We start from the raw sequence: 144179 nt of genomic DNA, 5'->3' as shown, positions 1-144179 counted from the left end.
TGCGCTAACGAGCGGCCAGTTGCCTCAACGGCGACAACTGAATGGGACGTCGATCGTTTAAGTTGCGATGTTGGACATATGTAAATATCTATTAGAAAAAACAACATTGGATATATGTAAGACAGCGTTGCACAGCCAGCAATGCCAAACGATTATTGAGATAAACAAGTTAGTTGGTGGTTAAGGATAAATAGGTTAGTAATCAAGTTTTTAAAGCAATTGGGCCATGATTAGGACAACCCTAATCAAAGGCCCACATAGAAAACTATAAACAAAGGTCAAAGGTAAGGTTGTTGGAACTTTTCTCTTGCATTTATTACATCCAATTGTTGTTGACTTAAGCATTAAAGACTTTTTAGCAGGTACATCGATCGATAGGAGAACTGAGCGAACAATAGGAGTGCTGAACGAATGACTAGAGTGAAGACTTGAAGACTGGACAAATCATTTAAGTAACTGTTAGGCCCCTACACCTAAAACAATAATCAAGCCAATAACTTAAGTGGTTGGTGTCTTCTCTTAATTCTAGATTAAGAAGTTGGAATAGGTCATCAAGTACAACTTAATTCATCAATGAATTTTAGAGGCACAACATTGTATTCTATAAGTACAATGTAAAATTCTCCTATGTTATCCTTTGTATACTTTGAGAGTAAAGGACTTGCTTGGTTTTACTGTCTTTGTGTAGTGGCCTCAGTAGTCTAAATCTTGTCATGGCTATAGAAGTTGGAGTTAAGTACTTAGTACATTGAAAAAAATTCTCTTCAAACAAAAGTTTATAATTTCTCTAAAATAAAAAGCTAGTCCTAGCATCTTATAAACTTCCTCAAGCTTATAAAATTCTTCCTTTTACTTTTTTCTTACAAATCTTGCACTATATACTTAAAAAATATTGACAAATAATGATATTATTTTCACTTACCTTTGTGCCTCTTATACCTCGTCTTGCACGAAGGTGAACTTGAGTGGACTAAGTTTCGAGAGTCTATAATATCCCTCCAGTATAGTGAGTAAAAACCCAAGATGTGAGATTAAAATACAGAGAAAAAATTCAATTTCCTCAACCTAAAAATAAGAGGGAAGTGGTTTAAAGTAAATTGTAAAATAAGAGGTCTAGACAAGTGAAAGGGAAAATGAGAATAGAATATTGAGATTTATTGAAAAAAGACAGTTACAAACATCACATTTTACAAGTAAAAGATCGCAGTTCAAAGAATGGGAATTCAACAAATGATAATTAAAATCACCATATTTTACATCGTCCTTCACTCATTTGAATTCAACCATTTTTGTTCAAGCAATAAAATTACTCAAAATCAAAGGAATTAGACCAACGTAATAACAAATTTTTGGCATGAACTTAACCAAGTTGAGAGGATCACTTTGCTCCACTAATCCAACCAAAATTGATGATAAATTCATAAAAGGGAGAAAACAAAGAGCCTTTAAAGTAAACATAAACTTACTATATTTAAAAATATGATTGATTAAAAATAATTCCTAGTTCTTCAACTACTCCAATGTGTGATTAGATTATGAAATAAATTTGGAATGATGGAAATGGAAAAAAGTTAAAGGAAAAGAAAAGAATTTGATAAGAAGAGAAAGATATAAAAAAAAAAGGAAATGTTAAAGAAAAACAAATTGTAAAAAAAGAGTGAGAAATATTAGAAAGAAGAAAACAAAAAGAGAGAAAAGTAATAGGAAACAAAAATATACATTACATCTAAGTCCCCACATTATTTCCTTGCCTTCCCCTCTAATTCTAGGTAGATTCACCTAACTCATTAAGTTATTGGTACTTGTTGGTGTTAAACCATTTTTTTTTTTTTTTGCTTTGACACCTTTCTCAATAGTTTATCTTATTAAAACAATAAATGTTATCATAATGTCAACTAAAAGTGTTGTCATTTTTGTGACAATTCAATTAGCATGGTACTATTGTAATAAATTGTACCTTTTACGTGTGTTGTGCATGTTAGTGTGAGAAACACGATGACCATTTGTACTACATTGCCGACCAAATTGAAAAACAAAGAACTCTCCTCTTCTTTTGCAAATATCATGTTTTTTTTAAGTTTCGTGGTTATTTTTTCTGTCTCCCATTTGACTATCATGATGCCAAATGCCAAATAAGGCAACATGAACTGTTATTCATTATTACACTTTAGTACGTTTATTTGCTTAGTATTAATTATCTCGTTTGATTAATCCTTTTACTTTTCAAAGAGATTGTCTTTGACGTGATATTTTAACATTTTTAGATTTAAATAATTGGAACTTCAACTCCATTTTAACTTTACCACTTAAATTATTGACACCTTTGAACCCAAATATTTTGTGATGTTAGCCCTTAAGAAAATCCCTACACTAATTCAAATCCATTAAAAATACTTATTAAAATAAGGTATTAATATATATATATATATTTCTTAATTATGTTGTTACAACTTTTAGCTCCTAATATCCTGAAATATCTTTAAGACTTAATTACTTATTCAATTTTTTAATTTGTAAGTTTAATTTATTTTGATCTTCTTATTATTTTTAAGTTTAAAATAATTAAAAGACTAAATTGAACTAAAATATAATAAGAGATCAAAATGAACGAAACCAATAAATTAGATAAATAAATCACTAATTAAGTCTATTTTTAAATATGTTTGTAAGGAATTTTTTTCATTGTTAAGAAATACTAATTTTTGTTAATTACGAATACTAGAAATTATGATTTGTTTCAAGTTATGGTTTTATATATGTAAAATTATACTTTAACTCTCATAATTTTCTTTCTTATTGTAATTTAGTGTGAGTCATTGATTCTTTCAAAGGAATATATAGTACTATATTAATCAAATTAATTACTCACACTAAGTCACGTAAGAGAGTAAAGAGATAGAAGTCAAAAAATGAGAGTCATAATATTATTATTGTTTATATATTTGGAACATAATTCACAGTAATAGGAAAGTCATTTCTTCACAAGTTTTAAAATATGTTTGGTTAATTTTTTATATTCCTAAGAATGTCTTTGAAATTACATATTAATTAAAATAAAAAAGGAATCGGAGTTAGAAAATATATTAATTTATTCCTATGAGACTATAACTTACCCACCCTTAATGTGAGAATAAAATATGCACATGGAGATCTAACTTTCTTAGAATAAAATATATTAAAAAGTGTTTTGTATAATTTTTTAATAAACATAAGGATAAACAGTCCCATGGTAAAAAAAAAAGCAAAAGATTATGTGAAATAAACGTAAGCTTGGGAATAACATAAAACGTAAAGAAATATTACTAAAAATATTCTCACAATTTTTCATAAAATCTAATAGTAATTTTTTATTTAAAAATATGATTTAACATTAAATTATTTAAAAATATCAATATGTCCCTTTTTTCAATAATATTTTTTATTTTAACTTTTAATTTTTTTTAATGCTTGGACAAAAATTACTTTTAAAAAGTTTGTTTCCTAAAAATATTATTATTTTATATTTAATTAAGTTTTAATTTTATCCTAAATTTAAATATTTTTAATTGAGTTTTTATTAAAAAAAATATCTTTTTATTCAATCAAAATATCATTTTGATTTTGATATTAGTTAGAGTGACATGGTTGTTAGTTTATATTGTTATTGCTTAAGTATCTTTGTAGAAAAAATAATTATTAAAATTTAATTCCTCTTAAATTTGAGTATTTTTAATAAAGTTTCTATTAAAAAATTATTTTATTAAGCGTAAAAAATATTGTATATTTTTCAATTGAATTGATTGTTAATTAGAGTGTCGTGACTATTAGATTTTCAGTTTTAATTATAATACTACGAACCTGGACAATGAGATAAATAAAATGTTAAAAGCCTAATTTTATTTAAAAATGACATTGTTTGATTTTAAAAATTAAAATCAAGTCAACTATCTGGAGACACATAACAATGATATTTAGTACAAAGAAGTAGGGTTTCACAATTTCATATAGTGTTTTCATTAAGATTGAAAATTAAATGGTTTTAATGATTTAATTAAAAAATATAAAAAAATGAACACTTTATAAAAAATTATAATAATAACTCAATAAAAATTACTTAAATTTAATTATTTACATGTACAAACATGTAATCAGTGACCATCAAATTTTGTAAAATAATAATTAGGATTAAATATGTTTTTGTCCTAAAGGTTCAGGTTAAGTAAAATTTCGAATTAGTTTCTATTTAAAACATTTGACTAATTTTCATATTTAGAAATATGTAGATTTAGTCATTCTAACCAGATTTTGTTAAATTATATAATGTTCCAAGCGTATCATATTATTTGAATTGTTTATACCGTTTGATCCATTTTTGCTTGAATGTTAATTCAAATATTATTCTAAAATGTGTTTCAAATGTCAAATAAATTTAACAAAAAAATTGATTAAAATGACTAAATCTACGCATTTCTAAAGATGAATGATTGCACTGATCAAATTTTTTGAAGAGGAATTAATTCCAAATTTTACGACTAAAAACCTATTTAACTCTAATAATTATATCATTATATTTAATGAAAAAATTAAATAAAAAATCAATTAAAAAGTATAAAAATTTTAATATTAAATTAAAATCATTTTTTAATAAAAATTAATTAAAAGTATCAAAATTTACAAAAATTAAATTTAATTAAAAATATTTTTAGAAAGTAAGTCAAGCATACGTACCTTCTGAACACTTTTCAAATAAAAAAAATTGAATATGTTTTGGTCGTTTAATTTTAATTAAAAGTTGGAATTAATTTATTTTGGAAATTTTATTTTAATTTAGTCTCCAAATTTTATAAATATTTAGATTTAATTATTTTAATCAAATTTTATTAAATTTATTTAAAATTTTAAACGTGTTTTATGATAGTATTTTAATTGTTTATACTATTTGATATATATTTGTTTTAATATTTGTTAAAAAATTTGATAAAAAATTTACGTATTTTTAAAAATAAAAAATTAAATTAGTCTAAAATTTAAAAATAATAATAATTTTTACTTAAAATTAAGAGAGAGAAAAATCGTAAAACACGCACCCTAACATTCTTTAGTCCTATCAAATAAACCGAGTTTGAAATCAAATAAATAAATATAAAAAAAGCATTTAAGAAGCAAGATTGAAAAGAAAATGTTCTGTAAAAGGATTAACACGTGGATCTAATTCTTTGAAATTGGGCCACATGCCTTTATATTGAGCCCACCAGTTTTGAATTATAACTTCGATGATTTAATGACGAAAGCACTCTTTTTCACCATTATGATGAATGCACTCACGTTTGCCATTGTGACCGGAGTCGTTTTCAAAGAAAATAAATATATCACCATTCTTATGCATATTTAATTGGTATACTATTTTTATTTCATTTTCATTTTCATATATAATTTCTTACTATTTTTAATATCTATTAACTAAGTTTTACAAAAAAAAATTATGGTAAAAAAATTGATATTATCAAATATTTTCAATTAGATAATATTAGGTATCATTGTCATGAAGATTTTATTAAAAAGAAAAAAAAAAACATAGGAGATCATACCAAACTCATGATAAAAATATGTTGTACACATAGATAAAAAATAGCTATGATATAAGAAACTCAATGCAACACTAATAGAAAACTAAAGTTCAATAATCAAATTCCTTATCATATTAAACCCTCCCACAAACCACAAAAGACCTCTAAAACTTATTATAATTTTTTAGAAACTTTTGCTTTAGACGATATAGTATTAACTTTCCTTGGCCTATTCTAAAGAAGAATTGGCAATGTAATTCTTGAGTCTTTATTGTTGTTCCTAGAGATGGCAAAGAAACTCGTCCCTATGAGTATTGCTCAAACTCATCTTCGTTTTGACGGAAAATCCCCGCATTGATTGGGTATAGATATGAGTATGGAGAATCTCCGACTTTTTCAATTGGGTATGGGGATGTAAATTTCAGCCTCGTCCTCGTCCTCATACCCACTATAATACTTATTCCTGCCGTATCCTCATCCTCGTTTAAATTATTAAAATATTCATAATCAAACTTAGTAACCTTATATATATATATATATATATATATATATATATATATATATATATATATATATATATATATTACTGCACATTTTTTATATTTTAATTCTTCTAATTATTTGTTTTTCATGAAATTCATTCACATCTCCAATATATTTTTCATCTTATCATAATCTTTATCCAATTATGTTCAATTGATGTATGTTAATTAAATATTTTTTATGCTTCACATTTGAATATTTTTATTCATTTCTTTTTTAATATTCTTTTTATTGTATATTTTCTTTTCACATGAAAATGTTTAACACTCTCAATTCAAGTGTTTAATAACATAAACTTTTCATTTAGTAGGTAACACAAAAAGTTTATCTTCTTTACTTTATTATTATTAATTTTTGTTTCATTTAAAGAACTTTTTGGTTTGCTAAAACAATTTTCATTATTTTTCAACCATTGACTATGTTGATATTTGAAAAATTTTCTTAAATCTCTAAGGTATTTTTCATCTTATCATACTATAATTATATATTTATTTTCCTTTATGTTGTTTCATTTAATAATCTCTCAAATTGTTTTTAAGACACATATTTGAAATTTTTTTAATATTTTTATTTGTTGTTTACTTTTATCATGTAGAATACTATTTTGATATATTTTATATAACTATTTTTTTATTTTCTAACTTATTACCAAACTGTAATTTTGTCACTATAATTCTATAAATAATTTTTATTTACTATAATATAAAAATTTAATATAATTACTATGATTTTTTCATCACCGTCTAACATATATTAAAATTCAAAAGATATAAGATCTATATTAAATTTTTATTATTATTATTAGTTTAATCTTTATTCTTTGCATGATTTTGATTAAGTAATGTATGACAATTTTTATTAGTGTATAAAGAAGAGATTCATTATAACTTAAAATATTGAAGTAAACAGACATTTAAAATATATTTTAATTTGAATATTTGTTTTCCTTTTATATTTTTTTAAAAATATTTTTAAATTTTATCAATTAGGTTTCATTAATATTTGCAAATTTAATAAATGTTTTGATTCTCATGAAATCTTATTTGCTATTCTAATTTGAAATATATACAATTATAATTTATTTCTAAATATTTGATATCGAAGAAACAACCATTCACTTAATATTGAATATTTGATAATATTATGTTTCTTTTACCGTAATTTTATATTATTTTTTGAAAATTAATTAATTAATATTGAAACAGTAAGAAAGCGGGTATGGGTACGAGTATATACGTGTTACCCAGTGGGGATGAGGATGAAATAAAAGTTTGATACCCATTGGATTTGGATATGGGGATGGGGATGAATTTTTTTATGGGATTGTGAAACATGTCCCCACCCTACCCCGTTGTCAATGTTCCAGCCACAATATATATACACAAAGATTACATAACTAGCTACCTCAATCTTGTTAGTCACATTTAAACCATTCCTAAATATAATATGTACAAATTGTCACAATTATAACAGATTTTATAATTGTGGTAACAAAATCAATTATAATAACAGATAATATTTATGGAGAATATTAGGGAGTATCAACAATTATCAAGGGATATTCCATTACCCCTCAAGTTGGGGTATATGGATTACAAATGCCAACTTGGAAAGAACACATTCAAATTGAGTCTTCCCTAAAGCCGGTGTATCACACCTAGCCAGTTCCGCTAGCATACCAACACATATCACCCTTGACCGACAACTCATATCGGACAAGGCTGGGGGACTGGTGTACCACACCTAACCAAACTCAATCAAATAAGTAAACAATGCATCAAGGCAGCCAAGTATTCAACCTAGGCCGAGTCAGTCTAACTTATACCGGACCTGGTCAATTTAACCATATAAATGATAACCCTCACGAACATGCCAGAGACAACCCAAGTGCACGACCTGGGCCGCCATGGTCTCGAACTTAACTGAACAAAGGCTAAAGTAACAACAAAGTGGCCAACACGGATAGTACGCGGCCAAGGACGACATCTGACAAGCCAAGAAGTAAACGGATCAGACCGCTCTCAAAGACTTAGTAAAATGGAAGCCCCCGCGTTCGATGGGCCTTAAGAGCCTGGGTTAGGGGCCAGGCCCACTCATAGCCCAGGCTAGGGCCCAAGCCAAGGCCCGGCCCATTGGATAATCAGACATCATTAATGCTCTATAAATACGCATGGACCCCACAAATTAAAGGTACGCATTCATTAATCACTGATTTGACTTTCTGAGAGCTTTGGAGACTCTTCTGCAGGTAAACCCTCTTGGGTTCAAGCTGGCATATATCAACTGGAGAGAGACCAACTGAGGAGATAGCAGACTACATGGTAAGGTGACACCTGTACTTAACTCATCTTATTTGTTCTTCTGCAGGAACAACCTTAGTGAAGATATCTGCTAGTTGAGCATGAGAAGGCACATGACTGGTAGCAATAGTTCCTCGCAAAAGTTCATCACAGACAAAGTTATGTGGTCATGGAAAACATGATTAGCAACAATGTAAAGAGTAGATTGATTATCACAATAGAGTTTTATAGGGCTATGATGATTGATACCAAACATGACAAGCGTTCCTTCAGTCATTTTAACTTACAAATGGTAGTAGCCATAGAACGATATTCTACTTCTACGAAAGAATGAGACATGGTGTGTTGTTTTTTAGTTTTCCATGAGATGGGTGAATTACCAAGAATCAACCAACCAGTAAGAGATTTTATGGTCAAAGGACAATCAGCCCAATCTGATTCACACCAAGCATAGAGTTGTAAATCATAGTCAACACTTAACAAAATTCTTTGTCCAAGATTAGCCTTCAAAAAATGCACAACACATAGGGCAACCTCCCAATGTTCTTATCGAGGATGTTGCATGAACTATGCAAGTGTATGCACATAATAAGAGTACATGCTTATTAATAGACAGGTAAATTAATCTTCCTCTCAACCTTCAATATTGTTCTTGATTGGAACAAGAGCACCTTCAGCTAAAGATAGGCAATGTTAAGGATCCATGGCAAAGTCAATCGACTTAGCTCCTAACAATATTGCTTCAGATATAATATCCAACGCATATTTACATTGACACAAGAAAATTCTACTAGAGTTACGAGCCACCTTAATGCCTAAAATATATTTCAACGGTCCAAGGTCTTTCATATGAAAACATACACACAAGTATGTTTTGAAGGCTTTGATAACAACATCGTCATTTCCATAAATTACGAGATCATCCACATGGAGTTGCACATTTTTCTGTTGTAGTGTAAATAATGAATGATCAAAAGTAGATTGTGTAAATCCATAGTGTTTAAAAGCACCAGCAAATTTTGCTAACCAACATCAAGAAGCCATACAATGACTTGAGAAGTTTAAAAACTTTGCCTAAAGTTCCATATCAAAATCCTAAAGGAAGTTTCATATATACCTCTTCTTCCAAGTACCCATGCAAAAAAACATTGTGAACATCCATTTGATGAAGCTCTCAATTTCTAACAGGTGCAATAACTAGAAAGGTGGGCATAATTACCATCCTTGCAACAAGAGCTAGGGTTTTAGTATAGTCAAGTCCTTCAACTTGGTTAATTCCTAGTATCACTAGACGGGCTTTAAACTGCTCAACCGAACCATTAGATTTATACTTGATTCAGTAAATCCACTTGCTCCCTATAGCTTTCTCCAACTTGCCATAATATGAAACAATGGTCATTCCTTTCTGTTTGCATTCAATCAAATCTGCTTTAAGTTGTTGTATATTTGGCCCATCAGATACCGAGAAGCATTCCTTGACATTTATCCACAGGTCATTCGCTACTTCCATGTTCAACATCGTTGGACACAGTTTGGGTTCAATGTTATTCATTATCCATGACACCAACAAAGAGTTATTAGTTCACCAATCTTTAATATCTGAAGATTTTTCTGCAGGTTTTCCGATTGTTCCATCTACGAACTCAAACTTCTTCCTTGTTCTTAACGCATTTCTCAGAGATTGAGCTCATTCATCATAATTCTCCACATTCAGTTGAACATGTGTCAAGAGGCTTCCTCGGTTGTCTGCAACAATTATATCATAAGGTGAGATTGTCTTTCTCACTTTCGCTATGTTTGTCATTTTAGTAATATCAGAGAAAGATCTAGTACCATAAAGAAGAATTGGCAATGTACTTCTTTCCTCTTTATATATACAAAGATTACATAACTAGCTACCTCAATCTATGTTAATTACATTTAAACCATTTCTAAATATAATCTATATAAAATGTCACAATTATAATAGATATTATAATTGTGGTAACAAAATCAATTATAATAACAGAACACAATTATAATAACAGAGAATATTTATGGAGAATATTAGGGAGTATCATCAATTATTAAGGGATATCTCATTATACTCCAACCAGGCTTCCTTATAATTTGAACCCGCTCATCATCCTTCTCAAAATTAGAATTTTCCCTCTCATCAAGCATATTAACCTATTTATAGACATTTTTCATTTCTCTATAAAACGAGCATCCATAGATGCCAAAAAATTAGGATCTGCCTCAAAATTATAATGAACTGAATTTAAATGTTGTAAACATTATAAACTATCAACAATGGGAACATTGTTACGACAAGTGTATCGGTCGCATATAACAAGTAATAAATATCATTCTATCCATGAGGACTTGTGCAACACATGACAACTCTCACATTCAATAACCCAATTAGATGATAAAGTTCACATAAACACAATGGAAATTATTTTTGTATTTTTATCAAACAATTGGTGTGCAATAAAAATTTAACATAGTGTCTTTACAATTTGTCAAGATTAGACTTGAACCACTTCATTCTCATGCATTCTAAATTATCTCAATTCCATATTCATGTTAAAATCAATTCACAAAAAATACTCAAATCTTATTCCCAGAGTCTTTGAGCCTATGATCACTTATCAAATTTCAATCCTTTAAATCCTCAACAAGTGAAATCATACATTAGTTTCAAGAGTCTAAGATTACTAATGAACCAAGTTCTATTCCTATATACAAGCATCCATTAGGTATTTAATTTTAACTATAGATTCTAAAGGTATTTCACAACACTTGAAGAATCATAAATCAAGCATGAGAACAATCCACATCAAGCATGAAGCATGGAAATCAAACACTAACTTGAATAGGAAAAGTATATATATTTTAACAATATAATTTTACATAAGAATCATTGTTTTACATCTAATCTCAACAAATAGAAATTGCTCTCCATGGTGGAGAACCTAGGGTTTTACAAAATTAAAGAATAGAGAAGAAATTGGAACTATAAAGTAGAAGCAATCCCTCTCCCAAGGTTCTTGATAACTGCTTCATGCTCCAATTGTGCCTCTCATTTGCATCTCTGCCTCCAATTTTGTAGCCCATCATCCTCTCCAACCCAACACGAGTAAAACCTCCATTGATGAAGAATGAGATCCAAGAAGGAGAATGGAAAGTTTCCCAACACCCCTAGCAGCCCCCAAGCACCTAAGATGTTTATATTTGTGCAAAATGAGGAATATCCTAAAAATCTCATAGAAACATGATTAAATAACCATATTCGCATATCAAAGTCGATATTCTCGCCCAACGAGTCCTAAAATTGACGCTCTTTGACTCGTAACTCGCTGGACGAGTCATATTTTCACCCAGTAGCTCAAATATTATTGTTTTATGCTGTCATTTTTTTCCAACGAGCCACCAACAAGCCCAACGAGTCAGCCTAGCACCCAATGGTGGGTTTTTGGCCTTCTAGTGTAGCCTAAGGCAATATATACCTATAGGTGAGTCCTTTCTCCATGTTTGCAGTGTTGAGTGCGATTATAGTGCCCCCCGATGTAGGTATTTATCTAAAAATCAATCTTTCTTGTCCAATCATGCTTCCTTAAGTTCCAGTTTATTTTCCTCCTCCAGAATTGTTTCCTATTGACTTATTTCACACACTCATAATAGAGATTAGAGATTAAAAAAAAGCATAAAACAACTAAAATACAAAACATTGCAAAATTTGAGGACTAAACAAGTAAAAGCTATGGAGAAGTTGATTTTATTTACAAAACTAAACACCAATAAAAAGTAGAAAACAATGTTATCAAACTCCCCTACACTTAAAACCTTGCTTGTCCTCAAGCAAGAGATAACTTGGCTTAGGAAGACATCTACTTGACAAAGGTCGAACAACTTAGAAGCAAGTTCACACAATCAATTTAGATAACATTCATGAATGATCTCCTTTCAAAACTAAGTCAAAGAGAATATGTGTAACTTGTAACTCCTTAATTATGGCGCTCACTATATAAACATCACAAGAATAAATATACATTCTTTAAGAGAGATTAACAACTTTGGAGAAAATGTTCCATTGGCATATTAGCCAAGGAATCATAATGCACTGGACACACCACCACCATTAAAAACATCTATATTCTTAACTATGGAATATCCATGCATAACAATATCCAGCACACATGCTACCCCATAGGATCCACTACAAGATCCACCACAGATTCAACCATAGGCTCCACTAAAGTCTCAACCATAGACTCCACCACGGGCTCCAAAACATACTGCGTAGTAGGCTCCAAAATAGACTCCACAACAGGCTACACAAAAACATACACAATCTTTAAAACAAAACCTAGAGAGTCTTTATTCTCACCCTGACACTAACCACCTTAGGACGATAAAGTTGTTGTATTTTTGCACCAACAATTTTTTCTCCACCAGAAGTTACATTGGCATCTTGTTGTAACTGTCGACAATTTGGTAGATCATGAACCAAACTAGACGACATTATCAAATATTCAATTTTAGAAAAACTCTTCACATACCAAACTAATCGAAATGTAGAGAGATAATGAAAATTGTTTTAGTAAAACCAAAATTCTTCAAATGAAATAAAAATTAAGGATCAAAGAAAATGAGAAAGATAAGTTTTTTATATTATGCGATTGAACACTTAAAATTGAGAGTCAAATGTTTTCATATAAAAGAAATAAAAATATTAAAAAGGAGGAAAATATTCAAATAGGATGTATAGAGACTAATTAATTCAATGTAATTGATAATATATTATTTGAACATAACTTTATGATAAGAATAAAGTAGTTTAAAGATGTAAGTGGATCTCATTTATATAAAAAAGTCAAACAATTAAAAAAATAGAAAAAAAGTGTATTCTCCGAACAAAAGTTATAAATCTAAAAGCTAAGAGAATTATATATATATATATATATATATATATATATATATATATATATATATATAGGTTTACAGTTTTAGATATTATTCTAAATTCAACAGTACATTTTAAATAACTTTTTAAAAATTATAATTTAAAATGACTAAATTACGAAGAAAATGAATAAACATAGGAGGAGGACAAGAAAATAAATACTTTTAACACAAATATCAACTATATTAAAGACTGTTAATTCAAAATATTATAAATTATCGCAATCTGACTTTCATCATGAAATATTAACTATCGCATTCGTTAAATAATTACATATCAATAATATTCGAAATTATTTTAATAATTAATAATATTTAAATTAAATGTAATAGAAGAAGAGAAAATTATTATATATATATATATATATATATATATATATATATATATATATATATATATATTATGGTGGATGTGAGATAAAAAATAAGATGAATATTTATATATTCATTTGGATTCTCATATCCAATTATAAGAATAAAATATTATTCCTATTTATATTTATACTCAATTGATGAAGGATTTTTTGTAAAAATAAAAATAATATTCTTATGAACGAGTTTATTTATTATACTCTCCGGTTTAGTAAGTATTTATGTAAGAAAATATAAAAATATAAAAAATAATTAAAATGGTTTTCTTTTATGAAAAATAAAATCGATAATTTCTCTAAATTTTTATTTTTAATTTATTTACAAATTAATTTTAAGTTATAAAATATCAATTTCGTTTTTCTGTCTTATTTTTAACTTTTAAAATTTCTTAACAAAAGAATTCAATAAATAAACATATTGATAATCCTACGTTTGACCATTAAAATCCAATTTATAGGTTCCTAGGTCATTTTAAAATCTAAATCCTATAAGATTTTCATTAAAATATATTAAGATATAAAATTTAATTTTAAAAAATATAAATTAAATTTTAATTTTTTGACTAATGGACACGAGTGAGAAATATTATATATACATTCAATCCATTTATAAATAATTATTAAAATATTTAATATTCATGAATATTTATTATATGCAGATATTAATTATCAATCATAAATTTTATCTAATACTTACATATATTTTTGTCATCCTTATCGATAATTATTAATTTCTTTAAATGATATATACTTTCTTTATCTTTGTCTTAGAATTTAAGTCTTTGTAATTCTTCCATTGTCAATAATATTAAATCTACGGTATCCTTTATATTAAATATTTAACAATAATTTATATAATATACCTTTTTGTTTATCTATTTCACTTTATCATTAAATATATTACCTATTATATATTGTACTTAAGATCTTTTAATAAAGAGTTTAATTATATAAAATCAAATATATTAAACATGTATAATTTAATTGAAATTAAAATATAAATAATTACTATTTTTTAAATCTACATGAAACATCTCTTCTCATTCTTTTATTAGTTTATTTTCTGTTTTTTTTTTCCATTATATTTTAATTTGTTTTTTGCTTTTATAAATTAACACCTTTTATTACAAATTTTATATTCTATTTAAAAAATATATAAAAGTAAAATATAAAAATAATTTGAATAGAAATATGTTATAAATAGTATATATTTATAAAAGGCTTAATCAATGTTTAAATGACTTGTAAATTCGAATATTGTTAACTAAGTTCCTATCAAATTTTCTTGGTTTAAGGTTTAAGGAGTACTTAAAATTTTTAAACTTTTTAATTTAGTCTGTATTTTTTAATTTTTTTCATTAATTAGTTTATATGAGTGTTATATTCTTTCATCATCTTTTAATGTGTTAAGAAATATAAAATTTTGTATTTAAGGTATAACAATTAATTTAAGGGTTAAATATGTTTTTGGTCTTTTAACTTTCAGTGAATTTTGGAATTAGTCAATTTCGAAACTTTTGATTAATTTAGTCCTTCATCTTTTGAAATGCATGGATTTAGTCCTTTTAATCAAATTTTGTTAAGTTTATTTGACATTTCAAGTACATTTCATAATAGTATTTGACTTAACATTAAAGCAAAAATGTGTCAAACAGTATAAACAACTCAAATACAATACTGAAATGTGTACGAAACATCAAATAAACCTACCAAAATTTGATTAAAAGGACTAAATCCACATATTTCAAACGATCAAGGACTAAATTAGTCTAAAGTTTCGAAATGGACTAATTCCAAAATTTACTGAAAGTTAAGGGACCAAAAACATATTTAACCCTTAATTTAAAACCACTAGTGGCTTCTACATAATCTCAAAATATTTTTTACATTAACCACATAACCTCATATTTATTAACACTTAAAGACAATTAAATAAGATAATGAAACTACATAACCCCATATTATTAACACTTAAAGACAAATAAATAAGATAATAAAACAAGATAGCACATATGTTGTAAGAAAAAAAAGTAAAATAAAAGAAAAAAGTTTGAGTACCTAAAAGATAAAAAACAATAACAGAAATTCAATAAAAACCTTTATGAGATATTTAAAACTTAATTAAACCTTCTAAAAAAAATCAACATAATAAAAAATAAAACTTACAAAAACAGAATTTATAAATTAAAAATTTTGAGTACCGACTAAAGTGAGAAAATTGTATTAATCCTTTTGATATCATTTAAAGGAAATAAAAATGCATTTTTTTTAACAAATTTAAGTCATATACATAAAATCAATTTCTAAATTTATATGTAATTATTTTATTTATAAATTTTAACTTATATATATTATGTTATAATAATTTTATTATTATTTTTAACAAATTTATAATTATTCTTTTAAAATAATTCGTCTATTCGTCGATAAATCTGTCAATTAGATCAATTTAAATCCATTTAGATAACATTCATATCAAAATTAACCCCAACTATTCGTTTAATTTAATTTAATCTATTTTACAAGTTATTTATATTGTTCTCTCGAATTAGACTTATTTTCTCATACCAAAATATTTTATATAAATTATCAGGCAAATAATCGTTCTGATTTTATTTTCCCATTGTGGATGGAGTGAAAAAGTAGAAGATATATTTTGCCAAAAATCACAATCCATGATGATGAAAATAATTGGACAATAAAACGTTATTTTCCATAAACAATAGTCACGTGTTGTAATAAAACAGTATTTTACCCAAATAAACAAGTCATACTTCCAAAAACTGACCATGATAAATGTATCTTTCAAAAAAAAATAATACTCAAACCATGTCCCTCTTACTAATCTTTATTAATTATTACTAGTTGAAATTTTATAAATAAAATAATGTATTATAAGTATTTTATTTTCTAAAATTGTAAAATTAACATGGAAACACCTAAAGTCATCATACTATCGTGCTAAATTATAAACCAGATATATTATAAAAAATTAAAATAAAATAAAAATTAACAAAAAGAAAAATAAATCAATTTTACAACAAAAGGTAACTTTATGAAAATAAATATATGCAATATATTATAAGAATCGAAAATATATTTAAATTAAGAGGATATTTAAGTAGAAGAAAGGAAGACTTTTTGTGTTTGGGAATCATACTCCTAAAATTCATATATTCAATAAATTGTGATTTCTTGATAATAATAATAATAATAATATTATTATTATTATTAAAACATAAGAATAAGTATTTTCAAATTATCGATAAGCTAAAATCTTCTCTTACACAACACATTCACACAAAAATTATATCTAACCACCTATTTTAATCAAAGAGCTTTTGTCATTTAATCTTCTTATTACCTTATCATGATCTATGCAGAGCCCGAGAAATAATAATATATGGCTCATGGACTTTTCATCACGTTTTATTAAAGTGATCTTTGTTTGTTGCGTTAAATATATTTATTATTTTTTAATTTTTAAGTTAAAATTAAAATTATTTTATTTTTGAATTTTTTTGGTCTAATTTATTCGACGTGAATTTAGTTTCTTAATCAAATTTTATTAAATTTATTTAATATTTCAAATATATTTTTAACTAATATCAAAACGACAAAATATTTAATAATATAAACAATTTAAATAATGTAATAACTAAAGTGACTAACATTCGTTTAAAATATTAATTAAATTTAATAAAATTTAATTAAAATATCTAAAATTGAAAGACTATATTATATTAAAATTTCAAAATAAATTAATTTTAATTTTAAGTAAAAATAAAAAAATTAAAACATATTTAACTATTTTCTTAGTATACAAATGTTGGTTTTATAAATAGGCCATTTATGAAAAGAACAAGATTATTTCCGTAAAATTGTTCCATGAAGTTATTTACTTATGGTTATTGTTTATACGCGGAGAAATAACCTTAAATGGTAAAAACCATGGTTGAGAAATTTGATGGTAAAAAATTTGATGAAGATAAGGTGAATGATAGTTATTATTTTGGCCACCATTGTTAGGGTATTTGCTGACTTTGATCCACGTGGTGTGTCACGTTGATGTAGTTATCCAAGTTGTGCTTGGAATTATTACCAAACTTTTACTAAAATATTGTTTTGTTGACGTTGACTAGGATGTTGCTTGTGAACATTTCCTACTTTTCTGGCAAATAGGTTTAAACTTTTCTTTCCCTTTTTTCTTCCCATCATACCTATAAATACCCTTTATAACAATTGCAGTATTGCACCGTCTATTTTCCGCGTCTTCTCTATCTCTCTCAAAAACATTGAAATTTTGTGTTTGCTTTTTTCATTCTTTTGAACTGTGTAAAGGGAAAAATGAATGCACTTGCAGCCACCAACAGGAACTTCAGGTTAGCCTCTAGGCTCCTGGGATTGGATTCCAAGCTTGAGAAAAGTTTGCTCATTCCTTTCAGAGAAATCAAGGCAAGAAAACCTGCAAATCGTTTGTTCTTACCATGTTTTTGTCTCTGTTTTTCGCAGTACAGTGTTGAAGGGTACAAAGCAGTTTTCTTGAAGAAACTACACCCTTTTCTCTGCATTTTTTCAAGATTTGTTGCAGCCAAAACTTTCATGCATTCATAAATGATGATCATATATACCTCAATCTGTAGTTGGTTCTTGTTTGCTTACTGTTTGAATGTGATGAAACTGACTTCATCCATTGACCTACCCATTCCTCTGTCAAGTTTTTTGGTTAAAGATTCATTCTTTGTGAAAACTCTTTTGTACGGAAATCACCACCTTTTCCTTGATGACTTGTGTGTTGTGCTGACTGTGTCTTTGCTAGATACGCATGACAGAGATCAACAACTAGTGTTCTAAATCTTGTTGAATGAAAATGATGCAGGTTGAGTGTACCATCCCTAAAGACGATGGCTCTTTGGCCACTTTTGTTGGATTCAGGATTCAACATGATAATGCCAGAGGCCCCATGAAAGGAGGAATCAGATACCATCCTGAGGTGAATTACATTCTGACTTCCAAATGAGCAACAAATCTATATTGAAAACACAAACTAACTATAGATTTTTATCAATAACAGTGTTGACTTGTCTTTTACCTTGTATGTTAGACCTTTTCTGAAGAGTCACATGTCTTTTAATTCTATCAATGTTAGAAATCCAAATATGAATCTAAGTTGTACATTGAGTAAAAATATGACAATTGAGCAGAACAAAGGCATGATTCCATTAATAACCAAAGCAGCAATTGAATTGGCCTAAAAGTGTTCTTATGATCTGTTTATAGGTTGTGAGTTTTCTCATTCAATTATATGTTTTGGCTTGAGCAGGTTGAACCAGATGAAGTGAATGCTTTGGCACAACTCATGACATGGAAGACAGCAGTAGCAAATATACCATATGGTGGGGCCAAAGGAGGGATAGGATGTGATCCTGCAGAACTAAGTGTGTCAGAGTTAGAGAGACTTACCAGAGTTTTCACACAGAAAATTCATGATCTGATTGGAGTTCAGACAGATGTACCTGCACCTGATATGGGAACAGGACCACAGGTGAGTACAACAATTATGCTTTGAGAATTGTGCTCATCTATATGCTGAAAAATTTATTCAATACAAAACACTAACAAATCACACTCTTTCTGTATGATCTTAATGCAGACTATGGCATGGATACTAGATGAGTATTCCAAATTTCATGGCCACTCTCCTGCAGTAGTTACTGGGAAACCTATTGTAAGTTGATTAAGCATTTATATTTATCATTTTAATGGCCTTTGAACTGTGCTTAAGGACTAGGAAAAAAAAAATTCTACCACTTTCTTTATAGTTATATTATTAGTTGAGTTTCATGTGAATTCCATTAAGCAAGGAGGGTTCCACTCCCTATTTATTCAGTCAAACAAGAATTTTAACCAGTAACAAAGAGTGTGCTTAGAAATACGTGTGGATTTTATCTCCCAAAACAATTCCCATCTCTAACATTTTGTTTGGAAACAGGATCTCGGTGGATCTCTAGGCAGAGATGCAGCCACAGGTAGGGGAGTCCTCTTTGCGACTGAGGCTTTGCTTAAGGAGCATGGAAAGAGTGTGTCTGGACAACGGTTTGTCATACAGGTATTACTTGTTTTTGTTCCCCTTGATTTTATATGCAAAATGAAAACAGCATTCATTATATATTAGGGTTAATAGGTTTTTGATCCCAATATTTGAGAGGTTATTCAATGTGATTTCTTAATTTTGTTTTGTTCTCAGATCAGTCACCATTTTATTTATTTAAAAGGAGACAATGTGGTCCCTTTTGTTAAATTAGTCTTGACACCATTTGGAAAATGACCATGACATGTCAGTGATTTTAGGCTTCTCCAACATTTTACTCTCTCCATTTCTACTTCTTGCACGTCTTTCTACTTTCTCTAGAGGTAGTCGTGGAGGTGTGATGAATAGAAACAGAGAGGGTGAAGAGTTGGAGAAGACCAGAGTGTGGTCAACTTAAAATGGTGTCAACACTAATCTAACGGAAGGATCGCATTGATTCCTCGAATAAAATGAGGATTGAATTGAAGAGAATTTTTTTTTTGAGGAATCACATCAAATAAACCCCTCAAATATTGAGACAAGAAACCTATTTAAGTGGAGTGGAGCCTCTAACATCATGCATAGTTATGTCCACAACAATGACTGATAGACGTGTATTATTTAAGTGTGAAAATTCTCCAAGAAAAGTTCATCAATTCTTTCCTAATAATTTCGATGAATATGAGATAAGATCATACAATTAACCCTGCTGTGTGTCTCTTCAGGGTTTTGGAAATGTAGGGTCCTGGGCTGCCCAATTGATCAGTGAGAAAGGTGGCATAGTTGTTGCTGTGAGTGACGTAACTGGGGCCATAAAGAACAGTAATGGTCTTGACATACCAAGTCTACTCAAGCATTCCAGAGAAAACAGAGGAGTGAAAGGATTCCATGGTGGTGATGCTATTGATCCCAAGTCAATATTGGTTGAAGACTGTGATGTTCTTGTCCCAGCAGCTCTTGGGGGAGTCATCAATAGGTGCTTTTACTTAACTACAAAATTCTTGTGTGCTTACTAATTTCACTGTATTTCATCACATCTTACCTTGGAAGCAAAAGTAAAAATGCACCACAAACTTTTTCTTTAGTAATTATCTTCCACTTTAGTCATTGTGATGATTTAATCTTTAACTTCACAATTTTTTTCACTTTGGCTTTGAAAAGTGTTGTATAATACCATTCACTTTATTTCCAAATGTCAGTGAAGAATGTAATATAAAAGGACCAAAGTGAAGTTTTTCTGTGTTACTTCACAAAGGATCTTGACAATCTTGCTTGTTGCATAAATTTATTGCCTGCAATACTCAAGCATCCTGAACATCTATATGTTTTCTTAAGGATATCTATAATGAATATAATCTTTTAAGCTTTTTCTCTAACTGTTTTTATATGGATGAAGGGAAAACGCCAACGAGATTAAAGCCAAATTTATTGTTGAAGCAGCTAATCACCCAACTGACCCTGAGGCTGATGAGGTTAGTTTTCATTGTATTCTTTCTTCTATTTCATATAAACAAAAAACAAACCAGTGTAAGAGAAACAAGAGAAATTATGCAGTTTTTAACTACTAACACATTTTGCAGATCTTGAAAAAGAGAGGGGTTGTGATCCTGCCAGATATTTTTGCAAATTCAGGAGGAGTGACAGTTAGCTACTTTGAGTGGGTGCAGGTAACTATTTTGATCCTTTACTGTTAATTCTAATCCGTTGTTAGTATTACTTTTTGTTGACATTAGAGTTAATCAGCAAGATATTGTCTGTAGTCTGAAATTCTATTTTTCTTTTACAAGATGTATGAAAAGATCGAAAGAAAAAGATGTATTTAAATTATCCTTAGTACGTAACTTTTAAGCGATGTAGGACTATTCAGATACCGGAAGACTTTCTAATCATATTTGTCTAGGGTTTCTAAATTGTCTCTGCATTTTTTTCTTTCATGACAAAACATTGTCAAATAACTTGGTAACATGTGTGGTTCCAAATTCACTTACAATTATGTTGATTGAGTTGATGAAGGCATTATAAGATTAACTAAGAGCAAATGATGATTATTGTGTAATGCACAGAACATACAAGGATTCATGTGGGATGAGGAGAAGGTGAACAATGAATTAAGGACATACATGACCAAAGGGTTCAAAGATGTGAAGGACATGTGCAAAACCCATGATTGTGACCTTCGTATGGGGGCATTCACTCTTGCAGTTAACCGTGTGGCAAGGGCCACTGTCCTTAGAGGTTGGGAAGCTTAAACGGCAAGAAAGGGCTTCATTTTTTCAGCCTCAGCAACATGTTACACAATTCTAGCTCATGTCTCTGTCTCTGAAATTGAAAGAGAAAATTCAAGAAATTTATACCCATTTCATATGTTTCTTTCTTAATCTTTTTTTTTTGTGGCAATTGTTGTAATTTTATCATTCTAAGTTTAATAATGTTACGTTTATGAATGGTTTATTTATGCCTTAGATATGTTTCTAGAGTATAATCAGTATGTGATCATTGCAAAATTTATTAATCCGAAATAACAAGTTCCAAAATTTTGAGTCTCTTTGTTTACCCTTTATAATATCTAAAATGACCATTTTACCCTTTATTGGAAAGCAACTTTCAAATCATTAGTTATGAAAATGTTATGGAGCAAGTTTTTTGGAATGTTAGAAACATGGTTTCTAAAATAGGATATTTGGAAAAGGATGTCCAGAACATGCTTTCTAGAAAACGTGAATTGCATTTTAAAAAAGCTTTTAAAAGTAAAACTTTTGGAACAAATTTTCTAAAACATATGTAATATTTTTTAGATAGGGTGCAGCTAATAATAAGGGGGTGCAGGAATGAAAAGCCTCATAAGTCTCCTTCAACGGATCTAGACTTCATTTAGGGGTCCAAAGTATTTAGGTCCACTAGGTCTCTGTGAAGAATCATTTCAGAAGGTTAAATTTCAATAGTTATTTTTTCAAGAAATTTTATTTTATCTAATCCCTAACTTCGACGTTTTTCAAGAGATTAAATATTCCTTCAGCTTTCAGAAATTTTCCCTTTTTCAAAAAAATATTATGTAAATAAACCTTTTGCTCATTTATTTATCCAACCGAACCTTTTTGTCTAAGAAATCGGTCTGGAGAAATTTAACTTCTCCATTTTCATTTCATTATTTGGGATCAGAAAACTGGTCGGAATTAGCATATCTGAAAATTTAATTTTAAGCTGTTTTAATAAGTTAAATTATTCAATTTATTTTAAAAAACAGATAGAATTTATTCAATAGGATTTCTCGTTTTGGAATTCGCATTATTTTCAAAGTTATCTTTTAAATAAAAGTTTTTCTAAATTAAAATAATTATTTTATCATTTTTTATAATGTGGTAACTCTTTTAAACTTAACCACCTTTTTAATCATAAAACTATCTATAAAATAAATAGAAATTATTTACAATAAAATTATAAAAAAATTATTTAATTTTATAATTATAATAACAATATTTTTTATTAGCACTAGCATATATACAGACGCTGTACGCATTTTTTAAATATATGTAATATTATGTTAGAAGGTGATGATAATGTAATATTATTAAGTTAATATATAAAATAAAATTATATTTATTAAAAATAAAGTGAAATATATCAGAAAATATGAGACTATCTGTTGAAAAATAGAGAAAAAGAGAAGAGCAGAGATAGACGATTTTATAAAAAAGTTTGTAAAAGTAACGGTCAATTTTCTAAAATTTAATAAATAATTATATTTTAAAGGATAAAATTGGAATTTTGAAATATGAACACAAAAGAGAGAATCCTCTTTATATATTGTTATAGATAAAATAGAGTAAATAGTATATTTAATATAAATTTAAAAGTAATTTAAAGTATTTAAATGATATTAGAAAATCTTTTTAACGGTGATAGAAGATGAATACGGGGAAGAGCATGGTTAATGAGGCGTTTGAGGATCATTGCTTTAGGGATTTGTAATTTGTTATGAGCTTTGGAAAGTGGTAAAGAATTTGCATAGCTGAGTAACTTAGGGACCTTGTTTATGACGACGCCACAAACCACCACAACGGTGGCACCACCGTGCATTCTACGCCGGAAGGGAAGGAAAAGTTGAGTGAGAAACGAAAAGGAGAACCTTATGATTCCTAAGAAACAACAACATAGTGAGACATGACCTCTTCCTCGGAAAACCCAAACCCATAACTCAGAAAAGACGCTGTGTGGAACCGTTGGGTCATATTCTCACCTGCCCAAGCCAAACGACCCTCCGACTTCAAGTCCAAATCCCCCACCGACTCGAATCCGAACCAACAATGCCCCTTTTGCATCGGCCACAAGCACAAGTATGCGCCCGAGATCTTCCAGGTCCTGCCCCGAGACTCGAATTGGAAAATTTGGGTCATCTAGAACCTCTACCCCACTCTCTCCCCGAACTCCAACATGCCCTTTCTGGTTTCCTATAGACCAGGTTTGGGTTCCACGATGTAGTCATAAAAACTCCAGTTCACCTGGTTCAGCTCAGTGATTTGCCTCCTTTGGAAATTGGCTGAGTTTTTATCGCTTATACCGAGAGAATCCAACAGCTCACGAGCCATAAAGCAATTCAATACGTGTAGGTTCGTTCTCTTAAGCCTCCCAGTTTTCACAATTAGCACCTAAAAGGTGTGACCTTATGTTTCTTTCTTGAAATTTATACAGTCAAATCAATTGGGAAAATACTTTTGTGAATTTCAATGCACATTGCTGAATTTAAATGCTCAAAAGGAAGATCGAAGGAATTACTGAAATATTTTGAGTTCTTCTAATTGTGGTTCATTCTTGCACTTTGTTTGTAAATGTGTATTTCATCATGCAAAACTTGTCTTTGATATTATTAGTGATAAGAGAACTAAGGATATGTTTTGACAAACGTTTCCCTAAATACTTATAGGGAGACAAAAAAATACCAAAGGAAAACAGAGATATGTTTCTCAATTAACTTATGCAATAGCTAATTAAACATCAAAATTTAGAGACATTATATGAAAAATAAATTACAGATTACTTTATGCATAAGATAATTTTAATTATAGAGAAACTTATTTCATTTTCTTTATTGTTGGTTACCTCTCTAAAATGTTTGTCGTAAAGTTGGTCAGAAGAGGTCCTAATTGGACTACAAAATTACTCATTTAAGAACCTTAGGCATAAATATCACTGACTTCAACGTTTTAATATGTGGTCACGACTGTACTAAAACTAGGTAGGTACAAATGCAACTGATAGCGCCACCATTGTGGTTACAATAAAGTTGTAGAAGGTCCAAAACTACTTGGGCGCTGCTGACTATTTTTTAGAAATTTATCCATAGTATATATTTGAGGAACTAAGTTCACTGTTCACTCTATGGGTAGAAAGTTGTATTAGATTCAGAATTATGTAAATTATGATTTAAGAATTAGATTAGAAAATTAGATTCAAAACTAAGTGTATCTATATTGGTCTCTATATTGTTCTTCAATTAGAAAATTAGTCTCTAACATATTTTTGGTAACTAAAATTGGTTATTATTTAAGAATTTTCTTGTAATTGTACTTTATGATAACAATAATTTATATTTTTATGTTGACAACTTTAGTACATGTAGTTTTATTTTGGATTCACACAATAACGATCATATATTTATTATGATTTTAAGAATCACTGCTCACTTCTCGATATTCATATATCACGTATCGTATCCTATTATTTTAAAAATAAACGTATCGACGTATCGGATATGTGTCGTATCTGATACAAGAATCGTATTCGTGCATCATAGCTAGCCATCAAACTCATTTTGTTATAGTTATATCTATATGAGTTTTTCTGATGAAAATTGTTTTGTGAAAACTTGATTTGTTGAACCCTTTTAGAAAATTTTATGCCTTTAACTCTTTTGTTTTGACCATCATAAAAATAAGAGAGATTGTTAAGAAAAAGTCCAACACTATGATTTTTATAAAGCATTGAAAACAAGAATGCATAAAGAATGATAATGCTTCGTTTGAAAAATGCAAATGTTTTTGTCTATAAGATGAAATAACATCCTACAACCTTGTTACATATGATAAACATTTATGGACTTAGACAATATGCACATAAATTTTAAGCTAATAACATATTCCATGGATATTTATAAGTTTTTTCTACGTTGCAAGGAGTGTTCATTTTTTATGTTTAACCAAGAGGATCCACTTTAAAGGTAATGTCACATAAAAAATCTATAAAAACTCGAGTAAAGTTGTTTTGCTTCACAAACTCCATAGTTTACATTGTCAACATTGGAAACGACTATCTACTCAATATGGATTCATATTTTACATCATTTGAAGTAAAGACACTCTGACCAAGACCTGGTAAGTCCAACCAACTATCAGGATATTGTTTGAAGAAAAAAAATGAATTTAATGCATGCATGAAGCACATTTAATAACTTTTCCACTATAAAGCTCATCAAACATAAGGAAAACACTAAAGTGTTAAAGTAAATGATACGATCCTATCCAAGAAAGAGTATGGTCGTTTCTGAATAATTTTTGATACCCCTATATATAGGCATATAAGTTTAAGAAAACCTGAGAACCCTACAAGAAGGCCCAAGCCCAAAAACATAAAAACATAAACTAATTTATAAAAGAAAGCCCAAAGCCCAAAAACATAGAACATAACTAATTTCTAAAAGAAGATCCAAACGTTCATCTTCAAATTCATGTTCAAGTACTTCTTGTATGGAATATTGGGATAGTCCTCTATCATTCCCTCCTTCTTGAAGAGAATTTGTCCTCAAATTCGTACAACTTGAAGTTTAAGAGATAATCCTCTATCATACCCTCTTTCTTAAAACGAATTTGTCCTCAAATTTGTCTCACTTGAAGATTCTTTATCATTCTCCCCTATTTGGAGAGAATTCGACTCGAATTCTAGAAGGTCATATGCACAAACACAAATTCTACTAAAATGGGATTTGGATTGATACGATCCTATCCAGGAAAGACTATGATCGTTTCTGAATTTGAATCCTCAAGAGGCACGACACGAATAAATCAGAGAAGCACGCGGAATAAGACAAAGATGAATGATGCCACAATCTACCAGATTGATAAGTGAAGTGAAGATTCCCCACAAAGATGTTAATCTTTGATAAGAATCGGAGGTCTAAGCCAAGAACAAAGAGAATCCTCTTTTTAATGAAATCAAATTCAATATATGACTAAAAGTGTCTACATTTTTTTTGGTACCTCTATATATAGGCACATAAGTTTAAGAAAACCTAAGAACCCTACAAGAAGGCCCAAGCCCAAAACATAAAAACATAAACTAATTTATAAAAGAAAGCCCAAAGCCCAAAAACATAGAACATAACTAATTTCTAAGAGGAAACCCAAAGTTTACAAACATAAACTAATTTTCCTAAAAACTACCCTTCAAATGTGCTTCAAGCCATGATCTTCATATTCTTTGAATTTCATATTGCTTGTAGCATCAGGAGCTTGAATAGTTTTGATCTTTCAATATCTTGCTCCTCGCCCTTGTCATAGGCCTTTTAAATTGTAAAGGTTCATCTTCAAGTTCTTCTTGTATGGAATCTTGGGATAGTCCTCTATCATGGATCATGTAAGAGGCCAATCTCTTATTATCAAAGATTTTGGAGGTCTGCCTTTAGGTTCAAATACCCACCTGCACAAATCATCAAACAATTTTAAATTAAAAGATACAATGCTCAAAGAAAAGAAAAGGAATATTGCGCAAACAAACAACTTTGATCTTTCTTTTCCTTTTCTCGCTATTCTTTCTCTTTTCTCTCTCCTTCTTCTTTCTCTTCTCTCTCGCTTTTTTCTTTCTCTTCTTTTTCTCTCTTTTCTTTCTCGTCTCTTTCTCTCTTTTCTTTCTCTTCTTTTTCTCTCTTTTCTTTTGCTTCATTTTCTATAAGTGTTTCCTTTTCATGGGCTTTTTTTAGCTTATACTCTTGCCTTCTTTTTAATACATCTAATTTTTGCATTGTCCTATTTTCCTCCTCTCTCAAGTATGAAATGTAGTTCTTAAGGTCTTCATTAGTTATGAGACTTACATTCCCATTAGGACATTGATGAGTTTCATGCCCATAAGCTTCACATTTGGAACATCTTAGTGCACTTGTCTTTGGCAATGATTTTCTATCAAGATTATGCTTCCTTTTAATACTAGCAATCTTGCCATTTGGCTTTATAATTCTTGATTCCAAGGCATTGACATCCTCTACCAAGGCCTCATAAAAACTAGGTGTATCTCTATGTGTTACTCTCTTGGTACGTTCAAGTCCTCTAACCAAATGATCCTGGTTAGGAGTAGGATAGTTTACACCACATATTAAACTAGTTCCAGAAGGATGCCTTTATGGAAACATGTTGCATTACTCAATATTGTTAGTGCCTACAAGAAAATGTTAGGATAATAAAATATATTTAGGACCTCACCACTCTTTTAAGTGTTTCACTCAAATTCTCACTTGTGTATCACACTTATAGGTTTTTTTCTTGAATGTACTCTCTTGCCTTTTATCACTCAAATTTCCTTTAGGACTTGGCAAAGAACTCCAGTAGCTTAAGCAAAGAGTGAACAAACAATGTGAAAAAATGTTGTGAGATCTAAATCTTGACTCGGGAGATCAAAGAAAATACAAAACTCTAGACAAAACTTCAAGGAATTTTAAAAACACAAAACAAGAAAATTAAAAGTAGAAAATAATAGGGCTACCAAAGAGATTTAAAGGAGACAACACGAAGACTCTACGAGAAAGACTGATTGCAACTAGATATCAATAAACCACAAATAAAATTGCAACAAAAAGTTGTGTTGAACTCCCTTTTTTTTGGATCCTTTTTTTTCAATATATATTTGTTTCCTTTTGACTTTGATCCACAATTTTTGTTTTGTTGTATTTTTTTTTTGCAATTCAACACAAAAACAAAACTAAACAATTTATCCTTCAAACCCTCATACTCATGTAAATTAAAGTAACTGCACTTGCAAATCCCAAACACAAAAACAAATAATTTCCACAAATCAAATGTAGAAATACACAATTTAAACCGAGAACAGAAAAAAAAATGCAAAATAAAAAAAATTCAACCAAATTGGAAACAACCTTATGGATTTTACTCCTTACAATGAAACAAACAAAATTTAAAATAAAACACAGAACAAGCAAACATTGAAAAATTATAGTTTTTTTTTCATATGACAAAAAAATAACATAGAAGAGGAAATTCAAACTAGAACCTTGCTTTGATACCAGATGATACGATCCTATACAAGAAAGAGTATGATCGTTTATGAATTTGAATCCTCAAGAGGCATGACACGAATAAATCAGAGAAGCACGCGGAATAAGACAAAGATGAATGATGCCACAATCTACCAGATTGATAAGTGAAGTAAAGATTCCCCACAAAGATGTTAATCTTTGATAAGAATCGGAGGTCTAAGCCAAGAACAAAGAGAATCCTCTCTTTAATGAAATCAAATTCAATATATGACTAAAAGTGTCTACATTTTTTTTGGTACCTCTATATATAGGCACATAAGTTTAAGAAAACCTAAGAACCCTACAAGAAGGCCCAAGCCCAAAACATAAAAACATAAACTAATTTATAAAAGAAAGCCCAAAGCCCAAAAAACATAGAACATAACTAATTTCTAAGAGGAAACCCAAAGTTTAAAAACATAAACTAATTTTTCTAAAAACTATCCTTCAAATGTGCTTCAAGCCATGATCTTCATATTCTTTGAATTTCATATTGCTTGTAGCATCAGGAGCTTGAATAGTTTTGATCTTTCAATCTCTTGCTCCTCGCCCTTGTCATAGGCCCTTTAAATTGTAAAGGTTCATCTTCAAGTTCTTCTTGTATGGAATCTTGGGATAGTCCTCTATCATGGATCATGTAAGAGGCCAATCTCTTATTATCAAAGATTTTGGAGGTCTGCCTTTAGGTTCAAATACCCACCTGCACAAATCATCAAACAATTTTAAATTAAAAGATACAATGCTCAAAGAAAAGAAAAGGAATATTGCGCAAACAAACAACCAAATTATAGGTATGACTTTGATCATCCATAAAAAAAAATAGGACTACCAAAAAGAGTTAAAGGAGACAACACAAAGACTCTAAGAGAAATACTTATTGCAAGTAAAATATAATTAAACCACAAATAAAATTGCAACAAAAAGTTGTGTTGAACTCCACTTTTTTTTTATCCTTACTTTTGTTTTTCAATATATAGTTGTTTCTTTTTTACTTTGATCCACAAGTTTTATTTTTATTTTTTTTATATAGTTCAACACACAAACAAACTAAACAATTTATCCTTCAAACCCCCATACTCATGTAAATCAATGTAAGTGCACTTGCAAATCCCTAATCACAAAAATAAATAATTTTCATGAATCAAATGTAGAAATAGACAATTTAAATGGAGAACCAAAAAAATATGACAAATTAAAAATTCAACCAAATTGGAAAAAACCTTAGGGGTTTTACTCCTTACAAAATTCTAAGAATAATGAAGTAAACAAAAGTTCAAAACAAAGCACAGAACACACATACATTCAAAAAATTTAGTTTTTTTTTCATATGATGGAAAAAAATAACATAGAATAGGAAATTCAAGTCAGAACCTTACTCTAGATACCAGATGATACGATCCTATTCAGGAAAGAGTATGATTGTTTCTTAATTTGAATCCTTAATAGGCACAACATGAATAAATCAGAGAAGAACGCGAAATAAGACAGAGATGGAGGATGCCACAATCTAGCAGATTGATAAGTTAAGTGAAGATTCGCCACAAAGATGTTAATCTTTGATAAGAACCAGAGGCCTAAGCCAAGAACAAAGAGAATCCTCTCTTTAATGAAATCAAATTCAATATATGACTAAAAGTGTCTACATTTTTTTTGGTACCTCTATATATAGGCATATAAGTTTAAGAAAACCTAAGAACCCTACAAGAAGGCCCAAGCCTAAAACATAAAAACATAAACTAATTTATAAAAGAAAGCCCAAAGCCCAAAAACATAGAACATAACTAATTTCTAAGAGGAAACCCAAAGTTTAAAAACATAAACTAATTTTCCTAAAAACTACCCTTCAAAAACATACATTAGTTTTTTATACCTCTATATATAGGCATATAAGTTTAAGAAAACCTGAGAACCCTACAAGAAGGCACAAGCCCAAAAACACAAAAACATAAACTAATTTATAAAAGAAAGCCCAAATCCCAAAAACATAGAACTTAACTAATTTCTAAAAGAAAATCCAAAGGTTCATCTTCAAATTCATCTTCAAGTTCTTCTTGTATGGAATCTTTGGATAGTCCTCTATCAGTAAACAAGACCCTAAATCTAATATAGTTTTGATGATAACAAGACATTCACTTTACCCAATAAGGAAGTATTGATTAGATATGAATCATTAGACGAGTAAGAGAGAACATCTAAAATTGACATATATACTTGAAGTGTTTAATGAACGTGTTTTGAAAAATAAAATGCATTGCCCATATATGATTTTGCATGTATTTAATTGTTAATAGTTAAGCTTTGCAAGTATAAACTAAGATGGAAGTCATGCACATGCAATAAACCAAGTATTAACATTAGACGAGTCTAAGTAGTAGTGAGTTAGTGCATTAGACGAATTCAACCAAAGAAAATCACCAAGTGAATGCGTTAGACGACCTAAGTCACTAAGTGACCTAAGGTGTTAGACAACTTAGGACCACCTAAGCCATCAAATGACCAAAGCATTAGACGACTCACACAATGTAGACTCAATGGAGTTTAGTGCATAAGTTTTCTACTTATTAGGTGACTCAGATTGCGTTGTATTATTTGGCTAAGTGTCTTCATTCTTTAATCTCCAACTGATCACTTGAATTAAAATAATTTTTAAAATATAATCACTTGAAATGGATAATTAATTAAAATGAGCTATAACTTTCAAAGAATTATCTTGTGACAATTACACTCCAAAGGAAGAAATTTTTCAAAATCAAATGGTCAAGTCATATGAACATTTGGAAATAATATATCTTACTTAAGATCAAATTATTTGATTGACTGAACAATGTTATTCATTTAACAATTCAAATACAATTGTGTAAAGTTTCCTTAACAAGACAAATATGAACGTTGAAGAAAGAACAAAATTCAAATCAAGCTCATGTTATACAAGTAAGGAAAAAAGATATATCAAAGAGAATAAACTAATTCAGAATCAAAGTCTTGAAGAATGATGTTTAGTATATGATCTATAGAATCAAATTGAAGAATTGATGAAGTTATTCCTTATCAAGAGAAATCATGAAGATCATGATAAAACATTGGAATTCCAATTCTCAATGGCTATGAATGCAACAATTATATAAAGGACATAAAGCCATACAAGAAGACTAATGAAAATGAAAAAGATGACAAAACTATGAAAGAGCTAGAAATCTCTGAAAAATCAAAGTGTTGATTGTCATATCAATAGTGTTTAGTGAGAAATTGGGTTGAACGCTTATACTTTGTAAATCCTTCATAAAGTGAAGTTGAAACCTATGAACTATATTGTACACTCCTAATGTGAGAGTGATTCTTGTAATTGTTCATTTTAGTGGACATTGCTTAATCTCAAGGGGAGATTAAGAAAGATACCTAGAGAAGTTGATACTCGGTGTAGCCTGGAGAGAATTATACTTGTGATTCCTGAAGAGGTTGAATCATATTGTAACATGGAAAGGGTGATACTTGTTACTAGTTAAAGGTGTTGATTAGTGAAATATCTTTAAGCATGTTGCGTAAGATATTGAACATAACCTTAATGGTAAGGTGAACCAGTGTAAATTCTTTGTGTTTTTCTTCAGCGCCTATATGAAGCCATCTAAGAAGAAGATAGAGCTCAAATAGCAAAAGTGTTGAAACACTGCTAAAATCTTGTGTCCCAAAATTAGCTTTGTAAGTATAATGTATATGTCCATATTTAGCTAACTGGTAAAATGTATCTAAACTTGTAAACGTCAAAAGATGTTACTAATCTCTAGTAAGTGAACCCTATGATTTATTGATCTTAAAGACATTTTATTTGTCTTAAGCTAATAATGACCTTTGAAAGAAATCTTGATTTAATCCAATATTGACTTGTTGAAAGAATACTTGTGTTAAACCAAGAATGACTTATATTTTAAAGAATTGAGGTTAATCCATGAGTGGTTTGTTTTTTGAAAGAATACTTGTCTGGGTTAACCAATAATGACTATGATCTAAGAGAATACTTAGGATTTTTTATCTAGGAATGACCAAGTGTCAATGAATACTTTATAGGGTTAGCCAAGAGTGATTACTATTGGTACTACTAAAGCTAAGTAAGATTTGGTGAATCCAACTATTCCTTGAAGATTCTTGAAGATTGAAGACTTATATGTGTGTTGTGCTGATCAAGATTGGTTTAGTGAGGTTTAGAAAGGAGGGTGTGAGAGGTTGTGGGTTCAACTCCCCCCTCTAACAAAAACTAACAACTAACAATTGTTGATAAAAAAATAGTGTATTATGCTCATGAGGATTGAATCTAAGTTCCTTTTAGGATGTTTGATCTTTTATTTACTATAAAGCTATTTCAAATCGTTTTAGAACTTATCTTGGTGATAGAAAGTTTTAATTAAATTGATTAAAAGATGTTGTTAATCTATTGAGATGTTCTTATTTGAATTTGGAATGACTATAAAAACAAATTTAATTGATTATATGTATATTTTTTAATTAATTAAGAGTACTTAGAGTCTTAGGTAGTTTTGTGGGATTATTTTTAATTTGTTAAAACAAGTTTTTAATGAATTAATTTTTTCTATGTTTTTAGAAGATTTTGAGTTGTTCTATTTTAATATGTTAGAACACATTTTAGTCCATTAATTTCATGAGGAAGTGAAATTAACATCTTAAACACAATTTTATTTCATTACAAATAATAGCTTAAAATTTATATAACTTTCTCACTTTTATTACTTCTTTTGATATGATTTTTGAACTTATATTTCTAAAATCGTTTTCATTACTAAGAGAAAGTTATTACTAAGTTGATCAACATATTTTTGGAGCTTTTTTTAAGTGATTTCAAGATCATTCTCTCGATGTAAGAGAAACATAGTATTTCATATGTATTGACATCTAATGTTGTGTTTCAATTGTATTTGTTTCAATGTATTATCTTAGTTTTATGTTGCGTTGCTATATTCGGATAGGGTTTCAAGTCATAGAGTTAAACATTTATATAAAAGATTCTGATCAACAATTTAAACACTCTCATGATTTTAGACTAATGAAGATTCATCTTTACCTTAAAAGAATCATATGTAACACCCAAGTCTCTAAGCATGTAACTATTCCTAAAATCATCTTAAGAAAAAAAGGTAAAGAGAAAGTTACTCTAGAATAATTTTTAAGAGAATAAGAGTATTCTATTTTTCACCATAATATTTAAATTGAATTCTCATATATTAAGTGATGAACAATTTTTTCTTAAATTTATACACAAAGATATATAAAAAATGTTTAAAGATATAGTTTCTCTAAAATGAAGCTTAAATAATTAACCTTTTCAATTTATAAGTTTTTTACTTAAATATTTATTAAAATATTCACACTTCATTTCATTTAAATCACTTTCACACTTGAACTGTATTAAGAATGTATTTTTTTAAAACTAGATGGTAGAGGATAATAGTTGATAAGTAAATCTAAATCAATAGTTATTGACACATTTTTAATTTATAAATTTTCATGCATTATATTAAAACTGTTTGGTCGAGCTAACTAATACATTAGTTTGAAAAATATAAAATCACATAAAACATTAATTATTTTTTTATTTTTAAAAATTGATATTTTTATTTCTCAATTTTAACTAGTATATTACACAATGTGTTTTGTTTTACAATTCTAATGTTTATTTTTTTATATGATGACATTGTCTAATGAAACATTACTTGTTCGAATTTTTAAATTTTTTTTAATATGGATAAATAAAATTAAAAGTAATAAAAATATATTAAAACATGATAAATATTTATAAAAAGATTATGTAAGTTACACGTTACTTGAAATAACTTAATAAAGTAATAACTCTTAAAATAAATGACTTTAAATACCTTAATAAATATTCTTAATTAATTTAATGAGGTTATAAATGAGTCAAATAAACGGACAAGAGAATAAGATGAATATTTAAAATCTCTTTATCAGTTAAAATACTTTTTGTTGATGAATATTAATTGAAAACTTTATTGTTTTAGAATAATATTTTACACTGATAAAATGGCGTTTTTAGTTTTCTATAAAAACGGGTCAACTCGAGTCATATCCCTTATAAGAAATCTATCTGTTTTTTAATTTCTTTAATTTGAGATACAGTACTCTTCATCATTTCTTCCTTTTGAAAATAAAAAGAAATACATATTAGAATTAAAGAGACTAAAATTAAATGTATCTTGCTTATATTTAAGAAAACATATCATGATGAAAACATGTATAACTATTATAATAAAAAAATTTAAAAATATCTGAACGAAACATAAATAAATATGGTTTTAGAAATGTATATATATTTTAATTTAATTTTAATATTTGAGTATGAAAAAAAAAGTTTTAAGCATAAAAAAATTGGTACGAGAGAGGTTTATGGGAATTATTGAAAGGGGGTGGAATTAGAATTTTGAAAAGTCACGCAACCAAAAACTAGCAGGTTTATATATACCCTAGTTAGCTCCTTTGCTTATTGTGAAACTAAAACCCCAAACCAAAAACGGTGCCTGCGGCGACCCCTTCTCCAAGCTTCTCTTTTCGTTATACATATATATTCATATCTTCTTCTTCTTCTCTCTCGCAATAATCTTCACCTTCAATTCGATCATGGAAACCCTCACTCCTTCCTCTGACACAAAAAGTATTCTCTTTCTCTCTGTTTTGCAAAGTTCTTTCTGATTCAATTCTGTTGTTTTTGTGCATGACTTCTGTCTCTCATTATTGTTTCTTGCTTTTGAAGTGTTTTTGTTTGGGACTAGAGTGTGTTTGTGATGTAGAATTATTCCTCTCTCTGTGTGGTGTGTGGTGGATTTGATCAAAAGTAGGTCTTGCATGTGTGGAATTACCGAAGTAAAACTTATTTTATTGTTGTTGTCCGATATTTGTGAAATTTGGCAGTAATACCCTAGATAGTGGTGGTGAATAGTTTGAATTTAATGTTTAGATTATTAGAAATATCATTTGAAGGGTTTGAGAGTGCTTTTACTTGTGTGACAGTGTGTTTGTTGTGCCGTTCAAATTTTCGTTTTTATTTTGAAGAAAAACAAATATTTTAATCTTTTAAATTTGGTTACTGGAAATGCTTCTTTTCTTCTTTTTTTTTGTGTGTAAAGGTTGTTTCCATGACAAATGGATCTCAAAGAATAGCAATGGTTTTGGACACTGTTTTCTTGTTTTTCTTTTATGAAAACATGTATACGCTATTGTAATTTAAAAATATAAAAATAAAGTAGGTTCGTTTGACATCTGGACAACCTTTCCATAAGACGATTTGTAGATGCCGGTGTTGAGCTGATGAAATTTTTCCATTTTTGTTTTTTATTGTAAGTTTATTTTTGTTTGTTGGAAAAACTTTTTAATCATGAGTTTTCTCTACCTTTTTAATGCAGAAGCTGAAGATTTGCTGCAGAATTTATCCTTGGACTCTGAGCCCAAGACCACTGGAGTTCCGGAGTCTGCAAAGGTTTGTATTTTTACTATAGAATCGATACATTAGAAACTTTCGATTTGTGGTGCGATAACAAATTCTTATAGTCTGCTTCTATACAGAGTGGGCATGCCGTAGCTAAGGCGTCCAAGCCATTTAACCTGAATGCAAGCTTCACTCCAAATGGACATCCGTCTACTGCTTACTATTATGGAGGTAAGGTAAGCTGTTATAACTTCAGAGAATGACGTGGGAGTTGTTGATCGAATAACTTATACTTCTAGAAAATTGATGGTGACTATAAGATTCTGTACAGGTTATGATGGACAAGGTGATTGGAACTCTTACTCCAGATATATGAACCTTAACGGAGGGATGCCGCAAGTAAGTAGCGCCTATAATGTTTACTACTACAATTTTGCGAAGCTGTGTTATAATTTTAACTGAGAATTCTGACTAAGTTCTATTTTGTGCTGGCTAATTTCTGCTTTATGTTTTAGTTAAACTTAATACCAAACTATGAAAGATGAATGCTTTCTAATTTCTAAAACCATGCATGATATCATCGGGATGATATTAAATTATTTTGCGTAAACATTTTTGTTTCAAATTTTAGGTAATCTAGCTATAGTTTTTATCACTTTGACGAGCTTAAAGTTATTTGGGCTAACTATAATTACCTTCCCTGAGGTTGATACTTCAATATTGACACAATCCTTTTTAGGATATTACACCAATTTCCTTTGCCTTTTAACGGCATAAGTAGTGTGGTTGAACTTTCCCTAACAAGGAGGGTGTAAATTTTATAATTCTTATCCTCTACGGAGGTAAGCATAATTAGCCATAATCATTTCCTTTTGCTAATTTTCTTAGATGTGTGATTGCTTATCTTTGTTCTTGCACTTATTGTTGTAAGTATATATGATTTGCTTCTTAATATTTAAAAAAAAATATAGATTTATTGAATTGTTAAACGCGAGACAATCTAATAGTGTGATTTTTTTGTGTCTAATGAATTAATTAACAGGGTGTTTGGGGGGATGGCTCTTCTTATTTGTACCATCAAGGTTATGGTTATACACCATATGGAGCACCCATGCAACATGATGATAAGTTCTATGGGCTGCAACAGTACCATTACCCTTCCTACTACCAGTCTCCAACTTCTGCTGATGGGTCTTTTGCTGCTAATAAAATCAGTGCTCAACCAGGGAAAATATCAAGTGCAATCAGTGATGAACATACCCCTTCATCTGGTGTTATCAATAATGGAAGCAGTGTTGGTGTGGTCAACGAAGATTCTACAAATAACAATGGGTTGAAGGATTTTTTGTCAAGTTCCAAGCCCTCATTGTTGAAGTCAAATGATTCTACTTATCAGAGGGCTGGTTTTCCTGTACATGCTCCTTTGCCAGGACATCAAGATCCAAGAGTAGTTCCTCATGGGAATCAACCCGCGTTACCTTCAGATGCCTTGATCTTTTCTGATAAAAAGTCTAATGATGGAGCAAAACTTGGATTATCTTCTCCAGCTGTGCCTGTCAAGAAAACATCCTCTCAAAGGAATACTGCTATTCCTCAGCCTCTTCAACAATCTATGGTATGGTTGATCTGTCAAGCCCATCCTGTTTCTCTTCTTCAGACAGGATTTAAGTATTTAAATGCATTTGTTTTCCCTTTACAACTTTAGCTTGCATTTGTATTCTATACTTCTTCTGTAAAAAGTTTTCGTAGAGAATATGTTTCGTCATCCAACTTTCTGTTCATATCATGTCAGGCAAACCCAATATTCTGGTCCAGTTTGTTGAGGGAGTTATAGTTAGAATTCTTACGGAATTTGCAGGTAGTCCATTGGAGACAGGGAAGAGGGAAAATTGTCGGACTCTTGAAATCCTTAGAAGAGCAACTAGTATTCATTCCATCTCTCCCAATTCCTGTTCTGGATTCATCACTTGTCTGTGGCCATGTGTGATTTCACGAAGAAATTCCTGTCTATTTTGTCATTCTTTATAGAATATCAAAACCAGTATCTATCATATTGGTCATATATATGATTGATTATTTGGGTTTGGAGGAAGAGATCTCAGACTTTGAAAATCCTTAGAGGAACAAGTAGCATCTTTCCCTCTCTCCCTATTCCTAACTTGGATTCACCATCAATAAATTTCTTTGTCTGTCATTCTGAATAGAATCAGTATCTATCATGTCATGCATGATTTTGGGTATAACATTTCTTGTGGTTATGCATGTTCTGATAATTTCTGCTTAATTATCCAGCCGCATTATCATGATGTTTTCTATACAACTTGTCCTATGCTTGATAGCTTGATTTTGGTTTGTGCACAATATTATTATTTATAATAGTAAAATGAAATCAAAACTCACTCTTAAACTGATTCTTCGGTGCAGAACTATGGTTCCATACATTCATCTGGCCTAGAACCTTTCTATGGATTCATTAATGGGATATACCCAAGCAACACAATGTACAACCAATTTGGAAACGCTTATAGAGCAAATTCTCATATTGGACCTGCCCCCTATGGTTTTAGAATGGGGTCTGTTGATAACAAGCTTAAAGCTGCAAATGGCCGTGTTCATGATCATTTTAAAAGAAATATGGATGGTTTTGGTGAGCTGAATAAGGGACCAAGATCTGGCAATGGTTCTGATGATAAAAGTATGAAAGGTCCTGGACCTGTCACAGCATTAACAGAGGGACAGAATCTTCTAATTAAAAGTGATAATAAAGAAGTGCTTCTCATTCCTAATAAGAAACAGTACGACGGGGAAGATTTTTCTGAGAATTATTCTGATGCAAAATTCTTTGTCATCAAATCTTATAGTGAGGATGATATTCATAAAAGCATAAAATATAATGTTTGGTCAAGCACCCTTAATGGCAATAAAAAGCTGGATGCAGCATATCATGAAGCCAGGGAGAAGCCTGGTGACTGTCCTGTATTTTTGCTATTTTCGGTGAGTTGCTGACTTTACATGGCAATTAGTTTAATTCCTATGCTTTATGGGTTATACTAAGCCTCGCGCTGTTTCTTGATGGACAGGTCAACACTAGTGGACAATTTGTTGGTTTAGCAGAGATGGTGACCCCAGTTGATTTTGGTAGAACTGTGGAGTATTGGCAGCAGGATAGGTGGACTGGTTGCTTTTCTGTGAAGTGGCATATCATAAAAGATATACCGAACAGTACGTTGAGGCACATTACTCTAGAAAATAATGAAAACAAACCTGTTACCAATAGTAGAGACACTCAGGAGGTATTCACTCAGTAGCTTGTTTCATTCCCTTGAATCTCTTCCCCTTTCAACTCGCTGTACTCATCTAAATCCTTCTGCAGGTTAAGTTTGAGAAGGGTATTCAAGTTCTAAAAGTCTTCAAGGAGCAGTCAAGCAAGACGTGCATTCTGGATGATTTTGGCTTTTATGAGACTCGTGAAAAGATGATTCAGGAAAGAAAATCTAAGGAACAACAGTTTCCAAAACAGGTAAACATACTAAGAACAAGTTTTAGCGTTTGAAATGTTTCTGCAATTTTTTTCTGATATGTTTTTTTATTATTACTATGCACCTTTTAAGTGGCCTCTTCTGCTCTGATTCAAATCCTTTGTGCTATTGTAGGTTAGCAAGTCTCACGATGAAGCCTTGACTAATGAATCAGCTACTACAGGTGAAGCAGCACAGAAGCAGAATCTGGTAGAAGAGAATGGATCAACAACACAAGCAATTGAAGACTGTTCAAAGAAGTGTTAAACCTGTGACAGTGGTAGATTGTAGAGTGGTTAAAAATTAAAAATGTAGTTGAGTTCCCCCACCCCTTTTACCAATCGTTTTTCCTGCACTCCTTTCTATAGTATGGAGCGAGTTTTTGTGTTTTCGAATTGCTAGTTATACCTGCTTATTTTGTTTGACCTTGGTATTTTAGTGAATGTAGCCTTATTGCATGCCTCTTTTTGAAGAAAAACTATTAAGTCGAACATAATGAGGTTAATTAATTTCGATATAATATAGTTTTTAATAAATTGATCAAATTAGAAATCAGTTTTATTACTTAAAATTTATCAGTTTTAAATTATATGATAATTCATTCTTTATAGAACGAAAAAAGTTTACACTTTTATTTAAAGTTTATCTATAGTCAAACACCTTCAAAGACCTAATCATTTCTTTCAGTCTGTGCTGCTCGGTGGATCGAAAGTTGATTTTTCTTAGGTCTTAACGAAAAGGAATTTATGTTCTTTTATAAGGAATACACTTTCATTTACCGAAAAGTTTGCTAAAATACAATAGAAGAATTTTATACTTATTGGTGGTAGTATTTTGTATTTGCTATAAGTCGATATTAATCCTTTGCGGTTTCTGTTGCCCTATTCAACTAAACTGGTATTTAGATAATTACTTTAACAGAAGTTATAATAGACTCAATTTTACGATCTACAAATGTTTTTATCAAAATATGTTTTTATGACTTTGTTTGATAAGCAAAAGTTTGGAGAAGCAAGAGTTATTAAGATGTCTCTTTTAAAACACTTTCTATTATGCAAGTTCAGTTTTTTTTTTTTTTATTATTTGTTTTAGGAAAAAACTATATGAACCAAGTCTCATAAGTGATGTTGTGCATCATAATGATATTTAGAGAAGAAATATACAACTAATGCTAATTAAATAACAACTAACGTGTTCCTAACTTTGACTGTGGATAAACAAAAATTAAAGAAGGAAAAGTTTACTTTGTTGGCTTAAAAGAATTTGCAACAACTCTGATTCCAAGCTCGTGGATAACGAAGAAAGTGATCAAACTTAAATAATGATTTGATTATAGTTTTTTGTTCAATTTTTTTAATTTGGTTCTACTTTTAATTTTATTTTTAATTTAGTACTAATATTCGTTAATTTTATTCAATTTGATCCCTTTTAATAACACTGTTAAAATTAATGGATTGTAAACAGTAATTACCACGTATCATTTTGTAATTTTGTGATTCTTTTTACTTTTTTAAAAAATAATTTTTTTATTTTAAAAAAAAGTTCACATGTCAAGCTTATATCATGTCACATGTCATTTTTATGATTTTTAAATCTTTTTAAAATTAAAAAAATATATTTTTAAAAAAATTCACATATCAAGTCAATATCGTATTCAATATTGTATTATGTGTCTGAGTAATTTTTTATATTCAATTTAATCCTAATATTCGTAAGAAAAATTTAACAAAAATCACAAAATAACACGTGACACAATCCATTAACTATTTTAATGTTATTAGCGAAAATGATCGAATTAAATAAAATTGACAAATATTAAAATAAAATTTTTTAGATTAATGTTATGTGTAATTGTATCTGTGGGAGTGTTTAGGTATTTAAGTTTTGGTCTTTGCTTTTCACACCTCAAAACTGGTCGGGCTGTATTAGGGTTTAGAGAGGCAGTGTGACACAGTGCGGCCGCAGATATTTCATTTCATAGTTGAAGAGGGAAGTTACCATTTCCAGGGTTTTAGGGTTAGGGTATTCTCAAATTGCAAGAACATCGGTTTTAACATTCAACCCTATGGGATTCAATCCATGCTCAAGGAAGGCCACAAACACCTTTCTGGTCTCGATGAGGCGGTTCTCAAGAACATCGACGCCTGCAAACAACTTTCCGCTATAACTCGAACTTCCCTTGGTCCCAATGGTAACGATCGCACTTACCTTTTTCTTTTTTTCTTTTTATGTTTTTTTAACTCATCCCCGAGTGGATGTTGCACTTCAGATTCCAAAAGTTTGGATTTTTATAATGTGGGTATGTGTACGTTTTCATGGTTGTTGATCTAGAGTTTAAACGAGATGCAGTACTAAGAGTAAATGTAACGAGGTGGCTATAGAAAGAGAAGTTTCTGTTTTTCGTTTGCTAAGGGAGTTTTGCATTTTGGGTTCTGGGAACGTTTTTTGTGTGTTCGTGAATGAATCTGTTGCTGGTTGGTGTTCACAGAAGAAAGTGTTTGTCTGGATAGATTTAGATTTTTGTAATATTTTGTTTGATCTGCCTCAGCTATGAATAAGATGGTTATAAATCATTTGGACAAGCTTTTTGTCACGAATGACGCTGCGACAATTGTGAACGAACTTGAAGTTCAGCATCTGCTGCCAAGATTTTGGTTTTGGCCGGGAAGGCTCAACAAGAGGAGATTGGGGATGGAGCTAACTTAACTATTTCATTTGCTGAGGAGCTTCTGCAGGGTGCTGAGGAACTTATCAAGATGGGTTTGCATCCGAGCGAGATAATCAGTGGATACACTAAAGCAATCAACAAGGTTTTTTGGTTTTGATTGGAGCCTTAGTGATTCGTCTTTAAATGTTGTATTGATGTTGCTGCTCTCTCTCGATCTAATTCTTTGTCATGTTTCAGACTGTTCAAATATTGGATGATCTGGTTGAAAGGTTCGGAGAATATGGATGTTCGTGATAAGGAGCAAATTGTTTCTCGAATGAAAGTAGCGGTTGCTAGCAAGCAGTTTGGTCTAGAAAATACCATATGCTCACTTGTTGCTGATGTGAGTGCATCTGGATCCATTTTACTGTGATAAATTGCTTTGGTAGCATAATACTGTTTACAATCCGACCTTTGTTTAGAAAATAGGCATGCATCCAAGTATGTCTGAAAAACCCGGCAAATTTTAATGTGGACAATATTCCGTTGCAATGCTCTTGGGAGGGGGCTTGCATAACAGCACAGTAGTTCGAGGATTGGTGTTGAAGAGTGATGCTGTTGGGACTGTAAAGCAAGCAGAGAAGGCAAAGGTGAGCTTTCTGTGTAGATTTTTTTTTGGTTTTATCGATGAGTCTCGTATAAATTCATTTGTTGTGAATTAGTATCTTAATTGTCTCCTATAAATTCATTTGTTGTGAATTAGTATTTTAATTGTCTGACTATTTTTTTTGGTTTTGTTCTCTAACCTTTTTTTGTTTTATTTTAAAGTTTAAAATGTTTAACAAGTTAATTCTTTGTTAGCTCCAGCCAACATTCTAACACCTCTAATTAATAGCTCTGTTAATGATGTTTAGTTGTCTTCTAATTTAGCTTAACATGGTTTCGTGTTGATCTTACTCTTCAGAATGTTCAACAATTTGTCCATTCTACGACAAAGAATTTGAAACATGGGTGTGCTACACTCGAGGGTTAAACCTTGAAACCCATTAAAATATTGGTATTTCATTGAACCACAAAACCTAATTTCTCGCATATAAAAGATATAAACAGCCCATTGTAACACTGCTGTGAACATACACAATCAAGCCCTTTGCAGCAATTGAAAACACAATCTCCATTTGAAAATCTTTTCGATTTGTACAGTGATACAATTATTTGTGAATGTCGTATTTCAAAAGAATTAAATAATCAAATGAAACAATATTTTAATCACTCTTGTCATCTAATCTATCTTTAGAAGTGGCCATTGTTGACATCTTGAAACAAATTCTAGTTACCATCTCACCATATGCTTTTTCCTCTATTCCACTTTTTTATTTTACTCATCTTTGTTGTTTTCATTTGTTGTTTGTTGCCACTTTTCTTTTTATAATTTTTGCTACAATTGGGAATTATTGAACTTGATTTCAACTTTGTAGAAGCAAACAAATACTGCATTTGAAATTGTACTTATGGATTATTTGAAGGTGTGTTGTTACCTATTTTTAACTTTTGCATATAAAGTTCAAGTATCTTTGTAAGTATGTGAATACCTTCACTTTTAAACCTTAAAGAAGGGATACAAAATTTTAGCCCTAAATTTACTTTTTCTATTCGCAAAATCACGTTTTGAACTTGCCTCTTTGAGTAGTCCTTTGGAAACACTTCAATTCTTAAGCGGCTTAGTTAGGAGGCGCACATTAATCGGATTCAAATTCTTGTTTGGATCCATTCAGAGAAAGGCCTTTTGAAGGGACTCTGATTTTGTTATGGATTGTTCCTCAAGCAGCCATTCACATCTTCTCAATCAATCAATTGTTTTATTTTTATTTTTTGTTAAGAGAATTCTTGTAGTAATTTTTGTACCAAGAGAAATAATTCATAGATAGATGTGAACTTTGTGTGTAAAGCCTCCACCAGAAAGCTGAATGATCGTGAAATGTTAGGCCATTCGGTTCGCACGGAGGCTAAGAGAAAGGGCTTGACCCAGCGTATCTTTTGAAGGAAATGAACAATTTATTTTTTTTCTTGTTCGTTTCTCATCTAAGATTCAACATTTACTTTTTGATTTTCTCACTTTTGAAACCTTTTTTATGGTTTTCCTTGTGTTGTTATTTTTCTTTTTTCTTTCTCCTCGGATGCATTCTTCGATCGTTGTGTGTAATTTTATAACCATCATTTCGTATTTCGTGGTATCAAAGCTATACTTTTCATTTACGAAGGGTTATCTTTTGTTTGTTAAAAGTGCGACGTAATTCCTGAGAAATCCTTAAATTTGATACAAATACAAGGCCATGGGTGAAACCGTTAGCGTTGCTCTTGAGGGTTGTCGTCCATTTTCCCCTTTGTGCTTTGTATAGCCTTTTCTTGTTTTTTTTTTTCATTTTCAGTGTTTAAGTTTTGGTATAGCGCGAAGAGGTCACGGTGATGACCACATAAAATTCAAGCTCAACAGACCGGAATGCACGGTTTTCTCATTTTTAGATTACTTTGCGTGTCGATTATCCCACTGGACTGAGTGATCTCTTTCGTTTTTTAACAAATCAAAATTAAATTTTCACTTTTCAATTAAGCTAAAATTAATATTATTGTTGTTACTGTTGTTGTGGACGTATGTTGGGGAAAGAGTTTTCACGATGAAGATAGCGAAGCTCCCTCTTCCAAAATTTCAAGCTGAGGAAGAACGCTGGCTGAATCGAACCATAAACCTTGTGGCCACCACTGAGTGATCACTTTCCCTTTCTGTTTAGTTTGTTTTAATGTGTCCTTTGCTAAATTCATTATTTGCTCACGTCTGATTCTATCCCGTGTCATCAATTTGTGAAAAATTGGCCAAGTGAGCAGTGAATATGACGGTGGATGCGTAAGCGAAGTGGAAGAGGCTATGTGAAAATGATGTGAAGAGTGTGACTGAAGGATGATTTGAAGGTGTGTTGTTACCTATTTTTAACTTTTGCATATAAAGTTCAAGTATCTTTTAAGTATGTTAATACCTTCACTTTTAAACGTTAAAGAAGGGATACAAAATTTTAGCCCTAAATTTACTTTTTCTATTCGCAAAATCACTTTTTGAACTTGCCTCTTTGAGTAGCCCTTTGGAAACACTCCAATTCTTAAGCGGCTTAGTTAGGAGGCGCACATTAATCGGATTCAAATTCCTCTTTGTATCCATTCAGAGAAAGGCCTTTTGAAGGGACTCTGCGTTTGTTATGGATTGTTCCTCAAGCAGCCATTCACATCTTCTCAATCAATCAATTGTTTTATTTTTATTTTTTGTTATTGTTTTTAACATGCCTTCAGAATAACCGAACGACGAACAAACGTAGTTTGGTTCAGACAGAGGCGCATATCAATTATATCAAATGCCGAAATCGTTCGATTATTCGAATAGGTTCGACGATGCGGAACGTGATGTAGACATGTTCCCTACCTAGTTACATTTTGATATTCATATTTCCTTAATTTATTCTTATTATTGATGGTTAATTTGTACTAGAAAGTGAATATTTTTCCATTGAAATTGTTGGATATTCCATTCACTGACTTGGCAATGTTAAGAGAATTCTTATAGTAATTTTTGTACCAAGAGAAATAATTCATAGATAGATGTGAACTTTGTGTGTAAAGCCTCCACCAGAAAGCTGAATGATCGTGAAATGTTAGGCCATTCGGTTCGCACGGAGGCTAAGAGAAAGGGCTTGACCCAGCGTATCTTTTGAAGGAAATGAACAATTTATTTTTTTTCTTGTTCGTTTCTCATCTAAGATTCAACATTTACTTTTTGATTTTCTCACTTTTGAAACCTTTTTTATGGTTTTCCTTGTGTTGTTATTTTTCTTTTTTCTTTCTCCTCGGATGCATTCTTCGATCGTTGTGTGTAATTTTATAACCATCATTTCGTATTTCGTGGTATTAAAGCTATACTTTTCATTTGCGAAGGGTTATCTTTTGTTTGTTAAAACTGCGACGTAATTCCTGAGAAATCCTTAAATTTGATACAAATACAAGGCCATGGGTGAAACCGTTAGCGTTGCTCTTGAGGGTTGTCGTCCATTTTCCCCTTTGTGCTTTGTATAGCCTTTTCTTGTTTTTTTTTTTCATTTTCAGTGTTTAAGTTTTGGTATAGCGCGAAGAGGTCACGGTGATGACCACATAAAATTCAAGCTCAACAGACCGGAATGCACGGTTTTCTCATTTTTAGATTACTTTGCGTGTCGATTATCCCACTGGACTGAGTGATCTCTTTCGTTTTTTAACAAATCAAAATTAAATTTTCAATTTTCAATTAAGCTAAAATTAATATTATTGTTGTTATTGTTGTTGTGGACGTATGTTGGGGAAAGAGTTTTCACGATGAAGATAACGAAGCTCCCTCTTCCAAAATTTCAAGCTGAGGAAGAACGCTGGCTGAATCGAACCATAAACCTTGTGGCCACCACTGAGTGATCACTTTCCCTTTCTGTTTAGTTTTTTTTAATGTGTCCTTTGCTAAATTCATTATTTGCTCACGTCTGATTCTATCCCGTGTCATCAATTTGTGAAAAATTGGCCAAGTGAGCAGTGAATATAACGGTGGATGCGTAATCGAAGTGGAAGAGGCTATGTGAAAATGATGTGAAGAGTGTGACTGAAGGATGATTTGAAGGTGTGTTGTTACCTATTTTTAACTTTTGCATATAAAGTTCAAGTATCTTTGTAAGTATGTTAATACCTTCACTTTTAAACGTTAAAGAAGAGATACAAAATTTTAGCCCTAAATTTACTTTTTCTATTCGCAAAAACAAATTTTGAACTTGCCTCTTTGAGTAGCCCTTTGGAAACACTCCAATTCTTAAGCGGCTTCGTTAGGAGGCGCACATTAATCGGATTCAAATTCTTGTTTGGATCCATTCAGAGAAAGGCCTTTTGAAGGGACTCTGCGTTTGTTATGGATTGTTCCTCAAGCAGCCATTCACATCATCTCAATCAATCAATTGTTTTATTTTTATTTTTTGTTATTGTTTTTAACATGCCTTCAGAATAACCGAACGACGAACAAATGTAGTTTGGTTCAGACAGAGGCGCATATCAATTATATCAAATGCTGAAATCGTTCGATTTTTCGAATAGGTTCGACGATGCGGAACGTGATCTAGACATTTTGATATTCATATTTCCTTAATTTATTCTTATTATTGATGGTTAATTTGTACTAGAAAGTGAATATTTTTCCATTGAAATTGTTGGATATTCCATTTTCCCCTTTGTGCTTTGTATAGCCTTTTTTTTTCATTTTCAGTGTTTAAGTTTTGGTATAGCGTGAAGAGGTCACGGTGATGACCAAATAAAATTCAAGCTCAACAGACCGGAATGCACGGTTTTCTCATTTTTAGATTACTTTGCGTGTCGACTATCCCACTGGACTAAGTGATGTCTTTCGTTCTTTAACAAATCAAAATTAAATTTTCACTTTTCAATTAAGCTAAAATTAATATTATTGAAACTTTAACCTTTTTGAAATACAGATTAGACCATTCCTGAAGAGATGGACTCTATTTGAAAGAATTCGGTGACCATTACCAAGTAGAGGGTCCCGATCCGAAAAACTTTTTCTTATTGTTGAAATTTTAACCTTTATGAAAGACATAATAGACTATTCCCAAGGAGAAGGCCTATATTTGAAAGGATATGGTGATATTACCATGTAGAGGATCATGACTAGAGGACTCAGTGACCATTACCAAGTAAAGGGTCTCGATCTGAATTTTTTTTTTATTTGAAAGTTTAACCTTTTTGAAAGACAAATTAGACCATTCCAAGGGGGGCCTATATTTGAAAGGATTCAGTGACCATTACCAAGTAGAGGGTCTTGATCCAAAAAACTTTTCCTGTTTGAAATTTTAACCTTTTTGAAAAACATATTAGACCATTCCAATGACCATTACCAAGTAGAGAGTTTGATTTGAAAGACAGATTAGACCATTCCCAAGGAAAGGGCCTGTATTCGAAAGGACTTGATGATCATTACCATGTAGAGGGTCCCAATCCAAAAAGCTCTTTCTGTTTGAAATTTTAACCTTTTTGAAAGACGAATTTGACCAATCCCAAGGATAGGGTCATTGTCCGAAACAAGAACCTGAAGTTTGATTTTGATGAAAGCAAATACTACTTCAATGCCTAGTTAAACTTGGAGTGCCCAAGTGAGATTCACATGAAATGATTTGTTTATCCCTATTGGATTTTGTGTTTTTCTTTTTGAAATATTTTCTTTATATTGATTTTTATTGTTTTTTATTGTTTTTTTTAAGTATGATGCATGGATGAAATTTCTATTAGACCTTTGTTTTCTCAATTTCAATATCTCTTCCTTTGCCTTATTTACTTTGTTTTTTTCCTTTTTTTTCTTTAAATGCTCGTATTTTGGATTCCATTACCAACACCATCGTTAAATCCAATGCATGTTCAAAACACATTCTTTTGTTATTACTTCTATGTTCAAAATACAATGAAGGGATGACGAAAAAAGATAAAGAATCTGAGTGCCAAATGGGTAAACCATGAGTTCAATTTCCTTTTGTCACATCATACAACTTGTATTAGCTTGAACCCATGAATAGACAATATGTGGGAAAATTTTTGTAAGAGGTTGGATGGATGTTTGTGGGCAGTTTTTGCCCTTCATATCTTCCTTGTTAGGAGTGATCATGTCAATGTTGATGCATAATCATGGAGTATTCTTTCTTTCTTTTTCATTTTTTATTCATTTTTTTTGGGTGACTATGTCATCAACCACTTTCTTTTGTCCGTGAGTTAAACTTATGAGAAAATCAAGATAAACATCCTTGATAGTTGAGGACTTTTAGTGGCTTGTATTATGGCTAGAGGTAAAATGGGTTGTGTAGCTTCTAACACACTATTTTCATTCTCTTTTTTTTTGTCTTTTTCCTTAGTCCTATCTTTTGCTTAGATCGCCTTTATAGGTTTTCAACCTAACAAACATTTTTATTTTATCATTTCCCAAATTAAGACCTCAGCCTGTTGTCAGACATGGGTGTAGAAACCAAACTCTACCCAATGTAATATTCATGCTTTTTGTCTTGGGGTAATCTCTTTATTTTGAGGGTAATTGAATGAGCTATGGTTCAAGCAACATGAATGCATATGCTTCAACAAGAGATGAAAACAAGCCACCCGTAAAGGAACAAACCTTCTTTTCATTCTTTTAAACTTCATTTATTTTTCTGTCTTTTGAAAAGGCCATGCACTCAATGACTTTATTAACAAAGGATTCAACATACATGTTTTCTTTATTACTTTTCTTATTTTTCGTACTTCCACAAATTTTACTTTTTCTTTTGTTATTTTTCAATAATTTTCATCAAAAATATATTTGATTAACTTAATTAAAATTAAAGAAAAGAATAAAATTAACTAACCACCTATTCTTCAACCACTTTTTTATCAAAATTTATCTTCTCAGACAAAATTGGGTACTGACAACTAGTAATGTCTCCTCTTATAAATTCCCCAACAATATCCTTTGTTGGTGTTTCATGCTCATATCTTCCACTACTACTATTTCCCAAGTCTGTGTTGAATCATTTTTCCCTGTCTTGATGGCCACGCCAACAATACCCTTATATGAATCCTTCCTTCATTAAATGTTCAAGCTAAAATTTTAGCATAAAATTTCTATGCCGTGCCCATTTTTTTATGAAATGGACACCATGGTTCCTTGTCATGTCCCATCTGGCCTTGGGGAAAGTGATAGAGGTCGTACCCAACCAAATTAAAACAGATTAAATGCAGTATATGAAAGTTGAAACAATTCGTCTCCCAACGACCAATGTTCTTGTTCAAAGCTTTAATTTCCAGATCAACACACCAATACAACACAAGGGTGGGTTTGGCAGATTTATGAATGCAACGCACAATTGAAAACTTAAATGCAGATGTGTAAAATCGATGTAAAAACAACGTTGATTCCTTGCCTCAAATGAACATCCAGCAATCACGCATTACAACTCAAAATGGTTATATTAAATCTCTTGAGACCCGAATTAATTACTAACCGCAAATTAACTCGAACTCAAGTGCAATTAAGCAAAGCACACATTCATGAATCTGCTATAGTTCACTAAGCATGAACACACAATGATCCCACTCTGCAATTTAAGCAAAAACATAATGGTTTCTTCAATTAAACCTAAACGCAAATTCAGAATGGAGAGACTAACATAACTCCACCGAACAAAACACTAATCTCAAGATTTCAATTCATTATCTGCAAAGAATTAACACGTTAACTTAATTCCTCATGGAATCCGAATTAGGGATCAACATAAATTTTGATTCAACCATCCAAATGAGTGCAAATTGATGCAGAAAACCTAAATTGGTGCAGGAATCGAAAATGTGCAAGGAAAGAAAGGGGCAACAACAAAAACAAAAAAAAAATGAGAATACTTCAATATAAATGTTACCCAAGGTGTAGAAAACATGAATGCAAGTTCAATGTGCTGTCCAAGACTCATAAAACGTGAAAAGCGAATGGAAAACGTGAAAAATTAGCTTGTGCCTCCATGGGTCACCTTCCAAAGCTTAAAACATCAAAAATGGAGGTTGGATAGAATGTGGAAGAGGAAGAATGCGGCTACCTCCATGCAAGAAGACCTAATTTTCGTGGTCACCTCAAATCTGCCAGCATTATTTACAAAATTGCCATTATGAGCTGCAGAATTACAAAAATGTCACTACTGGGCCTCAAATGTTGGCCCATTCACTCAGATGACGTGGAAATGACGTGGAAATGATGTGGCGGCTCTCTTTAACTGAATATTGATGTCGAAGCTCCAAAATTGCTTAACTCAAATACCTAAAAATAATTAAAAACGAATAGGCTAAATAATGTGAAATTAGTCCAAATTCGAAACAGTGGCTCAATAAAGCCCAACAGATGAAAACATACTAAAGATGAACAATTAAGCACTGAACAACTGTAAAATGGGTACACAAAGGCTAGTGGAATGGAGGAAAATAATGACTCATCAAAATCGACCACACTTACCCTTTTGCACTCCTGGGCAAAATTAAAGAGTAAAGCAAAGCAAGGACATCACAAACATAACAAGAGAGACAAAAAGACACAAGACAAACAGACCCGACATAGACAAATGGAAACACATCCAACACAGAAGGATTCAAAGTTGCAAGGTATCCGTGAACATCATCCAAGCAATTCAAAACATGTCAAGTACTCAGTTCAGCTCAAAGAGAGAATTGAAAGAAATATAACCTCACGAAATATGCAATGTATCACTCAAATCTCTAGGCTACTGTTTACTCTCAAAGCACCCCTGAAAAACAAACATCAACAGACTTGGCAAGCCTCTAGAACCAACAACCAAACCAAAAACACATGCAGGTCAAGATTAGAAGGATTTTTCAAGGTTGTAATGGGGTTGAGGACAAGGTGTGGAACATATGGATAAGTAGCTAAGCAACAAAGGAAATAGAGGAGCAATTCCAAAGCAATTCCAAAGCTCCAAAATTTCCTAAGGTATCAATAATCATGGTTTTTTAGGCTAAGGGCTTGTAATGAGCTGTAGAACAATGAAAGGGTATGCAAGCTCAAAAAGGGGTATCAACGGAAACAGTTCAAGGTAGGCTCATCTAGCTGTAGGCTCATAGAACAAAATTGCCTAAATCATATCCCAACATGCATGTGAATCAATAAAGCATCTGAAAGAGTCAAGCCAAGACCGTTGTGCAAGCATTCAAGAGGCATATATCACACAATCAAAGAACAGAGAATGGCTCAAATTCTCACAAAGGGTAAAACAATTCCAAAAGCAACTTGACATGCAAAGAGAAACCAAGGATATCAGTCCACAGAATAACCAACAACTCATCCTCCAAGAGTGAAGTGAGTGTCTCAAACAGAAAACAAAAACATCACACTGATTAACACAAATTAACAAAAAGGAAACAATAGCAGACAGACCTGGACAAGTGCACTAAAAGTAAAGAAGGAGAAAGAAAACTCCTTGAATCATGGTGAAACATCAGTGGGGTCAAGCAGGGAAGTCTCCTCTACAACAGTATCTACCAAGGCAAGATTGCTGAGGAATGGCTTTAGACGATACCCATTCACTTTGAAGCTCTTATCGCTGGACTGACTTTTGATTTCAACTGCACCATAAGGATAAACATTAGTGACAACAAAAGGACCAATCCACTTTGATCGCAACTTACCCCCCATGAGTCCAAGTCTGGAGTTATACAGTAAAACTTGCTGACCAACAATAAACTCCTTTCTAGCTATGGAGCTATCATGGAATCTCTTGGTTTTCTCCTTGTAGAACATAGAGTTCTGATATGCCTCCAGACGGATCTCATCTAACTCGTTTAATTGCAGCTTCCTTTCCTCTCTAGCCTGATCAAGAGAGAAGTTGCATGACTTGATAGCCCAGTAGGCTCGGTGCTCTATCTCCACATGAAGGTGGCATGGCTTACCAAAGACAACCCGATAAGGAGACATCCCTATAGGTGCCTTGTAAGCAGTCCTGTGAGCCTAAAGAACGTCCTCAAGTCTATTGCTCCAATCCTTCCTGTTGGGCTGCATAATCTTCTCCAAGATCTTCTTAATTTCTTTGTTTGAGATCTCGGCTTGCCCATTAGTTTGAGGGTGATATGGTGTAGAAAGTTTGTGCACAACCCCATACTTTTGAAGCAAAACCCCCATGGATCTATTGCAAAAATGGGTGCCCTAATCACTAACGATAGCTCTAGGAACTCCAAACTTACAAAATATGTGAGACCTAACAAAGTTCATAACAACTCGAGCATCATTAGTTCTAGTGGCTTTGGCTTCCACCCATTTTGAAACATAATCGACAACAAGCAAGATGTAAGTGAAACCAAAAGAGACAGGGAAAGAGCCCATGAAATCTATACCCTAGACATCAAACACCTCACAAAATAGCATGGGTTGTTGAGGCATTTGTTGTCTCCAAGAAATGGCTCCTTCTGCTCGTTGGCATTCCTCACACGTGCTATAAATCCTCCACACATCTTTAAAGATGGTGGGCCAATAAAACCCCCAATCTAGCACCTTGCGAGCTGTCATCTGTGTGCCAATGACAAAATTTGAGGACCGAGTCAATCTCATGGTCCAGAATGCATCTCCTGGTAACCTGATCACTGCACATTTTCCACGGATAGGGGTCATCCCAAATGTAATACCTAGCATCGCTCTTGAGTTTATCACATTAAGCTCTGGATGCTAGGGGAGGAAAAACAGAAGCAGCAAGATAATTCACGATGTTAGCAAACCAAGGTGAGAAAGAAGTAGAGAGTGTCAACAAACTTTCATCGGGAAAGTCATTCCGGATCGGTGAAGCATCATCAGTAGACCTCTCAATCCTGCTCAGGTGGTCTGCAACCAGGTTTTGTGCTCCGCTCTTATCACGGATCTCCAAATCGAATTCTTGGAGCCAGAGCATCCATTTTATCAGCCGAGGTTTTGATTCTGCCTTCTTCAACGGGTACTTAAGAGCTACATGGTCAGTGAACACAACAACAGAAGAACCAAGCAGATAAGATCTAAACTTTTCAAGTGCAAAAACTACCGCAAGGAGCTCCTTTTCTGTTGTGGTGTAGTTTGCTTGGGCAACATCTAATGTCCTTGAGGCGTAGTAGATTACCCTTGACTGCTTGTCAATTCTTTGAGCTAGAACAGCCCCCAATGCATAATTGGATGCATCGCACATCAGCTCAAACGGGGTTGTCCAGTCGGGCGCCTGAATGATTGGAGTGGTGGTCAGGGCCTTCTTGAGGCAATCAAAAGCCTTTTTGCATCCTTCATCAAAGATAAAGTCAACATCCTTTTACAATAAGTTGGATAGTGGAAGGGCCTTTTTACTGAAGTCCTGAATGAAGCGCCTGTAAAACCCTGCATGGCCAAGAAAAGAACGAACCTCTCGCACAAAAGAGGGGTAAGGCAATTGTGAAATAATTGAAATCTTGGCAGGGTCAACTTCAATGCCCTTTTTTGAAATTATGTACCCCAATACTATGCCTTGTTCTACCATGAAATGGCATTTCTCAAAATTGAGAACAAGGTTATATTGGATGCACCTATTTAAAACTTTGTCCAAACTTTCTAGACATGTATCAAATGAGGACCCATACACAGTAAAATCGTCCATAAACACATATATGCATTTTTCAAGAAAATCACTGAAAATGCTAAGCAGACACCGCTAGAATGTGTCAGGGGCATTGCATAGGCCAAACGGCATCCTTCTATAGGCAAAAGTGTCAAAGGGGCAGGTGAATGTGGTTTTCTCTTGGTCCTCAGGTGCAATGTGAATTTGAAAGTAACTAGAAAAACAATCAAGAAAGCAATAGTGTGACTTACCTACCAAGCGCTCAAGCATCTGATCAATAAAAGGCAGAGAGAAATGATTTTTCCTGGTTTCTTGATTTAGCCTTCTGTAGTCGATGCAAACCCTCCAACTGTTTTGCACCCTTGTTGGAATCAACTCCTCTTTCTCATTCTTGACTATAGTGAGGCCTGTCTTTTTTAGAACAACATGGATGAGACTGACCCACTGACTGTCAAAAATGGGGTAGATGATCCCAGCTTGTAGAAGTTTGGTCACCTCTTTCTTGACAACATCTGAGATGACAGGATTGAGTCGCCTTTGTGGCTGTCTCACTGGCTTTGCTCCATCTTCCAAAAATATCTTGTGCATGCATGTTGATGGGCTAATACTAGGAATGTGAGCCAATGTCCATCCAATTGCCTTCTTGTGCTTTTTAAGAACATGCAACAACCTCTGCTCTTGTTCAGCAATGAGGGAGGTGTAAATGATGACAAGCAGTTTGTCCTCCTCTTCTAAGTAGACATACTTGAGGTTGTCTGGCAGGAGTTTCAACTCTGAAGTACTGGATGCTGGCTGAATATCAGGAACCAGAGGAGAGGGAGAAACAGGTTCCACAACATGTACCTCAACATAACAATCAGATGCATATGTACTTCCTACAACATGGTTAGTGCAATCTGACTGTATAACATCAAAATCATATGGTACAGCACCCAGTGAGTCAGAATCAACATCGAAATCAAAATACGAATCACAATCAACACCAATGCATGCAAATTCAGATAGCTCAGACACATATGAATGTTTTAATGCATGCAAAGAGTGGAAATCAGAAATAAGTTCATCAACAATATCAACATGAAAAACAGAGTGATCCTCAGAAGGATGTTTCATGGCATCTAGAATATTAAAACGCATCACAATATCATCAAACTCCATGGACAAAGTACCTGCATGGACATCAATCTTGGTTCGTGCAGTTTTCATAAATGGTCTGCCTAAAATGATTGGTGCAGAACCATGTGAAAACCCCTCTTCCATATCAAGAATGTAAAAATTAGCAGGGAAAATCAATTTACCAACACGAACCAAAACATCATCAACCAAACCTGCGGGGTGGGCAACACTTCTATTTGCCAACTGAATCACCACACCCGTAGGTTGCAGGGGTCCAAGAGAAAGAGATTTAAAAATAGACAGAGGCATTACATTTATTTAAGCACCAAGATCAAGCATTGTATTTTCAAATTTATTGTTACCTATGATGCAAGGTACACAAAATGTACTTGGGTCCTTGCATTTTTCAGGAATCTAAGGAACAGATTTACCTATCAATGCTGACACATTTCTCCTCATGCTGATCTTTTCGTTTCCCTTTAGCCTCCTCTTGTGCATGCATAGTTCCTTCAAGAACTTTGCATATCTCGGAATTTGTTTGATGGCATCCAACAGAGGTATGTTCACCTCCACCTTCCTGAATGTTTCTAAGATCTCCTTGTCAACCCCTTCCATCTTCTTGCTTGGAATGACTCTTGGAGGGAAAGGAAGAGGTATGGAAGGTGCAACTGCATGAGCATCACGCTTTCTCTGAAGTGTGGCAGGGTGGACTTCCTTTTGAGGTGTAGGCTCAAGAGTGGGAGCTTCAATGTTCTTCCCATATCTCAATGTAATGGCACTCACATTTCTCGGATTCTTCACCGTATGTGATGACAACTTTTCAGAATTCTAAGCATGTGCTTGGTTTAGCTGAGTGGTCATGTGCCCCATTAGATTTGTCAATGTCTGAATTGAGGCCCTAGTCTCCTGCTGGAATTGCATATTTTGAAGAGTCATCATCCTGAACAACTCCGACAATGAAGTAGAAGAAAAAGGTGCAGGTGCTGCAGCAGGAGCTGGTGTGGGTATAGGTGGAACCGGAGCAGCTTGTGCAAGTGCAGCTCTTTGTTGTGGAGGTGGCTGCACATTTTGAAATTGTTGGTTTTGCTGTTACTGGTTTCCCTGGTTTCCCCATCTCAAATTAGGGTGATTCCTCCATCCTGGATTATCTCTGTTTGTTGACAAATCATGGTGGTTTTGTTGTTGATGTTAGGGCCTATTGGAAAATATTAGCTGCATAGGCCTAAGGAGTATCCACTGGTGTAGAAGAAGAAGCAGCAGCCTATTGTTGCAATGTTGGGTAAGAGTCTGTAAAATGATCAACAAATGTACAAAGGGCCACAAACTCTTGCAGCTGGAGCTCTCTGATTAGAATCAAGTTGGTTGACCAGCGTGGTAAGAGCATCAATCTTACTCTCCAACTTCTTCGTGTATTCAGTTGCCCCTACATCATGTACTTCTCTAACAACTATGGCATCACTCCTTGTGCCAAATTGCTGAGAATTGGAAGCCATGTTCTCAATTAGTTGCCTGGCTGCAGCTGGGGTTATGTTACCAAGAGCACCACCACTTGCGGCATCAATCATATTTCTATCCATATGGTGCAGGCCTTCATAAAAATACTGTAGAAGGAGATGTTCAGAGATCTGATGGTGTGGGCAGCTTGAACAAAGATTCTTGAACCTCTCCTAGTACTTATAAAGGGTCTCCCCAGATTGTTGCTTGATGCCAGAAATTTCCTTCCTTATGGTTGTTGTCCTTGAAGCAGGGAAGAACTTGGCAAGGAACAATCTCTTCAGGTCATCCCAACTCGTGATGGACCTGGGTGCAAGTTAGTACAACCAGTCTTTCGCATTGCCCTCCAACGAATGAGGGACAACCTTCAAGTATACATGGTCCTCCTGGACATCTGCAGGCTTCATGGTGGAACACACGACATGAAACTGCTTCAAGTGTTTGCACGGGTCCTCACCTGCAAGACCATGAAACTTTGGCAACAAGTGTATTAAACCAGTTTTTAACACATATGGAACTTCCTCCTAAGGGTATTGAATGCATAAACTATCATAAGTGAACTCTGGTGCAGCGAGCTCACTCATGGTCCTCTCATGAGGTGGAGGAGGTTGAGCCATGTTATCAGTATGAAAATCAAAATGCTCAGAATAAACATTATGCTCAGAATGCAAAGAATGAGGAGTGTTAGGAGTATGATGAGAATCAGAAGAGTCAGGAAAAGTCACTGAATATTCAGCATGGAAAAATGGATTCCTAAGATGCCTACGCCCTCTATGGAATGTCCTATCAATCTCAGGGTCAAATGGTCGTAATTCACTTGGGTTTCCCCTAGTCATGCACGAAAATACATTATTCTAGTGATATTGGCATAACATAGGGTATATCTACAAGTATACTCAAACGAACTCCAAATGACTTGAAATTTGGTAGGAATGTCCTTTGAGTGCTCAAACAGAACCACACAAAAAAATCAGATCAAAACTCAAAGTACAAGTATTTTTAAATTTTTTTCAAAAGTGGAAAAAATGAAGAAAAATCACAAAAAACATTGTTGAAATGTAGAAAACTGCATTTTTTGGAGAATCTGAGTTTGCAAATGGGCAAAGTGGATTTGGACAAGGTAGGAAATTAAATTCCACCCCAAATGCATATAAATAATAGTGATTCTGATAACCATAGCAAAAGTTATGGTCCTCTGAAGTTTAACTAAAAATCAATCCAATTTTTTTTTTAATCTCTCAACTCAGACCATACTAACTGCTCTTGCTATTTTTTTCTCATCAAGTTCAATGTCTTAGAAGTGGGGGGGGGGGGGGGGGAATTTCAAGTCAAAACAAGCACCGTAGCTACTAGAACAAAAATCTAGAAGTTAAATGCCAGAATCGGACACTATTCATGCACTATTCACTATTCTAGATGACATTATTCATGCGCGCCGCGACACTATTCACTACACTACACAGATAACACGCACACCACACGAAAACACACAGAAACATTACCACAATCAACATATACCAACTCAACCACACTTGAACTACACACACATACCAAAACACGGAACACAAACACACTGAAAATTTTACTTTGAACAAAAAGATTGGTCCCCGGCAACGGCGCCAAATTTGATAAAGGTTGTACCCCACCAAATTAAAACAAATTAAATGCAGTATATGAAAGTTGAACCAAGTCGTCTCCCAACGACCAATGTTCTTGTTCAAAGCTTCAATTTCCAGATCAACACACCAATACAACACAAGGGGGTTTGGCAGATTTACGAATGCAACACACAATTGAAAACTTAAATGCTGATGTGTAAAATCGATGTAAAAATAGCGTTGATTCCTTGCTTCAAATGAATGTAACATCCTTTTTTTTTAATAAACTGTATTATTTATTTTAAATAAAACACTTAGAAAATCTTCTATGTTTACTAATGTTTTGTATTTTATTATGATGTAGTTTAAACATTAAAAATATTATTAAATAGGTGTGTGTAAAAAAAAAATATATATATATATATATATATATGAAGAATTTCCTAAAAGAGATAAAAAAAATAATATAGAAAAGAAAAAGAAAAAAAAGAAGAAGAAAAGAAGAAAAGATAAGAAGAAAAGAAAAAAAAGAGAGAAGAAGATAAGATGAAGAGATAAGGATTATCTCTTCATTAATGCATGTAATCATGATTTTGAAAGAAAAGATAAGCACATGGCTTGCTTATATATATATGGGATGAGGTTACGTAAAGGTAAGGAAAGAAAGAAAGAAAGGAAGGAAGGAAGGAAGAAAGAGAAAGAAAGGAGAGAGAGAAAGAGAAAGAGAAAGAAGAGAGGGAAAGAGAAAAATAGGAAAGAAAATTTAGAGCAAAGATTCAAAGAGATCCTAGTCTTCTACAATTATTATTAGTGTGCTCTTCAATCAATAAGGTAAGGGGGAGTGAGGTTAAGCTCTTATATATTAATTTTGATAAGCTCATGGGTTTTATATTAATCTTTTATTTATTTTGACTCATATATTATTATATTTACTTTCATTTAACTTATTTTCATTTATTATCCTCTTATATTTATTTTATTTAATCTCCAATTATATACTAATCCTGTTTATTTATTTATTTTATTTAATCTCCAAATATGTATTGATCCTGTTTATTTATTTTATTTAATCTTTAGTAACGCACTGATCCTATTTATTTTATTTTATTTTATTTTATTTATCTCCAGTTACGTACTGGCCCTATTTATTTATTTTATTTTATTTATCTCCAGTTACGCACGGGTCCTATTTATTTATTTTATTTTATTTATCTCCAGTTACGCACTGATCCTATTTATTTATTTTATTTTATTTATCTCCAGTTACGCACTGGTCATATTTATATATTTTATTTTATTTATCTCCAGTTATGCACTGGTCCTATTTATTTATTTTATTTTATTTATCTCCAGTTACGCACTCGTCCTATTTATTTATTTTATTTTATTTATCTCCAGTTACGCACTGGTCCTATTTATATATTTTATTTTATTTACCTCCAGTTACGCACTGGTCCTATTTATTTATTTTATTTTATTTATCTCCAGTTACGCACTGGTCTTATTTATTTATTTTATTTTATTTATCTTCAGTTACGCACTGGTCCTATTTATTTATTTTATTTTATTTATCTCCAGTTACACACTGGACCTATGTATTTATTTTATTTTATTTTTATCTCCAGTTACGCACGGGTCCTGTTTAATTTATATTTTGTTATTATATTTACTTATAACGTTCTAATCTTTATCTAATTATTTATTTAAAGTTCTTGCTTTGATTCTTATTTTATCATTATTTTATAATTAAAAAAATGTGAAGTGAAAGTAAATATTATTTTATTCAGTGAGCTTGAATATAAGAAAAAATTACATGTACATTTTATTTTGTTTTATATTCTTTGTGTATGGTTTATACAATGACATGATTTGATAGTCATCACATTTTATGACCTTTGAAAATATCCAAGAGTATGTCAGTTAAGTAAGAGTTAAGTCTGGTTTCAATAAGTTGAGATTAAACCAGTGTCAAAGTGTTTGTATTTGGGAAGTCAGAGTTTGGTACACTGCGGGATGAAAGGCAGGGACCATGGTGGGGTCTAAGGAAGTTTTACCAAGTAGGTGAATATCTGGATAGTTCAGAATAGCGCCCTGGACTAGGATATTCATAGGCCAAACTTGGAACTATCCGATACCTGCTCGGCATCGCCAAGGTTAGGTAGTGAGTATATATCTCTTTTGTGAGCCGATGAATGGCTAGTATTCTCGAGAAAGAAATAATTATGATTGTACCAATATTTTATGAGAAATACTCAACTACCTAATCACTTCCCAAAGCAACTTTTGATGTTCAGATTGGATCATCAGAAGTGGAATATGGATCCATATGTCTGGTAAAACAAGATCAAGTTTGGTGGTTATAGGTCCAAATCTAGGCCCCCGGTGTCTGCATTGTTTGTTGAGTTTATTAAGATTGATATTTAAGGCTTATAAAGACCTCACTCCTTTCATATTTTTTCTTTCATATGTACCTGTTGCATGAACAGAAGATGAACCTGCTCAGTGAGAGTTATTCGGGATATTGTTGGTGGATCTTCTGAAGATTGACTCATGGATAATTTCTATTAATATCTTTAGGAGATGTTAAAAATATAGAAAATCTTCTATTCTGATGTAGGACTCTTAATATTTAACAAATATATATTTTTGTAATATTTCATGAACAATTACATAGATGCAAACTACATATATGAATATGAAGTTATGTTATTATTAATGTTCTCTCAAGGATAATCTCTAAAAAAATTGATTCCATATCTTTTTATCAAATAATAATTATTTAGTATAATAGTCGGGGTGTCACAATGAACATCCACCAATCACATATTACAACTCAAAATGGTTATATTAAATCTCATGAGACACGAATTAATTACTAAATGCAAATTAACTCGAACTCAAGTGCAATTAAGCAATGCACACATTCATGAATCTGCTACAGTTCACTAAGCATGAACACAATGATTCCACTCTGCAATTTAAGCAAAAACATAATGGTTTCTTCAATTAAACCCAAACGCAAATTCAGAATGGAAAGATTAACTTAACTCCACCGAACAAAACAATAATCTCAAGATTTCAATTCATTATCTGCAAAGAATCAACACGTTAACTTAGTTCCTCATGGAATCTGAATTAGGGTTCAACATAAATTTTGATTCAGCCATCCAAATGAGTGCAAATTGATGCAGAAAACCTGAATTGGTGCAGGAATCGAAAATGTGTAGGAAAGAAAGGGGCAACAACAAAAAAAACAACCAAAAATGAGAATACTTCAATATAAATGTTACCCAAGGTGTAGAAAACGTGAATACAAGTTCAATGTGTTGTCCAAGACTCATAAAACGTGAAAAGCGAATGGAAAACGTGAAAAATTAGCTTGTGCCTCCATGGGTCACCTTCCAAAGCTTAAAACATAAAAAAATGGAGGTTTGAGAGAATGTGGAAGAGGAAGAATGTGGCTGCCTCCATGCAAGAAGACCTAATTTTCGTGGTCACCTCAAATCTGCCAACATTATTTACAAAATTATCATTATGAGCTGCAGAATTACAACAATGTCACTATTGGGCCTCAAATATTGGCCCATTCGCTCAGATGACGTGGAAATGACGTGGAAATGATGTAGAAATGATTTGGCGGCTCTCTTTAACTGAATATTGATGTCCAAGCTTCAAAATTGCTTCACCCAAATACCTAAAAATAATTAAAAACGAAAATTAGGCTAAATAATGTGAAATTAGTTCAAATTTGGAACAATGGCCCAATAAAGCCCAACAGATGAAAACACACTAAAAATGAACAATTAAGCACTGAACAACTGTCAAATGGGTACACAAAGGCTAGTGGAATGGAGGAAACACACTTTGCTTATGAAGATGGTGATTCTGATTATGGTCATATGGATGTTACTCATCTTGATATTATTATTTTCTTTGTTAAACCAAATGGAAGTATTGATCACCTCATTGGTTATGAGAGTGTTAAAAAAATTGCATATTGATATTTATGTTTATATGAAGAATGAATGTTGACACTAACACCAACAATGAGGATATGTATCTTATTGATAGTGCAACAACTTAAACAATTCTCAAAAGTAATAAATTTTCTCTTGTTTGGTAATGCGAGACATCAATGTTATATCATTTATAGTACTACAAATATATTTGAAGGCTCCAAAAAAGCTATTATACTTCTACCAAGAAGTTGAATAGAAACTTATTAAGTTTCAAGGATATTTGTCTAAACGAATATCATATTGAGACAAAAAATGAAAAATATATGAATTATCTTTATATCTCTATGATTGAGTTGAAAAAAGAAAGTGTATTGGAGAAATTAACAAACTTCTCTTATGGTTTACACATATATTAGTATAATGAGATACATGTCGTGGTAAACCAGAAGTTTACAAATCAAAATGAATGCCTTGTTTGGTATAATCAGTTGGATGGTTTGTACTGATAAGTGCCAAAATTCAGTAAAGATTCATAGAAAAGTCTGACACTTATGCTTTTAACTTGTGTTCATTTGATTTTGATTCCCCTAATTAAAGTAAAATGAGCTTTAGTCACATGTTTCAAAGTTTTTGTTGAAAAGAAGTCACTTGATCCTTGTTTTGTGTAAATTTCAAGTAAAGTAGAGCGGAAGGAGGAAAGAACTCAAGAAGAGTGAAGGAGAAATCAAGAAATATTGAAGAGAAGGAAAAATGTGTGCAACAGGTCGCAAGTTGCTCAAATCTTCCGCTCAAGCCAAAACATGCTCGCCCAAGCTAAAGTCATCTCGCCTAAGCGAGACACTTGCCGCCATTCTCGCCCAAGCGAGTCTGCTCTCGCCTAAGCGAGGGTTCGTGCTGTATATATAATCTGGAAGTTCAGAAAGGAAGGCAGCTGGTTTTTGGAGAAGAAACTCATACCTGAAGATCTGGAGAGCTACGACCACGAAGCAGAACACAGTTCCTCATTTTCTTCTTCTTTTTCTTTAGCTCTTAGGATTTTGATGGCTACCATGAGTGGCTAATCTTCTTCCTTGGGATTGAAGGTAATCTACTCGAACTTGGATGTAATCTGGTGATATTTATATATAGCATTTTTGTTTTTACTCAATATTGGTATTATTGTTCTGTTCTTAATGCTTGATTCTATTTGATCAATAGATGATTTGATTTTGATTATTAGATCTGACTGGAAAGTGTTTCTGAAAATCTGATTTGAAAAATTATACTTGATATACTGTGATGCTAGAAATAGATCTCAATATATCAATTGCTTTTAACACTCGACCGTAATGCTGGATAGTTTGCTGAATATGTGAGAAGTCAATATTCAGGGAACTAATCTTATGAATTTTATACGCGAGGGATCAGTATAAATGATTTTTGAGTGTGCATCAATATTGGTATTTTCATATGTTATGTATATTATTCATCCAGATTATAGACAAGGGAGATAGATGAAATTCATTCCCAGTTTCTTTTACTAAATTTTTGTAAACTTTTCTGCTTTTACTGTATTAATTTTATGCAATAGTTAATGTCAAATCAAATTAAAATATTTGTACATATGCTGATTGAGATAATTATTAATTTTCACTAAATCCATTCCTCGTGGGTTCGACACTCCTACTTAAAATCATTATACTACAGTTGACTTTTGGTATGCTTGCCAAGAGAGCAACATGTACTACGCATATATTAGTACAATTAAAATGCATCTCATGATAAATCAAAGTTAATGAATCATAATGAATTCCTTGTCTAGCATGATCAGGTAGGTCATCCTGGATCTATTATGATACGAAAAAAAAAGTTGAAAAACTCATGTGGACACCCACTTAAGAGTCAAGAAACTTCTTCAAACCAATGAGTTCTTATGTATTATACGCTCACAAAAGTTGATAATCACTAGAAAAATTAGAAATGAGTCAATCTCATTTTCAGAACGAATATATGGTGATATTTGTGAAATTATATCTCATATTTTTCATGAGTATTGTATATAAATTGGAATTCAAGTTGAGCATCAAGTAGCACATGTTCATACTCAAAATAGACTTGCGAAATCATTACTAAAACATCGAAAATTGGTTGCAAGACCATTACTTATGAGAGCTAATCTTCCAATGGCTACTTAGAGATATGCAATTTTGCATGTTGCATTATTGATTCGCATCAAGCCAACAAGTTATCACAAATACTCTATTATGCAGTTGGTTTTTGGTCAGTGACCTAATATTCTCATGTAAGAATTTTTTAATGTGTTGTATATGTTTTAATTTCCCCACCAAAAGTGACTGTGATGGGTCCTCAAAGATGATTGAGAATATATGTTGGATATCATTCTCCCTCAATAATAAAATATCTTGAACTACCAATAGGAGACTTATTTACAATTTGACTTTTCGTCTGTCACTTTGATGAATAAGTTTTTCCAACATTAGGGGGAGAAAGAAAACATTTGGAAAAGAATATTGGTTGGAATGAATTATGTTTATCTTATCTTGATCCTCGTATAACAAAATATGAACTGGAAGTTCAAAAGATAATTAATTTACAAAATTAGTCAATCAATTACCAAATGTTCTTATTGACAGAAAAAAGGTAACTAATACATGTTGTTAATGCTTTGAAGATAGTTGATATTAATTCATAACACGCTTGAAGCATGGTAGGCCTGTTAGTTCCAAGGACATGTTTGAAGCGTGGTAGGCCTATTGATTCTAAAGATAAAAACTCTTGAATGAGAAAGGGAGCTAAAATGCAAGATGACCTAATCGAAAAGGTGGAAATCCTAAAAGATTCACTTGACATAATTAATTATTTGGTTCCAGAAGAACCTCAAGTACCTAAAAGTGTTGAAATTGATGAGATCTCAATAAATTATGTCATGAATAATATAGTATGGAACTAAAATGAAGTCAACATTGACGAATCGTTTACATATAATATCACGATGAATGTTATGAATGACAATGGAGATTAATAACCAATGATCATTGAAGATTGTCGACAAAGAAATAATTGGCCAAAATGAAAATATGCAAAGAAGCATAAGTAGATTTGTTTGTTAAATGAAAGGTTTTTGGACTTATAGTTCACACACCTAAAGGTGTGAAACCCATTGGGTATATATGGATTTTTTGCGCAAAAATCAAATTAAGAATGATGAAATTGTTAGATACAAAGCACAGTTGGTTACTCAAGGTTTTTCACAAAACCTGATATTAATTTGTGAAAAGACAGATTCACTAGTATTGGATGCAACAACATTGCAATATTTGATTATCCTAGTTGCACAACAAGGTTTGCATTTACATATTATGGATAATGTTACAGCCTATTTGTACAATTCTCTTGATAATCATATTTATATGAAAATCCTTGAAGGATTTTATTTGCCCAACAAGGCAAATTCTAAAGAGGGTTATTCAATAAAATTGAACAAGCCGTTTTATTGATTAAAGCAATCAGGACGTGTGTAGTAAAACTGTCTTATTGAGTACTTATTAAAAGAAGAATATAGAAAATGATCCTATTTGTTTTTGTATTTATATGAAAAGATCCAAAAATGAATTTGTCATCATTATTGTTTATGTAGATGACATAAATATCGTTGAAACCCCTAATGAGCTCACAAAGGCAATTGATTGCTTAAAGAAAGAATTTAAGATGAAGGATCTTGAAAAGATAAATTTTTTGTTTCAGATTACAAATGGAGTATTTAAACAATGATGTTTTTATACATCAAGAGGCTTATATAATTAAGGTGCGTAAAATGTTCTAAATGGACAAGTCACATCCATTATGCACTATAATAGTTTTGAGGTCGTTAGATGTTGATTAATGCTCTTCTTAGACCTCAAGAAAATGATGAAGATCTTCTTGGTCCAGAAGTACCATATCTTAGTGTTATAATAACACTAATGTATCTTGCTAATTATACTTGACGTGATATTGCATTTGCTGTAAATTTGTTAAGCAAGATATAGTTTTTCACCTACAAGAAGACAAAGGATTGGAGTAAAACAAAATATACTCTATTACCTTAAGAGTACTACGAATATGAAATTATTTTATCCAAATGATTTAAAATTGGATCTAATGGATTATGCAGATGCATGTTATTTATTATATTATCACAATGTCACAATGGTTGATCACAAACAAAATATTTATTCACATGTGGTAGAATAATGATTTCATGACGATATATTAAGGAGACCATAACAACATCATCGTCAAAATCATGCATAATTTTTAGCATTACATGAGGTAAGTTATGAATATGTTTAGTTAAGGTCTATAATTTAATATGTGCGACAAACTTGTGGTCTATCCTTAAGAAGAATGGAATTAACAACCATATATGAAGATAATGGTGTACTCTTTTTCCTTCACTAGGTTTTTATCCCAAAGGATTTTTCCTAATAAGGTTTTAACAAGACACATTCTCTTATCAATGAACACCCAATGGGGATTGTTATGAATTAATGGTCGTCCATTGATTTGATACAGTTACTCATATGATTGATACTCATATGATTCATTACTCTTTATGTAAATATTTGTATTAATTATTTTATTTGTATCTTTTATGGGTTACCATGTTGTATCTATAAATATGACTATTCCTATCAATAATAAGACATAATAGTTGCTTTGTATTCTATCATTCTATATTCTTCCTTCTATTCTTTATTCTTCTCTTCATTATTAGCTTTATTTTATAACATTTAACAAATAATAAAACTTGTCTACTTTTTCTATTGTTGTAAAACTCATATCGAGGACATTTTGTTATACATTTTATTATTATTAATTCTATTATTAATGTTATTAATTGTAGTAACAAAAGTATTATATTATTAGAAACATAAATATTTGAATCAATTAATTGTTTACATTTTCGAATTTTTATTTAGAATAGTAGAAAGTTGGAAAATGGAAAATGAATATGGAAGAAGGGTGGAAACTGGAATATGAAAGAATATAAAAATATTTGGTGAAAAACATTCATACATTAAGACCAATTTCAAATTTGTAATTATTTGCAATAAAAATTAAAATTATTCTACTTTCTAGTTTTATAAAGTTTATTTATCTATTTTGAAATAACATCAATAAAATATACATAAATGAATATTGTAAAACCCTAGAAAATGGTATTTTAGAAATGATATTGGTTTAAAAATAGTGTGACTCGATTATTTTAATATTAAAAAGTTTTAGTATAAATAGATTTTTTATAAAGGAGTTTCATTATTTTAAAACACATCATCTCTCTAGAAACCACTTTTTCTAGAGCTCTCTGACTTTTCTCTAAGAGTTTTGTCTTTCTGGTCGTTTGATTGAAGAACTGAGACTGTAGGATTGGTCCTCTTGGTGAGCTCTTCAGTTTGGACCGATCAGTTTCTCTGTTCACGTAAGTTAAGTTTCTGCTCTCTTTTTGGTCTTTTCTGTTTTTTGTTGCATGTAAGCCATTTTCTACTTGCGTGCGTCGTTTTATTTATCAGTATGAGTCTCTACTGATCAGTGATCATAATGGTATGTCCTGATCGTTCTTCTAATGTTTCTATGTGTAAATAGAGCATCTTGTGAAGTTAGAGACATTTGACGTTTATAGAGTTGTTTTAGCAGGATACCAGGTAAAGGAAGCTAATTTCTCTGTCTTAATTCATAAACCTATTAAAAATGCATATTGTGTGTTTAATTTGTGATTGTTTGGTGTATCTAATATGCGGGATTGCTTGTGATGTTGAAAACTATGAAGATGTGTATTTTTCCTATTAATTGAGAATAATTGGTGGTTTAGATGTGTTTTGCATTCAAATGGTATGAATAATTGGATAGAATTGATGTTTAATAATTGAATGATCTTTGCACTGGTTTTGGAGTGGTATGGGTTGGGTGAAGATGCATAAAACATGTTAGATAAGTTTTTTGTATAATTTTGCAGAGTTGCACACTCGTTGGACGAGTGGTACTCGCTGAGCAAGTGAGCTGATCTACAAAATTATGCAGAACACTAATTTGCAGAATTATGCAGATTCACAAACTCGTTGGGCAAGTGCTACTCGTTGGGCGAGCATGGGCCAGTGGCTGGGCGATTGCTACTCGTTGGGTGAATTTCCAAGTCAGGAACTTCTAGACTTGGACTAGTGGCTGGGTGAGTGCTACTAGCTGGGCGAGTGAGTCAGAACCTAAAACTTTTTTTTAGTTAAATTTAGTGGTATTTTAGTTATCATAGAAGCTTTGTAATTATTATGAATGATGCGTATGTGATGAGATTGTTTATATTGAGACTGAGTTGAGATTGGTTGATGCTAACCCAAGGAGCATTAACAATGATTGCGGTAGTGTATGCGTTGAGGTATGGACTGTCTTGGCAGTTATCTTGATGCTCTAATAACCATTCAAATTCTCAAGTAAAGAGGAATGAGATATGTGGTGAAAGGAGTAGGAGGTCCTAGCCTAAGGGTTTTTCCTTGACCATTGGTGTTAACGGACTTACCTTGTATGTGGTAAAGTTTTCACTCTTAATTTGTCGCTCTGCAAAGCATGAGATGTCACTACAAGTGCAGAACTGACTGGATCTGACCTCAATGCATGTATCCGGATTAGTTGAGTCGTAGTCTATAAATATATGTATGCGAATATCTGCTTATTTTGTAGTTGTTATAGATATCAATATTATATCGTTTGAGAAAATTCTTTAAAAGTCATTAGCTTACCCTTCTTTTGTGTTTTTGTCTTGTATTGTTTGTTTTCCTTTTGCGATGATCACCTATTCGGTGGGAGCAGTGGTGGTTGTAGTTTCAGAAGCACCTCTTGAGGTTGAGGAGCCATCTTTTAGATCGGAAGGAGGTATCAGTGAGAAGTTATTATAAGTGGTTAACTTATGTTTAGAGTTAGAAATGTTTTGTATGGATAATTGATATATTTATATAGTCCAATCATTTGTAAGATTGTATTAATATACTTTATACATTTGTTTATATGTTTTGAACACTAAGGTGGAACTAGGGATGTCAACGGGGCAGGTAGGGTACGGGTAGTAGTTCCCCCGTACCCTACCCGCTGAAAAAATATTTGCCCCGTACCCGTACCCATATCCGTCGGGTATCCGTTATGCGGGTACCCGTCTATTTTTTTCATATCCGCGGGTATCCGCGGGTATTTACAAAAATATTTAAAAAAATAAATATTTAACCATAATTAGTGCTTAGGTCAACAAGTTTCCTTTCTCCGATTGATTCTTGAAAAACAAACAAATAAAAAATCACTACCAATTTATATTGTAGTTTATTTTTGAATAAAATATTAAAGAAATTACTAACTTCATCAATGTCCACCTCTTGCAACATTGTATAAAGTTTCATGTTGTCCAATTTTAATCTAGAAAAGCCTTAAAACATAAGAATTTCAGTAAAAATTTCTAACAATCACTTAATTAAAATATCTAAGTAAAAGTGTTAATTTCATTACCTTCCATGTTGGTCCGTAACCAGTTTTAGAGACACATCAATACCTCCACAGTATATGGAAGTAATTTACTCATTTGTGGGGTAAGAATCTGACCACCATTATTGGATGAAGACTCATAATGTTGTTTACTAATATATATATATATATATATATATATATATATATATATATATATATATATATATATATATATATATATATATATATATATATAAGGTAAAGTTTAGCGGGTACGGATACTATGATACCCGTACCCGCCCCGTTAACATGCGGGTATCAAAAATACCCATACCCGCGGGTAGCGGGTATCCATTTTTAATATCCATTTCCTACCCGTTGTGGGTTTTATCCGCGGATACCCGCGGGTACGGATTTTTTTGACATCCCTAGGTGGAACATCCTATTTTATTAGTTTTAAGCTGCTAAAATTGGGATGTTATAAATATAAATTAAAAAAATCACAATAATAAAATAGATCTGGTAAAATATTGATTGTAAAATAAATTTAAATTTAGTTCATAAGAATTAAAAATACTATAATAAAAAAAAATATATGTCAATATCATTTTAAATCAGTTCTTCGTTCCATTAGTTAAATATAAATATATAAGATTTATGTATATTTCATTCTTATATTATTTTATTAAAACCTAATAATTTTAATTATATAATAAAATTCATGTTTGTACCTTATAATATAATAAACCTATATTTTTTATTTTTTAATTTGTATAAAAAGTAGGATTAAATATGTTTTTGGTCCCTTAACTTTCAGTGCAAATTGGAAATGGTCCATTCTCGAAACTTTGGATTAATTTAGTCCGTCAACTTTAGATATGTGTGTATTTAGTCCTTTTAACCAATTTTTTTAAGTTTATTTGATGCTTCAAACGCATTTCATGATAGTATTTGAGTTGTTTACCTCGTTTAACTCATTTTTGCTTCAACGTTGGTTGAGAAACACTTATAAAACCTCAAATAAACTTAACAAAATTTTGTTAAAAGGACTAAATTTACCCAGCTTTTAAAGATGAGAGATTAAATTGGTCTAAAATTTCGAAAAGGAACTAATTCCAATTTTGACTAAAAATTAAATGATTAAAAATATATTTAACCCCGTTAATTTTACATATTCAAAGTATTAATAAACATTATTATAAATGGGATCTGATGTCAAAATTTATAATTAAAATTTAACTTGAATAATGAGTAAAAAATATTTATTTTTATTTATATTACATTTTAAAGTAATATTTTATAATTAATGTAAACCCTCTTTTTTTTATTCTGCCATAATTTTAAAGGGCTGCCCTTAATCTAATGGGCCTAAGGGCTGACCCATAGGGTGTCCAAGACCCCTAAGGCAGCCAAACCTCCTCTCACTGCTGCATTCTTGCAAACACAGTTCCCTCACACCCTCTCTTTCTCAACAAAACGCTCTGCTAGGGTTTGGGATCTATCCAAGTTCAACTGAGTTCAACCTCTTTCTTCCGCTCACGTAAGTTACTTTCGATGCATACTATTCCCTTTTAGTTTAATCTTTGTGCTTGTCGTTAGGGTTCCTCGTAATAATCTCGTGCTCCCTCTGTATTGAGATTTTCAACTCTTAAACCTGCTTCTGGAGCTGTAGTGCTTATTCGCTTAAGTGTCGGAACTTTCCGCTAGCTTATTTCCAGGTAAGGGAAGCTAGGATTTCACGTTATTTCTATTTTATGCGATTAATGTTTTGTGAAATATGAGAAAAGATTAGGGAAAACGCTAGTTTTTGGTATATTTCTGAGTTAGGGGTTCAAATATTCATGAAACTGTGATATTTGACGTTATTTATCGTGATGTGTCGTGCAGTCGCTGGGCGAGTTGACTTGGTCGTTGGGCGACTATGTATTTTTCTGATATGCGCAGTTTTAGTAAAATTGACTTTCCCGACTCATTAACCGTTGGATTGAGCTCAAATTTTGACATTTGGTTCATAACATGCTATTTTATGGTTTGACTGATTGGATCGTCGATTAGATGTATGTAGCTTTAGAAATGTGTCACGCATTACTGCAATGATTTTGGTTTTGTGATAATAAATTTTCTTAGGAATTTTGGTGTAAGAATTATGGTTGTGGGTTGTGCTTGATTGTATGGAATTACAGGTACTTAAATGTTGGCACTCATTTATTTGGGATGAATAATATTTTGTGATATATGTATGTCTTGGTATGCATTTATAAAGTATGAGATGAATGAATTTGCATGAGTGATGTGATTCATGGATTGTGAATGATGAACTTGGATAAATCTCGGCATGCGATTTCAATGAAATGGTTGGTTATATATGTGGTCATGAATTCGTTATGAACAATAATGTTACATTGATGACATGGTATTGGTTTGAGGTGAAGTTCTATATCCCCGAATTGGGAAGAATGGGATGGTATGAAATCAGCATGGAATATGAATGAGGATGGGTTACAAAGGATGGCGTGAGGTGTTAAATGCATGATCAATATTATTTGTTTGTTTGGAATGTGATTGGTATGTTGTCAGTACGTAAATCCACAAGTCTCTAGGTGAGACTTCTTGGTCGTGCTTTAGTGGTCGGGACGTAATTCCATGACCCCTGTTAGTGGGGATTCATGGTGGTGCCCCATCTATATAATTTGGTAAGGATTCAAGGTAAGGTTGCATCCTGACACTTTAAGGAGTTAGTTAGTCTCACTTAGAGCAAACTGACTCCTATGGTGAGAGTAGTAGGAGGCCTGAAACTCATTAAGGGCTAACCTTGTGTGTGGGGGATTGATTCATTATAACACTTGTAACACATAGCTCGGGGGTGAGCAGAGGTATCCACCACAAGTGCAAGCATCCGCTGAATCCGACCAGATTATATGTCATCCGGATGAGTCGAGTCTGAGTCTAGTGTATTGCTTGAGAAGTCATAACATGATTAGTTGATGAATACCGTTTGGATTGTGTAATAGCATGTGATTACTTGATAAATTGTTTCTACTCTAGCTTACCCTTTGTTTGTTTGATTGCTTTGTATGTTGTTCTTCTACTTTTGCGATGATCATCAATTTATTGATGGGAGCAAATGTGAGAGGTACTCGAGGTCAACAAGGAAGAGATGATTTCGCTGCTTAGCCATCTGGGCTGGATTCTACTGCTTTGGACTTTCTTTTTTTGGGGTTATGACCCATGTACTAGTCTGTCTTTTAATTTCTTATTTTGATTACTGATGAACATTGTATTTGGTTTAGTTGTGGCATAGTTGTGTGCCTTGGTTATTGTATGAAGTAGTGTTTAAACTCGAGGACTGTGTTTTTGTATTATCCTGTGTGACACTTCCTTTAATCATGCTTATAAATTAAATGGGGGTGTTACAATGTTTTCAATTTTTTTTCTAAATATTATTTCATATATTATTTCTTAATATTTATAATTAAACTTATAAAACAGTGGATGGACATTTTTTTTCCTAAATATCTAATCAGCTTTTTAGTGCAAATATTAAAAGTAACATTAACATTTGTGTCAAGGTTTATTAGTTAAAGTGGTTGAAAATACATATCATGTGAAGTGAATTTTGGAATGAATATATTCTACATAAATTACTTTATATAAACTACTTTTAGTACTAAATTAAAATTTAAACACGGTTCTACTATGCAAAAAAAAAATGTTCTGAAATGTTAAAATATTCACTCCACAAAAATTTTACAAAATATCAACAAAAGTCTTCAAAACAACTAAGAAGAAGGCTGAGTTCTCGCTTTACAGAATTATTAGTTGCTTCATCCCAACACTCTAGAGTGAATATCATAAAAAGAGTCAATTAGATGTTGGTAAATAATCAAATCAATTTCACTTCTATAATAGATTGAAGTTAAAGTAGACACATTAGTAGAAATAAAGTCAATTTCTATATATTTACAGATATATCCTAGCAACATCCATTTCTCGGTCAAACTTGATTGAAGAGAGGCTACTTGAGAATGCTCTGCACTTGGTGCCAATGATCTGAATCAAGAAATGTTGTTTCTCATATTAAAAGGATCTTGTTCATTTATAGCATTAATATGAAGAAAAGGAGAGTAATAAAGTCTATATTGAGCATTTTGCGAGAAGAAGAGGCATGGCCCCTGTAAGTTAGGAATAACATTGATTTACTCAACATAGCAAACTTTGATTGCAATACTAAAAAATATAGTATCCACAACATCATTGTCCAATAATAGAGAGATTAGAGGGTTGCTCTACACTTGTGAAAGGTAGATAAATGCTTATTATTCCAAAGCTTGCAAACTTATTTGTCTACTTGATTAGTATGGTGGTAAACACAAGCATTATCAATAAAAAAAGGTAGAGTTCAGTATAAATTTGAAGAAAACAAAGAACCTAGAGTCTTGATTAAGAAGTTGAAAAATAGCAATACCATAATTAAAAAATTGCACTTTTAAGAGAACCCTTAAAATCAAAAACTACATTTTCATTATATGCAATACTAAAAAATATGAATAAAGAGCAAGCCAAAAAGTATATTAGATTTATCTGCAAAATTATTGTTTACTTAATTCGAAGATAGCAAATACTGGTCATCTAATAAAGCAAACATTTAAGTAGTGTCAAACTTTCAATTCAAACATTTCATATATGAAGAGTAATGAGTTAATGTCGTGGATTTTCTTCTTTTGTTCAGAAGGAAAAGCAAGTGCCAACTTAAAAACCACCTGATCCATAACATATGTCATTACTTTAAGGTTTATGACACGGTTCCTATTCCCCCAATTGAAGCTCAACAACAAAGAAACCAACAACAAATAAGTGTTTCACCATCGAAGCCTTGCATTCTGAGACAACATTAACCTACAATTAAAATCCACACTTGCATTACATTTATCCTACCCAAAAAGAGGATTTCATCATCAAAATTTGACATTGATGAAAAACTTCAATAATCCAAATGAAACCTCAAATGTAGAAATTTGACTTCTATAGAAAGAGTCACTCACCTCTTTCTTTCAAAGAGTTTGTGCTATTAATGGTCCAAAGCATGAGTGTGCCAAATTATTTTCTACTTGTTCTAGCTTTTCTACTGTAAGAGGAATATTCGAACTTATGCACTCATACTGAAAAAACACACCAACATAAACAAAAAAAGTTGAAGGTTAATTATAAATAAAAATAGGCAAACAACAAATAAAGAAGAGAGACTTCTTTACATTGGAGACCAAAATCCTCAATCTTATTCAAAGAGATAGTTTGAAAAAAAAAAGGCTTATACAAAAGCTTGTACTCTCCAAGGTAAGTCCTAAAAGCCACAATCTAAATCCTTATCGTCGAAATAGCCATCCCACCACATTTTCCAACCTTCTAGGTTGGTAAAGAAACAATTAAATCAAAATAAATTCAAGTAAAGAAGATGAAATTCGAGAAAATGAGAAAAAGGTATCAAATGAAGAAGGCATTGGTCAAAATAATGCTAGGTTTCAAGAAGAATGAAAAGAAAATTCAAATATACACAAATAATGGTTTACCTTTCAAATTTCATATTCAAATGGACGTGAGGGTTTGATCTTACTGGATCACCTAACCATTATGATCCTGAATTTATTTCATGTATGAAATGAACTATCTCAACTAAATAGACAAATGTAAACCCTCAACAAATAATATTGAACCGTTAAAACCCTAAACACATATATATAAAGGACTAAAGCCATATATACACAACAAAATTTTTGAAATTTGAATTTCAATTTTGAAAACCCTGATAATTTACAAGAAAACGACATAAAAGCGAATAAGTTGAAACTCTAAAAAAATAAAACCCTTACAAATTTGATAAAAAAAAGGGGGACACCAATGCAATGAAGGAGTACAAGCGTACATATTTGGTTTAAAAAAAGAGGGTTTACGAAAAAAGGAGAAACCGAACCTTCAAAATTTAAATCATACAATGAGTGACTCCTATTGCAGCATTTGGTCAAACCTACAACGGAAACTGAAAGATCAAAATAGCAAAATGCAAAAATAGTATTTCAGATTCATAATCATGCAAAAACAGATAAAGAGAATAAAAAGTAAGAGAGAAAATGAAAGCGCGGTTGAAAGAAGGACGTAGTACAAAGGAACATTTCCTTCCATAACAATGAATGTTGACCATGTGAGCAGAAAATAGAGAGAAATACTTCCTACAGAAGCTTGAATAAGAAGGGAGATTGAGAAGGTTCATTTTTTTCAATCATATACATTAATAGATGTAGAGAGCTTTACTTTTTTCAGAGAGAGGGTAAACATGAAACCCTTAAGTCTGTATAAAGAGAGTTTTGTTTTTGCTTTCTAATAAAGGACAAACCTGATGGTGAGAGGTTAGACTTTAACAGGTAATAGAGAAAAGTTTCAAAATTTAAAAATTTGGACACGTGTCACTGTTACACAACATCATGTTCTTGTATTTTAGAAAGCCACCTGCACAAAATTAGAGTAGTAGAAATTTATACTTTTAATTAAATTTTTGTGTGCTGTTTTTTGTGTTTGATAATAAAATTTTGCACCTATTTATATATTTTATAAATAAATTTGTATATTATATAGATAAATTTGTGTATTTGTGTTTCTATTGTTGTTTTTATTATACCGAGTTAAAATTTACTATGTTTAATTTATATGTCTATTTAAATAAAATATAACGGTTATTTTTTAAATTTGATATATAATATATAATTTGAATGGAAATAATGTCAAAGAAAGATTAATAGTATGGACTAATGACGTGTGATGTTATTTTAAATGGACGAGTAATTTTGTTTTTTATATTTTTTTATTAGTTTATAGGAAACAAAATAATAGTTTTGAAGTTTAAAACTTTGAAATTTTAAAATTTTAAAAAGGATAAAATAAGAAATGATATGTATGCATGATTTATTATGCAAATATAAGTAAACAAAAAATATGTATAATGTAAAATATTTAATATTATCACTAAATTATAGATGGACATATTTCATAATTATATTATCTTTCATATAAATTACTTGAAAAGTTATATCTACTATAATTTTTAATTATTAACTATATATATTACCGATAAAATAATTTTGTTGTGCTTATCTTTTTTATGTTCTATCTTTACTTTAGAATTACTAAATAATTTCTTTATTTTTAATCTATATTCAATTTAGTAGCGGAAATTGGAGAAAATATCTAGGTGCCAAATTAGATTATATATATATATATATATATATATATATATTAATTAAAAATAATTATTTCCTTTATTTAAACTATGCAATTCAAACTTTTCAATTTTTAATCTTTCTAATTTGTTGAATTCACATAAATGAGTATTCTAATTTTTATTTCGATTCAAGACTATTCAACTAATTCATTGTATGTAGTTGAAAATACAAAATATCAACATTTTATAATGTTGGGTTATACTAATTTGAGAAAATATAATTAGGGTTCATGCCAATTTCATACAAAATATTTCTAAAATCATAGTTAGATTAGAGTTCATAATAATTTGGGGAAACTTAATTTGGGAGAAATATCGTAACGGAAGAATCATAAATCTAACATACATATATCATACTAGGATACTTATTGAGGAGATAGTGTGAGTATGCATTATTTGTTCTTTGTTCTCTAATTTTTTTTTTCCTAATCTGTCTTTTTTTTTTTATTTCACACTTTTTTGATGACTTGTCGTGAATAAACCTTATAACCAGATATAAAACCTTAATCTCTTTAATCCAATTATTAATCCATCAAATTAATTTTTATTTTACTTTTTAAACAATAAAAATATATAATATATATATAACTTAATAAAAATAATATAAATTATATATATATAATAAAATTAAAAGCTTGGAGAAGCCATGACTCCCCTTAGTCTCAGGCAAGGTCCGCCAATGATTCAATTTCTAAATATTATAAAGCAAACAAAGAAAAAAAAACTTTTTTAATATTTTCTATTTATTGAAAACAAGGAACAAAATTAAAATGACATATCAATTTTATAATTAAAATGCTAAAATATAATTTTGATCCCTCTATTTTTTTAAATTTGTAACTTTGATTTCCCCATTTTGAAATTAGGTTCCTAATTTTTTAGAAAAAATAATCATTTTGGTTTCCTCGTTTTAAGACACTAACTACTACTTGATGATTCAAATTTGACATAGCCTGAGTAGATTTTATGGTGATTACATTGTTTTTAAAATGAACTTTCACACAATATTTATTTTTTTATTTTTATTATATAAAGTTAGTCCCATAGATTGAAAAAGGAGAGAAAAACATTTATGTTGTGTTTTGTGTTCGTTTTAAAGGAAGTAAATTTGCTAGGAAAGAAATAAGACTTTTTGTGATGTTCGCTTAAGGGTATCTCTCCAGATGGCAGAGCGAGGATGTTAGGAATCCATCAAATTTGTAATTGCCAGCATAATGCAAAGATTTGGTGGGATTGGGTTGGGGTATTACATATTTATCCCTCTCATCTCTCTCCGTTGCAAATACACTCTCGCTGCAACCATGAGAAGTGTCGTGGAGAAAACCAGATCCGATCTCATGGTTGAAGGATTTGATCCCATTGTGCTGGATGAGATACCTGGTCTTGGATTCGATAGCTGGATCAGATACGTGCTCTTGGATTCGTTCCAGGCTGTATTGGATACAATTTCTTTTTATTAATTTTTTTTAGTTTCATTTGTTGTGTTTAAAAAAAATTAACAAATTAATTTACAATACTAATTTAACTAAGGGCTAAATGGTAATTTGATTATTACTTCTACTAAAACATATTTTTTAATCTATCACATCAATCAAATCTTTCTCACACTTTCACAAAAAATACTTATAAATTTACTCACCATCATTTCTAATTTTTTTTAAAAAAAATAACACAAATTTCACTCTTAAATCAATTCAAACCTATCCACTCACTCTCTCTCAATCACTCTCTCACAAGTAAACACAACATCAGTTAAAGTGTGCGCCAAAAAAAATTTAAATTTCAAAATTATATTTTTAACTACTGGCTTAAAAATCATGAATCTTGAAAAATTATAAGACTAAAATATTTTTATTTTAAAATAAGAAGACAGAATTGTCAATTGAAAGTAGTAAAAAAAGGAGGAAAATTACATTTTAGTCACAAAATTAAAATAATAGAAAATAGAGACACAAGTAATCATCAATATTTAAAAAAAAAAATACAATTTTTGTGTTGTTAAAATTTGATATTATTTGTTTTTTTGAGGAAACTCATGTTATATATTATATTTTAATTGTATTTGTGCGATTGTTTATGCATTTATTAGTTTTTCTTTGATTTTCTCCATATTCTTCCACTCTCTGCTTTTCACCTCAAAGCTTGTTGGGCGGTATTAGGGTTTAGTGAGAAAGTCCGAGGCAGTGACACAGTGTTGCTACAGAGATTTCATAGTTGAAGAGTGAAGTTACCATTTCCAGGGTTTTAGGGTTAGGGTATTCTCAAATTGCAAGAACATGGGTTTTAACATTCAACCCTATGGGATTCAATCCATGCTCAAGGAAGGTCACAAACACCTTTCTGGTCTCGATGAGGCGGTTCTCAAGAACATCGACGCCTGCAAACAACTTTCCACTATAACTCGAACTTCCCTTGGTCCCAATGGTAACGATCGCGCTTACCTTTTTTTTTTGTTTTACGTTTTTTCAACTCATCCCCGAGTGGATGTTGCACCTTCAGATTCCAAAAGTTTGGATTTTTATAATGTGGGTATGTGTACGTTTTCATGGTTGTTGATCTAGCGTTTATACGGGATGCAGTACTAAGAGTAAATGTAACGAGGTGGCTATAAAAAGAGAAGTTTCTGTTTTTCGTTTGCTAAGGGAGTTTTTCATTTTGGGTTCTGGGAACGTTTTTTTATGTGTTCGTGAATGAATCTGTTGCTTGTTGGTGTTCACAGAAGGAAGGGTTTGTCTGGATAGATTTAGATTTTTGTAATATTTTGTTTGATCTGCTTCAGGTATGAATAAGATGGTTATAAATCATTTGGACAAGCTTTTTGTCACGAATGACGCTGCGACAATTGTGAACGAACTTGAAGTTCAGCATCCTGCTGCCAAGGTTTTGGTTTTGGCCGGGAAGGCTCAACAAGAGGAGATTGGGGATGGAGCTAACTTAACTATTTCATTTGCTGGGGAGCTCCTGCAAGGTGCTGAGGAACTTATCAGGATGGGTTTGCATCCGAGCGAGATAATCAGTGGATACACTAAAGCAATCAACAAGGTTTTTTGGTTTTGATGGGAGCCTTAGTGATTCGTCTTTAAATTTTGTATTGATGTTGCTGATTTCTCTCGCTCTAATTCTTTGACATGTTTCAGACTGTTCAAATATTGGATGATCTGGTTGAGGAGGGTTCGGAGACTATGGATGTTCGTGATAAAGAGCAAATTGTTTCTCGAATGAAAGCAGCGGTTGCTAGCAAGCAGTTTGGTCTAGAAAATACCATATGCTCACTTGTTGCTGATGTGAGTGCATCCGGATCCATTTTACTATGATAAACTGCTTTTGTAGCATAATACTGTTTACAATCTGACCTTTGTTTGGAAAATAGGCATGCATCCAAGTATGCCCGAAAAACCCAGCAAACTTTAATGTGGACAACATTCGCGTTGCAAAGCTCTTGGGAGGGGGCTTGCATAACAGCACAGTAGTTCGGGGAATGGTGTTGAAGAGTGATGCTGTTGGGACTGTAAAGCAAGCAGAGAAGGCAAAGGTGAGCTTTCTCTGTGTTGAATTTTTTCGGTTTTATCGATGAGTATCCTATAAATTCATTTGTTGTGAATTAGCACTTTAATTGTCTGATTCTATTTTTAGTTTTGGTTTTGTTCTCTAACCTTTTTTTGTTTTATTTTAGTCCTCACTTTAAAGTTTAAAATTTTTAACAAGTTAATTCTCTGTTAGCTCCAGGCAACATTCTAACACCTCTAATTAATAGCTCTGTTAATGATGTTTTGTTGCCTTCTAATATAGCTTAACATGGTTTCATGTTGGTCTAACTCTTTAGAATGTTCAACAATTTGTCCGTTCTACAACAAAGAATTTGAAACAGGGGTGTGCTACACTCGAGGGTTAAACCATGAAACCCATTGAAATATTGGTATTTCATTGAACCACAAAATCTAATTTCTCGCATATAAAAGATTAAACAACCCATTCTAACACTGCTGTGAACTACACAATCAAGCCCTTTGCAGCCATTGAAAACACAATCTTCATTTGAAAATCTTTTCATAGAAGTAATAGATTTGTACTGTGATATGGTTTTGTGTGAATGTCGTATTTCAGTGGAACTCAATAATCAAATGAAACAATATTTTAATCACCTTGTATCAAAAGTGTAATGATCTAATCTAAGAGGCCATTGTTGACATCTTGAAACAAAGTCTAATTACCATCTCTCCATATGTTGTTCCTTCCTTTCACTTTTTTTTTTTTTTTTTACTCATCTTTGTTGGTTTCATTTGCTGTTGCTACTTTTATTTTTATAATTTTCACTACTAGGGGCATTATTGAACTTGATTTGAACTTGGTAGCAGAAAACAGATACTGCATTTGAAATTGTATGCGCTAAGTAGCAAGTTTCACGCGTTTTTTTTTCTATGGTAAGAAACAAGGACCAAATAAGCCCAAAATATTATTTTGTCATCCTAACAAAATATTATTTTGTCTTAGATGCAATTATGTTACTATAGAGGTCTACCTGAAGCCTCCTTCATTGTGTCTGCTATCAATGAGTCTGCTATCAGTTCTGAATATCTTCAAAGCAAATGGTTCTCCATTTCATTATCTCCAAACCAAGTGGTTCTCCATTCCATTATGTCCAAACCAAATTGTTCTCCATTCCAGGACAACACATACTCTTGCTTGAGATTAACCTGATTTTTATGAACATCAATTCTGTATGCCATAAGATTAGTGGCAAAAGGCAGTGTCATTGACAGTGTTGACAAAGTTATTACTAGAATTGGATTTGGATGTATTTGTGAATGAAAAGGACTAAGTGTTTGGGTGTTTAAATGTTAGAGAGCCAAGACAAAATAAATCGGGTGAGAGGACTTGATCATTATTAACATGTTAAAAATAATAAAAAAAAGGAAACAACAATATAAACCAACATAGTAAGCCAAGTTATTGAGTTGTTATTGCATTTATAAAAGTCATAGAATTGCATTGACAGTGTTGACAAAGTTATTTCTAGAATTGGATTTGGATGTATTTGTGAATGAAAAGGACTAAGTGTTTGGGTGCTTAAGTGTTAGAGAGCCAAGAACAAAACAAATTGGGGGAGAGGACTTGAGCATTATTAACATGTTAAAAATAATAAAAAAAGGAAACAACAATATAAACCAACATAGTAAGCCAAGTTATTGAGTTGTTATTTCATTTATAAAAGTCTTAGAATTAGATTTATATTTATGATATTCTGCATTGTTTAAAATTTGTGTGGAGTTTTCAATGCTTTTTTAGTTTCCAATGGTTTTTGTCTTTGACCAAAAATTTTGGCTGGTATTTGATGTGAATTTATGAAAGCAATTTCTTTAGTAGTGTTCTAGGGCATGTTGAAACCAACTCCTATGATTACGCATTATTTAGTCATATCCTTTTTGGGTTCATCTGAGGCTTCAAGATTTAAACTGTATAATGGGTTTATAATTTTGCAAGGCTAAACATACTTCCTATTCTAAAAAGGGATTTAATATAAGTATGGATTGGCTAATTTTGAGATTATTTAATCGAGTATTACCTACTAATATGATTGGTGTTGTGTCATGCATATTGCAATTATATGCTTCAACATTGAAGCTCTACTAATTTCAATGAAGTTATTTGTTCTCTCACTTTTTGTTGAGATGCATATTTTCCTGTCATCATGGAGCAAGATCTGTTTCTATAATCTCCTACATTGATTATATTTAATAATATAAATCAAGATATGAATACTTTTCTCCCAATGAAAACATATTGGCAAATTTTCAAACTGTCTTGTGCTGAGTTCTTTTATCTGTATTGTTTAAGGTTGCTGTGTTTGCTGGTGGTGTTGATACATCAGCAACTGAGACTAAAGGAACTGTTCTCATACATTCTGCGGAGCAGGTATGTCAAAATGACTAGAGTTTTGAATTTGATCACTATCTTCTACTTACTGTTTTATGTAGTTAAGTTTTTTTAATTGTGTGCATATATTGTGTCCGATGTTATAAGCTGGAGATCTAACTGTGTCCAAAATAAGAAGGTTGGAAGTGATTGGTTGGGTACTATAGCTAAATCCTAATGCAGTAATGACAATCGTAAACTTGTGTTATTGTTTCTTTTTACCAAGTATAAGTTTTCTCTGCCGATTATTTGGAAGGCTCTAATAAGGTATTATTTTGGGCCATGTCATTATTGTCTTGTAGGTTTTGTTTGGTCATATTGCTGCTGAGGTTTATATGTTCATTTATCGTGATATTTTGGGCGTGGCTATGCTTTATAGGTTTTACATATTCTTCTAATTGTTATTACTCAAAACATATAAAAATCCTAAAAGGTCTGTTGTGCTTGGTCAATGCCTGATTCAAATTGTTATAACTTAATGCATACTAGCATGGAGTTTCTCAAATTATACTTTTATTTGTGCCTTCATCTATTTTTGTCATGCTGATATGTTTTGAAGTGATTTGTGGCCAGACTTTTTTATTGGAAACAATTTAATGTTTAAATTTAAAGTTGTAAGACAATTTGGCAGTAACTTTTAGGATAACCTGTTATTTTGATTCTCAACTTCTGTATTAGGAAATGGTTTTATTTATTATACCTGATGCTGTACCGCTAAAGGGTCCTTTGGATTTTATAGACCCTGATTTTTCTAATGTTTTGTTTTCCTAAATTATTTGATGCTTTGCTAAATGGATTTTTGCTCTCTTCTTTCTTATTTATATAGCTGGAAAATTATTCAAAATCTGAAGAGGCTAAAATAGAGGAGCTCATCAAGGCAGTAGCAGATTCTGGGGCCAAAGTGATTGTCAGTGGAGGAGCAGTTGGAGAAATGGCTTTGCATTTCTGTGAGCGTTACAAGTGCGTTAAGTCTTTTATCCCTTTTTGATGGGTTTAGTTGTTTCTCGCAATTGAGTTAATATGAAAACTATTAATGTTCGAGTCTAGATTGTTTTCTAACTTAAATATTATTGCATATAGGCTTGTGGTTCTGAAAATCAGCTCGAAGTTTGAACTACGTCGATTTTGCAGAACTACTGGTTCTGTTGCTATGGTTTGTGTTTTTGCTTATTTGGTTATGTGAAGATGTTTTGTGCTTTTTGTCTGATCAATTTTGTTTTCCTGCCATAGCTGAAACTCAGCCAACCAAATCCAGATGATCTTGGATATGTGGATTCTGTTTCAGTTCAGGAAATTGGTGGTGTCAGGGTATGTTCAGGCCTGAATGAGCTGTCATTTCTTGGTTCCATGTTTCTTGTTTATATTAGTTTATGTGAAAATAATCTATAATGGAAAATACACTGGTTTATTCCAAGTATGGCGTGCACTTAGTTGATTGGCTTGATTCTTTTTGTTCTTCTCATGTCTAAGTATGACAGGCATGACAGGCAACTTCCTCTTGTATTGATATGCAGGTGACTATTGTAAAAAATGAAGAGGGTGGAAATTCTGTGGCCACTGTTGTTCTACGAGGAAGTACTGATAGTATACTAGATGATCTTGAAAGAGCAGTGGATGATGGAGTGAACACTTACAAGGTAATTTCTAATGTTCTGGAATTTGAATGATCTTGAAGAAGTAATTTTCTGTTATTGCCTATGATGGAAATCCCATATCAAGTGGATATATGAACAGATTATAGCAAACAAGTGGGTGCAAATCTCACCTTATAAACCAAAATTTACTTTTTCTGTTCGCAAAATCACTTCTTGATCTTGCCTCTTTGAGTAGCCCTATGAAAACACCCAAATTCTTAAGCGTCTTAGGAGGCACACATTAGTAGGATCCAAACTTGTGTTTGGATCCATTCGGAGAAAGGCCTTTTGAAGGAACTCTGTGTTTCTTATCGAAGCAACCATTCAAATTTTCTGAATTAATCAATTGTTTTATTTTTACTTTTTGTTATTGTTTTTAATTGGCCTCCAGTCTAACCAAACGGTGAACAAACATCGTTTTGTTCAGACAGAGGCGCATATCAAATATATCAAATGTTTAAATTCTTTGATTATTCGAAGAGGTTGAGGGTGTGGAATGCGATTTCAATGTTCCCTACCTACATATATTTTGATATTCATATTTCCTTATTTTATGTTTATTATTTATAGTTAATTTATGCTTATTATTAATGGTTAACTTGCTACAAAGTAAGTTTTTTTCATCAAAATTGTCGATTATTTCATTCACTAATTTGGCAATGTTCGGAGAATTATTATAATAATTTCTATGAAGAGAATTAATTCATAGGTAGATGTAAACCTTGTATGTAAAGCCTCCACCAGAAAGCTGAAGGATCGTTAAATGTTAGGTCTTTTGAAGGAAATGAACATTTTTTTTTATTCTTGTTCTTTTCTCATCAAAGATTCAACATTTCTTTTTCTATTTTCATTTTTAATCCATTCAATTTTATGGAAAGGTCTCACTTTTTACATCTTATTTTATTGTTTTCTTTATTTTATTATTTTTCTTAATTTTGTTTTCTTTGGATGCATTCTCCATTCAAAATACATTGCAATTATCTTGTTATCTTTTTTAAACAATCAATGCCAAAATCACTTATAACAAACCGTTTTTTTTAAGAAATAAAATTAAGGTTTATTTTTGAGGTTGAGTTGACCTTCTTCTATCAATCTTGTAAACTCAGGTCTGCAAGCCTGCAAATCTCAGGATTAATATTGCTTATTACATCTTTTTGGAGGCACTTCTTTTAAAAACAATTTAATGCTTTAGCTAATTGAAATATGCTGTTTGGAGGCACTTTTTTTAAAAACAATTGAATGCTTTAGCTTATTACATCTTTTTTGAGGCATTTTTTTTTAAAACAATTTAATGCTTTAGCTAATTGAAATGTGTTGTTTGGAGGCACTTTTCTCAAAACAGTTGAATGCTTTAGCTTATTGGAATATGGATTAATCCATTTCCATGCAATTATGTATCAGGCCATGTGCAGGGATAGCCGTATTGTACCTGGAGCTGCAGCCACTGAAATTGAGTTAGCTAAACGGGTGAAAGACTTTTCCTTCGGGGAGACAGGGTACTTTTTATTTTCCTTTTCAGTTTCAAACAATGATTATAATTCTTGGGGATACATTTATTTGGGTTTTTTTCACACACATCCTTCCATTCAGTATAATTACCTGAGGAATTTGTTTGTATGATTTTGGCTTTTGGTAATGCTATTACTTATCTGGTATAAGGCTATAAATATCCAATTATTATTTTCTAAAAATTTTACATCATTTGCTGAATTCTTAAGCTCTAATAAAATTTTAAAGGCCTTTTGTGGATTGTGTGAGCGGGTTTGTTAATGATATATCTCTTAATAGGCAGAGGAATTTGATTATTGAGCTTTAGTTTTCTATTAGTGTTCCATTGATTTACCTTTTTCCATCTATGTATTTACTTAATTTTTCATAATCGATATCTTTTTTCCTATGTTTGAAATGTATTTTTATCATGGGTTTGGTGTTGTCCCCCTATGTTTTTCTGTTCTTTTTCTATTTTATTATTTTCTTAATAAAATCTTTGTTAAGGCAGTGATGTCTAGCATGAGCATATTTGGAAAATCTATCTTGAGCACAAATGTTTTTAATACTGCAATTACTATGTATTGTTGTTTGGAAATAGTTACAATTTCTGGGTATAGTTACTATGTCTTATGCTTCAGGAGTATTGTTTAACATATCTAAAGGGGTTAACTTGTTTGAATAGGTTAACTCATCTTTTTGTATTGCCTATCTGGCACTATGTAAAGATCATCGTATCTTTTTATATTCTAATGATAGAAGAATTGATACAAGTTAATGAATCAGCTAAAAGATAGTTAAGCTCTCTAAGACATTTTTTTTTTCATTTTTTCCTTTCTCAAGTATTTTTTTCCTTGGTTATTTGGTATTTGACATTTTAATGGAATTGACTAAACGTTTGCAATGGCTTTGTAGGTTGGATCAGTATGCTATAGCAAAATTTGCAGAAAGTTTTGAAATGATTCCTAGAACTTTGGCTGAAAATGCTGGGTTAAATGCAATGGAGATCATATCTTCGCTGTATGCAGAACATGCTTCTGGAAATGCCAAAGTTGGCATTGATTTGGAAGAAGGTGTTTGTAAGGATGTTTCAACCTTGGGCATTTGGGATCTCCATGTGACTAAGTAAGCTATATTCTAACACAGCATGTTTTATATGGTGGCAACCCCAAAGTTTGAGCGAATAATGAACTGTCTCTTCACTATTGTTATATAGATTCCCTTGATAAACTTCGTCCAATAAAAAATTGTAGACATTAAATGCTCCTATCGTTAATGGAGTTTATGCATTCTTTCAACTTCTAAGATTGAAACAATTATACGGAATCTGAAATTATCTTCATATCACCTGAAAGATCAGTTTCATCTTATTGTTTTTTCTGTTCAGGCTCTTTGCTCTTAAATATGCTGCGGATGCTGCATGCACTGTACTACGAGTGGACCAGGTAATCCACTAATGATAATGTTTTTGCCAGTCAATTCCAGATTCCCCCGTAACATCTCAGAAAGCATATTTTAATGAGGGAAACAAGCTTTGAAACACGTTTTATGGTTAATAAATATAAGTTATGCTAATAGTTAGTTATAGTAGTTCAGCAGTTGGAGTTGTATGATTAGAGAATTGACTTAAACAATTGTAATCTTCATCCATTTCATCAATTGAAAGTTCCCGTCTCTTCCATTGTCTTTCTGACCTGTAATCTCCAGAATCAGAAACTATGTGATTCTCACCCATCTGATAATCTTCCAGATCAATCATGACCCTAGCAGGCTCTATTTTCATTTAACGAGCAGTGTTATTTTTAAGACAGGAATGCTTAGTATTGTTTCATCAATTATTAGGCCCACTGCATGCAACACTTCACTATCACATTCATGGTTTTTCCTTAGTACCCTATTACCTTAACCAGAGTGTAAGTGAGGTACTGTAACATACGAAGATTGATTGTCACTTTTGTCTAAATTATAGTGGGCAAACTTCACTTTACTAGTTGGTTTTGTTAGGTTGAGTTAGACATTCACTTTCTAGGATGTTGATTTTAACTTGGGAGAAGTTTGATTCTTTTTACCTTGATTCATCTTATTTTCTTAGTATGTGTTTGTGGAAAAAATTATCCGGACTCAACATAATATTAATTCAGTGCAAAAGCTGATATGTACATCATGGGCACCCGATACTTTGCTATTTACAGTTGCCCATAGGGTATGGTATCATTTCAACAAAATAGAGTGCTACCGGTTGCTCTCGTCTATTCAAAGGATTGATTTTTAATTTGAGTTAAGTTTATCAGCAGCACTAAGGATTTTAGGCTGGCAGTAGTAAGCTACATTGTCTTGTGTTTAAGTAGTAGAAAGAATGTAATGTAATGACAACTTGTGGTTTACAAAGTGCAACAATTAAGGAATAAATGGCTATGATGATGAGCCTATAAGGCCTATGCCATGAAGATTATTGACAATTGCATATACAGCTTATGTGAAGTTGGATGTAAGATTTTAGTCTATTTTTTCTTGAAAAAAATGTGGATATGAGCCGTGATATATGATGTAACAATATAGAGAGAAATGAGAGGTTTCAAATAGTTTTAATATGGATGTTTCCATATATCATTGTTTAACTTTCAAAGTGTAAAGTTGGGGAGTATGATTTTTATTTATTTTTCTTCAGATTATCATGGCAAAACCAGCTGGTGGTCCAAGGAGAGGAGAGCAACCTGCAGGTGCAGATGAAGATTAGGTCCAGTATTGTGGGAATTGATTATTTATCTTGGTCATGTTTGTATCTCTACATGATGGCTCGATGGCTCGAATTTGACTTAGGCAATGTTTTATTTTATTTAGACTTTAGTAGTGGTGGTGTTCACAATTTTGAATTTTGTTTTTGCCATGAAATACAAAGAGGTGTGTTCTGTAAATTTACATATTTGTAGTCTTGTTTGTGAGTGGCGATATTAATTTACTGAGAATTATCACCCTGGCCTTTGTTTGAGATCTTATATATGTAAGTTTTTCTGGGTATCAGGTCCCTGGTATCAAATCTGTTACTCTTGAAATTTATCCATTATTGAGCTAGAAAACTTAAAAAGTGCAAGAGAGGCACTTGTAGGTTATAAAGAGGAGACAACTTGAACTTGTTAGGTTTTTCATAGTGAAACCTGCTGTAATTGTGTAAAACTAAAAGCAAACAGTGCCTAAATTTATTTTCTTCTCAATTGTTGTGGTCTTCTGTACGTAAAACATAATATTTTAAGTTAGAATCTTCTCTTCACTTGAGAAATATTAAAGAATAGATGATGGATTTTATAGTGGATTTTCCTTTGCTAGGATGTTATATTTATAATAATTTTGGGTATATTAGACACAATGTATAAGAGTGATGGAAGAGAATATAAAAAGATATATCTAAGAATTAGGTTTACTAAACACTTTTACTATAAATTATAGGCTTAAATATTTATTTTATTCAAATATTTATTTAATTTTTTTTAATTTAGTTTTAATATTAATTTTTTTTAATTTGATCTTAATATTTGTTTAATTTTTATATAAATATTATATTGATAATTCTATTAAAATTTATATTTTTATTAAATATTTTTTGTTTAGGATTAGAGTTGATTTAAAATTTGAATGAAAATTTTGAAAACAGAAATTAAAATAATTGGTTTAAATATTTAAGAGGTTAAAAATCATGTATTAAAAATTACATAAATATTATATTAATAAGTATATTACTTTATATTATTTTTAACTTTCTAAAATTTTAAATCATTGTGTTATTTTCTTTTAAAATTTTCATTTTAATTTTACGTTAACTCTAATTTTAAATTAAAAGTATTTAATAAAAATATGAATTTTAATAAGAATATTAGTATAACATTTATTTATATATAGTTTAAAATTAAGGGGGTAAAATTGCTTAATTTGTAAAAAAACCTAGGACCAAATTAATGAATATAACAAATTAATCCTATCAAGCATAATAGCTTGACACATGAATTTTTCTTTTTAAATTAAAAAAAATAATAAAAAATCAAGAAAGTCATGAAATGACATGTGATGGTTCACAATTCTTTAATTATTTTAATGATGTTAATAAAAAAGATCAAATTAAATTGATAAATATTTTAACTAAATTAAACAAAAAATAAATTAATACCAAATTGAAAAAATTGAACAAATATTAAGACCAAATCAGTATTTAAGCCTAAATTTTATATATGACTATTTATTTTAATACTAAGCATTCAAGTTGTATGTGCAGTTTGAAAACAAATGACAATTAATTTTAATGTGTTTAGTTATTTCATGAAAATGTGGAGAATAGTTTAGTTATGAAGTAGCTTCAGGAATTACTTAAAACTATTTATTCTAACATTTTTTGTCAAGTTGAAACCTACAATTTGTGTGTATTTATGATGCACAAATACGATACGTGTGTGATATGTTGATATGTTTATTTTGAAAATAATAGGATATGATACATGATATACCCAATTGAAAAATGTAAAATAATTATTAAAAACATAGTAAATATACGAATCCAAATTAAAATCATATTTATTAAAGTTGTTAACATAAAAAAAATTATAAATTATTGTTATTATAAAAGTATTATTGCTTTATAGATTAGATTTTTCATTGGTAAGTACCGGTAAAGTATCAAACTTGAGTACGTGTCAGATATACATGACCAAAATTGAAGTCTCAGTGCATCATAAGTATGTACGGTATGTACTAAGTTTAGAACAAATAGATTTAATCTAAAGTTCTCTTAAGGATTTTAGTAATACATATGAATGTCGATCATTTGATCTGATAAATTCAATGCATATTTGTTTGGATAGCAACCTTTTACTTAAAAACACAAAAATATAATTCTCGAAGGAATTATTTAAATATATTTATTCTAACACTTTTTTATCAATTTTTAACTTACAATTTGTATATGCTAAGTTTAGAACAAATAGATTCAATCTAAAGTCCTCTTAAGGATTTTAGTAATGCATCTGAATGTCATTATTTGATTTGACAAACTCAAAGTAGATCTGTTTGGATAACAAATTTTCTCCGAGAGTCAATTTCAATGTATTTAATCTTTAAAAGGAACATTGGTTTGGAAAAAATGTTATGAGTAATTTGGTAATCAAAAATATGTCTTCATCAACTTTATTTCTCAAAAATCTAATTCTTAGGGGAACTATTTTACCATATAAGCTCCTAGGGGAGAGATATTATTGATCTATAATTAGCTTCAATAGATTGGGAAACATTTTGTTTCTTATTTTTCTAAGAGATAATATTTTATCCAAGAAAAACAAAATATCCTATGGTAAAGTGTCTTTTCATAGGAGAATCAACTTAATCAGTGTCACAATATCCAAAAAATTGGGCATTCTCTTTATCTCTATAAAGTAATCCTTATCCTGGAACCTTTTTTATATATCTTAAAATATGATGACAACATTCCATTGATCAATACAATGATTTTGCATAAATTGACTAAACACCAATTATGAAAAGACATAAGGTCTAGTAATTTTAAACAATCTTCTATATTTTTCCTAGTAAGAAAACTTCCCATGTTCTGACATTAGTTTCTGAGTTGGATACATCAATCATACACGTCTATTTTAGGATGACAAGAACATATTTCCTTCAGGAGATTAAAACTCATGTTTTATTTGGGTACTTCTACATCCAAAAATATTTGAGATTTCCAAAATCCTTAGTCTAAAAATGATTGCATAGGTGTTCATTTAGCACCACCATCATCTCTTGTGATAACTATATTGTCAACATACACTCTCAAGTACACACATTTTATAGGGGACATGTGACAATAAAATGAGTGATTTGCCTCACTATGTTTCAACTCAAAGGATTGAACAATGTAGTTGAACTTTCCAAACTAAGCATGTAGGCTTTGATTAAGACCATATACAAGTGGTGCAACTTACAAAATGAACCAAACTTTGCCTAAAATCTCCATCACTAGTGCAGAATGGGGTTTTTAACTCGCCTTATAGGCTTCGGTTACTGCGGGACCGAAGCCTATAAGGAGGCGGTGGCATTTTTGAAATTTTTCTCAGCATTCTGCCTCGGGTCCCAAACTAACCGAAGCATATAACCCATCTGTGTCACCCAGATTTACAAAACTGCCACTGACAGCGCACGCTTTGGCCTCGGGTGACAAAAAAACGAGGCCTATAACAGAGATTTGGCCTCGGGTGGCGAAGAACCGGGGCCTATACACTTCCATTTGGCCTCGGGTGATTGACAACCGGTGCCAAAATGCGTGCCCTTTTTTCTTCTTCTTCTTCCCCGCCGCAGTCTCCATTTCTCTCTTCTCTCTCCCTGCAACCTAGCCAGCCCTTTTTTCTTTTTCTCCTTCCCCGTCGCAGTCTCCATTTCTCTCTTCTCTCTCCCTGCAACCTACCCCTCCACCGTCGCTGGTTCGTCCTCGCCGCTGGGTCGCTGCCGCCGCTGTTCGCTGCACCTCCATTTCCTCGCCGCTGGGTCGCTGCCGCCGCTGTTCGCTGCACCTCCATTTCCTCGCCGCTGGGTCGTTGCCGCCGCTAGGTCGCTGCCGCCGCTGGGTCGCTGCCGCCGCTGTTCGCTGCAGCCGCTGGTTCACTGCAGCTCCATTTCCTCCACCTCCATTTCCTGATTCCTTGATTAAATTTTATATGTAGTTTTTAGGGTTTGTTGAAAAGGGTGGCTGAAATGCAAAGTGGAAGAGGGGCTGAAACCAGATCTGGAAGTGGATGGTAATGAGGATGATACCACAGAGGGATTCTTCCAACTGCAGTGGTGCTCGAACGACTTACCACAACTGCAGTGGTGGTCCAAAAAAATGTCCCCTATGGCCTCGGTTCTTACGTTACCCAAGGCAGAAAAAGCGTTTTACGGTTCCGGTTAACACCCGAGGCCAAAAGTCATACCTTTTGGCCTCACCCCAATATGCCTCGGTTCTAAAACCGAGGCAGAATAACAAAAACAACCGGGGCCAAAAGCCCATTCTGCACTGGTGCATGTAGAGTTCCTCCTTAAGATTGTCATGTAGAAAAACATTCTTAATATCTAATTGATGAAGAGACTAATGATTAGTGACTCCAATGATAAGGAAAAGTATGACAATAGTCATTTTGGCTACTATAGATAAATTATCATTGTAGTCGGGCCTATAGATTTGATTATATCATTTTGCTACCAATCTAGCGTTGAGGCGATCAACTTCACCGTTAGACCCAACGACAACCAATTGCATTCTTTCCAGATGGAAGAAGAACTACCTCTCATGTACCATTTTATTCAAGGGCAAATATTTCATCAATCATGGCTTATCGCCAATTAGAATGATCAAGAGTCTCTTTCACAATTTTAGGAATCATAATAGAAGATATAAAAGAGATAAAAAGAATTAGGAAAACAACAAACTATAATATCTTAGAAAACTTGTTTAGTATAGTACATGCGCTGACCCAAATGGCGGCCTAACAAGGCCTAACACGATTCAACACCTACCACGTCTTCCCACACCCACTAATCTTAGATGCACAATCCTTACTACCATCCAGTAAGATCTTATATCCCAAATATCTCGATAAAAGTGATATATCCAGTACTCTCAGCCCAAGTTCAACAAACACTATATATATATATATATATATATATATATATATATATATATATATATATATATATATATATATATATAGCATGTTTCACTCGATTAGGACTTACTTTTTTCTACTTTTCTTCTTTATTACATAAATTCATCTCATACTCTTACTTAAGCATCTGAGAGTCTTTTGCAGGTGGAACTTTCTTCCACATGAACACCAGGGCCATCACTCGGATCCCTCTGCTTGCACGTGACATTTCTGATAAGAACAAGTATGTATATTTATAGGCTTCACTCCCATCCTTAAAACCCTAGATAAACTTAAGACATTTTATGTGATTTTTCTAATAACCACAAAATATTATATATGTATTTTCCTACTGTAATGTTTCTATCATTTAGAAAATTTTTAAACAAAAATAATAATAAAGCACTATATCTTATAACAAGTTTTTAAATTTTTCCTAATTATCATAATTTTAGAGGGTCTTACATTTCTCCCAACAAATAAAATAGATGGAGTATTTTGGTTCCTATAAATAGAGGGTCTTCATTGTTGTGTATCTTCATCGGAATCATCCCTTGCTCACATGTAATATAAAATACATTACATAATCATTGTAGTAAAAATTAGAGAAAAACACACATAAAATGGAAGGGTAATCTAAGATAGCAAAGCCAACACATTTTCTTAAAAACAAAGCTCACAATTTGGTTAAAGTTCAAGGACTTTTTGAAAACAAATTAAAACTTTTCGAATAATCCTTTCCTTTATAAAACCAATAAAACAAATAAATAAATAAATAAATAAAATATTTTCACTCAGATGCAGAAGCAATGCCCATAAAGGGCAACCTCCCTAGCTATGATGAAACACATCACCCTAATAGGGCAACTTCCCTAGCTATGGTGGAACAAAACACCTTCAAAGGGCAATCTCTCCGACCAAAAGTGGAACACATCTCCCTTACAGGGTAGTCTCCCTGACTATGGTGGAATAAAACGTCCTCAAAGTGCAACCTCCTTAACCAAAAGTGGAACACATCACCCTCGTAATGGCAACCTCCCCGACTATGGTAGAACAACTCACAAACATACATTCACAAATAAATAACCATGCTCACCTTTACAGAACACACCTTTTGAACCCCTGCACCCAAATACTCTTGCAATTTCATAAAATCTCCTTCTCATAACTTTAAACAGCAAATTGAAAATACCCATCAAATTTCATAACATCACTATTCTTAAATTCAAAACACATACATATAAGTAAGTAAACAAAATGCTAGCTTCCCTTACTTGAATTTAGTATGTAAACCTTCAAAGCTTCTTCCTATGTCACATTCTTTCTCACCAAGCTTAATACTCACTCACTCGTTTATTATGTATATTTATATGGTTCACTCCCGCCCTTAAAACCTAGATAAACTTAAGAGATTTGATGTTATCTTGCCAATAACCACGAAATATATATATATATATATATATATATATATATATATATATATATATACCTTTTTGTTTTTGTATCTTAGAAAATATTTTAAACAAAAATAATAATAAACCATTATTTCTTCTTATAAATTTTTAAATAAATCATTTTAAAATAATTAATTGTCATCTCGTTTATTTATTTTTCCCAGTTATGATAATTTTAGAGGTCTTACAATGTTCCAAACAATACTAGTCTTATCCAAGAGTGAATGCATTCCAAAATAATACTCAATTCTAATCAGGAGCCACTATGGTCCAAATAATTCTTAGTTTTAGCCGAGAGAACTTGAGGTCTAAAAATTACTCGCTTTGTATTTGTAATGGTACTTTGCATAGTGAAAATTGATGAAGTTGATTAAGAACTAAATACAACCTTACATTACAGACAAACTAATGTAAAAACAATATAGTGTTCCAAACAATACTACTCTGATCCAGACTACATTCCAAAACACATTGAATTCTAACTAGGAGTCACTATGGTCCAAATAATACTTAGTTTTAATCGAGAGAGCATGAAGTCTAAAGAATACTCACTTTGCATTTGTAGCGATAGTTTGCATAGTGAAAATTGATCAAGTTGATTAAGAACTAAATATAAGCTTAGTTTACAAACAAACTTAATGTGAAAACATCAATTGTAAATATTTCTTTACTCTCAAACCCTACTATATTACACGTTGTTGATTTATCATCATACTTTAAAGAAGGAAAATGTGTTGAACTAGAATTGAGGTATAATAATATAGGAGTGAATGCATTCTAAAATAATACTCAATTCTAATCATGAGCCACTGTAACATTCTGGTTGGATATTACTAATTTAAATAATAAATTTAAGAAATATGACGAAAATCTCATTTATTATACTTTATTTCCCTAAAATGCGGGAAATTTTAAAACATTTATTAAATCAGAAATTTTCCAAAAATCCATAATTTATAAAACCTAATACAATATCCAAGCTCATAACTCAATAAAACACTGTTTACAAATTTTATAAAAACAATAATGATAAAACTCAAGTAAAATCTTTTCCAAAGCTAGCCCTCTTCGAATCTATGCCTCATCAGCACCACCTGCAATATCATATGCTTCCGTGTAACGAATTACACGATTATTGCCAAACATAAGCAGATAGGGTGAGCTAACAGATAAACATATAAATAATTCAACTATATATGCATGCACCCATCAAAGGAACTTTATCCTTTGATTCCATACCACATGGCAACCATCATGTTATCCATGTTCTACATCTTTAGATGATAATCTCAAGATACCCTTTGCTGCCTCCACCTATAAGCCACAACTTGTAGAACACGTGCGGGAAACCTGTTACGGACCACACTTCATAACACCAAATGGACTTCCCAATACAAACATAGTTCGTAATGTCTCAAGACTACCAAACTCGTCAGCCAAATACTGATGAGGGCAATCTATCTGGACCCATCCGTATGAGCCGCAACTCGCACACTCACACCGGCAACCCTCGCAAACTTGAGCCACAACTCAAGGAATGCCACGTATTTACCCAATATTCAAGCCATAACTCAAGGGATATCATTCTGAGCCACAACTCAAGGGATATCATTCTGAGCCACAACTCAAGGAATGCTACAACAAAGTTCATCCTTAAGGTTTCACCCAAAGCCTTGTAGACCATGCATATCCAAATCACCAAGCAATTACTTGACCATGGACCCAGGATATACGCTCGTGGCCTTGCCTCTACGAACCTCCCCGCTCGTAATCCAACTCTACAAACCTCCCCGCTTGTAATCTAACACATATGATCCAACAACTACAACCCTCCCCGCTTGCAACAGTCCTCAAGTGTGAGCACGAAACATACGAACCTCCCTGCTCGTATCCTCACACGAGAGCCTCATAATTTGAACCTCCTTGTTCATATTATCACATGTTCACCACCAACCATGAACCTACCCGCTCATGACACAATAAGCATCTCCTGGTCCAAGTCCCATATCACAAACACGCAAAACGCAAACCAAAAAGCACATTGCTCTCTGTGCTATCGTTTGGCGCTGCCCAAGCACCGGTAGGCGAAATCACAACGTAGACCGCCTAGCGGGCACCTCTCACCTCCAAGCGCCAGTCAGATCCTGACCCACTATTTTTAAGGCTATCGCCTTGCAGGTCACTCCTTACCGCCAGGCGCCACACGTTCCAAGGATATCCCTGATTGTCCAATCGCCTAGCAGCCTCCCATGTGCCGCTAGGCGCTATACCAGTAGCGAAACTTTACTGGTTTTAACACCCAAATAGAGTAAAATCAATCCTACTCTTATAATTATGCATATCCACAATCCAGAATATAGGCTTTCAGAAATCAACATGACTCACATGCACAATCTCAATTTAGATGGCTTTAACATACATGTACACAAGTATCACACATTAAAACATATATTTCGCCAACCAGCACACATTTTCATGGAACCACTATAAAACAACAGACACAACTCATGCTCCTTAAAACAATCATAGATCAGTCCAACCCATGTTATCTTCTACTTCTCATTTTCCCAACCTTTTGCATGTATACAATTCACAAACACCACATAAGCCACAATCAAAACTATATACTTATTCCACATGCCCCCGCAATTCCATTACATTTAAAGTAGGATTATCATGTTTCCATACTTGCCCAAAACCGTCATGATAATTCAACACTCAGTCATAGCGATATCATCAATAGTGACCTTTTTCACACACTTATAACATCAAACATTCGAGCTAACATATATAGATTTATATATTCAACATGGCTCAGCAAGCACTACCAAAAACATACTCATCAATCACACATTTATATATTTATATATATACATTAAAAAATCAAGGTTATACTAGCACTAAAGCACACTTAATCATTCAACCAATTATGAGTGACGTATATCTCCATCTGTAGACATCCAATGCAAATCTCCACCGTTCAAAGTGAAGAACAACATGTTGTGAATTTCATGTCAAAATTTCACATAAATTGGATGGTTAATGAATCGGGAAACATAATTTTACGAAAACTGCGCATACTAGAAAAATATGTGGCGCCCAGCGCCCAAATGTCATGAAATCTGGCGCCTAGCGGTACAAAACCAGCGCCCGACGATACTTGCTCCGCGAAAATATGAAAAACAACATTTTTATGAACATAACATCAACACACATAGCCTAGCGGTAACTCTTCACCACCAGGCGGTTCTTAACAGAAATCTAGTACAAATCACATGTATCGCCTGACGGGTCTTCAATGCCACCGGGCAATTTCTGGAAAATTCCAGAAACGCGAACAAAATTGCAGAATTTATAAGAATCAAAGGCTTCACATACAATTCATACAACGTGTAATTAAATTACAACATGTATTTAAGAGGTTTAACTCCCCTAACCTGGTACTCCTTACTCAAACTTGATGACTTTAGAGTTTCTTCCTTGATCACCAATGGCTTCCTTTGCTCTTCCTCAATTCAGCTCTTCCTCTCACTCGTTAAACACAATTTCGGACTCGCCCGGTTCATGTCTATTGACGAGGGATCTCAGATGCGCTTGACCGCAAACTCGTAGCATAGGTGAGAATTCTTCATCTTAGGTAATGAAGGTGGGCAGCTCGTCGTCTTTGAAAAAGGAATGGATGATTCTTGCCAAACTCTGTCATGCCCAATCCTCCTCACACCATCCTCATTGATCCAACTCAGGTTGGTATGCTTAAGTATATAGCTAGCCTTCTATTACCTTATTTCTCCAAATTTATGAATCCATAATTGTTGCCATTCAGTCTCTCATCATGATCAAGCATATCATTAAAAATAATAAACTATTAAAATAACATACAAATAACATACACAAGACTCTGAACCCAAGTCCTCTCACATAACTAAGTACTCTCAACCACTTGAGCTAGTACTACTCCACATCATGAACCCCAACATTAAATGTCATAAAGGTTTCCACTACCCGCATTTATTAAATAATTATTTATTTAATTATTTAAATTTTTCAGGTCTTACCGCCACTATGGTCCAAATAATATTTAGTTTTGCCGAGAGAGGTTGAGGTCTAAAAATTACTCGCTTTGTATTTGTAATGATAGTTTGCATAGTAAAAAATTGATCAAGTTGATTAAGAACTAAATACAATCTTAGTTTACAAGCAAACCGATGTATATAGTGTTCCAAACAATACTAGTCTTATCCAGGAGTGACTACATTCCAAAAAATACTCAATTCTAACCAGGAGCTACTATGGTTCAAATAATACTTAGTTTCAACTAAGAGAGCTTGATTTCTAAAGAATACTCGCTTTGTATTTATAGCGATAGTTTGCATAGTAAAAATTGATCAAGTTGATTAAGAACTAAATATAAACTTAGTTTACAAACAAACTAATATAAAAACATCAATTGTAAATATTTCTTTACTCTCAAACCTTACTATATTGCATGTTGTTGATTTATCATCCTACTTTAAAGAAGGAAAGTATGTTGAACTAGAATTGAACATACATCTTAACAATGAGTTTATTCACTTAAAATTATGTTTGGCTATCTTAATTAGATGCTAATCTTGCAAAAACATTTTGAGAGTAAGTCTATTAATTTGAAACATTATCTAATTGTGTTCATCATGAACTAATATTTCAAAATATTGAAAAAAGCTTTTATACACAATTAAACCATCCCCTTGTATGTTTTACGTGTTTTCATACAAATGCTTTTAATCTTACTAGATTTGCCACAAATTGCCAATGAGGGAAGATTAGAACTTGTTACATTGATTAATGTGCCTTTCGGTTCAATTTTGGGATTTCCAAGAACACCACCATTAAGGATGTGTTACTCGTATGCAAAACATAGGAAAGCACCAAGGATATTGTGGTAAGCAAGAAAAAAAATCAGATTGAGCTGAAAACTTTGAAGTTCATCTGAAATTATATCCAATTTTGTAAAGAAACCAATTACAGAAATATTACCATTCTTGATGGATAAAGGCTTTGTGTTGTAAATTGGAAATGCCTAACAAATATATGTAATTTGATTCTTAATCTTTTCCAATGTCAATAATTTATCCATCTAAAAGATGCTTTACTTGGTTGAAACTAAAATGAAATAATCGGTCCAAGTCATACTATTGCATAGGAATGACAAAGTGGGTCATGATCCACATACCTACCCATTAATCTACCAAAGTTTTACAGATCTAAAATAGGATGAGACAGATAATTGTTAGCCTTTTTTAAATATAAAATAAAAAGTAGGATATTATTTTTTCTATATTATATTACTTGAAGAATACTAGTATGCAATAGTTTTGTAATTTAATTAATTAATACTAACGTTCTAATTATTAATTATTATAAAATAATTTAATATGTAAATATAATAATTATTTTAATTTATTCTCGATTATTAATTAAAAGTATATAAATATTATTAGAATATATATTTAAAAAAACTAAAAAAGTAATGCAGAGAAAAAAAGTGTGAATGATAAAACTTTTTGATATTATTGATTAATGACAGCCTACTTGTTAAGGGGCAATTGCTTGAGTATATGCAAGATGGAAAATAAAAAATATAACATATTTCTGATATTATGTTCTGGGAAAATCAATTTTGTGTTTGGAGAACCATAGAAACTAGTGAAGTGAAGAAGGTTTGTAGTTAGCCTTATCGCGCTTCGCTCAAGCGAGTTTGTAGCTTACTACTACTGTTGTTGAAGACTTGATGCAGAGGAGTGAGCTTGGTTTCGCTAGAACCATATATATACAATTTTGTTCATACTCATCCCATTGATGTTAAACCAACTCTACCCTCTATGCTTACTTCTCCCATTTCCCTGCGTCCCTTCTTCTTCCTATGCCCCAAGTCCTATTCTTTTTCACGTAATTGCAAATTCTTACATCAAAATTTTCCCAAACCCTTTTCCAAAGATTACAAGGTGATACTAAATCCGAAGCTACTTGGTTATCCTCACAGTTCTTGTGCTGAAAAAGTAGTTTTTTTCTCTTTTCTCTGTGCAGTTACGGTGTCAAAATTTGAGTTTTGTTGCTTTCAGCAACACAGCATTGAGCTATAACTACAGCAGCGACGACGGGGATGCAAATGGAATTGATTTCCTGCACCTCATGGAAGAACGCGGGGTTCGTGCGAATTGCCAGACCTATTTGTGGCTTTTAGACGGGTGTTTGAGTTCTGGGTCGTTAACTAATGGTTGGAAGCTTCATGCCAAGATTCTGAAGATGGGATTTTGTGCAGAAGTGGTTTTGTGTGAACATCTTATGGACTTGTACATTGCCCTTGGTGATTTGGATGGCACAATCAAGACGTTTGATGAAATGCCTGTTAGACCCTTGTCTTGTTGGAATAAGGTTCTGCATAGCTTTGTTGCTGGGAAGATGACGGGTCATGTTCTTGGTTTGTTTAGGCAAATGGTGAGGGAAAATGTAAAGCCTGATGAGAGAACTTATGCTGGGGTTTTGAGGGCTTGTGGAGGTGGTGATGTTCCTTTCAACTATGTGGAACAGATACATGCAACGACTATATCTCATGGTTATGAAAATAGTTTGTCGGTATCTAATCCTCTGATGGATTTATATTTTAAAAATGGGTTTTTGAATTCGGCTAAGAAGGTTTTTGACGGTTTACAGAAGCGGGACAGTGTTTCTTGGGTAGCTGTGATATCGGGCTTATCGCAGAGTGGGTGTGAAGAAGAGGCGATTCTTCGATTTTGTCAGATGCACAAACTGGGAGTCTATCCTACCCCTTACATATTTTCAAGCGTTCTAAGCGCCTGTAATAAAATAAAGCTATTTAAGCTTGGAGAGCAGCTCCATAGCCTTGTTCTCAAGCAGGGATTCTCTTCTGAAACCTATGTTTGCAATGCCCTTGTGACATTATATTCACGTTTGGGGAACTTCATATCTGCTGAGCAGGTTTTTAATGCAATGTCGCAGAGGGATGAAGTTTCATATAATTCACTCATTTCAGGCTTGGCTCAACAAGGATATAGTGACAGAGCTTTAGGTTTGTTTAAAAGAATGCGTCTTGATTGCCTAAAGCCTGACTGTGTTACAGTAGCAAGTCTTTTGAGTGCCTGTTCATCCGTCGGGGATCTTCTGGTAGGAAAGCAATTTCACTCGTATGCTATAAAGGCTGGAATGTCTTCAGATATTATCTTGGAAGGCTCACTGCTTGATCTTTATGTAAAATGTTCGGATGTAAAAACTGCTCACGAATTTTTCCTTTCAACTGAAACTGAAAACGTTGTGTTGTGGAATGTGATGCTCGTAGCTTATGGCCAGATAGACAATCTAAATGAATCATTTAAAATATTTACACAGATGCAGATGGAAGGTATTGTACCAAATGAATTCACCTATCCAAGTATTTTGAGAACTTGTACTTCTTTGAAGGCTCTTGATTTAGGAGAACAAATTCATACTCAAGTCCTGAAAACTGGTTTTCAGTTCAATGTGTATGTCTCTAGTGTGCTTATTGATATGTATGCTAAACTTGGAAATTTGTATACAGCGCTGAAAATTCTTAGAAGATTAAAAGAAAAAGATGTTGTTTCCTGGACAGCCATGATTGCTGGGTACGCACAGCATGAAAAGTTTGTTGAGGCTCTTAACCTCTTTAAAGAAATGCAAGATGAAGGGATACAATCTGATAATATAGGATTTGCAAGTGCAATTAGTGCATGTGCAGGTATCCTTGCACTTAATCAAGGACAGCAAATTCATGCTCAAGCATGTGTCTGTGGTTATTCAGATGATTATTCAGTTGGTAATGCACTTGTTGGTCTTTATGCTAGGTGTGGGAAAGTACGACAAGCATACTTTACTTTCGATAAAATATTTGCTAAAGATAATATATCATGGAACTCGTTGATATCTGGTTTTGCACAAAGTGGACATTGTGAGGATGCATTGAGTGTATTTTCTGAAATGAATAAAGCTGCACTAGAAATGAATTCATTCACTTTTGGCTCTGCAGTTAGTGCTGCTGCGAATGTTGCTAACATTAAAGTAGGGAAGCAGATTCATGCCATGATTTTAAAAACTGGCTATGATTCAGAAACTGAAGTCTCTAATGTTTTGATCACTCTATATGCAAAATGTGGTACCATTGAAGATGCTAAGAGACAGTTTTTTGAAATGCCTGAGAAAAATGAGGTTTCTTGGAATGCCATGCTTACTGGTTATTCTCAGCATGGTTATGGATTTGAAGCCTTAAGCCTTTTTGAGGAAATGAAGCAGCTTGATGTATTGCCAAATCATGTCACCTTCGTGGGAGTCTTATCAGCATGTAGCCATGTGGGTTTGGCTGATGAAGGAATTAGCTATTTTCAATCAATGAGTGAAGTTCATGGTTTGGTGCCAAAACCTGAACATTATGCATGTGTTGTTGATCTTCTTGGGCGGTCTGGTCTTTTAAGCCGTGCAAGGAGATTTGTTGAGGAGATGCCAATTCAACCTGATGCAATGGTGTGGAGGACCCTTCTAAGTGCATGTATTCTTCATAAGAATATTGATATTGGAGAGTTTGCGGCAAGTCATCTTCTAGAACTGGAACCTGAAGATTCAGCAACCTATGTTCTACTTTCAAATATGTATGCAGTGACTGGGAAATGGGGTTGTAGGGATCGAACACGGCAAATGATGAAAGATAGAGGTGTGAAAAAAGAGCCTGGTCGTAGCTGGATAGAGGTTAATAATTCAATTCATGCATTTTTTGCTGGTGATCAGAAGCACCCTCATGTTGATAAAATATATGAGTATCTCAGTGATTTGAGTGAAAAGACAGCTGAAAAGGGCTACATTCCACAGACCAATAGCCTTTTGAATGATGTAGAACGATTGAAGAAGGGCCCAACACAAATTATTCACAGTGAGAAACTTGCAATTGCTTTTGGATTGCTTAGTTTGTCTAGCTCTAGTCCTATCCATGTTTTCAAAAACCTTCGTGTTTGTGGTGATTGCCATAATTGGATTAAGTATGTCTCTAAGATTTCAGATCGAGTGATTGTAGTGAGAGATTCCTACCGCTTTCATCATTTTAAGGATGGTTTTTGTTCGTGTAAAGACTACTGGTAAGATGGCAGAAGATTCACTACATTGCAAGAATCCACTTAGACTTGCAGGAGGGAACAAAATTTATGACAAGTGTTGCAGATTATTTTTCATTGGTCACCTATGCCATTGGTAAGAACTCTAACATGAAATAATGGATAGATTTTAGGACAAGAAAGTGACTTCATACTTTTAGAATAGTGTTCCTACAATTTCTACACCTTTACTTCATCTGAACCAGGTTATTGAGTACCTTGGTAGACTGTCTTGTATTGAATCAACACTATGGTAGTTATCCTTTTCAGTATGTAATGCAACCATGTTTCTGTATCCTCCTTTTCAGGTGAAAAATATCTGCAGTGAGCTTTCACTGCATGCACTTTTGACCCATTTATCATGCTTGGGGGGTTCCACTCACAAGGCTTGAGCTTTCTCTTCCATGATGAAAAGTAATATTCAAAATGGAGGATCATATGACAAGATTGGAGGTATTGCAATTGATTCTTGTAGGACAAGTTAAATGAATAATCAGCATTTGATTTCTATGAAAACAATTAACTGAATATTTCATTTTCTCATAGAAGTGAAAGTGACCTTCAAGAATACATTGTGGGTAACCATTTAATTTCAGATTGGTATCCAGAAGGTGAAGCTAGTGGAAAAACTTGGTCAGATTTTAGAAATAAAGATTCGTTTTTTCCTTTCCTTGGGGTTATGTGCTTCATTGAGCCTCAGTCTGTAGTCCATTGACCATTTTACTGCCTGTTTACCAACAATCAACACAAAACGGCATAATCTTGCCCTCATTTTCATGAAGATCAATTCTGTATGCCAGAAGATTAGCAGCAAGAAGACAGAGTCATTGACAGTGTTAACAGAGTCATTAATGGAGTTGGATTTAGAGGGAGTTGTTAATGAAAAGAACTAAGTGGTTGGGTTTTTAAATGTTAGAATAAAAATGAAGTGAGAGAGGACTACAACATCAACAAAAGGCCATCCTACAAAGCCAAGTTGAGAAGATGGAACAACTGCTATGACTTGAGGTTAACTTATTTAGTTCTTGCTGCTTTTTTATAACAATCTTATAATTAGATTCATACTTTGATACGCTGCATTTTCTGAAATTTGCGTTGAGTTTTCAGTGCAATTTACTTTTTTTTTTTGTTTTTGCAATGGCTTGTGACTTTGTCTGACATTATTCGCAGGTATGTAACATGAATTTCTGATAGCACTTTCTTTAGTAGTGTTCTAGGGCATGACGAACCAACGTACTATCATTATTACTAAATTGTCTACATCTAGATACCGTATGCCTCAACATGCACTCATTATTATGTATTTGCATTTCATTAACTTTTAGCCCTTTGGGATCACTCACGACTAATGCATTGTTATTATATTCATGTTATCTTCCTGGATATCTCTTCTTCTGTTTCAATGTTGTGGTTCCAAAGTTAAGGTCAACATGTTCTAAAATCTATCTTGATCTCAGATGTTTTTAACCTAGCAAAAGCACCATATAGTTATTATGTCTCTATGCTTCAGGATTTTCAATTATTTTCTTCGATGCTTATTTGGTATTTTGACATTTTAATGGAATGGACTTGTTGAAAGAATTAATGACAAAATGGGTTATGGAAGACGGAATGGTACCATGTTGAGAAGGAATGTAATGAACTTCGTGTTGTGTACACATGAATATTCTTATTTATAATGAAGAAAATATACAATAATAAGAAACAAAACAATGTCTAATAACGTGAAATATTATTTGAAAGATATTTCCTTAACATATTATATCATATCTCTATTTAATGTAATCAAATCACAATCTCCTATAGGACTAAATGTTTGCAATGGCTCTGCAGGTTGGATCAGTATTCTACAGCAAAATTTTCTGAAAGTTTTGAAATGATTCCTAGATCTTTGGCTGAGAATGTTGTGCTAAATGCAATGGAGATCACATATTCTGTGTATGCAGAATATGCATCTGAAAATGCCAAAGTTAGCATTGATCTGAAAATCCTATCATATTTCCATTTATCATTTTATACCTTTCTAAGTGTAAATTTATGGTAGATGATTTTTTATTATATTTTTCTTCAGATTGGCGATTCAAGGAGTGGGGAGCAACCTGCAGGCACGGATGAAGATTAAGACTAAAACTGATTGTTTACCTTCGTCATGTACCATCATGGGATGTTGGAAAGCTCTAAAATCCCCATATTTTAGATTATTAGGTTGTGGAATTCAAAAATATATTCTAGATTATATAATTAAACATGTATTTTCGAAAATACGTTCTAGATTGTATAATTAAAAAATGTATTATGGATTATGTAATCCGTAATATATTTTCAAAAAATTTGAATTATGTAATCTGAAAATATAAAGACGAGATTGGAAATGTAAAGATTATACGATTAAAAATATAAATGTAAGAATAAACTTTGCGAAATATGAATTAATCGCTGAAATTGAATTAAAGAAAACAATTTAAAACTAGAAAAAGTAACGGAACAAAAGCTATACTGAAAACAGCAAACCAAACCATTGAATACTAAAATTGAGAAAAAAATAATTATAAAGGTTTGATGATGTAAAAATAAAGTTTACAGAATATGAACTAAGCTGAATTGAATTAAATTAAGGAAAACAATAAAGAACTAGAATCAAACACAACAAAAACTACACTAAAATCGAAAAAACTGAAGTAATCAGAAAAACTGTAAAAATGGGGAAATAATAAAAACTAGAAATAAGCGTAGAAGCTAAAATAGAATTACATCTACAGAAAAAGATATAAACAAAACAATAAACAAAGGTTAAGATAGACAACTTACAAAAGTACAATATAAAAATACGAAAATATAGAAGTTACAACTGTTTTAATAAGTATTTTTATATAAAACATTAATTATTAGTTCAAAACTCATGATATTTAATAATTTTAATTATCAAGTAAATTGATAATTAACATGATAATCAATAATTTTTAAAATTATGAAATAGATGGAGATTTTAATTATCCAACAAATCCAAGATTCAACATAGGAATCACTATAAATCACAACATGCCGAGCACGATTATTTTATTCAATTAAAAGAAATCACCCAAATAACAAAATTTTACTAGAACAAAAATTATCTCAAGAGAAATAATGTAACTATCTTAATAGTGTTTGGTCAAACTGAATATTAAAATCATGTCTGATGAATAGAAATACCATTCCAATCAACATAGTTGAGATACTATGATGTTTAAAATGAGTGTAACTACACACTGCCGATGAAACAAAAATAAGAAGAAGCATAAGTCTTTATAAAGGGACAAATGCCACTAAAATATCTTGAAATATCTAAGATACTACAACAAAGCGATAAAATTTATCACCTTATCTACTTTCTAAACCAGATTTTAGGTATGCCAAGAAGAACAAGAAAATGTTCTGTTCTTCCTCCTCAATGTCAATAGCAAGACCCCATTTGGTATGATGATGGCTTTTAGTTCACTTTTTTGCTCCACTCGTTTCATTCCCACACCCTTTCTCAGTACTGCCACAAACATAGTTTCTCCACAACACACTTGTGGCAGTTTCATTCCCCAGAAGAAGCACTCTCTTGCAGTGGCTTCAGTGCCTTACCAACCCATCAACTTTGAGTACCTGCAAGAGGAATTCGGTGGGCATGGAGTGAGCTTTGAAGGAGCTGGTGAGAGTTGTGTTGTGAAGATGGAGCTCAGAAATGGAAGCACTGTGACCATGATGCTGCCAAGTGGATTGATCACCTCATACAAGGCCCTCATGTGGCATGGGGGCAAGGTGGAGTTGCTTCACACTTCTGTGTCAGAGGGAGACAATGGTGATCCTTTAATTCAAGGAGGGGTGTCTTTAAACTTCAATTTTCAAACTGATGATGATGATGATGATGATGGTGAACTCTCTTGGTCTCCAACAAATTGGGTTGTGCATAAGATTCATGGCAGACCTAGGGAATCCATTCAGGTCTGTTTTCCTTTCAGTAATTCAGTGGAGTGTGTAAGAGATTTCTACATTCTGAATCAAGCTTCCATGCATTGCACAAAGATACTTAAGTTCATTTTCCCTCATTATTTCAATACATTTATCCTCAAAAAACATGTATCATAATTATGTACATTAGTAGCCTTGCTGTTCTTGCAATTTTTTTGTAACAATAACAATTTGCTTAAGACATCTTAAGGATATCTGATGCAGGTAGAATTAGCAAGCAGAACACCAGATGACAAGATTGGATTAAAATACATAGTGACTTTGGAAAAAGATACCTTAAACTCAGAGCTTAAAATCTCAAACAGAAGGTCTTTACCCCTTCGGATGACAGGGTCAATACTGAGTCATTTGACACTAAGCTCACCAGAAGCAACTTATGCAATAGGGTTAGAAGGATCAAGTTACTGTAGCACACCCTTGTTTGAATCTGAGTTTATGTTGAGTCCTCAAGATTCAGGCCGAGAAGGCTTTGGAAAAGCATTTCCTCAATGGAGTACAAAGAGTAAGAATAATGGATTAGAAGGTAGCCAGGTAAAGAATGAAGAAATAGACAACTACAAGCAGTTAAGTGAGGAACTAAGTCTTGTGTACACAGAAGCACCGCGAAGTTTCACACTGATTGACAGGGTACGCAATTTTCATTCACAACATGTGGAATAAATATTGATAAGTTGCATACACTTAAACACTTCTCACATATCTTCATTCATTCCATTGATAATTGTTGAGATTGTGCATGTATGTACCTCACATATCAATCATAGCTCCATTTCTTCATTCAGTTTTTTGCATTAAATGTAAGCACATGAAGCTAACACTTTTGTTATCAATGTTACATAGGTAAACTGCATTGTAGTTTCATTTCAGGATAATGATATTTTGACCCACTTTTTTGATTCACGGTGAGTTAAAAGTGGATTAAAAAGAGTGGTCAAAATATCATTATCCTTTAGTTCTTTACTCTATCTCATCCAAAATCACTGGTTTGATCAGGGTAGAAGAAACTCAGTGTCAGTTGGAAGAAGCGGATTTGATGAAATGTATCTGTTCAGTCCTGGCTCACGCGTTGAAATTTACAGTAAATATTCATACATATGTGTAGGCCAAGCTTCCATCCTCAAACCAATAACTATAAATCCTCAAGATGTATGGAGAGGAGAACAGTTTATATACAATCCAAATCTTGATGCATAATTTTGTTTTTGCTATGAAATAGAAAGACACACATATGCATTATGTTTATTTTTTGGCAGCAATGCAAATTGCTGATTACAACAGAGTGACATTTTCTATATGTTATTTTCCATATGCAAAATACCCTAAAGATTTGTACATTTTCTACTCATAAATTTGTTCTATATTCCTCATCTCTTCATCAAGTTAATCTACTTCAAAATAATTCTAGTGATAAAATTATTTACCTAATATAAAGATAAAATTAAGGTAATCCTGTCGTATGTTTGCAACGCTTTGAACATGTGATACATTATATATTGTCTTTTGGTTAGAAATTGTGAAGGTTGTATGCTTTTATGCAGATCCTGATACATAATTTTTATGCACATCTGAAATGTGATGCAAATGTGTTGGCATGAACTCTTTACTAATATGGAATTCTAGAAATTATCCTTCTCATGCAAACAGAAACTAATATTTGACCCATGGTTCTGTTTTTTTTTTTTTGTTTTTAATTTTATGTTAAGAAAAATAATTAGTTTTTATTATATTTTAAAAAAATAGGTTTATTTATTTTTTATTTTAATTTATATTAAAAAATTAATGTAATTATTGGTATATTTATATGATATAATTAAGCATTATAATTTTATATAGTTATAAATATAAAATTTTAATAAAAATTTTAATGATATAAGAAAAATATAAATAATTAATGATGAGTACTTTTTTTATGTAACAAACAAAACAAAATAATTTTAATATTGATTTTATTATGTTAAAATAATACATTATTAAAAGTATAACTAATAATACTAATAATAATTAACAATAAGATTAAAAATTAATATTTGACATTAATTTTTTATTTTAAATTATAAAATTGACATAATAATTAACAGTGATGTGTGAGAAATAATATTATTATATGATTAAAATTTTTTAGTTATATATTATATTAAAATAAAATTTATATTTTGTAATATGATCCTATAAAAAAATAAATATAACACGTTGACGTTAAAATTTGTAAGTAGAAGGATATGTTAAAACACAAAGAAATATCAATGTTCATATCAAATCAAATAAAAAATTAAATTAAAATAAAATTAAACTTAAAATATTGTAAATAAAATTAACATGTATATATTTGAATAAAATGCTATATATGAAATGTAATTCATATTAAAAAACTTAAAGTAACATGAATACATGAATTTGATATTAAAATTTTTAAACAAAAATAGAGTCAAACGTTGTTATGAATGTAGATATTGACATTATGATAATTAATTATGGTTACAAATGTATGATTTTTTTTGTTTGGAATTATGCATTTGGTTTTTTTTATGTGTGTTAAATTATAAAATTACTTATGTGTAGTAAAATTATATCGTTCCATTTAATAAATAAACTTAATTAAATGAAACATCACATAGAATATAATATGGAGAGCAACGCCATGAAGTATAAGTCTCACTCATTACGGTCATCCAAAAATACTCGAAGAGAAAATTAAGACACACCACAATGCCATTAACAAAACAGAATGTAATAGTTTGACAGTTAGTCAAAATACATAGGCAACAATGCCTACAGAGAGTACTTGAAGGAATGAGATCCAACCATAGCCTGGCTACACTGCTGAGTTTCCATCACCCTGATGACCACTACGGATTTCCACATCTGCTCACATCAATAAATTGATGATCATTGCAAAAAGAAAACCATACCCAAACATACGAGCAAACATAAAGGGTAAGCTAGAGTATAAATCATTTTAACATGTTATGATACACAAATACTTAAAAACAGATCACAACCATGCAACAAGATAGGCAAACAATCATGTGATAGCAAACAAGCAAGACTCTAAGACTCAATTATCTAGATACATATAATTGGTCGGATTCACTGAATGTTTGCACTTGTGGTGGCCTCTACTACTCTGTAGAGCCATTGCCAATGAGTTTCACCCTACCAAGCACAAGGTTAGCCTTCAAACATCTAAGGTCATTATCCTGCCAAAGACTAGGGCCTCCTACTACTCTCACCACTTGAGTCAGTCCGCTCTACGTGAGACTAACTAATTCTTTAGAGTTTCAGGATGCAATCCTTACTTGAATTCTCACTTTAATCCTTACCTAATTATATACACTAAGGCACCACCACGAAACCTTACTGAGAGGTTTATGGAATTACATCCATCACATAAGGCACCACCATGAGGTCTCACCAAGAGGTTCATGAAATTACGTCCATCACATACGACACCACCATGAGATCTCACCGAGAGGTTCATGGAATTACGTCCAACTTATACCATAGCCATGTCTCACCAACCAACCATAGATTTATCATGCATACCAATTCATTCCAATATACAACCAACCAATCAACCATGATCCATGATTTATTCATACCAAGCTCATCAATTCCAACCCACACAATCAGATAATGCATACATATTCACATGTTTCATACTTTAATTAGGGTAATCCACTCAATCATGCAACCAACAATCAAAAACATGGAAGAGAATAGAGCATGCACCAGTCTCGCTCAAGTCATGGGCCCTCGCTCAAGCGAAAGAGACTTTTCGCTTAAGCTACAGGCTCTCGCTTAGGCAAGACTGCCATCAGATAGCGCTGCAGGTTTCACGAGTTCTCGCTTGGGCGAGATCTCCTCGCCTAAGCGAGACTGCTCTTCGCCCAAAAGTGAGACCCCTCGCCTGAGCTACAACTAAAGCGAAACACATCAGATTCCCATGAGTTCTCGCTTAGGTGAGCCCATCTCACCTGAGCGAGACGATTTATCACTCAAAATGAAGACTCTCCGCATGAGCGAGAGCTCGAGTAGAAACCTGGGCCAGCTTCTGCTATTCTCGCTTAGGCGAGACAAGCTCACTTGGGCGAGAATACCAGTTCTTTCCATTGTTCACATCTGCATTAGTCATACATTCAATCCCAAACAACATAACAAGGTATTCCATGTAACCACAATAGCACACAAGCCATATAAACACGAAGCAAAGCTAAAAATAGACAGATATTCAAAAAATACAAAAAACCCTAGCTTCACTTACCTTTTGAGTAGAGTTAAGCTTGAGGAGGATTTTTTAGACACTGACAGCGGAGGGTCCTCAACTCTAAGAACAAACTCAGCAGCTGTAGAGCACGAACATAAAGGCAAGAATGAGCCTATAAGGATGACCCAAGACAGAAATCGAGCAATAGGAATGGAAAAAGAAGAGAAGGGTGGAGTCTAACTTACTTGAGGGAAGCGTTCAACGAAGAGAAAATAGGGGAGCTTACTCAAACCCTAGCAGAGCTTTCTGTTAGAGAAAAAGAGAGAGAGAGAGAGAGAGAGAGAGAGAGAGAGAGAGAAAGTGAGCTATTTTGCAAAGTGATTGCAGAATGGAAAGTGGAAGGGCAGTTAGGGTTCTGAAGTCACTAAGTGGGTTGACCTTAGGCCCACTAGAAGGCCAAGCCCTAAACTTATAAGACAGAAAGAAAAACAAGCCTTACAATCTCCCCAACAACAAAAATTTTCGTCCTCAAAAATGAAGACTTACCAGAAAATAGATGTGGATGTGACTTCCTCATATCTTCCTCCAGCTCCCAAGTAGAGTCACCTGTCCTCCGGTCCTAGATGACTTTGACAAGACTTAACATATATAGAATATAGTAACATATATGTCTTTTGTTAGTTTTTTTTTTTCCTTTTTGATATGTAGGAATTTAGGATGTAGAGAATATAATCATAGATTCTACTGTTTGGCTTAGTCATAACGAAGGATAAAATTCAAGTACAAAGTGTCTATTACACTAAATGCTTAACTTTCTATAGAAATTTCAGGACGGAGAAAAACTTTCAAAATCTAAAGAAATTGAATGAAAAAATGTATCTATATATGTATGTATAGATTAAGATGTTTATAAATAGCAAAGGTTCAAACGGCTAAAGGAAAAAGAAAAAAAAAAGAAAAAAGAAAAAGACATAGAGAGCGAAACGAAGCAATACTATTAGTTTTTTATCTCTTTATAATTATTTTTATTTCTATAATTACCTTAAGTGAAGTGTCTTTAACCTCATTCTAATTTATATTTAGTTCTCATTCTTATTTTTTTTATTTATATTCATCTTCAGTTGCGTACTGGTCCTATTTATTTTCATTTATTTATTTATATTATCTTCAGTCACGTATTGGTCATCTTTATTTATTTATATTTATTTTCAGTTATCTACTGATTTTTTTATTTGTTTATTATGGTTAACATAAAATATATGATAAATAAAGATTTAATTATTGTAGTTGAGGGTATGACCTTCGGGATTTAAACGAGTTAGTATTACTCAAGATGAGATATTCTTAGGTTACTTTGTTGGTCATGTTGAGACTTATTTATCTTGACTAGTCACTACAAAATTAATCAAAATCTTTATAAAGTATGAAAAAAATATATATACAATTTTATGGATTTGAAAGAGTTTTCACTTTATTTTATTTTATTGAGATATGTTGTATTTTTTATGTGATATTTTTCTCACTTCCCTATTTTATGATTGTGTATAAAAAATATATTATAATCTCATCGTAGATGGTATCCCCTAACATGTCTGACCCATTCTTTGTCGATATTGTAGCAGTCTTTTCAGGAAACACATGACAGACTAATGCGGTAAATAATTCGGTAACATTTCAAGGAACGAGAAATTATACCATTACATTCCTAAATACTCCAAATGCACCTGTTATCCTTGAAGGACATATTGGAGTCACTTTTTATTTAGCCTCAATAGTGCAAGTGAATCATATCCATAATATTTTTCCTCCACATTTTTAAAGGCTAATATACGAGGGGGAAACTATAAATAAATAATACTTATTCCTCTTCTAATGTAGAAGAATATAATATGTACCAAATTATGTAAATTTAAGATGCATACAGTACTGTAAAATATATAAATATATGTATGTGTGAATGTTTTAAGTATGTTATATGTTATTGTAAAATTATGTGTTAAAATTTTATAAGTGTAATATAAAAAATAATAGTATAAAAAAAAGTCATCACATAAGCGAAATAAAAATGTGTCAAACAATGTAAATAACTCAAATGATATTATCAATAACTAATCACAAACTCCATTCATAATTAAAGAAATTAAAAAAATTAATGAAATCAACTAATTGATAAACAATCTTTAGAAAGTAATCATATAATTATTAATTGCAAATGCATAAATTTAAAAAATTTAAAGAAAAAAAAAACATCCATATTTAGAAAATAAAAAACAATTAATAAATTAATTGGTTAATTAATGAAAAATATTTAGAAACAAATCATACAATTATTGATTATAAAAATAAATGTTTTAGTCCTTTCAAAATGTTCCTGATCATGTTTGAATCATTTCAAAACATATGCTCAGGACAATATTGTTTCAAATTTATATTTAAAATATTTTATAAATCAAGAAAGAATATTTCAATTTCGAGTTGTATACTATGAGTACAAGTAATTACTAAATTGAATTTTTTATTTACTTATGTTGGAATTTTATCTTCAGATGGGGGCTTTGTGAACACTGAGATCAAATATATTAACCTTCGTAAGTGATTACACAATCCCATATTAATATCCTTGCAATATAATAGTATCCTATCCTATGAGACTATTGCCAACCTTCAACTGAAGTATAACACATTTTCACATTCATAACTGATTTGACCTTCAATTGGGTTTGTTCATGAGTTAACATTAACAATATAATACAATATCAATTTATTAATGAAGTATTCATACACGAAAACTTTAGTCAAGTAAATGGCTTACAAAGTCGTCCGATTTAATCAATTAGACATCTTAAGACAAAATGCTTATCTTGTTCACTTTCAAATTTAAATAAATAAACATCTTGAAAAAAAATTTGCATGAAAAATTAAGTGCATAAGTGATTGTTTAATTTTACATTAAACCTATTCATCCTCAATTGTAAATCCAACATTCTACAATAGAGATTTAATTTCAATTCCCAATTGATTAATGAGCAGGGTGACAAAACGGGCCAGTCCGACCCATTTTGCCCTAGCCCGCATGTGGCCCCCCAAAAACGGGTCGGACCGGACTGGTCTGCCATCAATAAACGAGCCGAAAACTGTAACCCGTCCCGACTTCGGGCGGGCTGGCCCATCTCTCATTTTTTTTTACTTCTTTTTTAATGTTTTTTAACTTTTTTTAACTTTTTATTAAAATTGTGTTTATAAATTTATTTATATATAAAAATTTATTTATATAATATAAAAGAAGTATTATTTTTTATTATTTTAAATTTTAAACATAAAAAAAATTAAAAAAAAACGGGTTGGCGAGCTGGCCCGTTTTGGTCTGCTAAACTGACGGATCAGGCAGACCGGAGTACAACGGGTTAACGAATTGGAAATTTCAATCCAACCCGCCTTTTTTGGATGGGCCGGCCCGGCATACTTGGCCCATTTTGTCATCCTATTAATGAGGACCCATGTTAGCCCAGTCGTTTGTAACCTAAAAAAACAACATGCTCACGTATGCACACATATTCATAAGAAGACATCACTTAGCTTATTAGCACAAAATTATGTTGAAATTCATTTAATGCATGTAACTTTTACCTTCACAGCACCGCACGGTTTCAACATAAATAAAGAAAAAATTGATAGCAAGACGTACAGAAATCCCAGATCAAAAAAAAAAAAAAAGCAAAAATGGTGCCGAAGAAACCCATCCAATTCAAAGCTTATGACTCAACTTAAAAACTCTCATTTGGTTGATTTTAGTGTAATATACAATGATACTCTAACAACATCCAACTAGTTGGATGTGATTTTGACGAACAATGTGCAAAACTAAATTACAATATACAAACAATAATAATTTAATACTAATAATAATAATAATAATAATAATAATAATAATATTTTATTTAATTAATTTCAATATCTTTTCAATAAAAATAATAAAGTGTAATAAATTTTTTCAACTTTCAATAAATACATATTGAACCTCCATATAAAATTAAAATAGTAACATTAATAAATTAATAAAAAGAGAAATAAATTAAAATTAAACATAACTGTTCAAAATCAAATATAATTATTATGATTAAAATAGTTTATCTCCACCCTAATTATAAAAATATATTAATATTGAAACTGGCTTTGAAAATGATAGTAATAAAATGTAATAAATATTTTCAATAAATGTTAATTCAAGATTTGTTGAGTAATAAATGAAGGAATAATTTAAAATAAAATATATTCATCGATTCAAATAATAATAATAATAAAAATACTAGGAATTATAATAGTATTACCAATCAAAAACTTCATTCATAATTAAAGGAATTTAAAATAATTAATGGAATAAAATCAACTAATTGTTAAAATTCTTTAAAAATTATTCATATAATTATTAATTACAAATGTATAAATTTAAAAGATTCCAAGAAAAGATAAAAAAGAACAATTCATTCATAATTAAAAATTAAAAACAATTAATGAAACATTTTTTAGAAACAAATCATATAATTATTGACTATAAACATAAATGTGTGAATCCTTTAAAAATATGACAAACAAACATACTTTGTTTTGAACAATAATAATAATAATAAAATATTGCTGATACGAATACTACTAAGACTAATATTAATATTACTACTAATATCATCAATACTAAGACTGTTAGTAGTAATAATAATTCTAATACTAATAATAACAATAATAATAATAATAATTTTATTTAATTAATTTTAGTATCTTTCTGGTGAAAATAATAAAATGTAATAAATTTTTCCAATTTTTAATAAATATATATTTAACCTCCATTGAAAATTAAAATAGTAGCACTAATAAATTAATAAATAGAGAAACAAATTAAAATCAAATATAAACGTTGTACCAAACCATAATCTAAAAAATATCTAGTTTGGTTACAATGAAATAATTCAGCTTTTGTACCATTTATCCATATTTGCTTTGGAGATGGCAATTCCACAATTTTACTAAGCAAATTTAATTCCTAGCAAGTATTTTAATCGATACAAGTCTTTAATTTTAAAGTGACAAAATATATGCTCCTTCAAAGGTTGAATTCCACTATCAGCATTCTTTATATGACTATATGATCACATAAACTACTGCATAACTTGAAGCACCACAGAAATAAGCAAATTTATGAACCCTCATAAAAATACAGATTTATAACTTAGTAGAACAATAACAATAATAATGATAAGTATAACATAAAATAGTGACAAACATTAAGCAAAGCATAACATAAAACAAACCAAATATATCAATAAACTATAGGAAGATTCCTACCAAATGTTCAAAACCTATACCACGAATTAGCACTTACATAGTCATGGGTAAGCAAAAATATTGCATAGTGGTAATGAAGAAATATAAACACCTTTATTTTCCTTTTCCAAAACACAAAGAGAGGCAAATTTGGACTCACTTGAAAAAATAAGAGTATGAAGATTTAATTTTATCACATTAACTCAAGGCATGAAAGTGTCACTACTAAAGTTATTGAAGAAAGAAAAATTCATGTGCAAAGCATTGCACCTGGATTAACACTTATTAAGTCAGAGGTTGGCACATAGTTAGGGGATATAGTGATATGATGTTGTGGATTAAATTAAGAAAATTGTATTCCTTGACTCACCAACATATACTCCCCACTGGTAATGAAGAGAGTGGAGATTTAAAGAGGTTTTGTACATCCTTTCACGCATGTTCAAAATGTATACCACGAGTTAGCACTTACGTAGGCATGGGTAAGCCATAATACTGCACGGTGGAAGTGAAGAAGAAATATAGGCACATTTATTTTCCTTTTCCAAAACACAAAGAGGGGCAAATTAGACTTGCTTGAAGGAAAATATGAGTATGAAGATTTAACTTTATCACATAAACTCAAGGCATGAAAGTGTGCCACTATTGAAGTTATCGAAGAAAGAAAAATTCATGTGCAAAGTATTGCACATGGGTTAGCATTTATTAAGTCATGAGTGGGCATGTAGTAAGGGGAAAAATCCAATAATATAACTTTAACATTTTTATAATTAATTCTTACTTAACATCATAAAAGACAAGTACTAATGTATCATACTCTTCAGACATTCAAAAAATATATACATTTTCAACATGGCTACATTCACAAACATAGGACTGCAAAATTTAGTAATTTAAGTTTATTCTAATTATGGTGTTTTCTCCTCGCGTAAGTAAAAAACAAAGTTCATATGGCTTGGCTCTTGAAATGTTTCCTTGGTTGATCCTTCAATCGGTGATACAAATTACTACTTTGCAATTGGTTGATGTCTTCATGTTCAACAAAGAAACCACCAAGATGGACAAACAGGTTGAGAGTTCCCATAACACATTCTTTTTTCCAGTTTAGTACCTACATAAGAAAAAGTTTCTATTGGAGCCAAATTAGATTCCACCTTGAGAACATGACTACAATGTCCATGGATTGAAATCATTTTTGCTCAACTATAACTAACAGGGGTAACCAATGTGCAAATCATAGACCATGGGTTTTTAGTTATGAACTCTTAAGTAAACACATATTTGGATTTACAGTTTACTTAGTAAACCAATGAATGAATATCATCCATGTTCAATTATAATTAACATGGATATCTAATGTGCAAATCATAGAGCAAGTGTTCGCAGTCATTATATCTTAAGTGTAGATTTATAGTTTACTCAATAAGTTAACAAATGCAAAATCACTCTTGCTCCATTATAACTACCAGGGATATCTGATGTGCAAATCATACAACATGGGTTCGCAGATATTAAGTCTTAAGTAAGCACATATGTGGATTTATAGTTTACTGACTTAATCCAAGAAAAATGTAAGTGGAAATATTTCAGAAACAACAACAACCAAAATAAGAACACATAACCTTAACCCTAACCACAACAATCCACATTCAAAACAAAAACTCATCTTTGTTCTTGCTTTTTAAACAAAAAATAATCAAAAGCAATACACAAAAATAAATACAACTTACCACCACGCACCTTTCGAAGAAGCGACCTCGATTAGATTCCACCACAAAGATGAAATCCACAAATTTACGCCATTACAATGATGACGGCATTACAAACAACAATAAAAATCCCTCCTTTCCACCCCAATGGATACGAACGTCGAACCGTCAAAGTTTTCGTCCAATGGGTGAACCCATAATGTTGCGACGAATAAGAAGAAGAGGGGTTCTTAGAAAAATAGAGGTTGAAGATGAAGAATGGCGGTTGAAGACGAACATCAATGGTTGAAGATGACGAACAATATACTCTTTAGTTCAACCATTTGCACTTTTGCTTTCTATTTTTTCTCCTCCAATTTCCACTCATGTTCTTTACTTTTTTTCCTCCCGCTTTCTTCCAAAAAAAACCAACGTGAAAATTGAAAAAAATATGTCACATCATGTTGTGAGATAAGTTGTCAAAAAGTGGATGTTACTATATCATTTTTCATAAATTAATGATTCAACCTTTTTTAACAATGTAAAGATTGTAGTTTCTTCTGAATTTTTGGATTTTGTATTGCCTTTGCCCGCAAAAATACGAAATATAAAATTTAACACAAATTTTCAATTCTTTGATTTAGTTAATAAAGTTACTCAGAAAGTAAACCAAAACCACTTATAAGGGGAAATAAAACCCTAAATATTAATATCAACATTAACAAAGGAAAGATTAAAATGAAGGAAAATTAAAAAGAGGGCAACCCTAAGACCTTTCTTCTTATACCTTGCATTGACAACTTCCTTTTCTTTCAAAACCTTAGCCTTCCTCTGCTTCGCACTCTTCTCCTCCTTGGGCAACTCCATGGACTCGAGTTCGGATTCAAGCTCAGGTTGCTTGGCAGGTTCAGTGTGCGCGACTCTCTTCTTCTCAATAGGAAAGAGGTTTGAATATTGACGTTGAGCAAGATCACTATGGTTTGCATGACTCTTTGGTCCTTGAAACAATTTAAATGGCATATGAATGAAGATACAAAAAAATTACATACACATTCACATGGAAAGGATTTTTTGGATTTCAAATGCATATTCAAGATACAAAACAAATGGAAACATCAAGATGGAAAACAAAACCTTAACAACAAAAGTCACAACAAACCTTACCAGCAATCACCTCATGAAGGAAAACAAAACCTTTATAGCAAAACCAACAAAGCAAATTAACCATCAATATCATAAACAAATACAAAAAAATAAAAACAAACTGCAAACCCATTCGATAGATCTAGGAAAATACGTGTTAATGTGTATAAAATTCTTTAATTAGGAATCCCGATAATTATTCCTCAGATATTTTCTTTAATTGTTCTCTTTATTGTCCTTCAGCCTCTCATATTTATGTAAAAGATATGTTATCAACCTATTTAAGAAAGGGAGGTTGAAGAATGCAAAGGCAAGCTTCAAGCTCTTCTAAACACAAAAATTGTGTCATATAATATGCTCTATTTTATCTTGATATTCTGGCCTGGTATCAGAGCTTGGTCTCTAAATCGTGGTCTTCTCTTGGGTTCTAGTTTTGTATTCTTGTGGGTGTCTTCATGTGATTGAGATCTTTTGCATCATCTTCTTTGTGAATTTTCGTGAGTTTCGTCTTTTTTCGAAAAGTTCTGTGAGTTCGTTAATCCGTACTCCTTCTCCTTGGTGTTACCTTTGTCCTCTTTTAAGCCATTATTGAAGGTGTGACGACCACCACACAAAATGTGAGGCGTCATCTTCTTCATGGGTTTCGTTGTGATTCGAAAAGTTTCGGGAGTTCGCTACATAGTAGATTGCAGCAAATCAAAAACCCTAATTGGAGGATTTTTTTTTCTTCATCATGTCTTATGATAAATCTGAATCATATCTTGTTCATTTTAATGACAAAAATTATTCTATTTGGGAATTTCAATTTAAACTCTTTGTTAAAGGCAAAGAATTATAGGGTCATATTGATGGCAAACTTTCATCACCTACTAGTGTAGCAAATTTGGCAAAACAAGAAATCAAAGATGCTCAAATCATGACCTAGATCCTTAGCTCTATTGAGCCTCATTTTATTAATTTGTGGCCTAATACTACTATTGCTAAGGGCATGTGGGATTATTTGAAAAAGGTTTGTCATTAAGACAATGCAGCTCGAAGGCTTCAATTGGAGTATGAGATGACTAATTTCACACAAGGGAGTCTATCAATTGAGCAATATTTTTATGGTTTTCGGAATCTTTGGGTTAAATATTCCAATATTATTTATGATGGTATTTCTGTTGCAACCCTCTCTACTATTCAAAATGTGCACAAGATCAGCAAGAGAGATGATTTATTTATGAAGTTGTGATCTGACTTTGAAGCCATTTGCTCTAATTCGATGAATCGTAACCCGGTGCTAACTTTGGATGTTTGCTTTGGTGAACTTCTTCGCGAGGAACAACGTATAACAACTTATGCAACCATGGAACATAACATCAGTTCTATTGTTTCTATTAATATGGCCTATGCAGCACAAGGGAAGAACAAAACCAAATATATGTGTTTTGTCCAATGTCATAGTTGCAAAGGATTTGGTCATATGGCAAAGGCTTGCACACAAAATTTTTGTAACTATTACAAGTAGTGAGGACATATTATCACTGCTTGTCCAATTCGTCTTGAAAAGAAGAAAGGAACTACTTATCATGCCTCTATTGGTGCTTGAAGTTCTACTACATTGTCTGCTTTCGCTTCTGTTCCTACACCTTCTACAAACACACTTACCCCTTAAATGGTACAACAAATGACTATGTGTGCTTTCCTACTTTTGGCCTTTTAGGTAATCCGCACTTTTCCTCACAACCTTGGTACCTTGATTCTGGGGCATCTAACCATATGACAAATTCTTCGGTGTCTCTATCCATTGTGAAAAATTGAGATGGTCATCAGAAAATTCACACAACAGATGACACTTTACATATTAGTGTTACTGGTGATATTTCCCCTTCTTTACCTAATGTTTTTCTGTCTACCGGTCTTTCCATAAATCTTATTTTTGTTGGCCTTAGTTTATCATGATTATAATGTCCAATTTTCTCGTTCTGGTTGTGTTTTGTTGTGTTGGATCAAGTGTCTGGGAAGATCATCCTAAAGGGACATAAAGTGGGACGACTCTTCCCACTATGCTTATCTTCTTCCTTAAATTATCCTAATGTTCCTTTACTTTCTCTAATATATATTGATAATAGACAGGTGAATAAAATGTGGCATAATCATTTAGGTCATCCAAATTTTCATGTACTAAGTACCTTGTTAAAATCTGGTTCTTTAGGCAATAAAGCTTCTTCGGTTTTTGTTATTGTACCACATGCAAACTTGGCAAAAGTAAATTTTACCTTTTCCACATAATGCATCTCGTGCTCATCATTGTTTTAACATTATTCATATGATTGGGAGATTTCACCTGTTGTTTTGCATGCGGGTTATAAGTATTTTGTTACTTTCATAGATGACTACAGTTGATTTACTTGGGTATATTTTCTTAGGTCAAAGGTCGAAGTTTTCTCTATTTTTCAATGTTTTGTCTCATTTCTTAAGACCTAATTCTCTGCTCACATAAAAATCTTAAGATCGGATTCTGGAGGTGAATATATGTCTAATAGAATTTCATAGTTTTCTTCAAAATGAGAGGATTATATCTCAACGTTCTTGTCCTTCCACACCACAACAAAATGGTGTTGCTGAAAGAAAGAATTGTCACCTTCTTGATGTTCTTCGTACTCTTCTTCTTGAATCCTCTATTCCTTCTCATTTTTTGTGTGAAGCACTTTATACAAATTTTCATTTGATAAATCAACTACCTTCTCCTACTCTACATAATGTTTCTCCTCTCTTTAAGTTGTTTGGGCATTCGCCTTCATACTTTAATCTTCGTACTTTTGTATGGCTCCTTCTTCTTCTACTATGTTTGTAAACTACAACGACCTTTGTATGGGCTTAAACAGGCCCCTCTATATGAGTATTCTCTCTTCTTTTAGAAGTCTCCCATTAGTATTGTTCTCATTTTGGTTTATGTGGATGATCTCATCATTATGGGTACTAATCATGGGTTAATTACTAAGCTGCAAGTTGAGCTCCATGCAACATTTCGCATGAAAGATCTTGATCAACTCACATATTTTTTAGGTTTGGTAGTACATCATCGATCCAATGGATTTTTTTAAATCAACAAAAGTGCATTCAAGATTTGATCAAATTGGAGGGTTTAGATGGAATGTCTTCAGTTGATACTCCTATGGAAGTAAATGTTAAATACAAGAAGGATGAAGGAGATCTTTTGCCCGATCCTATTCTCTATCGGCGTTTGGTAGGAAGCCTTATCTACCTAAACGACTACTAGACTTGACATTTCGTATGTTGTTCATCAAGTTAGCCAATTTATGTCGGCTCCTCAACATCTTCATTTTGTTGTTGTTCATTGCATTATTCGCTATCTTATAGGATCACCTACATGTGGGTTATTATTTCCCAAAGACTCCACTTTATAGCTTATGGCATATAGCGATGCTAATTGGGCAGGATGCTCAAATACTTGAAGGTCTACTACAGGTTGGTGTATGTTTCTTGGTGGTGCCTTAATTTCTTGGAAATGTAAGAAGCGAGATCGTGTTTCTAAATCTTATATTGAGGCTGAATATAGTTCAATGTCTTCTGCTAGTGCCGAGGTTGTGTGGTTACGTCATCTTTTGGAGCAGCTTGGTTTTTCACAATCTCATCCTACAACTCGCCATGTTAATAATACAAGTTCTATTCAGATTGATGCAAATCCTATATTTCATGAACGTACCAAGCATATCGAAGTGGATTGTCATTATATCCGAGAAGCCTTGACAACAATATCATCTTTCTCTCTTACATCTCCATTGATCTTCAAGTTGTTGATATATTTACCAAAGTTATGACTGGACAGTGTCATCAGTTTCTTGTTGGCAATTGTTGTTGGTTAACTTACCAACATCAATTTGAGGGGGATGTTAATGTGTGTCTTTAATTAGGAATCTCGATAATAGGATATCTTCTATAATCCTTCTCTTTATTTTATATCTCCTTCAATCTCTCATATTTATGTAAAAAATATGCTATGAAGCCTATTTAAGAAAAGGGGTTGAAGAATGCAAAGGCAAACTTCAAGCTCTTCTAAACACAAAAATCGTGTCATATAATATTTCTATTTTGTCTTGATATTCTAACAATACGGTAATAGGAGATGGAAACAAAATAATCATAGAAAATGGAAATGGAAACAAAACAATCACATAATCAATGAGACCAAAACCTTAATAACAAAAGTCAAAGAAAAAAAATATAAAGTTAGAATTTCAGAAATATGAACAGGAGAGAAAGGAAGGAACGTTCCCGCAAAACCACAACAAAATATACAAATTCAATCGTGGCTAATAATTTCCTTAACAACTTTCTCAATTTGTAAAGGAAGCAATCACATCATATACAATATTGACGCCATTGCAATGCTCACCACAAGTTCAAATGGTTTGGGACATTCCAAAAAGTCGAAAATACAAAACTAGACAACACGTGTCAAAAACATTTGGATAATATCCCTAATATTTTGATTTCTTACTTTTATATTTAGTAGAAATCTCACGAGTGCAAGTAACTTCAGATATTACACAAAAATGAAAACAAATATATCGATATCTAATCTTCAACATATACCATCATTTATATTAATTTTGGTTGAATCAAATTATCCCTTCAATTCCAAATACAGCATTTGAGATTTCATTCACTCAAAAGTTGGGACTCTAAGAGAAAAAATTAAATAACTTTAGGTGTGCCCAATTTTACAAATCTTCTACTTCTACACTGAGATTCCCAACATTTAGTTGGAATGAGGTAATACTTTCACATAAATTATATAATTCTCATAATTATCAGTTTGTAGGCACTAGAATGAGCACATTATGTCGGGACAAGAAAATGCCCTTCATCCTGACTGTTGATCCAGAGTAAAGGAGTTGCTATTGCAAGAAGAGCAAAAGAAATGCCATAAACTAATTTATGCTTAGTCTTTTGAAATGGCTTTCCCATGAGAACTGTTTCAGTACCACTTCTACTTTCAGGGCCAACCTCGGAAGGCCTCTGCATGTCAGAGTTAACAGGATTGTCATCAGTTGATGAGACTGACTCTGGTCCACCTTGGAACTGATCATCACCATATAAGCCTCCATTCTCTTTAGAATCACAGTTGACATGATCTGCAATACCATTTTGATCATATTCTGAAAAAGATGCCGTACTCCACATAATATTGCCTGATGATAGACTCTTGATCCTTCTATTCGGTTTCTCAGAGCAATCTGAGATCTCATCATTTGGGTCTTGAAGAGAGTGAATGAGCTTTCTAGGAGTCATAAAAATTTTGAAGTTCTCCTGCGTGAGGGATTTCTGAGTACAGGAAAGAAGATAATCTGTTAGCTATTCGGAACAAAAAGAACTTCTGTTTTTAATGACAAACATGCCAGCATAGGAAATCATTGAAGTTTCAATTAGCAAAAATGTGATTTGTCTGTACTTCCATAAAATGGGTTGCTTTTATAGCCTGCTAAAAATTATGTTTACATAAAGTTTGAACTGATATGCAAAGAAAAAAATTAAGCTAAGTAAAGAAACACTCATGTTTGTGGCAAATACACTATTAAACGGTGCACGAAAGGCTAAAAACATCAAGCTAAGTATATGTAAGGTATAAATTAAACTGGGTAAAAGAAATAGGACATCACAATCAAAAGTATGTTCGTTCTTCTTCCTATGTCTCACAATTGGTTATGCAATATGACATTCAACAATTTCAAGTTAACAAAAAGCAAGTAAAGGAAACAAACATATTGAAAATTGATACTTGTAAATGTTAAATTGTGAGTGAGGGCTGAGGCCATCCCTACAGCATATTCAATTTTATTACCAGAATTTTAATAAAACCTGATTAATATCTGATAAACTTACTCGAGGACTTTTGCTGGCACTTCTAGATGCTCCACGCCAAGGACTTTTGTGCGTGAAAACAGTAAACTCTCCAGTTAAATCTCCCCCTCCATTAGAAAATTCATGATCCATAGTGCGCTCCAAAGAGGCATTTCCATGCCCTGACTTTGAGAAAAAACCATCCTTGAGAGACACATCAACCTCTCCATTTTCAAGACTCCAAAGCTTCCTATTCACACTCCTTCGCTCGTAGAGGTTTGGAGAATGCAGGCTAGTTAAAATGGGAGACCCAACAGGGGATGCAAATCCATTGAAGAAGTCCAAGGTGCTGGTACGTGACTCGGGGGAAATAGACGATGGAGAACAATCTCCACCAGAAAAATTTTCTCCCTCCATAAAGTCTTTCCTACTGAAATTTGAACCCGTCACAGAAGCAGGAGTCTTCACACCTCTTGATTTTTTATCAGTCAAAATCATCTTAGCACTTTGCAAAGCCTCAAATGCAGCTCCTTTGACATATGCCATTTTGTCTGATTGAGCCAGCTCCATCACCTCAATTATCTGTTCAACCTCCGAAAATATGCTCCTGCGATCTAGACATTTCATCAAGAAATTCACCATTTGAATGGCTACAAACCGCTTCTGAGAATTTCCCTCCAAAGGCTCACTGCCAGAATTTAGTATTCGCAATCCAGATTGTATGAGCAATCTAGCATAGGCTTCAACAGTCAAAGCATTACGCTTCGCCAAGGTCATAACAAGACCCATGTGTGAATTGGTTTGAGTAGACTTTCCCTCCAATGCCGCAGCAACATTCTGGCAAACCCTATTAACCATCTCATCTGAAGCAAAACGCCAGTTATCTGAATCCACAAGAGCCTTCAAGCAAAGGGCTGCACCACATGCCAAACTCTCTTGAGAACTTGAGAGAGAGTCTGAAAGGGGCTTACAAAGAGAGTGAATTATTTGCCTCTTCTTCTCTTCTGGTGTTGTGGGGTCAATTCCATACCTTGCTATGGCTGGAACCACCTTTGAGCACGCCTGCTGAAGAGGAAAAGAGCCCGCACTTGAAGCTAAGGTCTGAATTATGGATTGCATAATGCTGTCTATCATGGGAACAATCTTGACTCCATGAACCCGAGCAAGAACCTCGTACAGTGAAATTGTGAATTCTCCAGACAAAGAACCAGTTTCCTTGGTCTCGGAAACTTGAGCAAGAAAGATAGGAATTGTCTTCATGTCTAGATCTTTCACATAAGACTTCAATGCTCTCATTGCAGATTTTCGGCTATCTGCATCTTTGTCAAGATTTTGGATCTCTCTTTGGAGCATTGGACTCAAACTCCTTCCCATTATGGAGCTAAAACAAAGAAAACAACTTCATAAGCAGCAATTAACAAGACAATTACAAAACCACAATGAGCAAACTCATAAAAAGATCCATCTCATTTTGGATATTCCTACTCCAGAAAACACACCCCAATTCCCTACATCAACAGTTTGAGTCAAAGTTCACGGTTTTTTCAAAAAAAAAAAAAAAAACGGAGAAATGATTAATCTTACAACTGGGACAGTCAAAATTCAAAGTGAATGATAAAATAAACAATTTGAATTAATGTTTCACAGCACAAAATGATTAATCTTGCAAACAAGACAGTGAAACGACGTAGAAAAAGAATGAAAACCCCCACTGACAGCAAACTACTTAATTACTCCCTTTGTGGTCTTGAATCTATACTGATCAAACAAAAAACGCAATCTTCATCTTTTAGGGTAAATAGGAACAAAAGAAAGGCAGATTCCAGCTTCCAATTAATCAAACAGCACGGAACGAAAAGAAAATTGCAAAATTCAATTGAAAAAACACCTGTGTTATACAATTGAGTGCAAGAAAGTAGCACTTGGCAGTGTTGAAGAGCAAGAGAGAGAATGGTAACTGAGTGGTAGAAACAACGTTTCAGAATGAAAGGGCTTCACTCAGAAATTCAAATTGAGCATGTTTTTAGGGATTGTGTAATGATGACAGCTGTTCCTTGCTTTGTTTTATTTTTCCATTTCTGGCTTATAACGTTCTTGGAAGGTGTGAATGATTTTTTCATTTGAATAGTTTCGTTTTCAAAAACATTTCAAAATTTCCACCGCTGTCCCTCCCTCCACGAATTGAAACTCTTTCCGGACGAAAATAATCTCCAACACTTTTTTATTTAATAAAAAGGTTAATTATATTTTTAATTGCGTTAGTCACCGTGAAAAAAAAAATATTTGAAGAAAGACTAAATTTATGAGTTTTACTATAAAAAAGATTTATATAAATATCTCTCTAGTAAATTAATGAGTAAATATTTTTTATTGAAAGTCAAACTACAATAATAATAATTTTAATAAAAATGAAATCTTTTTAGCGAAAGGAAAACTTTTAATAAAATAAAATTATCAACAAATAGTGCTCATTTTGTTCTTCTTATTTTAGATTTATAAAATAATTAATATAGCATTTATTATTTAATTAAATTTTGAATTGTTCTATTAAACATGTACTTTTGTTTTGTTTTTTATGTCCATGTTTGATTGTGGTAGATTTAACCTAATGGCTTTTATGTCATATACTTGAAGATAGACACAAATGAAAAATGAGTAATAATACTTTTTGAATGTTATTAATTGTGTACAAAATGATATATTTTAAGAAGATAAGTGACACATTCCAAACAATAAAACATACATTCATCGTTGTAAACAATATGAGAACAAAATTGAGCAATCTTTTGAATTTTCCAAACAAAACCAATCTAAGAAGCAATAAAAGATTTTACTCTTCATCTTCATGCACTAAATATATAAATGAACAACTAAAAACAATAGATATTGTATGGAAACATCTATAGGTGGATCTTCTATACGACCAGGAGAGTCAGGGATCCTCCCATTTAATTTTATATATATATATATATATATATATATATATTAAAATTATATTTATATATTTATATATTATATATATTAATTTTAGAAAAAAAAATCTCACTCTTTTTCTTCTTCTTTTTTATGATTAAAATACTTTTTAATCCTCTAATTCTTATAAAAACTTCAATTAGATTCGTAGTTTTGATTTGATTCAATTTAATTCTTTAATCTTATAAAATATTTAATTAAGTCTTTTTCATTAGATTCATTAGATTTTTTTAAAAATTAATATATCAAATCACTTCATCTAAAAAGTCTAAATATTCATATTAATTTTATTTTTTAGGTGAAATGATTTTATATATAAATTATAAATAAATTTTAACTTAATCTAACAAGAAAAACCTAATTGAATTATTTTAGAAAATTAGACTAAATTGAATCAAATAAAAATGAAGAATCTAATTGAATTTTTCAGGAAAATTAGAAAATCAAATTAGAATTTTAACCTTCTTTTTTTTCTTTCTTCTCATGTACCTCCATCTCTTTCTCACTTCCTCTTTCTATCTCAAAATGTTCACTATCAACCTCTCATCCTTTTCAAAATTAAATTATATCACGATAAAATTGAAGAGTTATTGAACATTTTGATCGATCAATTTCTTCTTATAAGTAAGTTCATTTTTTTACTTTTTTTATGTTGCATTGATAAATTTGTGTATTATGTACCACTGGACAATGATAAATTTATTTTTTTCTAAATAGGTGAGAAGTGAGAAATTTATTTTAAAAAAATCATGATAAATTGTAAAAGAATTTATTCTTTTTTCAAGAGGAAGGTTTGTGAACAAAAATGAATTTTAGTGACAAATATAAATTTTGTCACTTTTTATATATTATTTGTGACTAAATTTTTATTTGTCACAAATTTTAATCATAATAGTAATAAAATAAAATAAATGTCACAAAAACTATATTAAACAAAAATTATTATTAATATATAAATTATTAAATATTAATAACTTAGTGTTTATTTTTATTAGTGATAAACTATTAACTATTAAAATACTAAAATATGTTTTTCATTAATAATAATAATTATAATAATAATGTATAACAAATTTATTTCATATGTTTAACATAAATATATATATATATATATATATATTAAAAAATATTAAATTCTTATTTGTTCAGATCTGAGTACCATATATTTATTTTATAAGTAGATATTATTTTATTTTGTGACAACGTAGTTAATATAATAATAAATATAAATTTTGTCACCATTTATATATAATTTATTATTATCTTTTAATTTGTCACAAAAAAAATTATTAAAAATGACAAAATATATATGTCACAAATAATTGTTCATTAACCTAAAATGTCATATGATAAAATTGTTTTTCTTTTAATAAGAATATAATTAATAATAAAATTATTAAATATTTATAAATTAATAATTATCATATAGTATTAATTATTAATGTAACTATAACTATTATAAAAAATAAATTCTTTTTGTTTTTTTACAATATAATTAATAATTAATAGTGATAGAGACAAAATTTGTCATTATTTATATATGTAACCGTTTTTTAAAAATTTTATTAAAAACAACAAAATATCATAGTTATTATGAAAAAAATATTTTTTCTATAAAAATATAATATTAACTTTCATTATATTATCGGTAACTGTTAAAAAGATAATAAATTTGTTTTATTTTAGATTTAAACTCTAGTTCTTTTATTTAAAAATTAGTTCTATTTCCATACGCCACTTCATGTTCATAAAACTAATTTCACTAATACATTAAATTATCTATTTGTACATACTTTTATACTATGATATTAATAAATAATATATCCATTTTAAATTTAAATTCAACATATTAAATTCAAAATATCTAAATTATATAGTATGTCTAAATTTAACATATTCTTTTAATTTTAATTTTTTTAAAATTTGAAGTTTACATGATCAACCATTCATAAGGATAAGATTTTTTATCAAAAAGATAGTACATTACCATGTAAAGGGTACCAATTTGATTTTTTTTTTTTATCATTTGAAAGATGGATTAGATCATTTCCGAGGAGGTGATCTTTATTTACAAAGATTTGGTGACAAATACCAAGTAAATGTCTCGATTTGAAAAAATGTATTTGGCCAATCTCATGAACAGAGTTTAGGTGCAAACAAATTTATGACCATTCCAACATAACAGACCTCGAATTAAATAAAACATAGAGAGATCAATGACTATTTCTTTGGAGAGGGTCCTAATACAACCAAATCGATTACCATTCCCACACAGAGGGTGTTGTCAATGTAAATGAAACAAAATAAAATTAGTGACAATTCATACAAGGAGGGTCGTATGTAAAGAAACTATATTTTTTTAAAGAATTTGAGTTTGGTATATAGGTCATTTCATATGAATGAAGAGGACCATTAACCTAAAGAACCAACTAAACAATTTTTTTTTCATTTTCTGAAGGAAGGATTCGATAATTATTGGTATGACTGAAGAGAGTTTCAATCTGAAAGGTAGAAATTATTTTTTTCTTTTCCTTTTTGAATTTGATGAATATTGCGTCAACACATAAATGAATGGATAAAAATGTGTTTTCTATTTTCTTCTACCAAAACAATATATAGAAAACTTTTTATTGGGATTAGATGTCAAAACCTTAAGATGAATGCATGATAAAGAATTTGTTCTTTTATTTTTCTTGCTACTCAAAGAATAAAAAGCTTAGTCTTTATCATTAAAATAATTTTCAAAATCATATAATTTATGATCTACATATATCTCAAATATCAATAATTTATGATCTACATATATCTCAAATATCAATAGATACCCAATATTTACTAAATTATTAAATTTAATTAAATATACCAAATAATATTTTAATAAATTAAAAATTAAATCAATAAATTAATTATAAAGTATGAACTAAATTTATTTTTTTATATATTTTATTAAACCTTATCTTTAATTTTATATCTCTAAAAATAAAATTGATTCTTATTTACGATATTTATATTTATATTTATATATATATATATATATATATATATATATATATATATATATATATATATATATATATATATATATTATACAGTTGATTTGTTTTAAAAAGATTATAAAATTTATTTGCTAGCGTTATAGGATATATTATTACATAATTATTATTAAGTTATTATTAATGCAAAGATATATAATTATAAAAAAAATTTATTAAATATTAAATTTTTTATCATATAAAATCAAACAGTTTAAAAAATTTAAATATAAAATTGTTTGTTTAATATATCAGGATTTTATTATGAAAGTTCGGTTATAAACAAAAATTATAAGCTAATTTATTTGGCGTTATTAGAAATTTTTATTTGGCGCTATTAGAAAATTGACAATTAGTTTTACTAAAATTTGGAATATTAATGTAATATTAAATTTTTAGTCAGATATTTTGTGGTATAATTTAATGCAGTTTCTCTTTCCATAGTTCTCTCCTTCTTTAGGCTTTGTTCTTATATGGGAGTGGATATGAAGGAGAGTGGGAAGATAGATTTGTGTAGATTTAGGTGGATGAATTTTTGTATTTTTTTGAGTGAATTTAGAGAGTAAAGTGAGTGGATTTGGAGATAAGTTGTATGAAAGTTAGTGAGAGATTTGATTGATGTGATAGATAAAATTAATTGTTAAAATAGATATATTTATTAAGTTACCATAATACCCTTGTGTAAAAAGAGATGAATTTTTTTAATTGATGTTCTTAAAATAATTCCTAAATTTCTGCAAAAAATTCTCGTGTTCCTTGTGCTTCATACCTGTCAGTACCTTCACAACTACAGTCTGAACACAAAATTCTTTACATGAGATTTTCATAACCTTGTGAAAAGCTCTAAGCATTATTAGATAATAAAATACAAGGCATACTTGTTCAACACTTTTTATGTATCCTTTGTAAACATTCCTGAATCCACCTTCATCGATCAGGCTTTCAGAATTGAAGTTATTTGTTGCTTCAACAAGTTGTGCATATGTGAATACTTTGACATCATTTTTGACACTTCCAAATTTTCTTATCTCTGCGTCTATTTGTTTGTGCCTGCTGCTGCCTACAATTTCAGATCACCCAGTTATTATAAAATTATCCATTCACATACAATAAAATTATCCAAACAATGTAAAAAAAAACTCGTTTCGGCGAAGAAACCAACAGCTCTGACCGACCACCTTCACTAGTTGTGGAGACACACAACTCCTCCAACAACTCTGGCGACCTGCAAGCCACTCCTCCACCTGCAAAAAAACAAAACAGAACATAAAAAAAAACACCCAACGACACCGGTGTCGTAACCAGTGTCATTCCCTTCATAACCAAGGCACCGGTTACGTTACCGGTGCCATCCACTCACCACACACTTGTAGCACCGGTTAGCTAACCGGTGCATATCACCACCCCACCACCTCGTACAACCACAACCACCACCTCGTGCAACCACAACCACCACTTCATCCTCTTCCTCGCCCACCACACCCAACCACCTCATCTTCTTCCCCCTCCATCTCAACAATCACACACATACACACACAGACACACATACCATAACTCACCTCTCAAAACACCACTGCAAGCTGGACCACCATTCACAATCACACTACTGCTTCCAATTTAAACTGAACTTCCAAAATTAAACAGTGCAGGACGGAATCTGAGTCAGTTGACCAGGGAATCTTGGCAGAGGAAGGAATCTCACAGGTGCTTTACGTGCATGGAAACGGGAGCAAAGGGGCATTTTCATCATTTGCCTAAACATTATGCACTATCTTCGCAGTTTTGAAGGGATGGATTAATCCATCCATCCCCTAAATACGCTCTCCCATATCCGTTCAAATGATCGAAAATGAACGCGCTATAGCACCCAAATCCGCTCTCTCAAATCTGGTTGAACAGTGAAATTCGTGCAAACGAACACTGCGTTCAACAATGCATCAATTTTTAATTCAAATGCTTACGCCACAATATACACAGAGAAATATATTGAAGTTCCAACTCAAATTCTTAATCAAATGTCCATAAGAGGAGAATCTAATTTGTCTACATGCGGTATTAACTTTTCTCTTTCTCTTTTTTCAATTTTTTGTAACATTATATAATTGTTTATGTCATGTTTATGAAATATAGATCGTTCTTGTTTCATGTGAGACTCTATAATCTAATTGTTCCTTTCTCATGGTGAGACTATAGAATCTAATTGTTCCTTTTTCATGGTGAGACTCTAATAATCTTTATTTGAAAAATTAATTATTTATCTTAGATTTTATGTTGTATCAATTTTATTTCAGTTTGAAATTTTAATTTAATCTTTTCACGAAAAGATTCGAGTGAACTTCTTTATTTAATGAATAATTTTCTATTGCAAGATTAATATTCTTTATAGCTGCTCAGCACTGGCGGAACTATATGGTGACAGAGGGGAGCCATGGCTCCCCCATTTTTTTTTTTTGAATTTTTTTATATATATTTATATATTTTTTTTAAATTATATTTATATATTATTTATATTAAATTTATATTATAAAATATTATAATACAAAATAAAATAAAAAAATTTAATAGAGACATTGATTTATAAAGGAGATTAGATTTTTTTTTTCTGACTATAAGATCTTTCTATTATGTAAATTATGGTGTGAAAAGAAATAAATACAAAGAGATAGATTGGAAAATAAAGGTTGAGAAACACATAGATTGAGATTGAAGTATACATTCTTGCATGATCTCTCACAGATCAAGATTAGTATCTTATTATGATTTCTGTATATTAAATTTATGATTCTTTTTAGGATGTTTCTCCCAAATTAAGTTTATCTCAAATTAATATAAACCCTAATTATGATTTTAAAGATTCTTTTATGAAATTGGTATGAATCCTAATTATAATTCTTCCCAAATTATTATAAGCCTTAATTATGAAATTTAGGGATTTTGTGTTCTTCGGTGCCTATGGTATTTTTTTTTTAAATTTTGAATTTATACAATGTTGCTTATTCAATTAAAGTGGTATGAGTTTTGTTATGTTTTGCACTATGATAATTGTAATTTGTGAATATAAATTTTAGTTTTTCTAGATATGCGATAAGTGATAAATTTACATTAGAAAGATTATGATAAAAAGTAAAAGAATTGATTCTTTTTTTTAAAAAGGAAGGTTTATGATAAAGATGAAAAAAAATGCATTTACATTAACTGAACTTGAGAAATTTCATGAAAACCAAGAATTCAAGACAATCAAAAACAAATCTCTAAAATTCTTAGAGTTACATATAATGAATTTAAAAATTCATTAGAACACGATCTTGGAAATACGACCTCAAATTTGACAATACCACCAAATCAAATTGATGAGGTACGAAGGACTTATCTAAAATGATATTCATGATTTGGTATTATGATATAATAGCGAATGATAGTAATATTTTTTAAAATTCTACTATTATGTGTCCTTGTTTTAAGCAGAGGAAATAAAGAGAAAAGATGAAGAGTCTTTTTTTTTTCTAACTAAAAACAAATTATATATAATAAATCTAATTTGGCACCCCTACATTTTTTATCCAAGTTCCGCCACTACTGCTCAGGTTTAAAAACAAAGTAATAAATTAGGAGATTGTTATTTGATGAATAATTGCATGCTAATATTTTTTACACAGTTACTCATGTTTAAAAAGAGTTAAACATGCATATTCATTTTCTTTCCAATAGATGTTAATATTTTGCTTTAATGTCATCCTAATTCATTATTTTCATATTTACTTTCACTTAAGTACACCAATCTTGAATCTTTAAGTCCTATTACCTTACAATTGTAGGTGAGTTTAGAGTTGATTAAAATTGATTTTTTTTTTATCGTTTGGCATTGTAGATAAATTCATGATGTTAATTATTCTATTTCAATATTTTACAGGATAATTTGATGAAGGGGATTGAGGTACATGGAGAAGAAGTTGAAAACTAACTTGTCCCTTGGGGAAAGCACTTTAAATATGTGTTGGAATACAATTGAATCATTCAAAGGGTATAACACAATACATCAATGACAAAAACAAAGGTGGCAAAACAATTTGTTCGAAGTCAAGATGAAAATGCACAAAAAAGAACACTTAATTTAGAAATAGAGCTATAAATGATCATATGTATTATATTTGGATTCATTAGTATATATTTATAGTTTATTTTTTTTTATCATTTAAAATGTAATTGATACTTTATATTTTGATATTTATATTTGATGTACATTTATTTTCTTTGTTATTTATTTTAACACTTTTCAGTTATTTGTCTATTTACTATGATATGGAAGGAATATTAACATAAAAATAATTCATAATTATCCTAAAATATTTGAAATAATAACGACATTTTAAAATATTGTCACAAATATAATAGTAATTAAAGTATTAAGAGTGACAATTAATTGATATTGTTATTATATATAAAATATATATTAGTGATTACTAATTTATTATATATGTGTGATAGTGTATTTTTGTCACTATTACATCAAATTACTATAATGACAATTATTTTTACCACAATATAGTTTAATTTTAGTGATAGTGTATTTTTGTCATTATTATAGAAAATTATTAGTAATATACTTTAATTTTAGTGATATATAAAAATATTGTGACAAGTACAATAGTGACAAAAGTATTAGTGACATCTTAATTGTTGTCATAAGATGGTATTAGTGACATATTTATAATTTTTAGTGATAAATAATAGTATCACTATAGATATTTTTTCTTAAAGATGAAAAAAATACATCTACCTCAACTAAACTTGTGAAATAATTTATATATAAAAAATCTAATTTGACACCGTTAAATTTTTTGTCCAAGTTTCGTCATTAAAAATATCATATATGTTATAAGTTCTTGAAAAATAACACGACATGATATGATGAAGTGATCGATATTCCATAAATATAGAGAGGATGATGTCACCGTAAAAGATCCAATAAAGGACATGTCTATGTAAGTGAAGAGAGTTTCACATAACACATGTTCTTATTAATCATAACAAAAAAAGGTTGAAGTTAAATGAAACGGTCCTAAAAGATCCATATAACACGCATGCTTATATAACAAACCATAAATATATCAAAATCTCATAAGCTCATGAAGTTAAACGAAACGGTTGAAACTTGATGAAGTCATGATGTTTTTGAAAAATTTAAAACCTAACTTATTGAATTATTGAGAGGGTAATATGGTAAATTGGATATCTTATTTCATGGCATTGGTCTTTGAAATGAATGCCGCGCAGGAATCCCGTGATTCCTCTCTCAGGAGTTTCCCGCCTTTTCGATTCTTCTGTTTTTCTCTTACAATTACTTTCTCCGTTCCAACAAATTTTTAAAAGGATCATTTTATTTTTTATAATAATGACTTTCAAATTACATATTTCAAAATAAAATTTAAATAATAGAATTTTCGAAATACAAAATGTGCAGTAACAAAGTATAGTTTAGTTTTTTTTTAGCACCACGATCTTGTGATGCAGTAACAAATGATAGTTTACTTTTTTTTATATAATAATATAAGAATACAGTTAGTAATTATGAGTGTAGGGAGATATTTTAAATTATTAAAATGCTGCACATTTTGAATTGATTAGAGTCTTACTAACATTTTGGATTTTTAAAATAGGTATTGTTGGATGATAATCAGAACTTTTTTTCACTTTAAATTTTTTTTAGTTACATCTCAATTTTAAAAAGTATTTCAATTACATTCTTCTTAAAAAATATATTAACAATAATAATGACATATCATGTGTTAATACATGGTTTTTTTAATTATTTTATTTTATTTTTATTTATTTTCTTACAAAAAAATTATTGTCATGTGTCAGGTTCTTGATATGACATGTGACACTGTTAAAATCATGTGACACTACTATGTGTTACTGTCATTGACTTTATTTTAATTTAGTTTTCATGTATATCTTTTTGATTCAATTAAAATTAATTAAGTATAAGTATTTTTATAAAATTAAGTACTAATAAGTATATTAAAATTTAATAGTAAAATAAATTATTAACAAAGCATTGGTTAATAATATAATAATATAATATGTTAAAAAATATCAGTATAACATTTATACAAATAATAAAATTGGTTTCAAAGTGGAGAGAGACAATATTGTTCTTTTTTGAAAAAAAAAAGTAAAGATTAACAAAACATGAGTTAGATATACACTAAGTAATATGTTAAAAAGTCACGTTTGATGAAAAAAAAAATCAGTATAACATTTATGCAAATAATAAATTTGGTCTTAAATTGCAGAGAGACAATTTATTCTATTTTGAAAAAAAAAATGGGACAAAATTGAATCAAATCGACATATTTCGAACTGAACTGAAATAAAGATAATGACATTGACATATGACATTGCCATGTTACGTGACACTAATATTGTCATGTGTCACATCAAGGACCTAACACGTGACAACAAAAAATTTTGCAACACATGGCATTGCTTTGTCATATGACATTGATACTGACACTACCACATGTCACACCAAAGACCTCACACATGGCAACAATTTTTTTTTTATAAAAAAACATAGATTGATACATGGCATTCCGTTAAAGCCATTATAATTTTTTTTCTTAAAGTGACCTAATTGAAGGACTTTTTTAAAAGTTGGGATGTAATTGAATTTTTTTTAAAAAAGTGTGGACCAAGTTAAAATACTTCCATCAAAATTGGAGTCATCAGAGTAATTAAACCTTTAAAATAAACTTATAATCGACTAAGGTATACTTGGTTAAGAAGAAATCACAATATATATATATATATATATATATATATATATATATATATATATATATATATATATTATGAAATTAAGTGAAGTTATTGATAAATTATTAAGAGTTATCATACTAATTTATAACATGTTATAACTTGCTACTACTTTTTTTTAACCCATTCAAATATAATCATAGATAGTTATTACGTATGTCCATTTCTTCATTACAAAAAGTTCTATAAAACAAATTAAAGTGTTTGATCAAAGGTAAAGACTCTTTATAGTCTTATAATTTATAAATTAGATGTATAAAACAAGATCTAAAGCATAATAATATATTATTAAAGATAGTCAAATTTACATTCTTAGATCTAAAGACTTGAATTATCATTGCAAGTCATTAAATACTTAAATATAGTCTGGAATTTTTGTTCAGACTGACTTGTCTCGACCTTCGACCCAACTCGACTCATCTAGACCTTCGGTTTGGGTCAGCCTACCTTCATGTTCAGGCTCAGCCTAACATGTCATGACCATCGGATTTGGCCAGCCTATCATGTCTTTTAGCCTGATCCAACCTATCTCAACATTCGGCGGGGATCGATCCATCTCGACCTTTGGTCCAAGTCGACTCATCTCGATCTTTGGGTATGGCTTGTGCATATCTCAACCTTCTATCTAGATTGACCTATCTTGACCTTTGGACTAGGTTCAACTTGTCATGACCTTCATGCCAGCCTGACCTGACTTTTGGTTCGAGTTGGTCTTTTTCAACCTTTCACTGTGATCACCCGTTCTCTACCTTCATGTAAGGCTACCTATCTTGAGTTAGCTTTTTAACCTAGCCGATTCGACCTTTGGCCTAACTCTACAATAATTTTTTTTAGGTCGACTCGATTCAACATTTGATTTGGCCTAACTTGACTCAAACTTTAGTCTAGATGGACTCAGATCAACCTTCAAGTTGAGACGACTTAACTTGACCTTTGACCTAGGCCGAAAGTATTGATTTTAAGAATTAATTAAAGTCTTGTAATACGGTCAAATATACCTTAACTCTAACCCTAACCCATTTTGAGATGAGACTTTAGGGGTTGAGACTTTTTTTTTATCCCCTCATTTGGTAGTCCTATAAATTAGGGCTTATTTAATGGTGGGTTAGGACTGATCCATGGGCCATGGGTCAAATTGATAGCTCCACTGAAAATGTTCTCAATTTATTGATAATGCAAGTTTTGATAATGTTCTCTGATTATAATTTCAATTTATTAGTGTTGTCTCAGTAATATTATGACCATACAAGTTGTTAAATTTCATTGAATTGTCAAATTTTTTGAGTGATTGTGTTCAAAAGTAACGTATAAAATATGCATGCTACAAGATTTACTCCTTTACGTTATTTCTTAAATTTGAAAAAAAGTTTTGAAAAAAAAAAACTAGCAAATCAACTTTTGTGATTGAGTTATAATCGACTTAAAAGAACTTCTAAAAAAACGAAAAATAATTGATCAAAAAATGATAAAAAGAAAATTTATAGGTTATTACACAAATTTTGACTTTAAGTAACAATAAAAAACCATGACCTAAAACTAAAAAAATCATTCTCTTAATTTAAGATAATGAATTTGCAATTATTGTGTAAGTTATCGTGACTTATACTATAGACAACAATTTACTTTTTTTTTTTAGGCCATGGAATTTTTAAACCGTAAATATTTTGCAATGAAAAAATTGCTACCTGAAATATGATAATAGGTAACATTTTTGCAAACACCTTAATGCAATTTTGTGTTACTTATTCTTTTAAATGACATTTATGAAAGTATGATTATACATTTTAGATCACACATTTTTAAATGTTAATTAAAATCTAAATAGAAAAGAAAAAACATGTTTAAGCAAATATTATAAAACTATTCTTTATAGTAAACCATGAATGGGTAACACTTCATGTGATGGTGTTTTCTTCCCATGGTTTACCCAAATGGTGTAGTCCTTTAAAAAGCGTATGATTATGAAATGATCATAAACCATACTTCCTCTTGTATGACTATCAAATGATCATAAACCACACTTTCTCTTGCCTAACATTGATTTCTACACTTGGCACAAGGACATAAAATCTCATTTCCTTGAGATCGTCCCTAGTATATGGAAAATTAAAAAAAACTCGACACCATTGATGTACTCTGAACTAAACTTTTAGTTAGTTCTATAAGGCCCACTTATATTTTAACCCTTTATTTTGAGGGCTGCCCCAAATGAGTTGGGCATAGGGCTGGCCCATAAGGAACCAAAGCCCCTAAACCAGCTGAAACACTTTCATTCTTCTCACTTTCAGAAAATAGCCTCCTTTCTCTTAGAATAGTAACGCTCCTCTGCTAGGGTTTGGGATTCATCTAAGTTCAACTGAGTTCAACCCCCTTTCTTCCACTCACGTAAGTTACTTTCGATGCATACTCTTCTCCTTTAGTTTAATCTTCGTGCTTGCTGTTAGGGTTCCTCGTAATAATCTCGTACTCCATCTGTATTAAGATTTTCAGCTCTAAAATCTGCTCCTGGAGCTGTCGTGTTCATTCGCTTAAGTGTCAGAGTCGTTTGGCTAGCACCTTCCAGGTAAGGGAAGTTAGGGTTTCGCGCTTTAAGTAATATTTGATGAGTTCTGTTGTTGGTTTGTGATTGTGTATGCCTGAGTGAAGTTTTGATGATATGAATATAGACTGTGTGATTGGTGTTGCTGAATGATTGAACTGTGCATACGCGAACAATGGATGGTTCTGGTTTTCTCGCCTAAGCGAGCCTGTCTCGCTTAAGCGAGATTGGCAGTATCTCGCCCAGATTGCCTACGCGAGCTGTCGCTCAAGCGACAAGCTCTAGTTTTGAGCGAGAGCACATCTCGCTTAGGTGAAGAGGTCTCGCCTAAGCGAGAGTGCGTGACAATGCCATTGTTCCTCTTTTCGAGCCCTTGCCTAGGCGAAAGGAGCTCGCCTGAGCGAGAGGCCCTCTCGCCTGAGCGAGACCCTTCTGCCTGAGCAAGTAGCTGGGCGAGAAGTGCTTTCGTTCTATGGTTTCGTGGTTTTTGGATGTTGGTCATATGTTTGGACTGATTATATATTTTTAAAGCATGAGTTGAGTGATTTTGCATGAGCAAGATGAATGGTGGTATGTGGTTTATGAGTTTAACAACGATTTGGGTATGATGCATGTATGGAATGATTCATGGGCTAGATTCATGAGTTTTGGGCATGGCTTTGGCATGATACATGTATGGGATGGTTGGTACTAAAGTGACATGGAATTTGGTATAAGCAATACTTGTGCATTGGTTGTTGGAACATGTTGTTCGTTTGAATTAGGGTGTAATTCCATGAGCCTCTAGGTGAGACCTCATGGTGGTGCCTCAGTTGGTCGGGACGTAATTCCTTGACCTCTGTAAGTGGAAGTTCATGGTGGTGCCCCATCTATATAATTTAGTAAGGATTCAAGGTAAGGTTGCATCCTAACACTCTAAGGAGTCAGTTAGTCTCACATAGAGAGAACTGACTCTTGTGGTGAGAGTAGCAAGAGGCCTGAAACCCATTAAGGGCTAACCTTGTGTGTGGGGGTTGAGACATTGTAACACATAGCTCGGTAGAGCAGGGAAATCCACCACAAGTGCAAACATCCACTGAATTCGACTAATTATATGTATCCGGATGAGTCATGTCTGAGTCTTAGTGTATTGATTGAAAAGTCATAACATGTTTGGTTGATATATGTATCTCACACTATGAAATTGTATGTAACTGCATGATAAACCATCTTTCGACTCTAGCTTACCTTTCTGTTTGTTTGTTGTATGTTATGTATGTGTGGTTTTCTCTTTTTGCGATGATCATCAATTTATTAATGGGAGCATATGTGAGAGACACCTGTGGACAACAAGGTGATGGAGGTTCCGCTGCGTAGCCTACCTGGGTTGGATTCTTCTGTTTTAGGCTTTCTCATAGGACTAAGGTTCATGTACTATTTTGTCTTTTAGTACATTATTAACTACTGTCAAGTTCTTGTATTTTGTCCGGTATTGGCATCTTGGTGTGCCTCAGATTCCTTGGAGTGGCTTTGGATATTGTAAGGAGTCATGTTGA

The 144179-nt window shown here is 31.6% G+C and overlaps 6 protein-coding genes, 2 long non-coding RNA genes and 9 other non-coding genes across 28 annotated transcripts; 15 read left to right on the top strand and 2 right to left on the bottom strand.

The window, feature by feature from the left end:
* Positions 1-17949: 17949 nt before the first annotated feature.
* On the top strand, positions 17950-22232 carry LOC114181080 (putative glutamate dehydrogenase 3). The gene is made up of 9 exons (XM_028067417.2): positions 17950-18162; positions 18587-18700; positions 19031-19252; positions 19361-19435; positions 19700-19816; positions 20503-20753; positions 21174-21249; positions 21358-21444; positions 21841-22232. Exons 1-9 carry the CDS (start codon positions 18055-18057, stop codon positions 22024-22026), a joined length of 1236 nt encoding a protein of 411 aa, XP_027923218.1. The 5' UTR covers positions 17950-18054; the 3' UTR covers positions 22027-22232.
* A 13341-nt stretch (positions 22233-35573) lies between these two features.
* Positions 35574-40495, top strand: LOC114182079 (YTH domain-containing protein ECT4-like). 2 transcript variants are annotated; one of them, XM_028068830.2, is made up of 9 exons: positions 35574-35748; positions 36497-36570; positions 36657-36750; positions 36851-36918; positions 37562-38134; positions 38944-39513; positions 39600-39812; positions 39893-40039; positions 40173-40495. In XM_028068830.2, exons 1-9 carry the CDS (start codon positions 35715-35717, stop codon positions 40302-40304), a joined length of 1905 nt encoding a protein of 634 aa, XP_027924631.1. In that variant the 5' UTR covers positions 35574-35714; the 3' UTR covers positions 40305-40495. The 2 variants fall into 2 exon arrangements, with proteins under 2 accessions (XP_027924631.1, XP_027924630.1); XM_028068829.2 differs by having other exon boundaries at positions 36642-36750.
* Positions 40496-41929: 1434 nt separating this feature from the next.
* LOC114182763 (uncharacterized) lies at positions 41930-64172 on the top strand. 8 transcript variants are annotated; one of them, XR_014994507.1, is made up of 5 exons: positions 41930-42228; positions 42586-42847; positions 42943-45651; positions 47067-59911; positions 61567-64172. It is a non-coding gene; the product is annotated as an uncharacterized LOC114182763 (long non-coding RNA). The 8 variants fall into 8 exon arrangements; XR_014994512.1 differs by lacking the exon at positions 61567-64172 and having other exon boundaries at positions 41938-42228; positions 42943-43334; positions 45568-45651; positions 47285-47681; XR_014994511.1 differs by lacking the exon at positions 61567-64172 and having other exon boundaries at positions 41938-42228; positions 42943-43334; positions 45568-45651; positions 47067-47681.
* On the top strand, positions 44399-44524 carry LOC114182834 (small nucleolar RNA U19). Its single transcript, XR_003604269.1, has one exon. It is a non-coding gene; the product is annotated as a small nucleolar RNA U19 (small nucleolar RNA).
* On the top strand, positions 45141-45247 carry LOC114182824 (small nucleolar RNA Z107/R87). The gene has a single exon (XR_003604259.1). It is a non-coding gene; the product is annotated as a small nucleolar RNA Z107/R87 (small nucleolar RNA).
* On the top strand, positions 45839-45964 carry LOC114182774 (small nucleolar RNA U19). The gene has a single exon (XR_003604210.2). It is a non-coding gene; the product is annotated as a small nucleolar RNA U19 (small nucleolar RNA).
* LOC114182784 (small nucleolar RNA snoR138) lies at positions 46013-46146 on the top strand. The gene has a single exon (XR_003604220.2). It is a non-coding gene; the product is annotated as a small nucleolar RNA snoR138 (small nucleolar RNA).
* LOC114182823 (small nucleolar RNA Z107/R87) lies at positions 46858-46964 on the top strand. Its single transcript, XR_003604258.1, has one exon. It is a non-coding gene; the product is annotated as a small nucleolar RNA Z107/R87 (small nucleolar RNA).
* On the top strand, positions 47557-47682 carry LOC114182773 (small nucleolar RNA U19). The gene has a single exon (XR_003604209.1). It is a non-coding gene; the product is annotated as a small nucleolar RNA U19 (small nucleolar RNA).
* Positions 47731-47878, top strand: LOC114182783 (small nucleolar RNA snoR138). The gene has a single exon (XR_003604219.1). It is a non-coding gene; the product is annotated as a small nucleolar RNA snoR138 (small nucleolar RNA).
* Positions 48029-48135, top strand: LOC114182829 (small nucleolar RNA Z107/R87). Its single transcript, XR_003604264.1, has one exon. It is a non-coding gene; the product is annotated as a small nucleolar RNA Z107/R87 (small nucleolar RNA).
* LOC114182809 (small nucleolar RNA R71) lies at positions 57612-57718 on the top strand. Its single transcript, XR_003604245.1, has one exon. It is a non-coding gene; the product is annotated as a small nucleolar RNA R71 (small nucleolar RNA).
* Positions 64173-75111: 10939 nt separating the features above from the next.
* On the bottom strand, positions 75112-76348 carry LOC146887085 (uncharacterized). Its single transcript, XR_014994330.1, has 3 exons — positions 76089-76348; positions 75564-75680; positions 75112-75417 (listed from the first exon to the last, which is right to left on the bottom strand). It is a non-coding gene; the product is annotated as an uncharacterized LOC146887085 (long non-coding RNA).
* Positions 76349-79899: 3551 nt separating this feature from the next.
* LOC114181955 (TCP-1/cpn60 chaperonin family protein) lies at positions 79900-89844 on the top strand. The gene is made up of 13 exons (XM_028068649.2): positions 79900-80215; positions 80571-80833; positions 80929-81075; positions 81162-81323; positions 83627-83704; positions 84531-84664; positions 84785-84857; positions 84935-85012; positions 85219-85341; positions 86740-86834; positions 87742-87951; positions 88214-88271; positions 89495-89844. The coding sequence occupies exons 1-13, from the start codon at positions 80068-80070 to the stop codon at positions 89561-89563; spliced, it is 1638 nt and encodes a 545-aa protein (XP_027924450.1). The 5' UTR covers positions 79900-80067; the 3' UTR covers positions 89564-89844.
* An 11724-nt stretch (positions 89845-101568) lies between these two features.
* LOC114181100 (Pentatricopeptide repeat (PPR) superfamily protein) lies at positions 101569-107333 on the top strand. 3 transcript variants are annotated; one of them, XM_085672833.1, is made up of 6 exons: positions 101569-101919; positions 102002-105184; positions 105396-105540; positions 105684-106095; positions 106921-107056; positions 107159-107333. In XM_085672833.1, the coding sequence occupies exons 1-2, from the start codon at positions 101797-101799 to the stop codon at positions 105074-105076; spliced, it is 3198 nt and encodes a 1065-aa protein (XP_085528959.1). In that variant the 5' UTR covers positions 101569-101796; the 3' UTR covers positions 105077-105184; positions 105396-105540; positions 105684-106095; positions 106921-107056; positions 107159-107333. The 3 variants fall into 3 exon arrangements, with proteins under 3 accessions (XP_085528959.1, XP_085528960.1, XP_085528958.1); XM_085672834.1 differs by having other exon boundaries at positions 105634-106095; XM_085672832.1 differs by having other exon boundaries at positions 105396-106095.
* A 1102-nt stretch (positions 107334-108435) lies between these two features.
* On the top strand, positions 108436-110450 carry NDF5 (NDH-dependent cyclic electron flow 5). Of its 2 annotated transcripts, none has more exons than XM_085672209.1 (3): positions 108436-109056; positions 109288-109710; positions 109924-110004. In XM_085672209.1, the coding sequence occupies exons 1-3, from the start codon at positions 108544-108546 to the stop codon at positions 109987-109989; spliced, it is 1002 nt and encodes a 333-aa protein (XP_085528335.1). In that variant the 5' UTR covers positions 108436-108543; the 3' UTR covers positions 109990-110004. The 2 variants fall into 2 exon arrangements, with proteins under 2 accessions (XP_085528335.1, XP_027923791.1); XM_028067990.2 differs by lacking the exon at positions 109924-110004 and adding an exon at positions 110077-110450 and having other exon boundaries at positions 108442-109056.
* Positions 110451-126014: 15564 nt separating this feature from the next.
* Positions 126015-129351, bottom strand: LOC114181264 (protein SINE1-like). The gene is made up of 3 exons (XM_028067670.2): positions 129170-129351; positions 127324-128662; positions 126015-126765 (listed from the first exon to the last, which is right to left on the bottom strand). The coding sequence occupies exons 2-3, from the start codon at positions 128653-128655 to the stop codon at positions 126280-126282; spliced, it is 1818 nt and encodes a 605-aa protein (XP_027923471.1). The 5' UTR covers positions 128656-128662; positions 129170-129351; the 3' UTR covers positions 126015-126279.
* Between the last annotated feature and the right edge of the window lie 14828 nt (positions 129352-144179).

The sequence above is a fragment of the Vigna unguiculata genome, chromosome 4, assembly GCF_037176805.1.
Source record: "Vigna unguiculata cultivar grain cowpea cultivar isolate G323 ecotype 2 chromosome 4, ASM3717680v1, whole genome shotgun sequence".
Classification (NCBI taxonomy): Eukaryota; Viridiplantae; Streptophyta; class Magnoliopsida; order Fabales; family Fabaceae; genus Vigna; species Vigna unguiculata.
Note: the sequence above shows the minus strand (reverse complement) of the source record. Positions and strands in the feature narration are given on the sequence as shown.

Coding starts and splice junctions, on each gene's coding strand:
- LOC114181080 (XM_028067417.2), top strand. CDS start 18,055: ATGAATGCACTTGCAGCCACCAACAGGAACTTCAGGTTAGCCTCTAGG. Junction 19,253..19,360: donor ATATGGGAACAGGACCACAG/GTGAGTACAACA, acceptor ATCTTAATGCAG/ACTATGGCATGGATACTAGA. Junction 21,250..21,357: donor CTGACCCTGAGGCTGATGAG/GTTAGTTTTCAT, acceptor CACATTTTGCAG/ATCTTGAAAAAGAGAGGGGT.
- LOC114182079 (XM_028068829.2), top strand. CDS start 35,715: ATGGAAACCCTCACTCCTTCCTCTGACACAAAAA. Junction 35,749..36,496: donor TCCTTCCTCTGACACAAAAA/GTATTCTCTTTC, acceptor TTTTTAATGCAG/AAGCTGAAGATTTGCTGCAG. Junction 36,919..37,561: donor TTAACGGAGGGATGCCGCAA/GTAAGTAGCGCC, acceptor ATTAATTAACAG/GGTGTTTGGGGGGATGGCTC.
- LOC114181955 (XM_028068649.2), top strand. CDS start 80,068: ATGGGTTTTAACATTCAACCCTATGGGATTCAATCCATGCTCAAGGAA. Junction 80,216..80,570: donor AACTTCCCTTGGTCCCAATG/GTAACGATCGCG, acceptor GATCTGCTTCAG/GTATGAATAAGATGGTTATA. Junction 88,272..89,494: donor CTGTACTACGAGTGGACCAG/GTAATCCACTAA, acceptor ATTTTTCTTCAG/ATTATCATGGCAAAACCAGC.
- LOC114181100 (XM_085672833.1), top strand. CDS start 101,797: ATGCTTACTTCTCCCATTTCCCTGCGTCCCTTCTTCTTCCTATGCCCC. Junction 101,920..102,001: donor CCTTTTCCAAAGATTACAAG/GTGATACTAAAT, acceptor TTCTCTGTGCAG/TTACGGTGTCAAAATTTGAG.
- NDF5 (XM_028067990.2), top strand. CDS start 108,544: ATGATGATGGCTTTTAGTTCACTTTTTTGCTCCACTCGTTTCATTCCC. Junction 109,057..109,287: donor GACCTAGGGAATCCATTCAG/GTCTGTTTTCCT, acceptor TATCTGATGCAG/GTAGAATTAGCAAGCAGAAC. Junction 109,711..110,076: donor GTTTCACACTGATTGACAGG/GTACGCAATTTT, acceptor TGGTTTGATCAG/GGTAGAAGAAACTCAGTGTC.
- LOC114181264 (XM_028067670.2), bottom strand. CDS start 128,655: ATGGGAAGGAGTTTGAGTCCAATGCTCCAAAGAGAGATCCAAAATCTT. Junction 126,766..127,323: donor GTGCCAGCAAAAGTCCTCGA/GTAAGTTTATCA, acceptor TCCTGTACTCAG/AAATCCCTCACGCAGGAGAA.